Here is a 123003-nt window from a genome sequence, read left to right on the forward strand (position 1 = left end):
CAAAAATGAACGCCACAACTGCCCCAAAATGCTCCTAGGGAACTCACTACTCAGTCAACAAAACAAAACACCCAACAAGAGAAAAATTCAACCTCCTAACAACACTTCTGTTTGCCTATGACATAGATGACAACCAAGGTTGTCAAGCGCGCGCTCTAAATCATGAGATTGTATGATTTCATGCGTTGTACCCCATCCACCATGCCGGATCGGTTCGAAAATTGTGAGAATCGCCAGATCGGTTCAAAGCTTCAAAAGAAGCTGTTTGAGCATCCTTGATATTTCATGCTCCTTCAGAATTTACGTTATACCCCTTCAACTATAAAATAAATGCAAGTATATTCATACCGAATAGAAAACCACGCCCACGGTCAAGGGAGTTTGGCTTTGCTCCATTTTCTATCCTCCATTTGTTGTCCATTTATGAGAGAGATAGACACAAATAAAAGACTTATGGACCCATTAATGGGATCCACTTATTAATATCATTGACCAATCTTGTGTCTATCTCTCATAAATGGACAAACAATGGAGGATAGTAAATGGAGCAAAGTCACACTCCAGTCAAGGGTAGCCATGCAAAAAGGGCTTATAGTTATACCTAAAAAACCTTTACAAAAAATGGGTTCTTGACAAAAACACAATCGTGTTGTTTTACTGTGTTCTGGAGAAAAAATGTACCATGAAATATGAAGGAGAAAACACGAGTGGATAAGGTATCCTCTCAAAAGAAACCAAAACCCGATTGGGAGGGGGGACACCACATAAAACCCCAAAGTATATGCATCAGAAGGAAAAACAGAAAACGAAACACCAACACTGCACCAAAATGCTCCTAACGAACTGAGTCCACAAAAAACAAAAACCCACAACAGAAGTGAAAAACTAGAAGCAACACCTTCAAAGCTTCAAAAGAAGCTGTCTGAGTCTCCATCATGCCCCTCCAGAATTTACATTACCCCCTACCAAAGGTGTTCTACCCCTTCAACTATAAAATAGGTGCAAGTATATTCATACTTAATAGAAAACCACACCCACTGTAAACAGTTAGAGAAGTATGTGTACAAATACTGTCAAAAACGTTGGAGAATGAAGGAGACTGAACACTAACTTTACATTCACCATCATCATCGTGGAAATAAAATGCATTTGAAATCAGTTTAATTAGAGGTTGTATGTAAGCTTATTTAAAAGAAATACTCAGCATATCCCCAAAACACAACGATATGAGCAACTAATGGAGTAATGAAGGGTAGAGTACCTTTGGTGGCTTGAATGGATAGTCAGGAGGAAAATGAATTGAAACTAGGAAAACACCACCTGCGTATGGGCTATCAGTCGGTCCCATGATTGTGGCTTGCCAGTGGAACATGTCCTCAGCCACAGGACCTGATATAAACAACAGCAGTATCTTTTAAAGTTATTAACTACTTATGTTTAGAAGAAACAGAATATCCAAAGCTAATTGCAAAGAAAGTTACAACTTAAAACATCACGAAATAACATAAGCAGAAGATAAATATATCCGTAACAGAACTGATTAGAAGAGAGGAGCCTTTTAGAAGGGAAAGTATTGAGTTAAAATCAAGATTATAAAATTAATTGAATAAATTATCATAAACTTATAGATGTACATATATTTTATCATAATCTTAGCTATGGTTATGCTTTACAATTTTCCCCCTAAAATGAGTCACTGGAATGAACAATCTCACCCTCACTTTCCCATCTTAATAAGTTATTAATATGGAAAAGCGAGAGTGAGATTGCTATTAATAATAACAATGCAGACACAGTGACACAAATGAAACAGAAAATTGCATTTACACAAAGTTATTTGGATAAACAAAATTGCATTTACACAAAGTTACTAACAGAAAGAACCTAGCTAAACTAAGCCCCTATTTGGATAAACAACTTATTTGCAGCTTATAGCACAAGCGTTTATCATGATAAGCTATTCCTATAGCATCAAATAAAAGTAAATTAAATTGTTTTTGTATATGCTATAAGCTGTTTACATAAGCTATCTTAGAAAGCTTATAATAATAAGCCTAAAAATGCTTACTACGGGCCTGTTTGAATTGGTTTATTTAAGATTATCTACTAGCATAAATTTTGTGAGACTATTTGGAAGAGCTTATGAAATCAACTTATGACAATTTTCATAATTTTTTTTATCTTATTTTCATAAGTTCTCCAATATAGCTTATAAAAACAGCTCGCATCATATATAAAAAATTATTTTTATTTTATCTTTCAATATTAAAATAGCCCATGTAAGTTTATACATAAGCGCTTGTCGTGGTAAGAGCTTATGCTATAAGCTGCAAATAAGCTGTTTATCCAAACAAACCCTAAAAATGTCATAAGTTCTCCCAAACAGTCTCACAAAACTTATGCCAATAGATAAGTTCAAATAAGCCATCCAAACATGCCTAAAAAACATAGTTAAAACATCAACAATAACAGATAAACAATTCAAGAATTTACATAAAGCCATGCATAAAAAAAAATACAGAAACAAGCAAAAAATTGAAGCACCTAGATATTTTTATATTCTATGTTGAATAATCAAAACCAATATAAAAATAGGGTTATTATCCTTCAAAATTTAAGGATAAAAATTAAACCTTTAAAACAAAATTTCATAAAATTGGGAAAAGAAAAAAAGGGAAATGGATCAAGAAAGATAACCTGCACTGCATGATGTTGGAGGGTCTTTCTGCAAATCCTTGAGCTCCTTCAAGATGCGTTTCGATGCCATAATAATCGAAACTTCAAGAAAATAAAATTATATATATAAGTTACAGATCGTGAGAGGTAGAAAAGAATAAAGAAAATTGAAATGAAAAAGGAAGAAAAACAAACCTGAGTCCGAAGCGCAGAAGAAGAAGAAGAAGAAGAAGAAGAAGAAGAAGGAATGATTCAGAGAGAGAGAGAGAAAGGGTTGAAGAAGAAAGGAAATGAGAGAATGTAGAAAAATTGAGAAAGATAAGAAATGGTATTGAATTGAATGATAGCGTAAGAAGAACGTTGTGACGTTTCTTTATGATTATTAATTTATTGGCTTTAATGCAGTTTTGATCCTCTATTTTGAAAAATCTGAATTTTTAATCCCCTATTTTAAAACTCAGCACTTTTGATCCCCCTATTTTAGTTTTTTGTTAGTTTTAGTCCCCACCTCAATTTGGTCAAACTTTTGCTAATGTATCATGCTCACTGATGACGTGACATTGTACATGTGGACAACTTGCTATGATGATGTCAGAAAAATTGGTGACACACAATATTTGACCTATAGAGATGTATGTTTTGCAATGAGATTCCTTAAAGATGATCGTGTTTACATCACTGCAATCAAAGAAGCAAAAGATTGGGGCTCGGGACACTATCTAAGGAAATTGTTTGTCCACATGTACAATGCCACGTCATCAGTGAGCATGACACATAAGCAAAAGTTTGACCAAATTGAGGTGGGGGACTAAAACTAACAAAAAACTAAAATAGGGGGATCAAAAGTGCTGAGTTTTAAAATAGGGGATCAAAAGTTCAGGTTTTTCAAAATAGGGGATCAAAACTGCATTAAAGCATAATTTATTATATTATTATTTTTGGACAAAATTTAATTGCATTATATATATGCATGAGAACTAATTCGAATTTGGATTATTCCATTTATTTATTTAATTAATACATTTGTCCCTAATTATAAGATCTTGTTTGACCACTGCACGTATGATAATGCATAATTTTGATCACTAGTATTTTTAGTTGTCTACTAGTAAAAATTATAAAAACTTAATATTTTGAAAATACTCATAAAAATAAATTAAACAAGATCTTATATGCTAATATTTACATTTATATATTATTAAAAAAATACGGTCAAAACAAGATAAATAAATAGTATATTTTTGTCAAACATTGTCTTATAATGAGAGACAGAAGTAGTATTATCTGGGTAAGGTTTGACCCCCACTTTGTATAGTTTCTCCTTTTTTTATATATTATATATGAGCAAATAGGCATAAAATTAGTGCTATTAGATATCTCTCTGATGTCTACTAGTCACTATGATGTCTTAAGATGCTCTTAATTTACCTAAAAAAAAGAAATGACAATTGGACTCATATTCACTTAGTACTCGCAAAAATATCCATAATGAATAGGTAAAAATTCGCATATTGAGTATGTATATGAGTAATTATACGCAAATAAGAGCATATAAAATTTATATCATATAGATAATTTATGTAGAATTTTATAGAAATTTAAAATCATTTGATATGTTATTGAAACTCACCAATATTAAGGGTTTATACATTTTTATTAAACACTGTTAATTTTTAAGAGTAAAAAGTGTTTTTTGTCTCTGTAAAGTTAGCGAATTTCGATTTTAGTCCCTGTAAAAAAGATCCTCTCATTTTGCCCTTATAATTTTAAATTACTTTGGTTTTAGTCCTTAATATGCACATGTGACACAAAATGCTGACATGGCCAGAATCTGCCGACTAAACCATTGCCACGTGTTTAGAGGGTGCTGACTTGGCAAATTTCAAGGACGAAAACCAAAATTCGCACAAATTACAGGAACGAAAACCAAAATTCGCTCAAATTACAAGGACAAAAACCAAAATTAAGATTTTTTTTGACACTTGAGTCCACTTCGATATCACAACTATTTGAGTCAGGTGTTCCTTTTTGATTCTAGCCTTGCTTGGGAGAGAACCAAAGAGTATCTCGGATAGCCTTTTTTTTTTTGCTTGCGTTTGGGCATGCCCATATTCAGCGACCTACTGAATGCTCAATTAATAAAGGAATAAACAACACGAGTTGTCGCGCTATCGGAATACAATGGATTCAACAAGCATGTATGGATAGGTTGGGCATAACTATTTCAATCTCTCTCGCACTCGCTCTCTTGATCGACCAAACTGAATGGATACAATGAAGATAACAGATGGGAGAGTGACCCTAAGTACAATGATTGCCCTATGAGGTACCGTACTGTGCCCATGTTTTTCTTTTTTTGGTTCTTTTAGGAGGCGTCGAGGGGTATACCCCTAACATGATCGACCCAGTAGCTGAGCAACCCTCCGACGGCGCATTGACCTTGGACTGGAGAAGTTTCGAAGAAGAAGTCTTGTTATTGGCTATGCCATCTTCGAGCGAATCCAGCAAAGCGAGCGTGAATCAGCAGCTAGTGATTCCCGAACTAAAGCCTCCGCTTCTCGATGACAACTGCCGGTAAGAAGAGCTCGTTGATCAGTTGAGATTAAATTGGTGGGGGATGAGTCATAAAGATCAAATCCTCGACTCCTTCGTTCGTAGTTAGCTTTCGATCAAGAGATATGTCGAGGCCGCACTCGTGGCGGACATGTATTCTCGAGAAGTTGTTTTAGAAAATGACATATTATTAGAGGTTTCTTATTCTATCCGGATGGGCATGTGTTGAGTGAAAATGCTTACTCGCGTCATATAAGTCAAATTCTTAATTATGGAACCCGCCAAAGCATTCCCTATCGGTGGATTATAATATCCCTTCGAAACGCCGATCTGTTTTTAGATAAACGAATAGGGAGAGCAGATGCAAGCTTTTTCTTTCAATAGCCGGCCAAATGACTACATGATCATCGGTCCACTCTACCTCAATTCACCATTTCGAACTTTATACATAAGGTTTTTCCGTACAAGCTCCTTCTACCTATACATTAGTTGAAGCACCTAAAGGAGAATTTGGTGTCTTTCTGGTTAGTAATGGAAGCAATCGTCCCTACCGTCGTAAAATAAGAGCACCTAGCTCTGCCCATTTATAATAACTCGATTCTATGTCCAAACATCATATGCCAGCAGATGTGGTCACCATCACAGTACTAAAGATATAGTGTCTGGAGAGGTGGATAGATAGGACTGCTAGTTGCTCGATCAAGACCCTAGCTTTATTGCGAGTCGAAAACCTATTTCTACGGCATTACTCCGATAAAATTAAAATTTATGAAGATAAGAAAAATCATGGAATTCTCTGTAAAAGTTGTGAAACTAACAACTCTATTAGAAAGTCGAATTACCAACTTTTACACTATTTTTGAAGTGGATGAGATCGGTCGAGTGGTCTCAGACATTTTTATGGATTGAACGAGATTCAAACTAGGGAATTGGTTGAATTTGCCAGCGGTGTGAAATGAATGTTGGAACAAAATTGAGATTTATATGTTCCCTGTGTGATTATTAAAGTTTTGATGATACCAAAGTATTAAATGTACAATTGGAGATACTAAAATTTATTTGTAAGTATGCAGAATTATTTTATAGGTAAGTTTTGAAATTATGCCACAAGATGACCATTCAGAAGTTCTTAAAGCTCAGAGGATATCAATGTCAGAAGATGTAAGTCTTAGAGGTTGGAAGCCTCAGCAGTTGATAGATCAGAAGATGATAAACCTCTGGATTGATCTTGATCTTTGTGAAGACTGTGTTATGAAGTTTGAATCATTGCATCAACACTTTTATCAATGAAGAAAGCGACCTCACAAGTGGTTCAGAATAGCTTTCTTACATAATCTCTAGTCTTAAGGAAGGAACGTGGTTTGTCTGTCTTCTTAGCTAAGAATGAAAAGTCTTCTCTGCATCAAGCCAAAGTAGCTGAAACTCTTGTTCAATTTTGGATTCTATTCAAATTCATGTCAAGACAAGTTCAAGCTGACAATCTTATCTTCATCAACGGTCATCTGCAACGTCTATAATTTCATTGGCATATAAATACAAGATGAATTGCATTGCTGCATACAACAATCCTACGCGCGAAATGGAATTGAAAGAATCTCCGCACAAAAGACTTAAAGCTCTGAAGCTCTTGTTCTGTCATACTCTGATAGTTCATTAAACACTTGTAACTTATCATACTTGTGTTTATTTAAGTCTTAGGTATATTTCTATACTTTCATTTGTAAACCTTTGTGGTTTTCGAAGTCTCTTGTTTATGTAACTTGAGCATTTGAGTAGGAAGTTTCTTGTTAGTTTAACTTGAGCAAGTGGTTGTAATCTTGGTGATTATTTTAGTGAAACTCTCTTGGAAGTGCAAGAGGACTGGACTACTCTCGATTTGTGAGAGGAACCAGTATAAATTCCTGTGTGTTCTTCTCTATCCTCTTACCTTTTATATTGTGCTTTAGTTTTATCCGCTGCTAACTCGAAAAAGTTTTAAAAACACAATTCAACCCCCCCCCCTTATTGTGTTTTTCCACCTTCAATGAATAGCATTGAATATTGAGAATGATAATTTCAGAATTGTTGTCTTTGGTAGTGATACCTCTATTAAAGAAGGAGACCTTGTCAAACGTACTGGATCTATTATGGATGTTCATGCGGGAAAAGCTATGCTAGGGCTTGTGGTCGACGGGTTGGGAGTACTTATTGATGGAAGAGGGGCTCTAAGCGATCCCGAGTGAAGACGCGTCGAAGTGAAAGCCCATGGGATTAATATATAACGTAAATTAGTGCACAAGCCTATGCGAACTGGGTTAAAAACGGTAGATAGCCTGATTCTTATAGGTTGTGGTCAACGAGAACTTATAATCGGGGACCGACAAATTGGAAAAACAGCTATTGCTATCGATACCATGTGAGACATTGTATTGTGTCTATGTAGCGATTGGACAGAAACGCTCAATTGTGGCACAATTAGTTCAAATTCTTTCATAAGCGAATGCTTTAGAATATTCCATTATAATATCAACCACCGTTTACACCCTGCAATTTCTGGCCCCATATTCTGGGTGTGCCATGAGAGTATATTTTTGCGATAATGGAATACACGAATTAATAATCTATGATGATCTTAGTAAACAAGCCATGGCATATCGACAAATGTCATTATTCACACAAAATTCGTGTACATGGACTATATTAAGATTTTTTTTACAAAGACTAAAACCCATTTTACCTTAATTTTAATGCATCTAATAACATATTAAATTGTTTTAGACATTATTGAACAATGCAACATTATTTTGGATGAATTTAGATGTTTTAAACGATTCAATATTGTTTGAATGTAAATGGTCATATAATTTCCATATTGAATTTATATTTTTAGTCTAGCTCTGCCACTGCACCCGCACCCAGCCTTGCATCGACGTGCATCCCCTCACGTGCCTACGGTCTTTGTCCGAGTCTCGTTTTCCTCTCATATACTAGTTTGATTCTTGTACTTTCCTTTCTCCTCTCAAATCTACAACTATAAATTTGATTTCTTTGTTCTTTGTTATTTTGTTTTTGTTCTTTCTAGAAACAAAGTTACTTTTTCGGTTAATATGCGAGCGTGAAAATATTTTTTTTTTTTTAAGTTTGTGAACATTATTTTTTTCAGCCACACCAATATATCTGGTCTCAGCACAATAAAAACTAATTTAAAATATTAAAAATGTTTTTTTTTTGCTGATAAAAAATATTATTAAAATAATTAAAAACCTAGTATCTCATAGCGGGTTATAAAGAGAGAGACAGGGAATAAGGGAATAATTTGATAATTTACTCCGTAAGTTTTTCAATTAATACAGTAAAACATATAGAAACTGATTTCCAAGTCTTTATCCTAATCCAACTAATTTCATCGTGCTGGAGTGTCAACGGAATCTTTCTATTAAGGGTGTGTCGTATTTTTCCCACTTGAGAGCATCCTTTCTCCCATTATGATGTCTCTCACGACTGCCACTCTAGTGGTGTCGCCATCATCACAGGTTACATGTTCGGCGGCGCGTCGTCCACAGACAGCTAAGGTGCAAACTGACAACAAAAAGCAAAGACAAAACAAAGTTGGTTTGGGCGGCGAGAAGAAGGAATTGTCGTGGCAATGTGTGGAAGGCTGTGGAGCTTGCTGTAAGCTTCAAAAGGGTCCTTCTTATCCATCTCCTGAAGAAATTTTCACTGACCCTTCAGATGTTCAGGTCCATTTTCCTACTTGGTTGTTTTTCATTTGAAACTGTCTCCCCAAAAACAAAAACTTCCAAGTTTTTTAAGTTTGTTTTGTATATTCAGCTATAGAGTATGAGCATTTTTTTTTTGTTGTCGAAACGTGAGTATGGACATTACATTACATGTAGACTCTATTTGGTAAAAAATAGCAAATGAGCTTATAGCGAATAGTTTATAAGCTCTATTTGGTAAAAAATAGCGGATGGCTGATAAGCTAGCTTATAGCGGATGAACTTATAGTGGATAGCTTATAAGCTAGCTTTTAGCTTATAGCGAATAAGCTAGCTGATTGAATTTATAGTGTTTGGTAAAATTAGCGGTTGAACTAGCATATAAATATGAAATGACATAAAAAATATATGTTTCATTAATATTTAATTTTTTCCAAATAAGATGATAGGGGTAAAATTGGAAGAAAAAATGATAAACTATAAGCTCATAAGCTACTTGAAATAGCATTTGAAAAATAAGCTATAAGATCTTTTTTAAAAATTGTTACCAAATAGAGCTTTTTGCTTATAAACTATAAGCTATAAGCTAGCTTATTTGTCTTCTCAAATAGAGCCGTTAGTGTGTATTATAATGATGATATTTTTGTTGTTTTTTTTTATGTTTGGATATGTTTTGGTGATGAATTTCAGCTCTACAATAGCTTAATAGGACCAGATGGATGGTGTATTCATTATGAAAAGAGTACCAGGAAATGTTCCATTTACTCTGGTTAGTGGCCACACCGTCATTTTCAGTTTTGAATTTCCTTGTTGGAATGTTGGCTAGCTTTGGAATTTAACTTGTTCATTTTTTGTTCTTCAGAGCGTCCATATTTTTGTCGTGCCGAGCCTGAGGTGTTTGAATCTTTGTTTGGAGTTAAAGAGAAGAATTTCAACAAGGAGGCATGCAGGTTCACCTTTCTCACTCACTTTTCAATTTAATTATTCTGGTTTATTTTTCTTTTTGGAGAATCAAGTTATGGAGATATTTTATTTTTTTAATGAAAGAGAATTACTTTGTTTTGTGGCATGTAATACTGATATGCTAGTTGCCACACTTGGGATAGTAGTTCAGTGGTAAGAGTTTAGCCTTGTAACCTCACTCAAGTTACCGAGTTCAAATTCCCTCGGGGACAATTGTATAATGGCCATTAGCGCCTCTTTGATTAGTAAATAAAATGCTAGTGGCCAATGTTAGTAATAGTACAGTATCTCTTTGTTAGGCTGATAAGTCTGTGATATATGGTAGGTTCGGTTCAGTGTTTGAACCTTTGAGGTATCAACCGTGACTCCTTACCTCACAACAAGTGAGAATAATTGCTCATCCAACTATTGCCAAGTTTCAAGGCGCATACTCACGTTTTGAATTTCGCTAAACCAGAAGTCATGTTTTGCATTTTGTTACCATCCTCCAAATTTTCATATTGTCTTTTATTCGGTTTATCCATTCAAAGACTGTGTTTCTTATCCAAACCTCTATTTTTTTTTCTTGTAGTTTCTGCAGGGACTCAATTAAGCAAATTTATGGCTATAATTCGAAGGAGCTTTATAATTTTAACAAGTCAATCAGGAGCTCTTCTAGTTAGAGTTTTGGATTCAATTTCTCAAGGTGGTTTTCTAGTCTATCCCTTTGTTAATCATTATGCTGGTTAGAGTTTTCTTGTTTATAAGTTTAAAAAATGTATGATTTCATGAGCTGATCTAACTGCTGCATGAATCTAGAAAGTAGAACCTAACACCACTTTAAAAATAGCAATATCATTTCATGTGTCTTCTTTCGGGATTTATTGATCTTTGAAAATATAACTAGTTTATTTTCCTTTCTTATCTTGAGCTACGCGAAGGATTCTTATTAGCAAAACGTCGAAAAAAACCATTTAATAATGATTGGAGTTCATCTAATAAGAAATCGTTGTCAATATATCAAGGCATGTAGATCACACGGGTTTGGTTCCTTGAAAGTACTTAGATAATTAAGTGAAGTAGTTGAACACTAATGAGAAATTATGTGAGTGGTTGAAACAAATTAATCTCGTTTTGTCCCTGTGATTAACCTTACTCTTCAAAGTGAACTCTCTCCAGTCTACACTTTAAAAAATCTTTGATACATGGAGATAACTTTCTACATAACTTGTTAACTTCTAATAGAAGTTATTCCTTGAAATTCTTTCAGATACCAATATCTTGACTGAATATGGGACGTGGTTTATGTTGTCCCATACTTAATCGAACGGATTATCAACACAATGCACGCGTTGAAGCCTTTCAAGCACCGTGCCGTATAATCTCTACTACTGTTATTGAAGCACAAATGTATTGTTGGTGGTATTCTTAGATCGATAAACAACAACTTCCATTCAAAATTTATATATTGCGGTTCTTCCTTTTAGTTATCCCAGTTGTGGTGTGGCATGTCGGAGTTTTTGCTTCTCCTCTGTCACCATCAGAAAAAAGAAGATGCAGGTTCACAATTCAAATCCTCATCCTACTACTGTCAAAGAAAAGATTATTAAGTTATATGTCATGCATTCTAATGAAGGACTAATGTTTAACCAGAAAAACCAGATTTATATAAACTTGGGATAGTTACATGTTTAACCAGAAGAAAATAATATTTCATCCTTTTGCATATACAAGACCTAATTTGTTTACTATCATCATATTATCGAACCACCAAGGCCTAGTTCATCTTCAATTTCGTCGCTATCTTCAAATAATTTCCAAAGCTGAGCTTGGTCTTCTTCCTTTTTTTTCTTCAGCCAGTACTTATATGCACCAAATACTCCAAGAATCAGTACGATTGGGGCCAAAGCACCAAGAAAAACCAGAATAGCTATGTGCTTTCCGCGTTTACCAGAAGTGCTAGATACTGCAAAGCAGGAATACAATTAGTTTTGTTAATATAATAAAATATAAAGATTATCAAGCAAACATTAGTCCTCCTTGCCTATGACATGAAAATAACTTAAAAGTTGGGAGATGCCTCACCAAGAGATAAGCAATCTGGGCACAAAAAAGTAGCATTGAATTGTTTTTCCTTGAACTTAATATATTCACCATGGGGTGAAGTAAAATCAGAAGGACATAACTCCCACTCGTCAAAAGCATCGTCTGAAGGAGTAATACTGTTTTCTTCGTAGAGTCCACACGGCTTGCATTTTTTGCTTGAAAAGTTACTTAAAACCTGGAAGCACGTCAGTAAATTGCTTCAAACAGTAAAACATGCAATATCCAATCCAAACAATAAGTGCTTATATCTATAAGCTATTTCTATAACAAAATATAAATAATACGGTCAAACTGTTTTTTAGATAAATTATAAGATATTTTCATAAGTTATCATGAAAAACTTTTAAATAAGCACTTATAGACATGTCATAATAAGTTGTTTCCATAAAACTCTCCAACTAAGAGTCTATGTTAATAGATAAACTCAAATAAGTCAATTTATAGAGCCCTTATTACGTGAATATACACATTATTACCCAAGTCTTATTTTGTCTCGGTTAACAAATTTTAGAGTGAAAACATAAAACACGTGTATTACTTGATTGATTAAGTTATAATGAAACTACCTTGGACATAAAATCAATTTTGGCTTAAATATTAAAATGTTCCATGCAAATATAGAGTTTTTATTTTATTCCTTGTAAGAATATTTCTTTCATTTTAGTCTTTGCAAATATATACCATTTTGCTTTCGCTCTTTATGGTTTTATTTTAGTCCTAATTACAAAATTGATTAATATTAGAATTGGTCTTTGTGATATTACAAAGACTAATTTAAACATGAACATAATTTGCAAGAGCTAAAGCAAAACATAAATGACCAAAAACAAAATGTTATATATATTTTTTTGTAAGAATAGCAATCAAAACTCTTCATATTTGCATGAACAGTTTTCATATTTAGAAAACATTTTACATTAGTGAGGACATAAATAATAATGAAATAAAAACAGATCAATCATTAGTTGGTTTAGTGGTGATTGACATTGGACTTGGTAGAGAGGACCACAGTTCAATCTCTTGCCACTGCGATCGAGAGGGGAATGAAACCACTTAATGGCAGAACTGATCCTAGAACCAAATTAGCCGGTCCAATGGACCGGATACTGACGGTGAAAAAAAAACAAAACAGAATTTTGAACCAACCTGCCAAGATTGTTGACCATTGAAAGCATAAACGAAATGAGTTCTCTTGACATCTTCAAACAAACTTTTGTTCTCCCCTTCGCAAAGAAAATACACAGTTGAAGTTGTTTTTAGCCATTCATGCTTATTGAAGATCTCAATTGAACTCAGCGACACAACTGCACATAACATAAACCCTGTATTTTCCAAATACAATCATCATTCACACTATTACAGTTTTGATTATAACTTATAATTAAGCTTAAATACTTTTTTTTGTTTTGTTAAATCGACAAATTATAAATAAATAAATTATAGAATCAGTTAGTTAATTACCCGGGAAATAGCCTAAGAATAGGAAAAGTGCTAGCGAGATTCTAGAATTGGACGCAGACATTGTAGAGAGAGAGAGAGAGAGAGAGAGAGAGATTGAAAATGAGGAGATGAAGGATAAGAAGTTAAATAAAGGAAATGGCAGTTGATGAATTCGTTTTTGTGTAATTTCTTGGGAGACTTGACCTGATTGCGGTGGCTGACTAGCTGTGCGATTGGTTAGTGCGGACGTCATTTTGTGCTGAGTCTAAATTCAATAATCTGCCACCAACATATTGCGGTACACAAGTGGTAGATATTTGAACCCTTAATTGTTTGGTCTTGAGTTTGATTCCTGACCAATACGTATGAAGAAATATTTGTTGGGAGAGATTAATCACTAAATGAATATCAGGGATTAGTCTCTGCAGTTGCAAGTATATTTGGTTAACCTTTTTTTTTTAATAATCCCCCACATCATTTTGGCGCCGAGCACTTCCATTGACTTCATTATCATAAACTATCTTAACGACTTAGTCCTCCATAGTGCATACGGTTGTTCATTCAATCATTGGCTTTGTGGTCAATTTTTATGATTTCTTTATGCTATTGTGTCCCTATTGTAGTCAATTTTTATGATTTCTTTATGCTATTTTTTTAATGGCAAATTGTTAGTTGTGTATATTATAATATTAGGTTAGTTTTTCTTTTTGTCAGGACTTGAACTCTGAACCTCCAACTACCCTTAGTTCAACTAACTTCTTTATGCTATTAGTTGAGTTTGTTTGTTTGTTTGTTTGTTTGTTTTTGTTGCAGTAAAAGAAATCGAATTCAAATACTTAATTAATTTTGCTAAAAGATGGATTATTTGGAAAACTTGAGTTTGATTCTTTGCATAAAGAATTTTATGATAGAAGGTTTAAAAAAGAATTACTTAGACAACATATAGTTTTTTTTAGTTGTTTAAGTTTTTTGTCCCACTAGTTTAACGGTTTTTCTTGTTTTTTCATTGGTTTTTAGTGGAGTGTTATTGTTATTTTTTTTTGTCAGGTAGCATAGTGGCTAGAAATACTTTTTGTCTTTCTTTCTATTAGTTCCAAATATGCATCTTCTTTTTTATAAGGTATAATGCAATATTAGACTCGTAGTTGCGATACCAGCTATGAATTGATCTAAATAGTTATAAAAATTGATTTTTTATGTCCAAAGTTAGTTTTAGATATTTTAAACTGATTGTAAAAATATAAATCGGGTTATAAAATTGGTTATGGATATAATAAATTTTTGACTTAAATGCACTTTTGATTTCCCTATTTTAAAAAAAATGAAGTTTTAGTCCACCTATTTTAAAAACCAACTTTTTAGTCCCCCAATTTTAATTTTTTTTGAGTTTTGATCCTCATCCCATTTTAAGGCTAATTTTATTGATGTGGCATTGCCACTAATGCATATTAGCGTCCACGTGAACAAATTTAATATCCATGTCATTATTTATTTTTTATTCAATAAAACTTATTTTATAAAATATTTTAATTATTAAAATTATAGTATTTTTTAAAAAGAAATCAATCAAAAAATAATTCAAAAACATCAAAAATCACACCAAACAATCAATAACCCTCATTATTATCATCCACTTATCCAGTTATCCTTATTCTTTTTAGCAACCCAGAAAACAAAATAATCATGTTTCATCATCATATCATCATCGTAAACTCATTAAAATAAAAAATCCCAAAATTCACAACCTCTAATTTATTAAACCTAAGAAAAAACAAACAATCACAACATATGGACATGGTCCTCTTTGATTCAAATCAAACAATTGCATATTGAAAGCAAGTTTTGTGTTTCAAGAACCTCCAACTTTCATCATCATCCAACTTTATATAAAACCAATCTAGAATTCAACTTCAAACTTAAAACAATTTCTGGGTTTTCATTCAAACTCATCCAAAGTTATAGATAGTTTCTATTGAAACACAAAATCATCTCTAATTTCTTTTCGTTTTTAAAAATCCAGAAATTGTTGAGTTTGAACGGAAACCATAAGATAGGTGAAATCCATAACGAAGGATTCTCTTTGACGGTGAATAAAATTCTAGTAGTTAAAAGTTTGATAATTAGGGTTTCAAATTTCATATTTTATAAGATTTAACAATTATTATTTCAGTTGAATATATAATTCTAATAATTAAAATATTTTATAAATAAAGTTTTATTGAATTTTAAAATATATAATAATGACATGGTTATTAAATTTGTCCACATGAATGTTGTCACATCATTAGTTACAAGGTCACATCAACAAAATTAATCCCAAAATGGGACGGGGGATCAAAACTAAAAAAAAAAAATGAAAATAGGAGACTAAAAAACTAGTTTTTTAAATAGGGACCAAAACTTCAATTTTTTGAAAATAGGGGGATCAAAAGTTTATTTAAACCTAAATTTTTTATATTTATTCAAATTTAATTGAAAATATATAGACAATTACATATGAATGAAAGGTTTAACAACACATTTCGTTGTCCGTCTACTTTTGTTCATGTGCAACTAACCCTAAATCATGAAAGGGTTAATTAAAAAAAACTCAATTAAATTATAAATACTTTAAGTACTTAAAATTGTTAAAAACTTCAGAATAGAAAAAATAAATCCAAAAAATATAAAATAAGTTGTGAGAATTCAACTCCTTCATAAAGCTTTATGACGCTGTTTCCGGCACCGGCACCCCTTCATAGTGACAACATTTGTGTCTTCCCAAAGCCTGTCTCGCAGGAAACGATTTGTGAAAGATCGAACACTCGTGGATCTTGATGTTACTACCGCCGTTAGATGCAGAGCTGGTAGTCACGGCAGCTGAGATGGTAGTGGTATGATCTTCTGCAGGGGACATAATGACATGTTTCCTGTGGCTGGCTTTATGTCCGCCAAACCAAGTGTTTGGTAAAATGAAAAGGCTTTATTGCAAACAGAGCATTTGTGGTTGAATTTAGCGGTGGTTTAATGGCGGAGAAATCTTTATTGTTGTTCAGACTAGCACATTAATAGAAAACTTCAATTACTCTAACGAATTTTAAATTATGTTTCCCTAAGACTATCACATTTTCTGAATTTTCATAAATGTTCTACTATAGAGTTCTAGAATGATATCAGCGGGACATAAAACTAAAGTTTGAAACAAGAAAGAACAAAGGAAGAGTGTTTGAACTTGCTACTATATTTGATTACTAACTTGATATGTTACAACAAGGATGGTACATGGCTATTTAGATACTTAATAATTAAGCAAACAAATACTTATGGATTAAGCTAATCAAAACAAACGGTGGAGGCAGGGTGGGCGGTTTCTCATGAGGTCCAATGAAAAACATTTCCTAAATGGCCAGTATAGTTCTATTTGCTTCTCAAGGTTTCTACTGGTCTCTTGATTTATTTAGCGAACATTGCCTCCCTTGAATCAAGCTTTCAAACTTGTCATTCCAAGCATCTTCTTCAACTTGTAAACTAACTCAATCTTCAAAGGCTTTGTAAAAATATCTGCAACATGTTCTTCGGTGGGACAATATTGGATCACCACTTCTTTTTCCTCAACTAATTCTCGTATCTTATGAAACCGAATATCAATATGCTTCGACCTTCCATGAAAGACTGGATTTTTACTCAGTGCTATCGCTGACTTGTTGTCACACAATATCTCTGTAGGACTATCCTGCTTATGGTGCATCACTTCTAAAATTCTTCTCAGCCATACTGTTTGAGTAGCACAACTGGTTGCTGCAATATATTCTGTCTCTGCCGTAGAAAGCGCGACAACTGGTTGTTTTTTTGAAGACCATGAAATTGCTCCAGTACCCAAATGAAATGCATACCATAACGTGCTTTTTCTTGTTTCTAAATCTCCAGCCCAATCACTATCTGTATATCCACCAATTTGTAATTGTTACCACCAATTTGTAATTGTAATTGTTCTTAGAACCGGACCGGCCGGTCGGACCGTGAACCGGTCATGTATGCGGTTCGGTTTGACCTGAAAAACAGACACCAAACGAACCAGTAGAAAACCGGTCGAACCGGCGATAAACGGGGTCAAACCGGGGAACCGGCCGGAAGGTTTAGCGGTTCTCTTTTTTTTATTTTATAAAAAAGGAAACAACAACCGTTTTATTTTTTTAAAATCTGAAAACACCAAAGACTGTTTCTTCAATCTGAAATCAGGACAAAACTTTTTTTTTTTTTAATTGAAAAAATCAATGAACGCCTCACGTTGTCTGTGTTTTGATGTGTTTCTTCAATTGATCAAGTTTTTTTTAACAGATAAAAAACAACATCAATTTTGATTACAGATTCACATACCTTCAAAGTTATTTAAAAAACAAAAACAGAAGAAAAAATAGAAGAAAGAAAGATGCAAATATGAAGAAAAGTAAATATCACAATAAGATTTGACATGAAATTGGATTATAATAAGAAAATGGAGGAAGGAAAGAAAAAAAGTTGAATTGATAGTGGGCTTGGGCCAATTAAAGTCACTTATCCATATTACTAACCCAAATAGGAATTTTTTTTTCTACCCCAACAATTGTTCATCTACCCCAACATTAATTTTAAATGGACGAATTTGCCCTAATATATAAACTAAAACCCTGATGAAAAATTTTTGGTTACCGGAACATTTTGGAAAAAAGTGTTCTGGTATGTAAATTTTTTTTGGTTAGCGGAATATTTTGGAAAAAGTGTTCAGGTGCATGAAATTTTTTTTGATTACCGGAACACTTTGGAAAAAGTGTCCAGGTATATACAATTTTTCTATTTTTTTTTTACCTAAACACTTTGGAAAAAAGTGTGCAGGTATGTAGAATTTTTCTAAACCAAAACACTTTGGAGAAAAAAGTGTGTAGGTATGTAAAATTTTTCTAAACCAAAACACTTTGGAAAAAAGTGTTCAGGTATGTAAAATTTAAACAAGTACACGACACAAAAATTACCTTCAACAATTTGCATACACAAAAAAGATCAACAAGATATAACTATAAGGGCTCTTTTTGCGAATGGCTTGTTTGAAAGACACCAAGAAAATTACGGCACAACTATGAGTAATATCTGAGAATCTCATGGAATAAGGTGCAAGGGTTTCTAAACCTGGACAACAATGGATTAATGCTTCCTGATATGGTAGAGAAGTCAATGAAGGAGAAGCTAGAATCTTTCAACATAATGTTTGAAGAAATATGCAGCGTTCCTTAGATCTTCTTGGTTCTTGTGTTCTCAAAGGTATAATTTTATTTAAACCTTAATCTTTACTCTTCATTTTTGTTCTTTATGCACCTCTTTGGTATTTTGATTGACAATAAGAACTTCATTGATTTATTTTATTGCATGTAACAGAATTCAGGAAAGTTTTCTCTGAATATATCTAAACATGTTGGATTATAAATAAGGTTGGTTATTTATATTTATATGTGTTTCACCAATTTTTCTGCAAACTTTGTTCCTATAGACAATTACCTTATAGATTGTGGATCACATACAAATACTTCGATACGTACATCAATTTTCACATTAGATAATTTCTTTCACAATTTCCTTTCAACACAAGAAGAGATTCTTGCAAACACTTCTTTAATCTTAGTGCTACAAATTTTGCTGTTACCACTCAAAACAATGTTCTTCTTAGTAACTTTAGTGTGCCGAAAAAAGACCCTGTTATGAAGGAGTACTTGGTAAATGTCACCTTAGATGCCCTTGTTATTACCTTAGAATCTTTTTAGATACTTGAACACTTTTTTTTCAAAGTTTTAGGTAACAAAAAAAAAATTGGAAAAATTTTACATACTTGCACACTTTTTTTCAAAGTGTTCAGGTAACAAAAAAAATTAGAAAAATTTTACATACCTGCACACTTTTTTTCAAAGTGTTAAGGTAAAAAAAAAATAAAAAAATTGTATATACCTGAACACTTTTTCCAAAGTGTTCCGGTAATAAAAAAAAATTTAGAAAAATTTCATATACCTGAACACTTTTTCCAAAGTGTTCCGGTAACAAAAAAAAATTTACATACCAGAACACTTTTTTCCAAAGTGTTCCGGTAACCAAATTTTTGTCAACTGGGTTTTAGTTTATATATGAGGGCAAATTCGTTCATTTAAAATTAATGTTGGGGTAGATGGATAATTGTTGGGGTAGAAAAAAAAAATTTCCTTGTTTGAATGCAAAAATAAGATCCAACAAAACTAAAAGAAGAGGAAAATTCAAAATTTAAATTTTTCTTCCAACTCAAGCATCCAAGTTGGCACCCTAAGCTAAATATGGAATGGAAATAATATTTGTTAATGATGATTTGGCAATAATGTGGTTAAAGGTGGACAAATAAGCAAAATTTCCCTAACATAGGTTTGAGTTTGTATATTATTAAGATTAAGATATTTAAATTTGTTCCTCAAGATTGAAAATGTAATAGGATTTTTATCTAGTCTCATCAAGGAGTGTTTGAACCAAATGCAGCATATCCAAAACATGCACTCGTGATGTAGAAAATTGTCGTAGTGGATATGTTAGTCCTCTTCATCATTTTATTTTTTTGGAGGTGATGACTTAAAACTATCATGTATATCTATGGGGAAATAGAGGAAGATATTTCAACAACGACGAGGTCAAGAGGCATTACTTGGCATTTGAGTCACATGTTAATGTTCAAACACTAAACATTTTAATTGATCGGAACTATAAGGTTGAACAAGCACATTGAGACATGAGAATAGTCTAAAGGTGCTTGAGGTGATATAAGATAAATGTGCTTAGTGGGTTCTACTAAAATGGCTGCTTATACAAACTTGACAAAAAGAAAGTGGATGGCTAGACAAGTTTAGGTTTAAGTTGCGATTCATCAGAATGGATCAAGCTTTATATATTAACCTTGGTTTATGTAAATATGTATCTAAATTCTAAATATTTGATATCATTTATCGTCATTTGTATCATTGTATGTATGAATTTTGTGATTTGAGAAATTTTATTCAAATGAAAACATTTATAGTTCATTATCTTTTTAGATACTGACATGATATGTTTGTTAACAAGTTTTTCAAAGAGGCTTTTGAAAGTTCAAGTCGTAAAAGCGCATTTTAACTTATGTAAAAAACTACTATTATTTAGAAAAATCGTAGTTATTATAAGATCATAGTAAGATTTTATTTTAAAGTCATTAGGTTTGGTCTAGTGGTAAAGGGTTTGAGTAGTACTATAGGTTTTGGGTTCGATTCTCAACTCATTGTAAACAAAAAAAAATAATCTTTTAAGAGGACTTCTTGTTGAAATCGAATTAAAATTACTTAAATGAGCAATAGATTGCACAATTTATTTATTCTTTCTCCTATGTTTCTTTTACTTTTTCTCGTGTGATAAAAACTGAATTTCAAATAAAGGATTCATAAGAACTCGAAAAAGTATCCAATCACTTTGTTAAAAAATTTATGCCTAGAAAAATTATACTTGATTTTTTTTTTTCTAGAGATTATTTTTTTTTATTTTAATATATAACTATACTTTTTAAGGTAAACATGGGTAAATTGAAATTTTGTGTTTTGAGCGGTAAATATTTTAGTGAGAAAAATTACTCAGCGCTCACTATTTTGTTACAGATCTGAAAATCCCGCCATTTTCACTTTCCCTTTTAAAACCCAACAGTCTCATCATATCATAACGACAGAGTGAGAAGAAGAAGAAAAAGAATGGGAAATCAAAGAAATTGTCCTAGAATGAGAAGCAAAGAAGAAGATACTGAAGATGGCGACGGCGCTGTCGTCGTGGTTTCAGCTTCATCACAGCTGAAAGACGTTCTTCCAGGTATTACTATTCTTGCTTCCTCAATTGAATAACACTATTGATTATGGGACCAATTCGGACGAGAAGGGCTCTGAGAAGTTAAAGGCATAAAGGTGATCAAATGAATGCAAAGGATATCAATGAATAGAAACATAGCTTAATGACTTTTACATCTACATGAAAATGATGATACTTTGTTTTGGATATTTAGACAAGTTCTTAGTTTTCTTATTTTTGTTAGATATGCATACAAGCTCAGGCCATTTAACGTAAACAATTTGCAGCCATGCCCTGAGTTTTGAGAACATTCTTGTGTCATAGCTCTCAACTCTTGAGCAGTTTTACTGAGCATTATGGGTTGTGTAAAGAAAAAAAAAATATTATTGTATTAGATTTCTTGATCTTATTTCTTATTTTCATTAAGAAATGTGATTTATGTTGGATTTATTTCAAGGGCTGCTTATATAAAGCAACTTGTTTGATACAAACAGAGTGAAAAAGCGGAGAGAATCAGACAACAAGAAAGACCAAGCCCTGTTCGAAATTAAATTGAGAGGATTTTGAAGGACTCTTTAAGGTATAAAAAATTCTCCAAATCATTTCCCAAATTGAATTCTTTATATCTTGTATTTCTATTATCTTTGGTGAAGTTTTATCATAGATATCCTGCGAAACAAGACGCCAACCTGTGCAATGTATGGATCTTTTAGAATGTCATATATAACATTTAATAGGAAGAATAAATCTTATTCATTAGGTGGAAGAGGGGTTCTTATTAATTATGTATTGGCTAGTTTTCCCCTTTATTTTTTCTTGTTTTATAAGGCCCCTAGAAAGGTCATTAAAGCTTTGACAAGCGTCCAAAGGAATTTCCTGTGGAGTGGGATAGATGCAAGTCAGACGGTCTGGATCAAATGGGATCTGGTCTGTAAATCCAAGAAGGAAGGTGGTATAGGAGGGAAGAATTTGGAGTTGTTCAATTTAGCACTTTGCGCGAAGTGGACGTAGAGGTGCTTATCTGATCAATCTGGTCTATGGTTACCTTTGCTGCAGTTCCGATATGGCGGCGAAAATGGTTACTTGGATTTAGAATCATTAGCGGTGTGTGGTAGACATGACTCAATATGGTGGGGAGATATTGTAAAGGTTGATAGAGGAAACCCCTTATGTTTTCAGTGGTTTGAAGACGCCGTGCATAGAAGGATTTGTAATGGTGAAAGTACGTTGTTTTGGTCGCATAGATGGCTTGGTAGTTGTACTTTGAAAGAGAGATAACAAGTTGTTTTCTGTTACGTACTGTTAATAAAAATGCTTTAGTGTCAGATTTTTTATGTCGTGAGGGTGAATGATGGAATCATTGTTAGCAGAGAAGATTATATGCCTGGGAGGAGGCTCAACTGATGGAGTTAGAAGAGATGCTAGCTGGCGTGTCTGCGAGCCACAGATCAGTTGATAAATGGGTCTAGAAGTACGATACAGCTGCTGGTTTTTCTGTTAAATCAGCATATTATTTGCTGCAAGAGTTGCTAGTTCAGGACCAAGGTGATGAAAGACACTGTAATGCTTATAAGAAGCTTCAGAAGTGTTCAGCCCCATCGAATTTGTTATTCATGGATGGAGAGTTCTTCTCAATAGAACCGCGACGAAGGAACATTTGTATGCAAAAAGACTTATTAACGGATATAGCATTTTATGCGTGTTTTGTGTGTCTAATATTGAGAGTTGCAATTATGTACTATTCTCCTGTCCGTTGGGCGTTCGCGTTGGTGGCTGGGCTTTGAAGGCGCATTCGCTGCAATGGCGGTTGATCATTTTATGCACCTTGTGTGATTATCTGTAATTTGGTCCTTATGGATAGATAGTAACAAATGTGTGTTTGAAGGGAAGATTGCTTATCAGAATGCAATTTATTTTAAATGCCAAACTCTGTTTTGGATTGGGTGAGGGAGCCTATGATGTGTATGGTAGGTAGCTAAGTGGTGCTCAAACCAAGAGCTTCACTCTGGTGTTTCATTTTTGAGTGTGTACGGTAGGTTCTTTAGCATATGTATCTACTTTATGCAGATTTTTGTGTTATTTGCGATATATCCAACTTTCGAGCACATGATTGGACGAGTCCTCTGCAACCTTTCATAGAAGATGGGTGATTGCTTCACTGTGGTGTTTTTATTTTTGAGTGCTAATATTTCATGAGATTAAAAATCATCATAAATTATTTTCACAATACTTACAATAACCTTCCAATAAAATTGGAGATTAAAATTTGATTTTCGAAAATGTTCACATTTCATCAATCACATTATTAAATTATAAGGAATGTATTTAGTAGTTTAACTTTAAAGTATTCAAACTTCTTTCAAAACATTACATTCTTAAGTTCTTCCGAATAAAACAGTCCTTCAAAATTTAAATATAATTACTCTCTGAAAAGAAAAAAAAGAAGTTACCAAACCGACACCCACAATATATACCGTAAATTTCTGTACTCTAAAAATAAAAATAAAAGAAGAGAAAACTATATAAAAAAGAGTTAAATGAGTTTTTAGTCCTTATAAATATCTCAAATTTCGGTTTTTGTCCGTATAAATTATTTTAGCAAGTTTTGGTCTCTCAAATATTTTGTCACAATTTTTGGTCCTACTTTTCGATCAACTCTTGAGTACTTTCAAATTTTTTAATGACTTTTTGTATTCATGTTTTTAATATTATAAGAACATCTTCCATAAAAATTTAGAACTTTTTAAAATAATTAAGATGAAATATTTATGAATTTTTTAGCCAAAAAAACTGAAAAATTCACATCTAATTAATCCATTGTTAAAAATAAATAATTTTTTGCAAGAGACATTATGATAATGGATATACGATACCACGAAAAAAAATTATAAGGACTAAGAATAAAATTTAAAATATTTATAGTGACTAATAAAATAATAAAAGAATATAAGATTTGGATACCCATCTTTTTCCCTCAATTTCTATAATAATAATAATAATAATAATAATAATAATAATAATAATAATAATAATGGGCAAAAAAAATGGAAAGCCCACAAAAGATAATACTAATAATAAGGATAGATATTACCGTTAGTAAGATAAAATAAAAAGAATAAATGCAGAAAAATAATAAAATGAGCTGGCAAGACGTGTTGACAAAGTATTACCGTTATTACTAAAACCCTATATATATTACACAGTACTCTACTCATTGTTTCTGTTCTCACTAAATTCTTCACTCTCACTCATTCTTTCTAAATTCTTCATCGCTCTCGCTAAATTCTTCATCGCTCTTACGATACAATTCTTGATTTCTTGCAAGTTCTGTTCTCCACTAATTCCCCTCAGAATTTATCTCATATCAAGGTTGCAAGAAGGGTTACTCTGTTTGACGAACGAAGGGATACTCTCTCTGTTGGTTCTCTCGCCTTAAATCAAGGTTGCCTTGAATTTTTCTGTTCTAATTCCCCTCAAAATTATCTCTTGTTTCTGTGTTCTCTTCTTGCCCCTCCCTCAGAATTTATCTCCTATTCTTCATCGCCAAGGTTGCCGTCGTTCCGCCGTCATCCTTCGCAAACGACTCTGTTTGGGATAATTCACTTACGGTACAATAATTCCTCCCTCCCTTATTCATTCTTGATTTCTTGCGAGTTCTCCACTAATTCCCCACAGAAAGAAGAGATACTCTGTTTGTTTCTGTGTTCTCTTCTTGCCCCTCGGAATTGAAAGGTTTCTTGGTGCGATGGATCTTTCCACTGAGTTTGATGACCTAATTCCCTACCACTTACTAGAGAGTTTAAGAGTCTTTGTGATTGATCATGACACCACTCAACTTCATGTCATTGCAAATATGTGTATTGAATGCAACTATCAAGTTATCACATCCACTTTGGCTTCTTTTGCCCTAAATCTTTTGAGACAAACAAAGGGTCCTTTTTTTGATTTGATATTAATTGATGATCAAATGCCGGATATGGATTCGTACGACTTTTTGCAACATGTTACACAAGAAATTAAAATTCCGGTCATTATGATGGGTGTTGATGACACAACAAGTGAAAGGATGAATGGGGCTTGTGATTATTGGCTAAAACCTTTGAATCCGAATTATATCAAAAACATGTCGCAACATGTTGCAACAATTCAACATGATCAAATTGAAAGAGTGTCGGAGGTGGTCAAAACAGGACAAAAACGAAAGAAAAGAGATGAAGAAAGTGAAACAAAGAAGAATCGGGTATCATGGGTGTCATCACCGGAGCTTCAAGACAAATTTTTAAGAGCTGTGAATCAACTTGGCATTGAAAAGGCAACGCCAAAACAAATTACTGAATTGATGGATGTTCGGGGTTTGGAAACCTCGCATGTTGCTAGTCATTTGCAGAAATTCAGAATTCGTCATTTCAATTGTTCAAGTAAAAAGACAAAGCCAAAAAGTGGAAGGGCCAATTCAAATGTTCCTCATGAAAGCATTCAAGTTGTTGAGTCAATGCCAGAACAAGATAAAAAATTTGATAGCAATTTTCTTCATGCACAGCAACAACATCCGATTCCGATGGTGTTTGATGATTTTGAAGTTTCCAATATTTTGAGTAACAAAACCAACATGATGCTAGATGATTCATCATCATTATATTTTGACTAGGATTCTAGTTTACTGTCAACTGTAAGTACATTTGGTACATTTGGTCACTTTAGTGATATTTTTCATTTATCCTTGTTGACTACTATTAGTCAACTCTTAACTCTTAGTTGATGTAATCTCTCTTTCAATGTTTTTAATAAAATCATTTCTTTTTATTATCTCTGGGTTTTATTTTTGTGTCTCCTTTTTATTTTCTTCTATTAGTATATATGTATATAAGGCATTTAAAACAAATGTTAATGCAAATTCCATGTCTTACATAAAAGAAATTACTCAATCTTGAACCAATTAAAGTGTATGGTTCCTTATGCTTTGCCACCGCATCAAATTTTCTTATTGAAGCCAAATTGATTTGCAAATGTCATCACATTACATTGTGAAAGAAAGAAACTACTATTACACTTCTTGAGTAACAGACCATACTGACGAGTCCAGCAACTTCCATTGCTCTATTTTCTTCCTTTATGAAAAATATAGCGCCGAATAATAAGAAGAAATGAATCTGTACTTGGCTAAATATATTCATTAGAAAGTTAAAAGCTTGATTCATTTTCTCGCATGGTCTGTTGACTGTTGTGTTGTCCATCGGATGTATCCACCAAATATTTGAAGAATCTGAACTATTATCCTAATTTTCATATACTGTTCTTGCATGTCTTTAAAACTGTAACCCCAAAAATTAGTGATTTGAGAACTTGTAGAAAGCAGGAATGGAGTTTTAGATGGTATTACACAGGATATATTTGGACCTACGAATATATTTGGCCGTAAGATACTGGTTGCAATGAGAAGCTCGTGTGGCGGCACACACCTTGGCTTGGTGCACATGCTGCTAAAGGGCTTGTGAGGCCTCTTCGGCGCGCACTTCAGGTTGATTTGAACTCTTCCATAAAGGCATGCCTGTTCGGATACTTTAGTCAGAAAACAAGACTTCTTGTTCACCGAAGATCCCCATTTGACTCGCATTCAGAAGGCGATGTAGTTTATTGGGTGACCACCATAAATTCATTTCTCGACGACTATAAACCTGTTGAAGGGATTATGATTGCTCACTCGGGTCAATCTGTAGTGACACTTTTCAGGTTTTGGGGAAACAGCAATGAGCCACACTAAGACCAGGATGGAAGAAACATGGACAATTGAGGAGCTGTCATTCAACGTTCCCGGCCTTTCCATAGACTGATTCATTCCTCCATCGGAGCTTTGGTTTGCTTCTAGTAGTGAAGCCTCCGAGCTTCCAGCCTTCCACAAGGTCAGAGGGTGAAGAGTAAGACCGCTGTGGCTACAGTGCATACCACGCCAAAGTTGCACACTTACGAAAATCACAAGAATGCAATACAAATAACATTAACTGGACAGTGGATGTTTAGCAAAGACGAAGTTTCAGAATTAGCCTAATTGTTGTAACGTTAATACTTTCGGTTCATCCTGTGACAACTTACTGAGGTAAAATGGTAAAGATTATTGTGGCAGGGTTCATCGAATTTGTAAATAGAACTGATCAGTCACAAATTCTGAAAAGTGATTTCCATTACTCTAGGTTTTTTTTATGTACATCAAGGTTTGTTTTTTCCACTTCATTAACTTTAGTGTGAATTTGGGAATCTGCTGATTGTTTTATAAGCTATAATTCATGTAGGTGTTTCTTAATTTCATATGTGAAAGCATTCTACCATGATGCTTGAATGTATTTAATTCTAGTTTTTATTATGAATTGTAAACCAAGTAGCGCAAATTAAGCAGAAGCTAAACTGTTACGGGAACTAGGATTTTATGCTTTTTATAAGGACACATAATTGAACAATTTGTCCCAAGCTTCTAACAATATTTAATTTAGTAATTGTAACTATTGTCCCAAGAAAGGAACTCGCCCTTTGACACCACACCAAGGGATAAGAGCTGATTACTGGCAATGACTTGGTGAAAGGAATCTATGAGACAAGGTTCTCAAACCGGGTTCCGACGACTTTCGGTGGACGCAGAGCCAATGAGTCTTTAAGTAAGTGGGCGTTAAGTGTAACGAGTCTAAGGGCGGGATAAAGCTTGAAAGGAATTGACGGGCGTAGGTAGGCTTAATTATAGATACGAGATCAATTGACGGGCGTAAGCATGCAGTCTTATTTACTACTTGATCAGAAGAAAGGACCGTAAACGTATTCTATTTAACTTAACATAGGTAATTTTAGATGTAGATCTTTTTTAGTATAGAGATGACCGACTTTGATGTAGAACATCATGGTATGTTGATTTTTTCTCAATAACTTGTAACCTGGAATTTAACTGTCATTCTCTCGTATTTATCAGTTTTATGCGTGTGTTTTGATTGAAGGACTCATATTTGTTTCCTTTCTGTCGTTAATGCATAAATTTGGCACATAAACTCTACCATGTATTACATTTTCTGACCATAGAGAAGTTTGAATATAATCATTTGTTTTCTTGTAGGCGTATAACTATTAGTCAGCTGATACTAGTTACAACAAATGCAAATTACCCTAAGGGTGCTTTTACACAAGGTAGCATTGTTTCAGTTTGATATTTGGAGAAAATGCAATGCCGATCTGTTATTGTATTTCCTTAGGGTGTTAACTCATATAAAACTTAACAAGTATAGCCTTTTATTAGCAACTGTCACTGCCAATTTAAATAACAGACATTGTGTACAACTGTATTATAGATATGGAGAAAATGTGAGAGAAGCCGATTACAATCCCAAGTGGACTTGCCCTTGTTGCCGAAAAATTTGCAGCTGCAATAGTTGCCGTAGGAAAAATGGTTGGATGCCTACTGGTAATATATACAATAAAGTTAGTTACACGGTTTGACATTTGCATAAATGAGTACATTTTTTGCTTCACATTCTTTAACCTGAGAACACACCTGATCAAATTAAGGATGTGATTATGCAGTATATAACTCCAGAAGAAAGCATTATCTTCTCTTGAATGTTCTTTCTGCTGCAGTTGATTTTCCTACTTGTGACTTTATTAGGATGTCACTTTCTGTTTGAAACACAACATTTAGTTCAATGCAATATCTATTGGCTTGAAGATGTTCTACCAATCTCCTTATGCTTCCTAAAGGTTATCAAATACTTCCAAAAAAACAACATTAATAATTGAAGTTTTAGTCTTTCCATCTTCATCCAAAATGCACATCTTCAAACCTACTACATATTTCATGTATATATTTGTCATTCTAAAAACCTAGCTAATTGATAATAATAGGTATTGTTCAAAAGATTAAATTACTTGACAACATTAATTAATGTTAGATTTCTAAAGTGTATATGTAGTACACTGTTCCTAATGTTTGAAGCCATAAGTTAAATTGTGGAAAACTAATCTCATTATATGAAGGGACGTGACGTCATTGAAGAAAAATTAATCTTATAATAATGAAAAAAACATAGGGGAGAAACAGGTAGTTTTACTTTTTTTTTTTTTTTTTTTTTTTATAACAGAGGGCCTAAACCCAGTTTTACTATTTATTAAATGAGCAACACTTGTTTGGGCACAAAATACACACATAAATCAAAAAATTTAAAGAAAATAAAATTGTCACATCAAATTATATTACTTTAATTTTTTTTTTATATTTATGTTTTTTGGGTGTGTGCCAACAAATCATATTTATAATTGTGCCTATTAAAGAATTTCTCTTATTAAGTAGTCTAATATTGTCAAATAAAAGTTTGACAAATGCATATGTTTGTTTTTTTTTTTTTTTTGCGTCCACTTCTTTGGGATAAAGTGCCTTGGTTTTAATAACCCTTTATGGCTTTATAGAAGCATATTATTCTTTAGCCTTTGTAGCTTGTACCTTATCTTGCCCTCCCTCTAATAAATTTTATTCATCAATATCATATAGTCATATAATTGTTAATATTTTAAAATCTAGATGATCCACTGACAGAATTTGAATTGTTGTTATGATTCTTCTTCACTATGAGCATTGCAATATGACAATATGAAGCATTGCTTATGCAGCACCTGGAAAAAGAAATACAAAGATCCAATATGTAAATTGAAATTTTAGTTAGACGCTTGTAAATGTAAGGCCAAATGTTAGCTTTAAAGGTATCATCTTCCTAACTTCAACAATAGTGTATTGTGCTTCCATTACAAAAGTACTCATTGTAAAGACATATTAATGCTCTCTGAATACTCGGTTACAAAAATTTTCCAAAACCATGAACTCTATTCTACACTATCCATATGTTAAACTGTTTGAAGGTATTGCAATGTGTGTAGTTGAATATGTTCATCACTTTTCTACTTGAAGAATCAATGTTAATTCAAAATTTGAAGAACCATAAAGATGTCATGGTAAATGTAAAGTAAAGATTCAATCATATCATCATATCATATTGATACCTTAGAATTACTCAAATATTTGAATTTACTCAAAAATAATATAACCATAGTGGAGAAACCATACCCGGTACCTCCATAATCTTTGAATTTCCTTTCAACACAAGAAGAGATTCTTGCAAACACTTCTTTAATCTTAGTGCTGCAAATTTTGCTGTTACCACTCAAAATAATGTTCTTCTTAGTAACTTTAGTGTGCCGAAAAAAGACCCTGATATGAAGGAGTACTTGGTAAATGTCACCTTAGATGCCCTTGTTGTTACCTTAGAATCTTTTTAGATACCTGAACACTTTTTTTTTCAAAGTGTTTAGGTAACCAAAAATAAATTTGGAAAAATTTTACATACCTGCACGCTTTTTTTTAAAGTGTTCAGGTAACAAAAAAAGTTAGAAAAATTACACATACCTGCATACTTTTTTTCCAAAGTGTTAAGATAAAAAAAAAATTGTATATACCTGAACACTTTTGAAAAAATTAGAAAAATTTCATATACCAGAACACTTTTACCAAAGTGTTCCGGTAACAAAATAAATTTACATACCATAACACTTTTTTCCAAAGTGTTCCGGTAACCAAATTTTTGTCATAAGGGTTTTAGTTTATATATGAGGGAAAATCGTCCATTTAAAATTAATATTGGGGTAGATGGACAATTGTTGGGGTATAAAAAAAATTCCCAAAATAGATATATAAGAAACTAAAGTAAATATTTTTGTATTAGTAATTTAAATGCAGTTATAAATAATCTTGTATAAAAATGTAATCATTAATAAAAATAATTATTCTCATTTTAATTTTTAAAAAGTATGAAAAATTGTTGAGTGAATTTAATTTTTAATAGTATGAAATATGAATGTTATATTATATATTGTGTATTATTTCTTAATATAATTATAATAATATATATTTAATTAAAAATGGTCCGACCTGGTTGGACCCCGATCGGACCAGTTGAACCTTGAACCGGTAAGCTTACCGGTTCGATGACCGGTTCGGTTCTGATTACCTTGTTGTAAAATATGAAATTGACTTAAATAATGATAAATTTATTAAATTATTGTATTACTAAATGCTATAGGACTATTTTATTACAATTTAATCATGGTGTGTGTATTCTAAATATAAAATGTCTTATTTGTAAAAAAATCAGGATCATGAACTTAAAATATAAGTCAAGGGTTTCCCCTTTTTTAATATATTAATTTGCTATTTTTAAGAAAAAATATCATAAATAAAATCAATCAGTCAAAATAATCATAAATAAAGTTAATTCTTTTTGACTGGTAAATAACTTAAAGGAAAAAAAAAAATCATAAATAAATCAATCAGTCAAAAAAATCATAAATAAAGTTCATTCTTTTTGCCTGGTATATAACTTAAATAATAAATTTATTAATCCAAAATAATATTAATTATCTTATATAAATTTGGTTAACACCACTAAGTTTATCACATCAATAACACTATCATTGAAAGATATGGCAGCACATGTGATTCGAAATGTCGAACCGATTCATGAAGTTTGGATCAAACCGATATCTAATTTTATAAAATGTAATGTCGATGCATCTTTTTCCATCAATCATGACTTGGTGGGAATTGGTATTATAATTCGCGATCACTGTGGTCATTTTGTCAAGGCAAAAACTATCCAATTTACACCTTTTTTAGAGGTCCCAGAAGGTAAGGCTCAAGGCCTCTTACATGCTATAAATTGGGTTATTGAGTTGGGTTTGGTTAACATTGTTTTTGAGCTGGATGCTAAGATTGTAGTTGATGCTTTTAATAATTTCAAAGTTGATATGTCTAACTTTGGTTTAATTATTGACCAATGTCGTAATTTAGTTGCTCAAAGTTTACCAAACTCAAAAATTGTGTTTATTGAGAAGAAAGCAAACAAAGCAGCTAGGGTATTAGCAAGTGTGGCTTTAGATATGGTTTGTCCTCAAGTTTATCATCATGTTCCATTATGTATTTCCTCTATTATTTTTAATGAAATGATATGAGTTTCAATTTGGAAAAAAGAAATAAATAAATCATGTATTTGAGATTACTGCTGCTGTTGGTAGTATTTATTAAATATATTATATTTACTTTTTAGTGGTTTTTTGTGGTTTGCTAAATAGTTCTATTATTTTAGTTTCAATGGTTGTATCTCTTCATGACTAAGATATGTTATTTCATGATGGTGAATGAATAAAATAAATATATCAAATTATAATATGGACCACTTATTTAAGTGGTCTATCGTGCACTAATACTTAAAAAATATTTAAAATATTAATGATGACATACGTTGTTGTTTAAAAATATATGTTAATGGTCATCTTTACTTTTATGATTAAAATAATGATTTAATTGATATCGATTTGATTAAAACAATAGATAATAAAGATATAATGCGTATATAATTGACCTTAATAATGTCATTTTTTTAGTCGTAAAAACAAAGAGAGTCACGATTGTTTTACTTTTAAAGAATATTGTCGATAGTCGTTAGCAGGGATGAAGCTAGTAGGGGGACCGACAGAGGCCACGACCCCCTAACTTTTTTTAAATATTAGTATGTCATTATATTATTAGTTTAATTTCATTTTTTATCCTTCAATTTTATTAAACTCATGAAAATGTTCTCCTATTCTATAATTCAATTTTTAAGCTTTATTTATACTTTGTAAATTTTATCTCAATAAATATTTTCCTCCTAAAAATGGTTTTTTTTTTTGTACTAAAAAGGTGATTTATATTGCTCCAATATTGAATTTAATGGCGAAATATCTTTTTAAAGACTAAAATTCACTTTATTTTATACAAAAACTTGCAATTTTTATGATAAAACGCATGAATTAAAATCAAAATTACAATAAATATGAAAATAATGGCAAAACAATCCGACTTAATAAAAGTGTCCCATAAAATACAGAATCACAATATTAACTTTAGATTTATATTACAATTGATTCTATATGTTATGTTTTGAAAACTTAGTTTTTCTTTACTAAATTATATTTTTAAATCCGGCTCCCCTAAGTTTAATTCCGGGCTCCATCCCTGGTCGTTAGGATTTTTAATAATTTTAAACATCGGTCTATGTTGAACCACTTGTGAAACTGATCCACCGTAGCATTAGTCAAATAAACATAACTCTTGAACTGGTCCACCATAGGATCTGCCATATATCACTCTATTTGGTAAAACAGTGTAACATCTATTGGTGGCACAAACAGTGTAACAGCAATTCAAGAAGATCAAATTGTTCTCGAATGAAAATCATCAATTGAATCACAACTTTAATACAGCACAATTCCAAGAAAAATAAACCTTCCTACTGAACAAAATAACTCAAATTAATAATTCTATCTGAGGGTGTCTCAAGCTCTTTCATATTCCTTTAAATGTTACTTCCTAGACAAACAAGTTCAATAAATCAATTTGTTTGGAACACAAGAAAAAAGGGCAGCAGCAGAGTTAATCAGGGAGTTTGAACAGTTAAATCCTTGGATTTATTATCGTCAGAAGATGGTCGGTTATCCGAGTCAGATTGCCGAATTTCTTCAATCATTCTCACTACTTCCTCCATGTTAGGCCTCATATCTGGAACCTTTGCGACACAAGCCATGCCAATTTGCAACATTTGCACCATTTCTTCTTCAATATTTTGGTACCTCATTAGCTCCACGTCGAAAACCTCAGCGGTCCACTCCTCCCGAACAACGGACTGAACCCATCTAGGGAGATCAACCATGTCATCGCGTACCGGAGACTGTTGTGGCGCTTTACCTGTAAGCATTTCCAAAAGGAGGACGCCAAAACTGTATACATCTGATTTATGAGTGTGCTTCCGAGTTTCAATTACTTCAGGAGCACGGTAGCCTGCGGCTCTAGAAGGGGTTGCCGGGACGTTCATGAGCGGAGTCAGGCCGAAATCGGAAATGCAGCCATCGTTATCTTGGTTTAGGAGGACATTGGAGGATTTCACATTTCCATGTGCAAATTTTGGACCACCTACTGAATGTAAATGAGCAATTCCTCGGGCAATTCCGAGAGTGATTTTTACTCGCGTGTTCCAATCTAAAGTTGTTCTTCCACCTGTCCTAGTACCTGTCATCAAATTCAGATGATAACAAATTTCATCTCTAAAATTTAATATTCAAATGGAGGGTTACAATGCAATGAATAAAAGGTGAAATTAATTTAACTTAATCTAAATTGAACTTAATCTAAGTATATATAAGCTTAAACATAGAGTAGAAGAGAAAGAGTTCAATTTCATAAGCCTAAAAAACTGAAACAAGGAGAAAGAGAAAATGCATACCATGCAAGAGTATAGATAGATTTCCATTTGGGTAATAGTCACAAACCAAAAGCTTCTCATCCTTCGAATAATAATAAGCGCGAAGCGGAACGACATTCGGGTGACTTCCAATGCTTCCTATAATCTCCATCTGCTGTTCAAATTCCCTCTTGCCAACCACAACTTCTTTCAACCTTTTCACTACAACTGTCGTTAACTCTTCTAAAATAGCCTTATAAGCAGTACCATAACTACCCTTTCCGAGAACCTCAGCTGAAGCCCTCAACAAATCCTCGAGATCAAAATTATAAGAGCAGCCCTCAAAGAAAACCAATTTGTTTTTCTCAGATTCTTGAACTCCACTTCCAAACTCTTCTTTCGGCTTTTCATTCCTTCCACCACCACCAATAGGACCCTTCGCTTTAACTTCTCTCGAGGTTCCATTATCTTTTTTCTTTAAACAACAAAGAACAATGACAAGTGCTACGAAAAACAACAGAACAGCTCCACCAACAGCAATTGCAATGATAGCTCCTTTACTCAGTTTATTTTTTGAGCCGTGTTTTACAGGAGCCAATGCAGGAGGAGCCGGTGAAGGAGGGACTCTGGAACACGGCTTTAGAGGCAATCCACATAAAAGGGAGTTTCCTTCAAAGGATGAACTTGAGAAGTTATGAAGAGATGAAGGGATAGAGCCATTCAAATGGTTGTAGCTTAAATTCAAATATTTGAGGTTGACATGGAAATCCGGTATCGGTCCAGATAATGAGTTGTTCTCGAGGCTCAATCGAGTTAATTGTGTTAAATTTAGCAATGTCTTTGGAATTCTACCTTTGAATGAATTGTATGACAAAACAAGTGCATTGAGTTGCGACGATAATGAGGTTGGCAATTCACCAGAAAGATTATTATGTTGAAGGAAGAGATATTGTAGAGACGGAAGAGAAGTAATATCAGGAGGTAGACTTCCACTAAGTAGGTTCGAGCGAAGGCTTATAGTTTTGAGTGAGTCAATTTTGCCAAGTGTATTGGCTGGAATGGTGCCTACTAATCCGACTCCAGGGAGCCGGACAGAAACAACACGAGTTTGGTTTGGATTACAAGTTATGCCTATCCAAGATGTACATATTGAGGTAGCTAGGTCCCATTTAAGGTTGCGACGATGAGGGACGGAAGAAACAAAATCAAGAAGGGCTTGCTTATCGGAATTCAGGTCAGAAGTAACTAGAGGAAAAAGAATAACAATGATAAAAAAGAAAGATTGCAACGGAGGTCTGTAGAACTTCATGGTGACTTTTTTAACTGTAAGGTATAAGAATAAGTTATTGACAATTGAATTCAATGTAACTTCGGTCATCTTTCATATTTCCTGCATTAGCACCATAAACACAAATCAATGTGAGGATTTAGTATCATGAAGAAATGAACAATATATCACAAAGTTAGAATGTGGAATTACAACGACAATGTTTCAGAAAATATTTAGAATAATTCAGTTATTCTAAAGGAGCATCCACATCAGTCAAGAGACATATAGGCAGTTGTAACAAATGTGGATAAACAACTTAATTAAGCGTTTGATATAGTAAGTGCTTATGAATAAGTTCTTTCTACAACAAAAGATAAAATGAAGTTAAATTATTTTCGTATAAGTTGTAAATTGTTTCGGTAAGCTCTTCCAAAACAATCTCATAAGAGCTTATTTATACCAGTAGATAATTTCAAATAAGACAATCCAAACGGGCCAAAAGTACTTGATAAAATTTTGCATAACACAAATTAAGTATATGCTAATGAAGCTTTTCTATAAAAGGTAAAAAAATTCCAAGATTTGGCTTAGTAGTAAAGAAAAAGAACTCAAGGAAATAAATATCAATGCAAAATTAAGTCATAGGAATAGGCAATTTTAGCTTGTGTATAAGCTATAACATTCATAGTAGTTGACTAGGTTTAATGACTTGAATTAACATTTCTGCAATTAATTCTCAATCACATATAGTTTTCAAACCAACCACTAATCAATTCAAGCTTTTAGCTTTTATAGCTTTCTTCCTAACCCTTCATTAAGATTTAAGGCAAAAGAGGAACTACTAGAATTTCAACATCAAAAATAGAATGAATGAAGTAACACAAATTTTCTTCAAACACAATCACAATTAATAGACTAAGAAGGACACTTAAATAATAAATACTAATAACATTATAATCATTCAACAATTAATTATTATTTTTTTTATCAAAAAGAACAACTAAAAACAAAACAAAAATTCTCCACACCTCCAGATCCTTAAAAAACCAGAAACCAAAAAAATCATTTTGAAGCACAATTTTGAAAATTAAAAACCAAAAAACACACAATGTGGGACCCATTTTAGAGATAGAACCAAAGAATTTAGCATTCATGAAAATCACTGATAACATAAACAAAAACAAAAACCAGATCTACAAGATAATTTTTTTAGCAAAAGTTGAAGTTGGAATGCAAGAACAAAGGAAAGACAAGATTTTTAAGTGAGTTTATCAATTACCTGAAAGGAAGCAAAAAGGAGGAACAAAGATTCATAAGGGAGCTTAAAAACAGCATATCCAAAAGTGCTTATTCACTTAAGAAGGTATGAAAGTTGCTCCTTTGTTTAAGTGCTTTTTATTCCAAAGCACTTAATTCTATGATAGTATGAATATTCTGAATCTGTGTTGGTTTTTGCATGAACTGAAATTAATGAGCATTTGAAGTTTGAGATTCCAATAACAAATAACAACTACAAGAAGTAAAGATAGTGAGTTCAAATTATTTTTTAAAATAATATAAAAATAATAATAAAAGGCTCAAGATTCAGGAAAGTGAGGTATTTTTTTCCTCTTTTTAGTTTAAAAATTACTATTATTAAAGAGAAAACAAAAAGTTTAGTTAGCAAAAGAGAATAAAGAATACTAGAGTGGCCAGCAAAGCAATGATCAGTAAGTATAGAGAGAGACTCAAAGAGAGAGGGAGAGAGAGAGAGGTCAAAAAGTCAGAGGACAATGCACACGTAATAAGACAATGATACTCTTTGATAATAACCCTGTTTAAAGCCAAGATAAAAAGTGATTCCACCTAATAGTGTTTGGCATTTTGTAAATTTGATTCTTCTTAAAAATAAGTCAAATACAGGTCTAAATTAGTATCTCTTTCCCGAAATAAATAATTTAATTGATTACATTTATGTTTGTCAATGAACAACTTTAATCATTAATATCTTAAATTAACGGCAAAGTCCATGCACAAGTCATCAAAAAAATTATAACAAATAAAAATTTTATAAAATCTACCGTTGAATAGAAAGTTTATATCGTATAGATCATCCATAATTTTTTTAAAAAAATTGAAAATCATTCAATATGTTATTGAGACCCGTCAAAATTAACGGTTTATGGATTTTTATTCAATACCGTTAATTTTGATGGATCTCAATAACATATCAAATGATTTTCAAAAAAAATTTAAAAATTTATGGATGATCTAAACGATATAAAGTTTCCATCCAACGGTGAATTTTGTAAAATTCGTATTCATTATAAAAATATCTAAGACTTGTGCACCACTTAATCAAGTGGTGCATGTTAGACAAAGCCTAAATTAACTATTATTAAAAATTATAAAAATGATATATTTTGAAAATATTCATCGAGACAAATCAAACAACATCTCATATGCTAATATTATTAGGAGTACGTATTAGTAGAAAAATACAGTTAAAGAAGATCATATGAATACTATACAACGTAAAAGTAGGTCATTTATTTTAGTACAGAGGGAGTATTTGATTTTAAGAAGATAAATTTGTTGAGAATAATTTCTATTTTTTTTTAAGATTTTGTATTTAAATATAGACATATCATTAGGATTTATGATTTATATTTATGTTTAGAATATTTAAGAATATTTAACAATGAGTATGAAAAAAAAAGAATATAGAGAATGCCACATATTATATATAATATAATACTATATCTCAAGAGAGTTTATCCGTATAAAAATATATATCCCACCAAATATCAGTGGCATCAATGCAGCCTTCATAGTTCAGAAGGACATGTTAATAACAATATTCATGGCTGAGAATTTACTATTACAAAAACCATACTCATTCATGAAGGACGTGGATAAACAACAACAATAACAACAAAAATTAACTCGAATCTCAGATTAGATGCAGAAAAAAGATATCTAGTCAATGAAGACTGTTGAAAATAATACTTAAATATCTTTTGAAGATTTTAAATTTAATTATATTTTAAATTCATATTTAAAATAGATATTATTAAGATTGATGATTTATATTTATGTTTAGAATATTTAGATTTGTTTTTATTTGAAATATATATATATATATATATATATATATATATATATATATATATATATATATATATATATATGATTTATGAATATTTTATATTACTTTATAACTCTATATATAGAGTCATATAAATATGAATGAGGAAAGACGATGAGAATATGAAAAAAGAATAAGAATATAGAGAATTCTCTCTATAACACATAATTTCTTCGTACAAAAACATATCCCATCAACTTTCGGAATACAAAAATACAACACCCCATCTATTTGATCAAATTTATTTCCTAAAACTTTCCTAAGTACTTTGTGAAAATTGTTCATTTCAAAAATCATTTATAAATTTTGTTAATTTTAGTTGACTTTGATTTATTTCTTCTAAATGAAATAAATTAACATAAGAACTAAAGAATAAAATTAAGGATGATGGATCCCATTAATCAATTGGAGTTTAATGTTATGAAGTCTCACATCAGTTGCGAGATGACGTAAATATATGTTTATAAAGTAGACTAAATATTAATGGTAAAAAAAAATAGGGTTAAGTGGTTAACGAGCTCATACATTGAACTCAAATTAATATGTAAAATGTTTTTTCCTTATACAAAATAAATAAAATTTCATTTTCATATACTAATTTTATCTTTTCAGCACGTGTTCTAATTCTAACCGTCTCTTTCTCAATTCCTCAATCTAGCCAAATTAAGAGGTCACTTTAATTTTTTTCCTGCAACGAGAAAGACTTTTTTTTTTTTTTTGGTACAAGAAAGACATTTAATTTGGCCCCTTTGGATTTGAGTTGCGTACCCAAAAATTTAGATTTGAAATTCTCTCACCAATCACTTTATTTTTTGTGGGTATATGGGAAAAGGCCAAATTTAAAATTAAAAGAAGTGATCAACTTTGCTTTTTATTTTATTGTCAAAAAAAGAAAAAATTGCTTCTTATGTCTTCTTCAACATTTTCCTTTCAATATTAGATTTCTTCATTTTAACTCTCCATTTTTTTTCTCTCCATAAGAAAAAAATGAGAGGATCATAGCTCTCAATCTTGTGCTTTAATTTAAGGGTCAGGCTAATCAGTGTTCCGGACACCGGTTAAGGAAATCAAAAAAAAAATTTGAATAGAAAATAATATTTTTTAAACGTTTGACCAGTTGACTGCACAATTTCCAATATAAAATTATTATTTTTGCTTCATTAATAGTGTCCCGTGTGCACTATTATGTTCCTTAATTTAATTATGGGTCATGCTAACCGGTGCCCCCGGGGCACTGGTTAAGGAAACTAAAAAAGGAAATTTTAAAATTGAAAATAACACTTTTTAGACTTTTGAGACGTTGATTGCACAAACTTCAATATGATATTACTGTATTTGGTTCCTTAAACAGTGCCCCGGGGCACTGTTTAGCATTTTCCTTTAATTATATCTACTTTTGGATGATATGTTGAAGCCATGTGGATGCCTTTATCAGAGTCCTACAAATTTGTTGGTACCTAACCGCATGGATGGATTGGTCACCACATTAATCAATCTTCTCTTTACTATGTTGCATTATTGACTTAAACCAAATTAAAGCTTTGAATCCAATAAGCTTGGGATTCTAAGAACCAAAATAAACCCGGTTTAATTTAATTTTAACATAATCATCAGTTAGCAAAAAAAAAAAAAATCAGGCCATTCAACTAACATGATAGATATTTGAACCCTTCAACTATGTCTATTCAATTCAATCTAGAGTTCATCAAGAGTGTGTATGAAATCAGCATACTCTATTGAAAGAACTCTATATGATGTACGGTACGTATCCGTACTAGTATCGAGTAGATATCATATCTTAATTTATGCTCATACACATACATTAATTTTATAAAAAATGTTGTACCCCGTACCGATACATGTATCGGGTACCAATACCTTACCTAGGAAACATGTTTTAAATAGAATTCGGTTATCTTAAATAATTAGTATTCACAATTGTTCTCAAAGATATTTTAGTTTAAAAAATAAAAACTAGGTTATTTAAGAAGATATGTCAACGAGACAAAGATTGAGTGGGGAATACTTTCCTACTCTCTTCTCCATTGTCCGAAACGATCTCCATTCCAATTTTCATTCTCCGTTTTGAATAGTATTCTTTTTTCATCTCCATCGATCACCGTATATCCTCATAGTTTTTGCGGTGACCCATCAACATTATATATAGATATAAATTTATATTATTTTCAATCAAATTCGTTGTAAAAAAAGTTTAATCATAAAACACATAAAAAATTAAGACATTATTGTGAATTTTGTGATAACAATAATCTCACATATATATATATAAACAAAATTTATATTCATATTGTGTAAAAATTTAAAAGTATATAATATTTAAGTATTGGAGCTAAATGTACATGAATATACCATATAAATATTAATTTAATAAAATATTAATTTGAAAACAAATCAACCATATATTAATCCAAGTGGTAAAAGCTTTTGAATTCCTTTATATGCAGGTGATCAGGAAATAATTCATATGGGACTTGGTAGGGGAGAAACTAGTTAGTTGGCGATCGAACATCCATTTATTCGGAAAAAAATTATCCACCTTCAAAAGAGTCCCCAGTTATAGATAAAATTAACATCCATATTCAAGTAAAAAATCTCTAATTAAATATACAAATTCACATTCCTACATATTCAAATAATTGTGTATATATAATAATATGCAGAAATTATTACATAACTCTATCATTAACAAGAGACCGTATTATTTATTGTTCTTTCTTTCAAAAAATAAAATAAAAGAGAGAGACCTGCTTCAAAAAAATAAATAAATAAAAGAGAGAGACCGTATTTTATTGTAAAAGAAAGAAAAGAAGAGAGAACAAAAGAAGACATTGCATTGTTTATTGCCCTCTATGAGAATGGTGCTACTAGGTAAGACAATCTAACGACTCTAATTTTATTTTATTTCCCAATTATTTCTACCCGTTTAATTGCGGATCTAGATCTTCATATAGTATTATTTTGTTTGATCACATGAATACAAACTTTTCAAACTAATAATAACTAAAGAAATATATAAAATATTACGCAAATGCATGGAGACTAAAAAAACATGAAATTGTACAAGACAAACCAATAAAAAACTTCGAATTGGGAGGCGATCCTCACTACAAGAAAACTGCTCTGGAGCGTCGGCCAAAAAGAGACGCTAAATGGCAAAAAATGGACGCTACAAGGTACTTAGCGTCAGCTTAGCGTCTACCTTGTGACAGACACTTAAATGCCCGAAGCTAGACAGTTGCGTCCAGCAGACGCTATCTGGCGTCCGTCCCGTTAGATGCTAAGCGGAAGCTAGTGACATGTATATTAGGCAGACGCTAGTAGCTTCGGTTTTTGGGTGACGCTACACATATATATTGGTTATAAAACGTCACCCTTAGAGTCCGCTTGACAGACGCTAAATGTAGCGTCTACTCTAAATAGATGCTATATTTTAGTTTCTAAATTATATAGCGTCCGCTAAAGCAGACGCTTTTGTTTTTTATTTTTTAATTTCAAAAACTCATCCTAGAAAGGAACCTATCCTGTATTTCTAAAAATACATCAAAAAATTATTATCTTTCATAGTTTGCGACCATAATTTCTCACAACCATAAAATCTCTACCAATACATTCATTAAAGTCATCAAAACCAAAGATAAAGAGTCAAAGGCATAAAAGAAAGCCAAGAACACAATTGTATTTATACAATTAATAACTTAGAAATGCGACAAAAATAATGTCATTAGTAACTCATATTGCATCCTTGGACCAATATGCCTATGAATCTAGGAAAACTTTAAATACACCAGTTTAATAGAAATTCACCTACCTACGACATATGTAAATGATTGCATATCAATTGTAAAAAAACCATATATAGATGCTAAAAGATTCAATTATACCAATCTAGCATAAGCAAGATATTTTGGTACAAGTGCTGAAATAGTGGCAATGATGTGCAACTTAATTTCATCATCTTCTTCAACTGTCTTCATTTTGTGTCAATTGACTCAAATGTTCTAGATGTTGTTCCTATAAATCGATATGACACTAATATCATTACAAACCCCCAAAAGCACTGTCAATTGACTCAAATGTTCCAGATGTCTGTCCTGCATATTTACATTTCAATATTCAATCAAAATTTCCACTACATAAAATGTACCAGCATATTTTATGAAAATGGAAATTGAAAAATCAATAAATCCAGCAGCTAGAAATTATAAATTCAGTTTCAAAGTGAGTATAGAAGACTAGTGAGTGTGGCAAGGTAAGCTTAGTGGCTTATGACTTTCCCAAAAATGCTATAATTTCAATTTACATAACAAAGAGTAAATACCAAGTTATTATCAAAGATAATCAAACTCAACTTCTTTACTAATACGTTATTAGCCTCTTGGTAAGATTAGTAATATTTGTTGAAAATGCCAAAATTTAAGCCTTCAATAATATCAACACTATGTCACTAGCAAAACTAACATGCAATATCATGTGCAAGTAAGCAATTAAACAATATGTGCCCATGATTTATAAGTATGAATAAAATTTACGAGTTTTTTCTCTATACTGACCAATTGTGAAATTTTCTATTCAAGAGATCGGTCCATTTGATTTGAGGAACAGATCAAATTCAAAGTGTTTATGAATACATTTACTAAAAATTAAGAGTGTTACATGCAATACTTATAAAAGGTTTCTTACACTCTTGGAGAACATATTAATATATTCCCTATGGTAAACTAATTTTATAATAAAAAGTCATATATTGGTAAGTAAATCTGAAGCTGGTAAGTCAGATCTTCATCAACACTTTAAAGAGATAATGCATAGAGGTAGATAATAAAAAGTCATATATTGGTAAGTAAATCTTTTAAGAATTTTTGTCATAGAGGTAGATATTTATATGCAAGTACATTAAATCCAATAGCACACATCCCTCAAAATCTTAAGGTCGTAAACTTTTTGAGTCGGAAGAGTCACATTGAAATGTAATGAAATTGAGAGAAAGGCTCACATAGAGTGGAGAAGCAAAAGACTACAACAAGTATGCATTTTGGAACAAGTTAAAATCATCCATACATAACAAAATGCCAATTATAAGAGGCCAAATACAAGATGTAGTACAGAGGGCTATAATTAAGAACAAGGCTAGAATTGAAGTACCTGTATTTTGAAGAACAAAACAAAAGACTTAAAGATTTGTAGCATGATAGTGAAGAACCTTATAGTTCTAAATCATCTGATACTCATTCTTAACATCGAATTTATGCACCGGCATGATACTAGGACAAGCAATATCAGCTTCCTGCATAAAAAGTAAGCAATAATAAATTGAAAGTCACTTTGTCTAAACTCATTACAAAAGAGATAATGTAACACCCTAACCCATACTACCCTTAAAAACGTAATTTTAAAAACTTTTCAACAAGTGTAAAGGCAGAGTGTCACGCGGTAATTAAAACACAAGCATACACACAGAGCATCATGAAATTTAACATGAAAAGCAACAGCGGATTCCAATCAAACCAAGCATGCATATATATATACATATATATATACATAAGCCAAATTCATCCCTAAGGATGCCACTTATACAAGCACTAGCATAACAAAAAGGTAACACCGATATACGATGAAATCCAAGCGTAAACCCCGACTCGATGTTACATTACCAGAGCATTCACTATTTACAAACTCTAGTCAAAAGCTAGTACTAAGAGGAGTAATCTATACTAAGTCTCCTCACCAAAAAGTACTTCAACACCACGCTAGAACAGCAGTCTAAACGTCGGCACGATCCTCAGCCTGAATATCTGAACCCCCAAAGGTCCAGCAAATAACACAAAGCAGAGAGTTAGAAAACATAATCGCATATCATACGAGCATAAGAAAGGTCTTGCACTTTCGAACTACCTCATACATATTCTAACTCACGTCAACACCTCGCACCAAACAGTTATTAATTAATAAAGTTTAGCACAGTTCAACCAGATAATGTCACATACCATTTATCAAATATATGCGCATTTACCCTAATGTATCTAATGCCAATCATTCTATGTCATGCCATCCCTAGACCCGACTAATGCATGTGGTACCAATTGCCTTTTACCCCTCATGGATAAGTTAAACAGTTTTACATCTTGCCGGATTGTTCGGAACTTACCAAACCTTCATATCCCTCATGGATAAGTTAAACAGTTTTATATCCTGCTGGATAGCAGCTCTAGATCTTATGGATTCATCAAATCCGATCCTCGGCTTCCTTATGGACTCAAAAATCCATTTAGATCTATTGGAACCCAAGTTTCCAATTTCAACATATATATACATGAATGCATGTATGTTTGCACATATCATCAATATGATATTTCTAGCTCGAAGCTACTCATTATGAATGCGGAAACACAATTCAAACACATTCACTTAACATTACAAATTAATGCCAAATCTTCACATTGCTCACTTTAAGCTACAACTTATTGCATACACGTTTATCAATCATATAACGATTAACAATAAGCATTAACAGTATCAACATGTATCAACAATCATGTAAGGATACCCTTAAACCATGTTACAAGTGCCAAATCACACTTACAAACATTAACAAAAGTTGCAGGTTCAGCACTGTTCGCTAAGCGAACCCATAGCGAACAGGTAGCGAACTCATTCGCTAAGCGAATCTCAATTCGCTGTAGCGAACCACATCAGAGGATTACAGGTACATGGCGAACAGGTAGCGAACTTGTAGCGAGCTTATTCGCTGTAGCGAACTCCTGTTCGCTAAGCGAACTACACCAGAAAGAAAATCTGTTCTTGAGTTGTCTAAGGCGGTTTAACACTAAATCAACTCAAAAATTCATCCAAACATGTTATAAATTCATATAAACAGCCATTCCAAACATATATGGTATCAAGGAACATTAATCATCCCTTCCAAACATCCAAATACCTCTAACAATCAAAATCATGGCAATTACTTGAGTTTTAAGTAACTTTCTCAAACTTTCTAAAAAATGATCCAAACATATACATATTGTCATGGAATCAAACTAGTGATTAACACATACAAAGTGATGATGAAAAACATCATACTCACATACAAAAGCTTAATCAAAGTCTAAAAGAAAATTGAGTGGGAGAGTTCGGGAACGGAGACATAGACAATCTCCCCCCTCCTGGTCACTCAAGAATCATGAATTCTAATCTCTTACCTTAAGCAAAGATGATGATCCAAGCCTTCTCTTGCTCAAGCTTTCACTCTTGATCCAAACCCTAGCTTAGCTCTATGTTGCTTCTACTCACTCAAACTCAAGAAATGAATTTATGAAACTATTCATAAGTTGGACTTGCTACTTATACTCTTTCCCATGGTCATGAACCAAGCCCATTTGGCTTAGGCCCATTGCCTCTCACGCCCACTCAAGCCCAAAACAATGGTTCTCGCGTCTAATAACTTACGATCGGCTAAATAATTATTCTTCGCTCACTAAAATAATAAAAGCCAATTAATAAATAAAATAACATTTAATAAAATATACGAATACGAAAAACGGGTCGTTACAATCCTACCCCCCTTAAAAGAATTTCGCCCTCGAAATTACCTAGAAACAGATCGGGATAAGAATCTCTCATCTTGCTTTCCAACTCCCACGTTGCATTCTCACCAGCCGGTCCTCCCCACACGACTTTCACGGATGCAATCTCTTTGTTTCTCAACCTCTTCACTTCTCTCCCTTCTATCCTCAAGGGTACAGTCTCAATGGTCAAGTCATCCCTCACTTGAACATCGTCCGATTCAATCACGTGTGTCGGATCAGACACATACTTGCGCAACTGTGATACATGAAAAACATCGTGCAAATTCGCCAATGATGGCGGTAATGCAATCCTATACGCAACTTTCCCAACTCGCTTCAAAATCTCAAACGGTCCAATAAACCTCGATGTCAACTTCCTTGACTTCAACGCACGTCCTACTCCAGTAGTCGATTTAACTCGTAGGAATACATGATCCCCTTCTTGGAATTCAATGTCCTTCCTCCTCTTATCATGATAACTCTTCTGTCGACTCTGAGACGCTTTCATCTTCTCACGAATCATCCGAATCTTCTCTGTTGTTTCTTGTACAATCTCTGGTCCAAGAATTGCACCTTCTCCATTTTCATACCAACACAGAGGTGTCCTACACCTTCTCCCATACAAAGCCTCAAACGGTGCCATTCCGATACTAGAATGGTAACTGTTGTTGTATGTAAACTCTACCAACGGTAAACAAGAATCCCAATTCACGTTTTGCTCCAAAACACAAGCTCTCAACAAATCCTCTAAGGATTGTATCGTCCTCTCCGACTGACCATCTGTCTGAGGATGATACGCTGAACTCAACCTCAACTTCGTTCCTAAAGCTTCTTGCAAGCTTTCCCAAAATCTGGAAGTAAATCTCGGATCTCTATCCGAAATAATACTTGTTGGAATACCATGTAGCTTCACAATCTGCTCCACATAAATCTCGGCCAACTTAGGCACCAAAGTACCTTTCCTAATAGCAATGAAGTGAGCACACTTCGTCAGACGATCTACCACTACCCAAATCACCTCGTTACTTTTCTTGGTCTTCGGTAAACCTCCCACAAAATCCATCGCAATGCTATCCCATTTCCATTCGGGTATAAACATTGGTTGCAACAAACCAAACGGCTTCTGATGTTCGATCTTCGATTTCTGACAAGTTAAACATGAATAAACAAATTCAGAAATTTGCCTCTTCATTCCCGGCCACCAAAACAACTTCCTTAAATCCTGGTACATCTTGGTTACTCCAGGATGTATACTCAAACCACTTCTGTGACCTTCTTCCATGATCATTCTCTTTAATTCGGGTACATCCGGTACACAAACTCTTCCGTGAAATCTCATGACTCCACTTTCGTCAATCTTGATATTGGTCTCCTTACCTTCATCGATGAGTACCATCTTCTCCATCAATCTCTTATCCGATTTCTGACGTTCTTTAATATCTTCAAGAAAAGGATTTGTCAACTTTAACATTCCAAGCTTCACACTTGTAGAAGTAACCTCACACACAAGACTCAAGTCTCGGAATTCTTCAATCAACTCCAACTCTTTCACCATCAATGATGACATATGCAAAGTTTTCCTACTTAATGCATCGGCCACCACATTGGCTTTTCCGGGGTGATAACTCAATTCAAAATCGTAGTCCTTTAAGAATTCGAGCCATCTTCGTTGCCTCATATTCAACTCCTTCTGGTCGAATAAGTACTTCAGACTCTTGTGATCACTAAACACTTCAAACCTCGATCCATACAAGTAGTGTCTCCATACTTTCAAAGTAAACACCACTGCGGCTAACTCCAAATCATGCGTCGGATAGTTCCTCTCGTGAACCTTCAGTTGTCTTGAAGCATATGCTACCACATTACCCCCTTGCATAAGCACTCCACCAAGTCCTAACTTCGAAGCATCGCAATACACGACGAACGATTCTTTGGCATCGGGTAAAATCAACACAGGTGCAGTAGTCAATCTTCTCTTGAGCTCTTGGAAGCTCTCCTCACAATTACCATCCCAAACAAACGCTTGATCTTTCCTCGTCAACTTGGTTAACGGTAAAGCCAACTTCGAAAAACCTTCGATGAATCTTCTATAATAACCGGCCAAACCAAGGAAACTTCTAATCTCTGAAACAGATTCCGGCGTCCCCCACTGTGACACAGCGTCAACCTTCGCAGGATCTACCGCGATTCCTCCACTTGAAATTATATGCCCTAGGAAACTCACCTCTTTCATCCAAAATTCACACTTAGACAACTTGGCATACAACTTCTTCTCCTTCAAGACTTGCAAAACAATCCTCAAGTGCTCCTCGTGCTCTTCCTCGGATTTTGAGTAAATCAAAATGTCGTCGATGAACACCACCACGAATCTATCCAAAAATGAATGGAAAATTCGGTTCATATACTCCATGAAAACTCCGGGTGCATTGGTCACACCAAACGGCATAACTGAATACTCGTAGTGCCCATACCTCGTCCTAAATGCAGTCTTAGGTATGTCTTCCGTCTTTACTCTAATCTGATGGTATCCAGATCTCAAATCTATCTTACTAAACACACAAGCTCCGACTAGTTGATCCATCAAATCGTCTATCCTCGGAAGTGGATATTTATTCTTGATCGTCACTTTGTTCAACTGACGATAGTCTATACATAATCTCATGCTCCCATCTTTCTTCTTCACAAGCAACACTGGCGCTCCCCATGGCGAAACACTCGGTCGAACAAACCTTTTCTCAAGCAGCTCTTCAAGTTGCTTCTTCAACTCATTCAACTCTGACGCTGACATTCGATACGGCGCCATCGATATCGGGCTAGTTCCAGGTACTAGGTCGATAGAAAACTCTACCTCTCGCTTCGGAGGCACGTCAGATATATCATCCGGAAACACATCTGGGAATTCACAAACGATCGGTAACTCTTCTATCTTAACTCCTCCTTCGAGTTTCAATGATGCAAACATCATGAACATCTCGGCATGTTCTTTCAACGCTTCCGATACTTCCTTCCCGTTCATCAAATGCAAGTTCTCCTCCGGCTTCGGAAAAACAACGGCCTTCTCACGACAGTTGATATGAATCCGATTAAAGATTAACCAATTCATACCAAAAATCACATCCATACCACTAAGTGGAATACACACTAAATCCATACCAAAATGCTTACCAAAAATGGTTACGGGGCAATTACGACATACTTGTCGGGTAATTACTGAACCATTAGCAGGAGTTTCTATTTCCATTCTACCCATCATATCCGTTAAAGGAATACTAAGACGCTTCGCACAATCCAAAGAAATAAAAGAATGCGTCGCTCCCGTATCTATAATCGCAATTAAAGGAGTGTTATAGATGAAACACGTACCTCTAATGAGATTGTCCTCAAGGCTAGCATCCTCTCCACTTAAAGCAAACACCTTGCCCATCACCTTCTTGGGCTTCTTGCAGATTATACTCTTGTGGCCCTCCTCACCACAGTTGAAACAAAACACTCTTGTTCTACACGCTTCAGTTTTGTGGCCTAACTTCCCACAATTCAAACACTTGTCTAATTTCTTCTGGCAATCATACGACATATGACCCCTCTCTCCACATTTGTAACAACTTCCATTCACCGGCTTCTTACTACCACTTGTATTACCCCTACCGCGGTTATCATAAGGTTTTCCGCGCTCTTGTCCTTTCCCTTTTCGGTCGTTCACAGCTTTATAGTAGTTCACCTTAGCCCTACCATCTTCATCACAAATCCTACTCTTGTTCACAAGGGTCGCAAAATCCCTTATCTGCGAAAATCCAATCATATGCTTGATGTCTGGACGTAGACCACTTTCAAACTTCACACACTTGTCGTTCTCCGCTTCCATAGTGTTGTAATGCGGGCTAAACGCACACAAGGTCTCAAACTTGACGGCATAGTCAGCTACCGTCATATTTCCCTGTTTCAGTTCCATGAATTCCACCACTTTCTTGTTCTTCACATCCACAGGAAAATACTTAACCAAAAATTCCCTTTTAAACATTGCCCATGGTATAGCCATACCACCGGGTCCTAGCCTCAACTTGGCATTCTTCCACCACACATTCGCTTCCTCACGCAACACATATGTTCCAAGGGTTGTCTTCCCTTCCTCGGAACAATCCATTGCCTCAAAGATTATCTCAAGTTCCTCTAGCCACTTGTGAGCTCCATCCGGGTTGTAACCTCCGGTAAACGTTGGCGGTTTCTGCTTCATGAACCTTTCCAACCTCATCTCCACCTCTCTTCCAGGTTGATGATCTCTAACCACAATGTTGGTGAGTGCGGCCAAAGCTTCCGCAATCTGAGCATTCGTTCTCGCAGCAGCCATGATTCCTGAACGAATCACAACTAGACGTTAGAAAGTACTAACAGTGTTCCCTACACATGCTCATACGGGGAAAAGAAAAGTCCTATTTGGTTCACATGAACCGACCAGCTCTGATACCACTATTGTAACACCCTAACCCATACTACCCTTAAAAACGTAATTTTAAAAACTTTTCAACAAGTGTAAAGGCAGAGTGTCACGCGGTAATTAAAACACAAGCATACACACAGAGCATCATGAAATTTAACATGAAAAGCAACAGCGGATTCCAATCAAACCAAGCATGCATATATATATACATATATATATACATAAGCCAAATTCATCCCTAAGGATGCCACTTATACAAGCACTAGCATAACAAAAAGGTAACACCGATATACGATGAAATCCAAGCGTAAACCCCGACTCGATGTTACATTACCAGAGCATTCACTATTTACAAACTCTAGTCAAAAGCTAGTACTAAGAGGAGTAATCTATACTAAGTCTCCTCACCAAAAAGTACTTCAACACCACGCTAGAACAGCAGTCTAAACGTCGGCACGATCCTCAGCCTGAATATCTGAACCCCCAAAGGTCCAGCAAATAACACAAAGCAGAGAGTTAGAAAACATAATCGCATATCATACGAGCATAAGAAAGGTCTTGCACTTTCGAACTACCTCATACATATTCTAACTCACGTCAACACCTCGCACCAAACAGTTATTAATTAATAAAGTTTAGCACAGTTCAACCAGATAATGTCACATACCATTTATCAAATATATGCGCATTTACCCTAATGTATCTAATGCCAATCATTCTATGTCATGCCATCCCTAGACCCGACTAATGCATGTGGTACCAATTGCCTTTTACCCCTCATGGATAAGTTAAACAGTTTTACATCTTGCCGGATTGTTCGGAACTTACCAAACCTTCATATCCCTCATGGATAAGTTAAACAGTTTTATATCCTGCTGGATAGCAGCTCTAGATCTTATGGATTCATCAAATCCGATCCTCGGCTTCCTTATGGACTCAAAAATCCATTTAGATCTATTGGAACCCAAGTTTCCAATTTCAACATATATATACATGAATGCATGTATGTTTGCACATATCATCAATATGATATTTCTAGCTCGAAGCTACTCATTATGAATGCGGAAACACAATTCAAACACATTCACTTAACATTACAAATTAATGCCAAATCTTCACATTGCTCACTTTAAGCTACAACTTATTGCATACACGTTTATCAATCATATAACGATTAACAATAAGCATTAACAGTATCAACATGTATCAACAATCATGTAAGGATACCCTTAAACCATGTTACAAGTGCCAAATCACACTTACAAACATTAACAAAAGTTGCAGGTTCAGCACTGTTCGCTAAGCGAACCCATAGCGAACAGGTAGCGAACTCATTCGCTAAGCGAATCTCAATTCGCTGTAGCGAACCACATCAGAGGATTACAGGTACATGGCGAACAGGTAGCGAACTTGTAGCGAGCTTATTCGCTGTAGCGAACTCCTGTTCGCTAAGCGAACTACACCAGAAAGAAAATCTGTTCTTGAGTTGTCTAAGGCGGTTTAACACTAAATCAACTCAAAAATTCATCCAAACATGTTATAAATTCATATAAACAGCCATTCCAAACATATATGGTATCAAGGAACATTAATCATCCCTTCCAAACATCCAAATACCTCTAACAATCAAAATCATGGCAATTACTTGAGTTTTAAGTAACTTTCTCAAACTTTCTAAAAAATGATCCAAACATATACATATTGTCATGGAATCAAACTAGTGATTAACACATACAAAGTGATGATGAAAAACATCATACTCACATACAAAAGCTTAATCAAAGTCTAAAAGAAAATTGAGTGGGAGAGTTCGGGAACGGAGACATAGACAATCTCCCCCCTCCTGGTCACTCAAGAATCATGAATTCTAATCTCTTACCTTAAGCAAAGATGATGATCCAAGCCTTCTCTTGCTCAAGCTTTCACTCTTGATCCAAACCCTAGCTTAGCTCTATGTTGCTTCTACTCACTCAAACTCAAGAAATGAATTTATGAAACTATTCATAAGTTGGACTTGCTACTTATACTCTTTCCCATGGTCATGAACCAAGCCCATTTGGCTTAGGCCCATTGCCTCTCACGCCCACTCAAGCCCAAAACAATGGTTCTCGCGTCTAATAACTTACGATCGGCTAAATAATTATTCGTCGCTCACTAAAATAATAAAAGCCAATTAATAAATAAAATAACATTTAATAAAATATACGAATACGAAAAACGGGTCGTTACAGATAAGATCAAAGAACTAACAAAAAGTGCAGAAGAAATATTTACAAAACAAAACAGATTTAAACTAAAATTGCAAACTCAAAAAAGAAAGGAATCCTCGAGTCTTTTAAAATATCAATTCATTATCATGTGTATAACTATAGCAGGCTTGTGATCTTTCTTTTTACATGGAACCGAAACAAAAGTTTCCTTGTGAACACATATAATATTATAATTCATGTGTAATAAATATTTCTACAACCTTGTACATATCAAATATTACTTCTCCAAAGAGAGTGAATAAAAAAATTTCAAAGTCAATCTCTTTATAAAGTCTATGATATTTTGATTAAGCCATGCCTTTCAATTGTGTGGTGCATATCAAATGGATTTGTCCATTATTCCCTCGTTATCAAATACCAAGCTCTTTATCTCAAAAGAGATAAAATGATACATGTTTTGTGCAATAAGAGGCAAACGGTTCAGTACTTTGTTAGGTTATATTCTAGTCTTTTGGTTTAAAAATTGGAATTGGGATTTGAACTGTCTACATAGAAAAAGAAACCTTGAAACAATTTCTCAAACATTCAAAATTAAGCATTCAAAGTTTTTACCTATTATGAATTAAAGAACACACATTCAACTATATAAAATTATCATTCAATCTATTTAATAACATGGAAGGACTACCCTTTTAATTTTAAATTAAAATAGAGACAACCAAAAAAACTCACAGACACACACACAATAACCTGTTTGGTGAGTCAATGCATCATCATCTTCACCAGTAAAGGGGGTACCAATAAATATTATACGCTATAATAGATCACAATTCTCCACCAGAACTCTCTAAGCTTTATCAATAAAAAATCATGCACAACTCAAGATCCAAACACAAATCCTAGCTCTTGTTTCCATTTCACACACACAAACACACACATATCTATATTATTACCAAAGAAAACACCATGTAGCTATGGACAACCAATAAAGACACGACCACCTAACGTAATTAAAATCCAATTCTACATGTAGAACCCACTAAAATGCATTGAAGTAGAATAACAATAAAAAATCACCTGCATGGAAGCAAGAAGGTCTTGGCAATGACCCTTCAAGATTGAAATATCTTGTATCTTTTTGTTCCTGGACACAAGATTCATATGGTTTACCTGCATATATAAAACCAATTTCAGTTTTAAGCACAAAGTAGGTACAAACTTTGAAGGCTTAAGTCAGTGTCTATCATTAGTTTTTCATAAGAATTGAAAAAAATTGGTTAAAATGGGTGTGGTTAAATTAGAAACACTTCAATTCATCAGAATTTGAATACAATATTCTATAATAAAATAAAAGTTAGCTTGTAAATGCTAACCAATCAAAACAATCAATAGTGGGAGGGAGAATTTGTTCAACCCACCATCATCCAAATACACGGTTAGCTAAGGAGGAAAAAATAGACGTAAACAAAGAAAATACAGTTAGTGAACTCAGAAGATTAGAGATCGAGATGAGGGAGCAAGATTGAGATATACCAATTGAAGGAGGAGTTATCGGCGGTGAAATGATGACTGAACAGGGGAGAGAATTAGCGAGTTGAGAGAAGTTTCCGTGACTATCAATTTCTAATTCCTTTGATTTTAGGGTTCTTCGTTTCATATGTGGTGACAATTTCTAAATCCACCAATCTTCTCTTTCGCCAAACCTGATAAAAAAAAGCGCACGGAAATTGAAGCTAATCAAGAGAAACACGGATCCAACAATATTAGTGAACGCAGGTTGAGCATCACACGGTGTTCTTCATTATGAAAAGCGAACGACAGATTCTGAGGTAGAGAAAGATTGGTGAATGGGTTCGTGAACAAAATCGGGTTCGATTGAGAAAAAAGAGTTGGCTTAGATTGTGGATTTGTGTGAAAATTGGGAAGTTGGGAACTGAAGAGAGTTTAATGAGATTGAGGGTTTGTGAGATTGAGGGTTAGTTCATCAGAGAGGGAAGATAATTGTTGGCGAAAACTAATATTTTTATTTTTATTAATTTAAGTGTTTTATAATAATATACTGTAATTTTATTAATTTGGTCTATTTAGCGTCTGCCACTATAGACACTAACATATTTTTGTATTTTTAATTTCTTTAGCTTCTAAGTAACGTCTGCTTTGGCAGACGCTATATTTAATGCCTCATTAAAAATTTAAATTAAATTGAAAAACGATGTAGAGTCCGCCCAACAGACACAATGGAGACGCTAGTAGCGTCCGTGTCGCGGCTGACGTTAGAATTTTTGAAGCTAAAACACACTTTTGTTACAAGCAACACAGGTGAATAAGTATAGTATACCGAAATCGAATAAAGACCTAGAAGAAGCTGCGAGTAAAACGAGTTACAAGCAAGAATCATTGTGGAGAAGTCGAGACTTAACAAAATAAATAAACTTGAAGTGTCGCACTAGTTGGATTTACCAATCAAGAAAGACACGAGATTTTTGGGAACACGAGGACGTGGTAATTTTCTTCACCTGTAAATTTGAAATTGACACCAAGCGGAAATAAAATTACAAGAAGAGAGTAAAAGAATAACACAAATTATTTTGAGCTATATTATATGAATACACATAAAAAAGGAATTCATAAATCATGGAATGTCCATCCTCCATTTTCATGGAAATATTATCACATATTAAGAAGGGATTCATAAATCAACAATGTCTATGTTAGAAGTCCCACATTGGCTAGAGATATGGTAAAGATAGCCTTTATAAATGTAGTGCAAACCTCAACTTTTAAGTTAGCTTTTGTGGTTGAGTATAGACCTCTCAAATTCTAATATGGTATCAAAGCTTATCCTAGATCCATTTGTTGTTTGTTGTGGAGACCTCCCATATTTGGGCCACCCGTTGTTGTTGATTTCACGTTCCAGCTTGTTCAATTCTGGACGTGAGGGGGTGTGTTAGAAGTCCCACATTGGCTAGAGATATGGTAAAGATAGCCTTTATAAGTGTAGTGCAAATCTCAACTTTCAAGCTAACTTTTGTGGTTGAGTATAAGCCTCTCAAATTCTAATAGTCTATATGTCCCTTGGAGCTCTATTTTTCCCGGTTAACATCGGATGTCAATTTCTTTTTTTACTTATGTTTTAAATTTTCTTTTCTACAGCACAATTTTAACCATTTCAAATTTCGAACCATATCAGTATATCATATTGGTAATTATGTATTTGATAAAAAATAAAAAAGCATCTTGGTAAAAAAAATAGAAAAAAAGACTCTTACTCTCTTTTATTTATTTGGGTCTTCGGAACACATTTTCTAGCCCATTTATTGTGAAAAATCATTGAAGGTTTCTCTTCCCCCTCCCCTTCCCTAAAATTACATTTTTTTTTCTCATTCGAATAAAATTCGGAATGTATTTAAATTAGATTTTTTTTGGAAAATACATTATGAACTTTATTAGTATGGACAAAAATATAATTTTAGAGAATAAAAGAGTGTTAGGTGAAGAAAAAAAATTCAAAATCATTTAAGTCAAGAATCTAATTTAAAATTTTGGAGCCATTTTCATCTAAGAGCGGAAGAAGTTCTTTTGTTATCTTGGATTCACTTTTATTCTAGTCTTTATCGTTTGGACCACAATTTTGGTTTTCACAACCAATATGTGACCCATTGAACCATCTAATTTGGTTCGGGGCCACTTCTGACATTAAGTGGTTTCAGCCTCCTCCCGATCGTAATTGCGAGGGTTTTAGACCACATTTCTTTTAAAAATATTGGGCTTTTGTTTTTAGTAAGAAAAAAATGATCAGAAGTAAAGAAGAAAAAAAAATAAAAACTTTAAATGATCGTCGTTCAAAATTAAGAATAGGTTATTGAGAAAAAAATAGCTTCAAGCCCCCCATGAAGAAATCCCAAAATTTAGAAGGCCATAAGCCATGTAACATAGTAGTAAACAAGGGAAAGTGGAAAGGAATTAGAGTTGGGCGTTCAGGCCCGAATATCTACCATCTTATGTTTCCTGATGACTTGCTATTATTTGGAGAATATGAATTGTGTTATGAGCTTTTTGATTGAGTTTTGTCATCTTTCTTGACAAAAAGTAAGCTTTGATAACACTATATGTGACTAGAGAGACTAAAGAAGTTCTTCATCATGAAGATGGATGTTATGAACAGAGTCTGCATCATGAAGTTAGGCTAGGAGTTACAACAAGGCAGAGAGAGGGACTTTGGTGATATCATTGAGACCGAGTTGTATGTTTTACGTGATTGCCCAAAGTGTATGAATGTTTAGAGTAAGGGAGAAGTTATTTACTTCAAACTTGCAGTAGTAGATACAATTGATTGTTAATGGTGACATTGAAGGGATTGGATGGATAATTGGCAAAGTTATTGGGCCTTTGCATGATCTTTGGACCTGGCTTAATAAGAAACACCATGACCATGAGGAGAGCTTTTTTCGACCGACTAAACTGAAGCTATTTGACAATAGAGTGAAGGATTTTATGTTTGCTTGCAAGGTAAGTTGTTTAGCGACTACTGTTGACAGAATTATGGAGCAAGTTGGTTGTAAAGGAATTATTCACGATTGTCGGGGTTAGTGGATCAGTGGATTTGTACAAGGAAGATATATGGATGTAATTTAGGCCACCGTTTAGTAGAATTACGCCTAGATGCACAAGGTGTGATCCAAATTCTTATTAAAAGAGATATAGCAATGCATTCAGGAGGATGAAGCCTTTGCAATTTTTTTTTTGGAGATTACTAGTGTTAGATTGGGAAGTTCGAATTTGACATACATATCGTGAATGAAATTTGTGCGCGAATTTGCTCGCACACGAAGGATGCAAGCTGGGTACTAATGTAATTATTTATGAGTCATGTCCGACTCAAATTCCTGATTGCACTATATAGTATAGTACAATATTTGTTAATGGGTTACATATCTATCTTATGAATTCACAAGACCCAAATACATGATACCAAACACTTATACAAACTAGATTAAATTATTCTTAACAATTAAAACATTATATAATTCTGATTCATATTTGGCAGGACTCATGATTCCTCCAAACGTGTATACACCCTTTTTTCTTGGCACATAAGTAGCATGAAATAGAGAAACCTTGCCAATACTATGTAGATTGTAGAGTCCAAACTTAGATGTTACTAACCCAAACCCCAAAGGCCCAAACAAATTGCATTTTATAGAATATACTTCACACACAAATACAATCAAATTAAACAACACTAGTACTAAACTTTGTCTAGTAAACACTAATTAAGTAATTAATTAATCACTTAAATTTTACACAAAAAACAAAACAAATCTATGAAATAGAGAACCTTCTTCTTCTGGGCTTTGTCAAATCAGGCCCATCTTCAATATGAGACGTATCTTTCGACCCATTCTTAAACGGGTTCAACTTACCCAATTTCTTAGACACAGAAGAAAAAAACGTTGACTTTTTGACTTCTTTTCCATTTCCAGCAGAAGACGACGTCGTTGCACCATTCTTTTGCAAATCCGAAACGTACATTTTCATTCTAATCAATTCCGTTCGTAACTCCTCGTTCTCTCTAACCAACGTTACGTCGGTTTGTAACTGATTCCGTTCCGCCACCGCGGCGTCACGATCTGCCGCACCACCACTTCTTATTTTTAACTGATCGTAGTAAAGCGCGTGAAGAACAATCTGCACCGGTAACCGTTTATTCTGAGAAGCATGCACACGCGCTTCGTAAGACAGTTTCAGCGCGTCCATTACACTGCATACTTTCTCCTTCTCTAGTTCATCAAGGTTTGGATGCACCTGCAAAATCACACGCGCTACTCGTTAGTTTTAAATCTTACCGTTATAATAATCATATTCGTTCAGTTTCGTACAGTGTCGTTTTGTGACGGTTATTTTCGTACCTTTAGGTAGATATCCACGGCGCGGTAAAGATCATCGTCGAGTTTCCGCGCGCCTTTCGGAATGAGAATGGCAATTCCGTTGAATTTTGAAATTGCTAGTTCGCTGTAAGAAGCGATTTCGGCGAGATATCCGTCGACGGTTTTGGCAACGCGCTGCATCGCGGCGGAGCAGTTTTCTCCGAAGGTGCTACCGGAGTTGAAAACTGTAGTGCTTTTTTCTTTTTCGACGAAGGTGGAGATGATTCTTCGAATGCTGTCGAGATCGAGGAGTCTCTCGCCGTCGTAGGTGAATGAGATGACTAACAGATCGTTCACTGTTACGTGTTCGAGAATGTCGGAGATTCGTTTCTCGAGTTCGCGTTTGCAGGAGCTTGATGCGCGGAGGTAGATCGCGCAACGGAGAAGGCAGCAGAGGAAGTTGATTGGAAAAGCAGCTTTCTCTGAAGGGAAGAGTGGGACGATGGATTGTAGAGTCTCGCGTTGTTCTGTTTTTGTTTCTGAATCGGAATCTGTTGGATATGATGAACGGATTCTTCCTCCGGCTCCGCCGGTTTGATCACGTACGAGTTCACGGAGAGTGCGTTCTGTATATGTGATTAATGCTCCGGCAAGAGTTAGGCATTTGGCACCACGTTGTTTCATGGCGGCGATCACTTTCCCGAATGAATCAACATCGAGAACAGGGAGCTCTTCCGTCCACCAATTCGGTGGTGAACGGCTGGGGAAGTTAGCTTCATTACACACCTTTAAACTGACGGTGTCAATACAGCGTTTGACGATGTTTAATTCATCGGCAACGGGGAGAAGCTGATGGCAGGACTTTAAAACAACTACGGCGCCGGGAAGAGTTGTGAGGGCGACCTGAGAGAGAAAACCTTCCGTTCTTCCGGCCAGGTTTCCATCACAATACTCATCAGTCATCTGGAGGAACACGGCGGCACAGTGTAACGACGCCACGTTGTTGACCGTTATCTCGAAGTTGACACCATAACAGAACTTGGCTGCTTTCTCAAAAGCTTCTTGGCCGCCGGGTATGTCAGAAAGGTCTAATCTGGTGAGTTCACTTTCATTTGATTCTAGTATAAGCTTTCTGATATAGTTGCTTTTTGCCACCAGCATGAACTGTTAAATTATGAAAATTTCATTAGATAAGAATTGAACTGTTTTCAATTTCACAAGCAAAAAACCAGAGGTACTACTACTACACTCCGGTTTTGAATATAAGCAGAAAACAATTTCCCAAGTTCATCGAGAAAAACATGTATCTGGATCATTTTATGGTCTAGATATATGGTATGTTCAATGAACCAAGAAAGTTGTTTTCTGCTTATATTCAAAATCGGTGGGAGTAACAATTAACATCAACAATTGACATGAAAGATGTATTTTTTGGTACCTTGTGGAGAGAATAACTTGCTTCTCCAACTGTAACTATAACATCACTTGGGATTTCTTGAGAGAAAATCCTGAAATAATGCAAGCAATAAATTGAGAATATAGAATTGTACACTGAATTAAAAGCAATTGAGGGTTTGAAATTGAAGAGAATAAGATGAGAGTATTGTTGTTTACCATTGCCCTGTTCTCTCCATGGCAAGGGAGAGTCTGCTAGGACTAGGATTCTCCATGAGCCTATGTAGTTGGTTGGTTTTCTTTTGGTCAGAATTTGTTTTGGGGTTTGAGGAAATGAGTACTACTAGTTTACATGTGATGGTGGGTTGTTATAATAGGAGATTTAGAACCCCAGTAGATTAACTTCATTGTTATGTATTTATGACTTTTGTCTTCATGACATGTAAGTTTGTCACTGTGGTTCAAGACACAAAGTTGATATATTTCCTTTTCTGTTAATAATTGATGTTATCTTGCTTGTATAAAGTGATTACTTTTTAGAGTTTAAGCTAATAATAATACACTTTATATCATTACTTTTTAGAGTTTAAGCTAATAATAATACACTTTATATCATTAATTCCCCTGCTCTAATCTACTAGGTCTAACTTCTTCCACACGTTTAGGGAAGAAGTTTCAATTCAACATTGTGACAAATTGGCTCCTTTGGGGTCTACTAAGGTTTATCTTGCCCTTTATGTTTACATCAATCTTCATTTTATGTTTTTAACTTTACAGAATTGGTTTAAATGTTTTAAGTGAAAAAAGTAATCAAAGTTGTCAAGATTTTATTCACCAACATGTCAAAATTATTATTTTTTATCTAACAATGATTTCTATAGTTTAGAAAAGGCCCACTTTGTTCAAATATGTATATGCCTAGTTGAATTTCACAAATAAAAGTACCATTGATTGTTGAATTTTAATTCGTTTAATCCTGTTGGAGTCGTAGATATATTTCTATGATGGTTTGACTAACTTGTATTGAGTAACAGTTTATACTTCAGTCAAAAAAGTTTAAAAACTTTGAACATATACGATATTTTCAGAAGTGATTCTCACATCATTATCCATTTTCGTTTTTATTATTTGCCATATCCATTGTTAGTTGGTACGTAGTCTGTTAGAGCATCCACAATGGAGCATTCTATTTTTTAGTACTTAAATGGTCCCACATAGACACATCATCAATTTATTATTTTTTTAATAATAGTACCTAATAGGTACTCAACCTCTCCAATGGAGCATTTCTTAAAAAGTTCTAAAATAGGTCCCATCAATAACTCCACATCATTAAAATTTGAAATTTAATTTAAAATAATATTGCCAAATTAAATTTTTTTGAATATATTAAATAAAGTGGGTCCCATAGAAAGAAGAGAAAGAGAGTTCTTATATTAGAAGTAGTACCTATTAGGTACTAAAATGTGTTGTGCTCCAATAGTAGTACCTAATAAGTACCATGAGTACCTAATAGGTAGTACACCATTTGAGATGGTCTTATGCTTAACGATTATTAATTATCTGGATAAGAAAAACGATTATTAATTATCATTTTGTTTCATGTACTATAATATAGTAGTAACTAATAATATGGTTTTGGCTTTATTGTTTTACCCAACCCAATAATTAGGAAAAAGAGAAACATCGAGGGAGACCAATAACAACCAAATACATAAGCTCACTTTAACCTTTGTGCTGTCATGTTCACGGGCTCATGCTCATGCACGTCTCTGTAGAAATATCCACCACATGAATTTAACAATTCTTTAGACAAAAAATTTGAATTTAGAATAATAGTGTGACAAATAATTGAATTTAAATCTTGCTCTCTCTTTAGCTTGCCTACCTGATCGTTCTTTTCCCCTTTTTGTTGTGGAATGTTGTGAGGGTTTGTTTTCATAGAATCATAGCTATAATGGCCCTTTATGGTATCCTTGTCACCCAAAAAGTTTTATCCCCCCCAGCAAATATGATGATCTATATCAAAATTGATAAAAAAGAAAATGATGCACATCAATTTTAGTTTTTAGATTGTAGTATTTTTTTAAAAAAAATTGGTGTTCAAATAACATTTTTCTTTTAGATTTGAGGTTGAATCTTTCGATTATAGATGTACACCAACCAATGCAAAAAACTAATCCGTAGGGGGATGTGATTGGAAATATGTACCATAAACAATCACGTTTCATATCACTCTTTGATCATATACTAATTTGAGTATCGAAGTGTTAACATATTTTTCAAATATCGTTTTCCACCGCAAACCACCATACCAGAAGCATAGCATTCACTGGAACCATTTTGAACCTCACTATCAAAGTCATCTAATTCTTCCATTCTGACTTGTAACTATTTGAATATAATTTATTTTCATTTTTACAAATGATTTACAAATTCATTTTCAATTGTCTTTATATTTTTTTTTGTAAGTAATTAAATTAATGATAGTCTATAATTAGTTAACATGATTTTTGTGGCTGAGAAATGTGGCAGCTGTAATAGAAGTATAGACAATGAAAGTCGATGAAGTTGTCGTTGACCTAGAGTACATGCATTGTATGGAGGATGGGGATGAGATGTGATTTAAAGTGCATGAGAGTGGTAAAATTGGAAAAGCAAGATGCATGGTCAGTTGTTCATGGAAGTGGGGCTCTTCCTCTTTCTGTGTTGTGTCTCAGCCACTCAAAGAAACGAGTGGTTCCAACAGCGACGGCTATGCATACTAGGATATTAATCTGCCACGTCATTTAACTGGATACAAACAATTTCATGCCAACATGGATTGATAATGCCATGTTTCTTTCTTGGCTACCAAATAAGGCAATTACGCTAACAAAGGTACACGCTTTATACTCACTTTATATTAATTATTATCTGGGAGTGGATTCATAAGCCGGAAATTTCTCATGTGATAAATCCCATTTTTATATATAAGAAAAAAAAACTTGACTAAGCAAATATAATATTTTTTTTTTGACAAAACTAAGAAAATATAATTTTAAATCGCACAACATATACAATTTTCTTTTAAGAAATAGATAATTTCTACCAAATAGAGGTACTTTGCTTGCAACTCATCATTATATATTTATAGAAACAATACATAATCTTGAAGAGAAAGTTTTCTGTAAGCACAAACGTAAATAATATTTGTTAGGCACACTCATATGAAAAAATAAATAAATAAAGAGAAAATGGTTTAAGCAGTATAAATTGATGCGATAATTTTATTTTATTTTTAATTTTGTGATTTGTGTGTGCGCGTCTAAAGTTTGTGTCCAAATAATTGTGCCTAAGCAAGTGTATCTCAACGTTGACAATCATATTCAAAATTTAAGAAACAGTACGTAGAACCGTCAACTACTTCTTTATCCAATAAGAACAAGTTGAAATTGATGAACTTCATGCAATGCGCATATGAATAAAGGCATTCCTGACAAATCAAATTTTATAAACCATTTATCTTTTCAACAACTAACAATTTATTTTTTGTTTTTTATTTTCAATCTCCTCTAATTTCATTTTGTACCAAATGACTCGTAGACAAAGAGCCTTAAATTACAACAATGAAATTGCAAAAATATATTACAGAAGGTAAATCAAAACTTGTCCAAATAATCGGAGACAAAAATACTGTTAACCCTTAAACTCAAGAAAGTGTTTGACAAAAATCAGGATATATTAAAATCAACGATCACATTTCTCCCGTGAGTTTTTAGTCAAATCACCGTTTGTAACATTAAGCATTACTCATATAATATTCATATTACTAGTTTATTACAATTTAAAAATTAAAAAATGAAACGTTGATTACAGTTTTAAAAAAACAGATGCAGCAAAAGAAAGGAAATACATTACACTCTGACTTTGCAGTTTCAAACATTTACTATTTCTCTTAACATGGACAGTATTTTCATGTACTAAAATTTCAACGTCCATTAGTGTTACAATTTTATTTTCTTTCAAAATTATCCATTAGATAATTATTTCTTCAATGGATCACATCATGATGACAACAACTTACAAAAATCTTCGAGGATATTTTAAGTTCAAAGAAAAATCTGGCTTAAAATATCAACTTGCATGCTTTCATAGCCAACATTTAAATGATATTTGCATAACTTGATTGACCCATCTCATTTCGACTAGTCTATGTTGAAGCAACAATATTTTTTTTTGTGTGTGGTGATAATAGGGGCAACGATGTTTTAGCAAAACTGCTGGGTTGGATCAAAATTATTTGGTGCTACTTTTGACCCCTCCTAGAAAGATCTTTATCTTAATTTCCTTTCATAATGAAAATATTCAATTGACTGAAGTATACTTCTCAACGTTATACAAAAAGAATATTGTGTGCATGTATAGTTTGGATGTATTCATTTGAACAGTTAGCCATGATTATCCGTAGCTAATTCTGAGAATCTACTAAGGTCCTTTTAGAGGATCTACTCTTGTATTTGGGAGTGTATCCAAATTACTTTATACTCATCCTTTCAACAATAAAATTAAATGGATGTCAAACAACTCTTCCTAAAAACTAGAGATTGAACTCAGAACCTTGGTTAAGTTAAAAGAAAACTCGTGTAATCTCATTTAAACGTTCTTCTGTATCATCTTTACTTTAATGGCACATGTAGCTTCCAATAATTTTTCGTAAACATTGTATGACTTTAAGGTTGCTGATTGCCCAAACTAGAGATTGTGCTGATTGCCCAAACTAGAGATTGAATTAAGAATCTTAGTTAAGTTAAAAAAGACTCAAGTCGTTTCATTTAAACGTTCTTCAGTATCATCTTTAGTTTAATGACACATATAACTTCCAATAACTTTTGTAAACGTATTGTATGACTTTGAAGTTATGTTTTATTTTTTTTACACAATTTTTTTAATTTGTTAAACATATTTAAATAGCAATTTTAGATATCCTGATCTCAACCCTATCCATTGAGCGCTTGTTGGAAAATGACAAGACGAGATATTCCATACTCAAGAAATACTAATCATCATAATCATAATTTTATAAATTTCGTAAAATAACAAGAATGGGTGATTTTTATAATTTTTCTATGACAAGTTGGATAGAGATTGATAAATACATGTGAAGAAGGATATCCAACTTGGAGAAAATTGGACTTATCGATAAAACATTCTAATTCCATATCTTTTTATGGAGCAGAGCAGTCTACCTCCATCACTTTAATATAATCACTATAAATTTTTTTTCTACCTATCCATAAATAGGGGAAGAGGTCGATTAAAGCCATTACATAATTTTTTTTGGGTGTTGAAAAAACCTTATAATTTTTTTTTAAGTATTCTAGTGGCTAGAAAATTCACCTTAAAAGATGAATAAGTGGAGTGTTCCGGGTTCGAACTCGGACTCCTACACATATAGTGCGATGTCTCTACCAACTGAACTAAGTTAACAGGGACAAAAAAAAAACCTTATAATTTATTACCAATAAAAGTGAAGTATCTATTACTAATATATTAAAATCGATTACCATCAAAGTTCCTAATTTATCCTAATTACTTTTAACCACGTTGCAAGTTTTATATCCTTCATTGTAATTTCACTAAAATAAATCTATTACTAATATATTAAAATCGATTACCATTAAAGTTTCTAATTTATCCTTATTACTTTTAACCACGTTGCAAGTTTTGTACCCTTCATTGTAATTTCACTAAAATAAATATTAAAAAATCATAGAAAGATGATATTCTTAAAAATAGGAACAAAATAGGGAAAAAAACAATAATTAATAATAGGATTAAATACACTTTTGGTCCCCCTATTTTCAAAAAAATGAAGTTTTGGTCCCTTATTTTAAAAACCAACTTTTTAGTCCCCCAATTTTCATTTTTTTTGAGTTTTGATCCCCCATCCTATTTTGGGGTTAATTTTGTTGATGTGGCCTTGTAACTAATGATGTGGCAACATTCATGTGGACAAATTTAATATCCATGTCATTATTATATATTTTTAAATTCAATAAAACTTTATTTATAAAATATTTTAATTGTTAGAATTATATATTCAACTGAAATAATAATTGTTAAATCTTATATAAAATATGAAACCCTAATTATCAAACATTCAACTACTAGAATTTTATTCACCGTCGGAGAGAATCCTTCATTATGGATTTCACTAATCCTATGGTTTCCGTTCAAACTCAACAATTTTTGGATTTTTAAAAACGAAGAGAAATTATAGATGGTTTTGTGTTTCAATAGAAATTACTCATACTCTTTAAACTATCTATGACTTTGGATGAGTTTGAATGAAAACCCAAAAATTGTTTTAAGTTTGAAGTTTAATTCTAGATTGGTTTTATATAAAGTTGGATGATGATGAAAGTTGAAGGTTCTTGAAACACAAAACTTGCTTTCAATATGCAATTGTTTGATATGAATCAAAGAGGATCATGTCCATGTTGTGATTGTTTGTTTTTTCTTAGGTATAATAAATTAGAGGTTGTGAATTTTTGGATTTTTTATTCACTACTAGAAAACAGCTTTGGAGCGTCGGCTAACATGAGACGCTAAATGGTCAAAAACGGACGCTACAAGGTATTTAGCGTCAGCTTAGCGTCCATCACACAATAGACGCTTAAATGCCCGAAGCAAGACAGTTGCGTCCAGTAGACGCTATTTGGCATCCGTCTGAGGAGACGCTAAGCTGAAGCTACAATCATAGTATACGGCAGACGCTAGTAGCATCCATTTTTGTGTGACGCTATACATATGGTTTGGTTTTATTCAATGTTGCCTATAGAGTCTGTTTGGCGGACGCTATTTTATTATTAAAAAAAAAAAAAAATTTAGTAAAATTCTCTCCCACCACAAAGATCCATAAAACAATAGTCATAGTCATATATATACAAAGTGACAAACACAATATCTCAACCCACAAACAAATTAAACGTAGTGTGAAACTGAATTTTGAGAATCTTAAAAGTGACAACCATTATGTCATACAACAACACTAAGAAAAAAAAAACCAAGTATATGTCTAACAAATCGAAAGTAAAGTCTACACCATAAAACTATCAAAACCAAACATAATTTGTAAGACAAAATTGTGGCAAACATAAATTCTCTCGTGACGACGGTGTTTGCATAGTGTTGATTACTACATGTCTGGATAACTTACGAAGCATCCCTTTTACAAGTTGCACTTTCATATCATCAGTAACAACCTGGAAATTATACACAAAAGTGGCTAAATTAATAATGAGGCAATTCAAAGAGTAAAAACAAATTTCAAACTCAACGGAAATACAGCCAAACTGATTCTCAATGAAATACAACAGTTCATGATATAGGCCGGACAGAACAAAGGTAGATATAAACTATATATAAAGAGAAGATCAAAGAATCGTCTTCACCATCAAATTTTGACAAAGTTACATGATACTATCTATAATTCTGCCTAGTAATGTAGGCTTCAATATATTGATTATTATAGGGTGTGATGTAATGGTCCATTAACAGAAACTACAGAGCCACATTGGGTAAGTAAAGCAGGAAATTTCAAATTTTACATTGGCTTTAAGAGTACAAATAGATCAATCATGTTGTAGTTATATTGCATTATAAGAAAAATTTGATGCTTACCATTTGGAAAATATACAACCAAGACTCAACAAGAAGCTCCATACCATGGACAATCATTATATATTATGGGACTTTTCATCCCGATGCATAACAAGGTTACTTGTTTACCATATCAAAATTTCAGAGTCATTTTGAATGCCTTTTATAAACAAGAGTTGATATGAACAATCACACAGATTTTGTTTTTTAAATTGTATCTTTACAGAGCATAACATAAATATCATGTATTAAACTTACTTGTAAAGTGTTTCTGAAGCATTTCCTTCCATAGAGATCACAAATGAGCTGAACACTGAATACAACATGCTGAAATACCATGGCACATTAATGAAAATCTGAAAGCAATCAACATAAGCAACACTAGATAAACTAGAGATAAACGATTCCTAAATTATTACTATTACAATAATCAGCAACAGCAACAAGGGCATGCAAATAAACACATTTACAAGGCATAACTAAAACAATGGATTTCAGAAACACAACAAATACACATAAATAAATTAAAGTAAAAAAATACATAGACAAATTACAATGGTTCAGATTCTATTTATGCTTAAGAGAGAGGAAGAGAGGCTTACTGTGTTCATTAGAAAAGACGGAAAGCGAGAGAGATGAGGTCACACAAGATATTTGATGCAAATCAAACCATGATGGCGTCAGCTGTTGATGCTGCTCTAGCAGTGGCATATTCTTCTGCACAAAAATGGCATGCATTGTCATAATTTACAAGTTTTTATCTTGTACTAAAAGTAAACTTCAATGTCATACATAAAGAATAAAGTGCTTCTCTATTAACAAAATGTTCATAATAACAACGTAGCAAAACATTGGATGCGGTGGCAATATCTTAATGTAACATATACCAATGAGTTTGATCGTACTATACCTTCAGGGTAAGCCAACTTCTGCAAGGTTGTAGGAGTAATCATAATAGGCATTGTTGTTTTGAAATAATGACTTTAAAAACACCAGGATTCCGTCTGCACCTAAAACCAGCATTCTGGAAAGGCGTTGTTGTTTTGCTTTGAATTATAGATAAACATTTGAACAAATAGGACCAACCCTGATTAACTCCCTCAAATTATGACAAGGAAGCTAGGACTAAAAAGGATTTCAAATATCAATCAGAAAAGGATAAAGAAAAGGAGATGATATATAGGAAAGGCATAAATTGTTAAGCTAGAAGTACAATGAGAAGATATCCAATGGATTTTATAGCATTTATTTAATTCTTTCTTTGAAGACAATCTAAATCAAATGAGAACATATGCATCAAATTAAACCTCAACATGGTGAAAACTTGAAACACGATCAAACAATATCATAATCATAATATAAACATTAGATTCAAAGTTCACATCAACTAACAAAATAGTTCACATCAGCTAGCATCCAATTAACAAAAAATAAATACTAGCCTCTCATGTTTTATTTGCTCTTTAAATAAATACTAGAATGCAAATTGAATCAATTGATTAGGCAAAAAAAAAAATCTAGAAATAGCTGAGTCTAAACCCAGATATTTAGAATCATGCAAAACATTAATTTCTCAACTTCCCAATTTCAAATTCAATAATTTTTAAGATCCCTACTAACAAGTAAATATAAAAACTGTCACTTTGGAACCCTATTCCTTAAAATCAGATTCAGAAACATATAACTACCAAACCTAATTTCTAATTTTGAAACAAGAGCCTACCACGAATCTGACCTGTGAAAAATATCCGAAAAGAGTTGAAACGGAGAAAGAGGGGAACAGAGTCCCAGAACCAAAGACCTATGAACCTAGTGCTACCACATTAAATTCGGTCTCCGTCACATCACTTCACGACATCTCTTTATGGCGGGTGGTGCTCGACGGTGGGTGGCGGTAGGTGGTTTCCTGAAAGAGGATGAGGAATTTAATAGTTACTAAAATAGAATAAAGATTGTGACTGGTGAATAGACGAAAGTGGCAAATAGACTCCCGACAGAGAAGAAGAAGAAGATTGAGTCGCTGGGAGAAGGAAGAGAGGCATCGTGAAGGTCTGGGAGTGAGAAGGAAGAGAGGCACAATTTTAGGGTTTCTGTTTAGTTTTTTTCAACGGCAACGGAGAGGAGAGATGCGCGACAAGAGATTGAAGGAGAGTTGTTCTTCGACGGCAACGAGAGTTTGAAGGAGAGTTGCGCCAAATGCTTCTTCGACGGCGGAGGGATTAGGAATAGATCTCAATTTCCATTTTTGTGTCTTGGATTTTTTTTTTGTCACTTCATATATTTGGGCAATTGGTAAAGAAAATATAATTAATTCATATTATTGCAGTGTGGGAATTAAATAAAAGTGGGAAACTGAAGTGAAAAATTTTGGCTCTTAACAAATAGTTTTTTATTTTATTTAATTTATCATTAGAGTCCGCCTCAGCAGACTCAATGAAATAATAAAAAAATTATAAAATGAATTATTTATTTTTTTTTCATAGCGTCTCTATGATGTCTCCAAAAGCAGACGCTAACTTTAAAAATTAAATTAAAATAATAAAATTACAGTAGCGTCTGTCAATCAGACTCAAAAGAGACGCTAGTAGCGTCCGTGTCGTGGCTGACGCTAAAAAATTTGAAGCTAAAACCCATTTTTCTTGTAGTGATTTTAATGAACTTTCTTAGGTTTAATTAAATTATTTTATAAAATAAGTTTTATTGAATTAAAAACAAATAATGACATGAATATTAAATTTGTCCACGTGGACGCTGATATGCATTAGTGACAATGTCACATCAACAAAATTAGCCTTAAAATGGAATGGGGGATCAAAACTCAAAAAAAAATTAAAATTGGGGGACTAAAAAGTTGGTTTTTAAAATAGGGGGACCAAAACTTCATTTTTTTTGAAAATAGGGGGATCAAAATTGCATTTAAGCCTTAATAATAATGTAATAAAGTTAATTAGTATCAAACTTACTAAATTATCCTAAATATTTGTAATAAATTTTTTAATTTTTAATTAAAAATATACACGGGACCATTATTTATCACTAAAAGATAAAAATTGAATAAATAAGTTTACGAGAAATGATTAACACAACAATTCACTTGTATTTTACCAATATTATATAACAAATTTTTAAATATTTTATTTAAAATAAATTTTCTACATTAATATAGTGACAAACTCAAATATCGAATAAAAATCAGTTGACCCATGCATTTGCACGAGTCTTTAAACTAGTTTATATTATATTATATTATATATAACTTCTTATACAAACTTGAAATGATAGACCGTAAAATCTAACTCATCTGCTAATACCGATATTATTGGGTTGAACAAGTACATTCAACTTTTAATCTATGTCCTTTCAATTATGTGAGCGAGTTTTAAGTGACGTTTACCACTTCGTATACAAAACTAAAGAGAGAAAAAGAAAGCAATAAGAGTCATTGATGTACATAAAAAAAGTGGGACTACAAAATCAATTATTACAATACTTTTATTATTTTATATCTTTTTGACACAATACTATTATTATTTGGACACACAATTTTCTAACACCGTATATTATTGAGTGTTGACATCAATTCAGAGGAGAGATAAAACAAGCAATTGATGAGAGAAAAAAATATAATTCAAAATCTCGAAAACTGTATAAATAGTATATGGTATCTGTGTTCATATTTGTGTAAAAAAAAACATTTCACTTTTCGCATTTATTTGTTTGATTATTTATTTATTTATTGAGTTACAACTTACAAGCCATTTTTCTTTGTCAATTTTTCTTACAATAGGGAAGTATTAAAAGATTTGCACTATTCAATTTACAAGCCAATGTGATTCTCATATCATCAAAACCATATTTACACAAACAATATTCTTTTCAACATCTATCTTGGTCTAATGGTAGGTACATCTCCACTAACAAGGTCACTACCCAAGATATCTTCTGAAATAAAAGGATTCTTTATAGTAGATGATGAAGGTTGTGAACTAAATGTTGTTCCAGAATCACTTGTATCGTATTCACTTCCCTTTTTGGCATGGTACTCAGGCATCATAGCTAATATGTTCTCAAGTTCTCTAGCTACTTCTGTCATTTTAGGCCTTTCATCTGGTTCATCTTTGCAACACTTTAAACCCAATGTTAAAAACTTTTCCACAATCTCAGAAGTGTAAAATCCCATTCGGTTATCAACAATCGAAAACACTCCACCTGATCCAAATGCCAGTTTAACCTGTAAAAAAATTGTTAAGCACTATATTATATATCTTAATATCTAAGCGACGGTAATGGGAATATAACATCAATAAGATGCGCACAAATGCATAATGGAGACAAAATAAGGTTTGAATCTATGGTTTCGTGTAAACTATCCAAATCTCGCACCATTAAAATTGAGCTAGTTCTTTTTTTTTCAATAAAAAAGAACTAGTCCGACTTTAGTGGATTACATTAATAGGATGAGTGATATCGGTATGGTCATCATTGACGTTAGAATAATAACTATCATGATTTATGTTAGAGTATATACTTAACTATATGTTAGGTTAATTAACTGGTGATTAGGCTACATGTCATCTATTGATTAAGTTGTAATAAGAGTAGCTTCTAATTCTAATAAATATACAAAAGAAAGCACAAAAAAAAAAGCTTTCAACTAGAGTGAAATTTTTACTATACTCCATCTTGATCCAATCACAATTATCATGAAAAGAAACCAAGACATACCTGTCTAATAATATTTTCACCATGGAAGATTGGTGGCTTTCCAGTCACAATTTCCAGAAATACAACACCAAGACTATAAACATCACTCTTATCGGTCAACTTGCGAGTTAAAAAGTACTCCGGATCAAGGTAACCCTGCACGTTTAAAACAGTGAACAAAGAAAATAAGTCATCGATAAGACTGATCCATCATAAACTCACACACAAGTGAGAGAGCCGGGGTTCGAACCCTAGTCATGACGTCTGACCTAACAATTTCGGCATTGTTTTTGCCAGTTGAGCTAGGACTTATCGTTAAAGACCTCATGCTCAATTTTATCAAAAGCAAATATGTTGATAGAAACCTTACCGGGGTCCCCTTTACAACTGTAGATATATGATTAGGCAAATTGCCTTCAATATCTGGAACTGGAGCTAGTCTTGAAAGTCCAAAATCAGCAACTTTTGCTATGAATTTCGAGTCTAATAATATGTTGCTAGCTTTGACATCTCTGTGGAATATTGGAGGATCAGCCTCTGTGTGTAGGTATACAAGACCTTTGGCTGATCCTAGAGCAATCTTCAATCTCATGGGAAAACTAAGAGGTTCTTTAGAATGAGCTGTCATAAAACATTATCTACAAAGTTAGATATAACATAGAAATTCAAGATTTCCTATAGTAAATTTCTAAGAAGCCTCTGAATGTCTGTTAAGAGACGTTCGCGCGCAATAAATGATAAGAGCAATAAATGTACCAGAAAGGTGATCCCTTAGTGTTCCATTTGGCATATATTCATAAACCAGCATCTGCAACCATAACGCAATAAACCAGATGGAAAAATTATAGAAGAATAGATTTCATTGTGAATTAGAACATAAAATGTTTTGAAGGGATAAGAACAAAATGAATTTATAGTTGCATACCCTAAGTTCTAGTATATCTTATTATGGAATTATAAATTATTTCTTTGTATAAAGTATAGAGTCATTCAGGCCATAGTTCTAAATTGTAGTTGTGGTTACACTGCAAATTTTGAAATTGTGGCAAAATGCAGACAAATGAGGCCGCAATTGCAATGTCGTTTCGGAAATCTCTAAAACCTTAATATTGCGACCGCAATTGCATTTGCAGACTGCAATTTAGTGTAGGACCCACAACAAGTGGGCAGTCCAGCCAAAGTTGCAATAGTGAAGCAACTTGAGTCTTCTTTCTTTTGAATGCAATTAATGCATGCACACACATGTTCTTCCAATAGTAGAGCTATGCTACAGCTTACATGCAGAGACATAGCATGCGGTGCTGGTATTGTGGAAAAACAATGTGACAGGATTCACATATTGTTGCAGCTATTTTTTGACAAGGAAGCACCATATTCACATTGCCTTATTTCATGTATAAATAGAGGCCTTGGCATATGGAGCAAATCATCCGAAGCTCAAAGAAAACAAAGCTTCAGTATTGTGAGAGAGAAGTGAAACTTTAAGTGAGAAGAAAAATAGAGTGTTGAGTAAATCCTTAGAGTGTGAGAAAAATACACTTGGGTGGGTATCATCTTTATTACTCCTTGGTACTGTAAAATATAGCAGTATTAGAATAGGAGTGAATCTCACGGGAAACACTATATTTGTATCTCTTGTTTGTGATAGAGAGCGGATGGAGTATTGTAATATTCTTTGATATAGTGGAATATTTTCGGAGTTTGTCCCGTGGTTTTTTCCCTCAACATTTGAGGGTTTCCACGTTAAATATTGGTGTTCATTTTATTGCTACCGCTGCGCTACAAGATCCAATTTCTTTTGGATTTTGGAACTTTAATTTACACTCGCATTAAGCTCGTCAAGCCCAACAATTGGTATCAGAGCTCCAGTTGGAGCCTGAGATTATAGTGTAAATTAAATGGAGGATAACACCGGTACTATGGTTAAACTCACTTCAACAAACTACTCCATTTGGAAGCCAAAAATGGAGGATATACTTTTCTACAAGGATATGTATGATCCTGTAGAAAAAGGTGACACAAGGCCATACAAAGTGACGGTTGAAGATTGGAATAAGCTTCACCGGAAGGCTGTCAGTCTAATCAGGCAGTGGGTGGATCTTAGTGTATTCCACCATGTGGCCACAGAGACAAATGCCCAAACTCTGTGGAAGAATATCGAAAAGATGTATCAAAGAAAGACTGCACAAAACAAAACTTTCGCTATTAGAAAGTTGGTGAATCTAAAGTACAGGGAGGGAAGATCAGTTGTCGAACACTTGAGTGACTTCCAAGACTTGGTAAACCAATTGGTTTCCATGAAGTTAATGGTGGATGATGAATTGCAAGCACTATTACTTTTGAGTTCTTTGCCGGAAAGTTGGGAAACTTTGGTTGTGTCATTAAGCAACTCTGCTCCAGATGGAGCGCTGACTTTGTCTCAAGTAAAAGATAGTATGTTCAATGAAGAAACGAGAAGGAAAGACATGGGGTCAAGCAACTCCCAAGCCCTTGTCACGGAGAACAGAGGGAGGAGTAAGAGCAGAGGGAGATCTAATAAATCCAAAGACAAATCACAGTCTCAACCTCGAAGAAAGTTTAAGTGTTACTACTGCGGCGAAGAAGGTCACATCAAAAGAAATTGCAAAGCTTGGAAAAATAAAGAAAAGAAAGACCAAAGGAACCAAAGACCAGATGAAGATGAAAATACCGCAACCCCAGTAGTTGATGGGGAAGTGGTGTTGCTTTCTGTTGAAGAAGAAGAGTGCCATGTTGCAGATTCATGTGTTGAATGGGTCGTTGACTCAGCTGCATCTTACCATGCCACTTACAACAAGGACTTCTTTACGGTGTACAAAGAAGGAGACTTTGGCAAAGTAAAGATGGGCAATAGTAGCATTGCAAATATTGTTGGAATCGGTGATGTGTGTATTCAAACCAATGCTGGTTGCACACTAACATTGAAGGACGTGCGACATGTGCCGGATCTGCGTCTAAATCTAATCTCTGTTAATGCTCTTGATTTAGATGGATTCAACAACAACTTTGGTGATGGAAAATGGAAGCTTACCAAAGGATCGTTGATGGTTGCTAGAGGCTCTGTGTATTCCACGCTATACAAAACTCAAGTCAAACTGATCAAAGATGGCTTGAATGCAGTCGAGAATGATGTTTTGCCAGAATTGTGGCACAAAAGGCTGGCTCATTTAAGTGAAAAAGGATTGCAAATTTTGTCAAGGAAATCCCTCATTCCGTTTGACAAAAGTATTAAGTTGAATCCTTGTGATTATTGTTTATTTGGCAAGCATCATAGAGTATCTTTCAGTAGAACTTCAAAGCTGAAAGATGATATATTGGATATGGTGTATTCTGATGTGTGTGGACCCATGGAAGTGGAGACTCTTGGTGGTAGCAGATATTTTGTAACATTTATTGATGATGCTTCCCGAAAAGTGTGGGTGTACTTCCTAAAAAGTAAGGACCAGGTTTTTCAATACTTCAAAAGGTTTCATGTGATGGTGGAGAGAGCAACTGGTAAACCTTTGAAGTGTCTTCGTTCAGATAATGGGGGTGAATATACTTCCCATGAATTTAAAAATTATTGTTCTGAGCATGGCATCAGACATGAGAAGACGGTACCTGGCACCCCACAACATAATGGTGTTGCTGAAAGAATCAACAGAACCATTATGGAGAAAGTTAGATGTATGCTAAAAATGGCTAAACTGCCTAAGCCATTTTGGGGTGAAGCTGTTCAAACCACGTGCTACTTGATTAACAGATCTCCATCTGTTCCTTTGGGCTTTGACATTCCTGAGAGAGTATGGTCCGGACATGATATCAGTTACTCTCATTTGAAGGTGTTTGGATGCAAAGCTTTTGCTCATGTAAGTAAGGAACAGAGACAAAAACTTGATGATAAAGCCATTCCTTGTATATTTGTGGGCTATGGAGATGAGGAATTTGGCTACAGGTTATGGGATCCAGAGAAGAGAAAAATTATTAGAAGCAGAGACGTAGTGTTTCATGAGCAAGAAACTATGTCAGATTCTGCTATGCCGGAAACACCTAAGCACGGTGGTAAGGTTGATCTTACACCAGTCACTCCTCCTATAAGAATTACCACAGAAGGGGGAGATCTTGATGAAGACCCTAGGGTTGATAACGAGTCAACGATAGAAGATGGTGATAATGATGATGATGTTGAGGATGATGAACAATCCCCTACATCTCAGCTCAGAAGATCAAATAGAGAGCATCGTCCATCTACCAGGTACCCTAGTTCGGAGTTTATCCTCATCACTGATGAGGGGGAGCCAGAAAGTTTTGAAGAAGTTCAAACTCATAAGGATAAAATTCAATGGATGAAAGCAATGCAAGAAGAGATGGATTCCTTGCAGAAAAATGAAACTTATGAACTTGTGAAACTTCCTGAAGGCAGAAAAGCCTTGAAGAATAAATGGGTGTTCAAGCTCAAGAAAGATGGTGACAAGCTAGTGAAATACAAAGCTCGCTTAGTCGTAAAAGGTTTTGGACAAAAGCGAGGAATAGATTTTGATGAAATCTTCTCTCCAGTCGTTAAAATGAGTTCAATTCGAGTGATACTCGGATTGGTTGCTAGCTTGAATTTGGAACTTGAACAAATGGATGTAAAGACTGCATTTCTTCATGGAGATTTAGATGAAGAAATTTACATGGTTCAACCAGAAGGATTTGAGAAGACTCGAAAGGAGCACTTGGTTTGCAAATTAAAGAAGAGCTTGTATGGATTAAAACAAGCTCCACGACAGTGGTATAAGAAGTTTGACTCATTCATGATGAGTCATGAATATACCAAGACTGATGCAGATCACTGTGTATATGTCAAAACATTTCGAGGTGACAAGTTCATCATCCTTCTGTTATATGTAGATGATATGTTGATAGTGGGACAAGACAAGACGATGATTGGTGATTTAAAGAACGAGTTGTCAAAATTCTTTGACATGAAAAATCTAGGCCCTGCAAAGCAAATTTTGGGCATGCAGATCTTGCGAGACCGGAAGGCTAAAAAGTTATGGTTGTCACAACAACGATATGTGGATCGAGTGCTAGAAAGATTCAACATGAAGAATGCTAAGCCGGTTAGCACACCATTGGCCAATCACTTTAAACTCAGCAAAATGACTTGTCCTACTAGTCAAGATGAAAAAGAAACTATGAATGCTATACCATACTCCTCAGCAGTTGGGAGTTTGATGTATGCAATGGTTTGCACTCGGCCAGATATTGCTCATGCAGTCGGTGTTGTTAGCAGGTTTCTTTCTAATCATGGTAAAGAACATTGGGAAGCTGTGAAGTGGATTTTGAGGTATCTGAAAGGAAGCTCTAATAAGTGTTTATGCTTTGGAGGATCAGAACCAATTCTAGAAGGTTACTCAGATGCAGATATGGCGGGTGATTCGGACGGCAGAAAATCTACTTCAGGAATTCTGTTCACTTTTGCAGGAGGAGCTGTATCTTGGCAATCCAAGTTGCAGAAATGTGTTGCCTTATCAACTACTGAAGCGGAATATATTGCTATGGCTGAAGCGGGTAAAGAAATGCTCTGGTTAAAAAGATTTCTTCAGCAATTGGGAATGAAGCAGGAAAGGTACGTTATCCATTGTGATAGTCAAAGCGCTTTGGATTTAAGTAAGAATGCGATGTACCACTCTCGTACAAAGCATATTGATGTCAGATATCATTGGTTGCGTCAAGCAGCAGAAGAACAACAATTTAAGTTGGAAAAGATTCACACCGATAAAAATCCTGCGGATATGATGACAAAAGTTGTAACGCGTGAAAAGCTTCAACTTTGTGCCGAGTTGATCGGCATGGATTGCAGGTGAATGATCGATGAGGACATCTCTCCTTTGGCTGGAGGGGGAGAATTGTAGGACCCACAACAAGTGGGCAGTCCAGCCAAAGTTGCAATAGTGAAGCAACTTGAGTCTTCTTTCTTTTGAATGCAATTAATGCATGCACACACATGTTCTTCCAATAGTAGAGCTATGCTACAGCTTACATGCAGAGACATAGCATGCGGTGCTGGTATTGTGGAAAAACAATGTGACAGGATTCACATATTGTTGCAGCTATTTTTTGACAAGGAAGCACCATATTCACATTGCCTTATTTCATGTATAAATAGAGGCCTTGGCATATGGAGCAAATCATCCGAAGCTCAAAGAAAACAAAGCTTCAGTATTGTGAGAGAGAAGTGAAACTTTAAGTGAGAAGAAAAATAGAGTGTTGAGTAAATCCTTAGAGTGTGAGAAAAATACACTTGGGTGGGTATCATCTTTATTACTCCTTGGTACTGTAAAATATAGCAGTATTAGAATAGGAGTGAATCTCACGGGAAACACTATATTTGTATCTCTTGTTTGTGATAGAGAGCGGATGGAGTATTGTAATATTCTTTGATATAGTGGAATATTTTCGGAGTTTGTCCCGTGGTTTTTTCCCTCAACATTTGAGGGTTTCCACGTTAAATATTGGTGTTCATTTTATTGCTACCGCTGCGCTACAAGATCCAATTTCTTTTGGATTTTGGAACTTTAATTTACACTCGCATTAAGCTCGTCAAGCCCAACATTTAGAACTATAATTCAGGCCAACTTGTTCTATGCATTCACATCCTCTTTTCAATGACAACATGAAACAAGTGGAAATCCAAAGGTCCAACAAAAATCAAGAATGAAAAATAACTTATTTTACTAAAAACAAAAACTTAATGAGTTTTTAAAACGAGAGATACCTGTTCACCATCTTCATCACAATAACCAATCAGAGACACAAGGTTGCGATGATGTAACCTCGATAACAGTTGTATTTCTGTAAGAAACTCCTTCTCACCTTGTAGTGATCCTTCTTGCGCACGTTTAATGGCAACAACAGTTCCATCAGGTAGATTTCCTTTATAAACCTTCCCATACCCGCCTTGTCCAACCTGAGCAGATTGGCTAAAATTGTTCGTAGCCAAAGCCATTTCTTCATAATTGAATGTTCTTACACCATCAATTTTTATTGAGCTCTTAGAAGCTGTGAAAAATACCAAGTTTTTTTTAAGATACATTTCAATCAGCAATTCATAATTCATATTTCATACCATAAGGTTAGCATAAAAAAATTCATAGTCATTGAAATTTACTCACTTTTACTTTTACGCCGTGTGGAAAGTGTACGGTAATCTTTCAAACGTATTCTAAATATAAGAATAGCAACAATTACAGATAATGTAACTGAACATGCAATTGCACCTAAGACAATTCCAACCAATGCACCTTTGCTTATTCCTGAACTTGAAGAGGAGACAGTTACTGCAGAAATAATAAGTAGTATGAGAAACAACGGCTTAGTAGTACTCGACAAAACAATATTGTTTAACCGAAAGAAAATTGAATTTGATGTTAGTAATGTTCAAATTCTTCCTAAAACATTATAAGTTTCTTTATCTTTTTTAACGATATTATAGGAAGTTTCTGCGACTTACTGTCTTTATAAGGATCGAGGAGAACAAAGTCAAGAAGTTCATAAGGTCCAAACAAGTCACTCTCATGAATATCCCATTCTCTGAACATGTCTCTTAACCGAATAACCTCGCTTTGATTGAAAGTATGACGGGTTGTATTATCAACGGAAACTGGAAAAAGCTTCAAGTACATTCTCAATCGACCGTCTTCCCACACAAAACTATTAATGAATAGCTGATTACTATCTATGTTAAGACCACTTGTTAAGAAGCTTTCAAAGTCTTCTACATATGCATTGAAATCTGAAAATCCGGGACTTTTTAACCGATAATTAACGAGCAACGGCACTACACAGACACACTCCAAAGAGTATTCATATGGAGGAGGGCATGGTTGAGTTGGACAGATAATAATGGAGTTACCATTCATATCATTTTCAGTTTCAGTTCCACAGAATTGAACTACGGTATTGTTGTTATTTGAGCATATAGGATTCCCCTCAAGCCTGAAAAAATGGTAATTTTTCAAAGCATAATGCGACATGTTATCGATAAAAAAATGGAATTATTATGATATTAATTTTAGGTAACACATACAGGATTGTGATATTTGAAGGAAGATTTGATATGCTGCCTGATATGCTCGTAAGTCGGTTATTTTTCATGTCCCTGCAGGATCACAATTGCATGATGAGTAAATCAATACAATAAAATTAAGTAGCATCAATATAGAAAAAACTACAAAAGAGAAACAAAACAGATTAACAGAATAAGAATACAAGATTCCCAAGACTAAGAGAATGTACAAGTACATGCAGCATCTTTATGTTGAAACTACTATCGGCTAATGTACCCTTAAACACGTGTTAGTGTTTGACAAGATACTCACACATGTGGTTATATTCAATCACTTTCACTTTCTTAAATTATTACTGGTATTCTACGTGTTAGTGTCAAACAATGCTTCATAGGTACAAATTTATAAGTGAAAAATTGTGCAATTATCATTCAACATCTTACAAGAAAAGCTTTTTTGTTCCATTTAAAGTCTTGTTCTGCCAAATGGAAGAGGGAACATCGCCGCTCAGTTCATTGTTTGAAATTGACCTGTCATACGGCAAGATATATGTCTTAAAAAGTCATTTAGTTTATAGTATGATTAGTAAAACTTTAAATTAAGTGACTAAGAAATTCAACAGAAAATGGTTTATAAGTAAGATAAGATGATCTCTAGTTAATGTTATTTGGTCTATAGTAAGGAAAACATTTCGTGCAGAAGAACAAAAGGATGAGACAAAAGATAACTTACAATTTCTGAAGACGAGGAAGATCAGAAAAGCTAGAAGGAATAGTTCCATTAAGCTTATTATTTGATAAATCACTGTATACATTTCAAAGGTTAGAAAATAAGATCATAAAAGTTCATGTTATCATATTCTGAAAAGATTAACATACTATTAAAGTAATAGAAGTTCTTACATGGTTGTGATATTTTCAGATAGCTTATTACTAGGAATAGATTCACTCAATTGATTGAAACTGAGATCACTGCAATGAGAACAAACAATTGTCAAACAGAAACATTTACAATCAGTCTTAGATTGTTTCTCCAACATATAAATCTAAATATTCAGAATCCTATAAATCGCTACATAAACTGAGTTTTTCCTTGTTGCTACGATGCAATGAGATTCATCTCTTGTCACTTCGATTCGTCCAAAAAGTAAAGTTACAAACATAACTAGATAAATTGAGTTGAATTGAGATGAGATAACCGGACTTACAGATAACCAAGGTGCGGTATCCTGCTTAAATCAGGAATCGGTCCTGTCAAGTTGCAGTTCCTAAGGCTCCTGATTAACCAAGTAACCGACAACAACATATCAATGTTAAACCTTACATCTCTTCGAATATATTCTTTTGATGAAAGAAATATGATAAGACCTTGTTACACTAATTGAGTCAAATAACTATGTGGCAAAAAAATTCAGTTTATTGTGTTCTAATGAGTGATCAACTGTCAAATATAATCTTGAGGACACAATATTTAATATTGTTTTTGTTTTACACAAAAAAATTATCATAATGTTTATGCTCCCTACGTTAATTATGATCGTAGAATGTACTTACAATTTCAACAACTTTGACATGTTGCTATAAGAATCTGGAATGCTATTTCCACCAAAGTTATTGTTATCAAGTTGACTGATAGAACAAGAAAATACAAGAAATACTTCAAAAATCTATTTGCAAGCAAAATATATTTATGAAATCAGTTAATAATGTAAAAAACAACAAACAGTTCTATCTAGTATTATGTGGTTCAATGTGAGACCTCTTATTCTCATACTCCTACACACTCTCTCAAGTCCAATTGTACTAGAGTCTCTTAGTTTGATACTCAACAGCCACATGTCGTTTTGTCTATCTCTTCGGACTAATGTTTTAAAAGTTGGAACGGCGACCAAAACAGTGAGGTCTTCGGGGCATGATGTATTGGTTCAATCAGTTCAACCACAATCGAAGTGAATGACAAATAAATAAATGCAAAACATATGAACCTGTTGAACGAACCATGGTTAAACCGCGGTACAAACAACTTTAAAACTGGTTCAAATCAAATTGCATGATAATTGGAATCAAACCAAATGGTGAACCGACTAGTTTCTGGTTCAACTGTTTTAAAACATTGCTTCAGACATATGAAAATTCACATGATATCTTAAATCATACATACTATGCAAAGAGAATGAACTGCCAATTTACATACTCCCTCCGGTCCTTTTTATAAGTGACATTTCACCTTTCCAGATTCATTGAATAAATGGTGTATATTATAGACCAAATACATATATAATTTATTCAATGAATCTTGAAAGGTGAACTGTCTCAGGACCGGAGGGAGTGTTAAAACCTAGAAGTGAAATGTCAATGATTTCATAAAGAATATAATGTTATACTAATCTATAACAAAATAAAAACCAAATGAGATTACAAGCACACATAAACACATGCATAACATTAATAAACATACAGTATATTTAGGCTTGGCATCTCAGCAAGTTCATCTGGGAGGTGTCCTGATAAATTGTTGTTGTCAAGAAGACTGCAGGTCCAAAGATACATCTTGTCAACAAGATATTGACATGACAATCAAGTATTCGAAAAAAAAGTTAAATATATATATTTTTTAGTCCTTATAATTATCTCGAGTTATGTTTTTAGTCCCTATATCCACTTTTCCATCCTACAAATTGCAAAACTACATTCTTCTCTTTTATAGGGACTAGAAACAAAATATGAAAATTTCATAAGGACTAAAAATGCAATACGAAAATTTTATAGAGACTGAAAACATATTTAACCCTAAGAAAACAAAAAGGGTACATTTTAATGGCTTGACATTGATATCACTTACAGGTGAAGAAGGTTTCTTAAGCCAGAAAGCTGTGATGGAATTTGTCCACTAAGTGAATTGTTGTTCATGTGACTGCTCTCCATTAAGAGAAAAAATTAAAGCATTATTTTCATCATTCTTTAAAGAAAAATGAAAAAGCTATAAAGAAAAAAAATAATAAATAAAGTAACAAGAGTAGAAATTGTTAAAACAGTATGAATCAATGTAAAGAACATTACAAGTGTTTTGCATTTGTCAGGTTTGCAAAGGATAAAGGTATTGGTCCTGTAATATTGTTTTGATCAATTTGTATTCTGTTCAAGACTGGGAGATATCCAAGCTCTTCTGGCAAATGACCTGTTAATTGATTTCCATTCAAGAGCCTACAAAAAGTTCATTTAATAAGAAAAATAGTAGAAAAAATGGCGCGACTCGTCCTTTGAAAAATGCTAGTAAATTGTTTAAGCAACCAGTTGAACTACAGAAACTACGAAATATTGTATGATTTGTTACGGTGACGAATTTATTATGTACTAAATATCAGTAAATCTACTAAAAATTAGAGATGGAAAAAATGAAATTCATTTCCTATTTGAGCGATTCTAATGTTTAGCGACAAAATTTTACGTCTGTAATTTCCATCGACAATTCGATATTTTTTATGACTGAAAATCACAAAGGAGGATCTCAACTTACAAGAGTCTCAAAGTTTTGATATTGCCAATTTCTTTTGGAATAGGTCCACTTATGTTGTTCCACATAAAGTCCCTTTGAGAAATACAAATAAAAACACATATTAGAGGAAGAAATGTAATTGAAATCTGCTACATAATTCAAATATTCAAATCTATGAATGCAGTCATAGCTTACAATATTTCCAGATGAGATAAGTTTCCAATCTCAGGTACCAATCTTCCAGCCAAGCTCATATTCATTAGATGCCTAAATATATATAGCAAAAACAAATGGAGTATTATGTTATGTTATGCATAATTATTGATTCTAAAAGTAGAATATAATTCATAAATAAGATTAATGATTTGTCAAAACAAAAGATTGAAATCATTAAAATGAACTTAAAATATTCATCACACAAAATTATTATGACTGTTATTAGTCCAATGAACTCAATTCTCTAATAACTTTTGATTAAGAAATTTTGGACTCACAAAAACTATTGTGATGTAGTAAAACATAAAAAATTATGGACAAAGAAACTGGAATCATGTTACTATCAGAGTACAAGAGATACTTCAATCCAGTTACAACGAAAAATTTGAAATGTGATAAGAGAGAAACGAACGAAAAGCATAAAAAACTACATCTAATTAGGCAATTAGGACTATTTCAATAGAAGAAAAAGAAGTGTATTGTACAATCGTTGAACATGTAGATAGCCATCAACTGTAGAGCACATAACCCCTGTCCACTTCGAACTACAAGGGTCTCCGCGATTCCAGTTGCTCAAATTTCCATTAATATCTACCAAATGGTTCCATATGATTCTCAATGTGTCAACTGCAAGTCAGTGAAAATGAAATCATCATATCAACAATAGAATACAGCGTCGAAGAAAACAATGGAATATATGATACATCATACATTCAATCCTATAAGAAGTGGCGGAGCTTCTAGGTGACTGGGGGGAGTCATCGGACTCATGGCTGGTGACTCCCCCAAAATTGATTAATAGCCTAATGGCTGGTTGTGTTTTGTATATTGCAGGTCTCAAAATCGACTCTATTAAGTGATTTTCGCATGTTCATTGAATTTTGTGTGTGAAAAAGTAATGCAAAAAGCTATTCTAAGCAGATTCGGACCTATCACGCAGTACAGACGTATGCACAAAATAGTTGATGATAACTTATATAGCAGTACCTTTTTTCATGAAATGAATATTTTCAATGAATCAATAAAATTATTTTACATATGTTATATTGATTAATCTTTTGTTAGCACTTCTCATTGATATCCTCTCCTCAAAGGAAACAATTAAAATCCATTTATTTAGAAATATATATATGTGATGAGAGATCTAGCAGACACAATTTCACCATAAAACTTGTCAATAATCATAAAGAAAGTTCAAAACATAATATATAAATGAAATTAAAATGAGAAAAAAGAAGAAAAAAATACCTTCAGTAGGATCAGTTCTCTGACTAGAAGCCAATAGAAAACAGCAGCAGAACAGAAAGCAAAGAAAACCCTTTGAAAAATACTTCATCCCACAGAAAAGCAGAAATCACCACACCTGTTAAATATCTAAACTTCAATAGCAAGGTACTTTAATTTCTTCTCCTAATAACAACAAAAATAGTTAGAAAACATTCATATATATAGCTATATGCTTTCAAAAACAGTTGTTTGGTACATGCTTCTTAAAATAGACACATGACCGCGATTTCGGCTGCGAAATCATAGTTATATATATTTTATGTCGGCCACTGAAATGCGGCTGCAATAAAAGTTCATCATCTGTATTTGACCATGATTTCCCATATAATACAAACATGTTTGTATTGACGGTAAATTTGATAGACAAACGGTAAATTTGATAATTCTACCAAATTTACCGTCAATACAAACATGCGGAAATCATGATCAAATTCAGATGATGAAGCAAAAACTACACTAAAGCTTCACAAAATCAAATTCGCGGTGTCACTATCTGTGATTTCATGAAATTCACTGTGATTTCAGACATACATGATATCAAAGATCACGACAGTTACTTCAACCGCAATTTAAAACCTTACTGTATTAAAAAAAAAAAAAAAAACTCTTTTGTAAAAATCAGAATATGTTATGTATGTATGCATACCTTAGTGTATAAACTCTTGAAGGGTAAAAAAACATAACACTCTTTTGAAAAGAACCTCACCTGGTTGAAGACTACAACAAAAGGAAAAATATAAAAGATGACACTAATATTTAATGATAGTAGAAAAGATTACTAGATTAGCATTGAAAAGTTCTTAGCTAATGACAAATTATGAGTTCTGACTTGGTCTCCAATGTAGCGGGAGAATGGTTCTATCACTTACGTTTGGTTCATGAAATGTGCTATATAGTTCTTAATTAATCAACGTGCATGTGTCACTCAGTATGATATTGAAAAATGTGGCATAGTCACATAGCAAATTAAACATTGACAGAAGAAGCATATATTATTTAATAATGTTTTTTGTCATTTTGACTTTCTGGAATCAGGTAATTAACAAGACAAGTGCATCATTTAATTAGTCAATGTGTGAATTAGTATCAATTTAATCTCTATAATTGAAATCTGAAATTAAATAAAAAGAAAGTTAATTAGACTGGTCCATTTGAAGAAAAAAATAAAATAATACAGTATATAAACTATTCAAGTGTCTAATATGAATATGAATATATGATTAATGATTTTGAATTTTATAAATTACTTTTATTTTATTGATGAAATTGTCTCACCCTATCAAGACATATCAATTAATTAATCTTTTTCAAAAAAAATTAATTAATCAATTAATAGTTAAGTTTGAAAGATGGTCTATTTACGTTTTTTCCTTAAAAATAATTGGTCAATTCAAAGGAACAAAAATCAAGTTTCAAAGTAGGTGAGTATTTTTGATCAAAAAAAAAAGTAGGTGAGTATTTGTTAAACTTGTATGTCTTTTTCTACTCGAGGTGTATCCGGAGATTTTTTCTTTTTTATGTGAAAAATGGGATAAGTAAAATAAAAAGGAAATAAAATTAACTAATCAAACGAGACAAAGAAAAGCTCCTTGCACCATCATGCTAAATCAATTGAGGTCCTCTCAAAAGATGAAGTATGACTCTTGTTCGCCAGAAAATCGGTGCATGATTGACTTCTCTATATACACGAACGATATAAGTATCCCATGCACGCTGTTATAGGTTTAATGTTGTGTTTTTCAAAAAAAGGTTTAATGTTGTGGTACTATAAACTTGTTTAGTGTATGATTAATATGGCTGTATTAGTTATTTAGGCGCAAAGTTGCGCTCATTATATATGCTAGCAAGTTAGTTATGCTTGATTGTTACAAGTTAGTTAATCATTGTATAAGCCTATATAAAGGTATTGTGTACTTAGAGATTGAACAATAAGAAAACGCAATTTTTCTCATTACTTTTCTAACTTTCTCAATATTCATGGTTAAATAACTTTCTCAATATTCATAAGCAGCAATTGCTAGTGTTGGACATCATGACTGAGATTCGATCCTCGGTCCCTCCACTTTGTGTGCGTGTCAGTTTTCAATAGCTTGCCATTTTGTCTATCTACCAAAAAATAAAAATTATGGTTTTTACTAAGCATTTGAAAAATAAAATAATAATTCTACTTTTAAAAATCTAATTTATTTAATGTTGTTTTCCTTTTTTGTGAATAGTAAGAGGGAGAGCCTAGGAATATATATTATTATTAACCCTCATATATAAGAGAAGAACAATGCATTACATAGCCCCCAATCCAGCTTGTATCACCCTTTGATGTCTTCCACAAGATACTGGAATTGCATTACAAGATTATTAGATTACAGTCAGTGATTAGAAACTCCAAACATGCATATTCCGTTTGCAATCTCTAAAAGCATGAAACATAGTCTCGGGTTCCAAATTGCAGACAGGGCATAAGTGATTAGTCATTATCAGTTGTTGCTCGACATTTCTGTTAACATTCATCATTAGAATTCCACGCCCAATCTTACACAACAGTAACTTGATCCTTTCGGGTTCCTCCAACGCTAAGTCAGAATGATAACTTAATTAGATGTCAAACATGTCACTGGTAATGGAGACCTATAGGCTTAAGCAGTAGAAAATTTTCCATCATTTTCACCTTTCCAAGCGTCAAGCGATTAAATCTTTGCTCATCTGGACTGCGAGAAGGAGAAATTGAAAGGATAGTATCAAATATCAATCACTGGTTGAGACAGCTGCTGTCTTAGATTAACCACATCCCAATCACCACAACTTGTGACGAAGTCCTTACAACGTGACGTTTCAGTCTGATCTTGAATCTTGATCACAGCCAGGAAGCCGTGAATGCATGCAGTTAGTGACTGCACATAATCCAAATCCTTAACATACACAACAAAAGAGGGATACAATTATGTCTCTTCAATAGAAAAAGTTTTCGTTTTCTTGTCTAGTATATCGATAATTTTGTTTCTTAAATGATGCCAACTTGTTAAATTTCAGTAACATAATTTAAGGATCATGTGTGAGTTTGAGATATAGATATGTATTTGATCTTATGTGAATTTCACGTATAGATATAAATAGACTGACATTTCAGTATATGAGTACAACTTTAATACTTCAAACTGATCTTTTTTTATGGAAAAAAATCATAAATGAAGGTTAAGGTATAGAAATTCACACTCGTCATACATAGACTTCAAACTCGAATCAAATAATGCACTTAAGGCTGACTGTCTGGTAGTTTACTAAGAACTGAGTGTTCTGGTTTGTGCTCGCATTCGAAATCTAGATGAACAAATGCTCGCTCAACTTCTGGAAGTTTCTCGAGCTTTATCTGCAAACTCTCGCCAATGATATGTGCTTCTTTTAAGGGCAAATCCTCTGGCAGTTCAATGTCAATCTGTTTGTCAATCGAACCAAAATTATGCGGTAAAACATGTTATCTTTGCCATGGCATGCCATAGAAATACGGAATTGAATTCAATTAGGATAGGATGTCATGTTGTAACTCAAACTCGAATTGTGAAGCTCTACCACTGCTTCCTAAGTGCAGCGTGTCTATTAATTTCACCATAGCACGGATTTCATTAGTCAATCGCCAAGATTGAATTAATTGATTAAAAGGAAATGTTTATTTAGTGCATTTGGTTACTAAACATTATATAATATCTATGCCTTAACATTAGTCCTATAAGTTCAAAAAGAAAATAAAAATAAAAACCATCTGAGGCATGGCATGAAAATGAGCAAGACTGTTATGTGATTGAGCGAAGTTATAATATACATAAATTAAGGTTATAAACTTACAATTTTATAATTAGAAATACTAGAATTTAAATTAATTTTGGATACATACCTCTACAAAGTATAGAACTCCAAACGAGTAAGCGCGAACAGTATCAATTCGCTTAATTTGAGAATGCATTATGACAAGATATGTCAGCTTCTGCAGAACTTCAGGAGGTGCAGATTGTCCCACAAGTGAAACTTCAAGAGAAAGTATGTAGCATCAATATTTATACACTACATTGTTTACATATAACAAAGTTATAATTTTCTTTCATATCTTTGATCAATACAACAAAGTTTTTTTTGTTTTTCAAAGACACCCTTCTTTCATAATTTCACTATTAGGAATTTTGATAAGATTTATTTGGTCTTAACTCTCTGATTTCTAGGAGAAAGGGGCTCTAATAATCTAGAGTTCGATTGAAAGATAAGTAAGGTCTGGCCAAAGATTGTTCCATTCAGGGTTTGATAACCTTCATTGAAGCTCATAACTACTCGAGTACAACCATTTGGTTTGGATTTTGTTAAGGATAGTAGTAAATTAATTTTACCTGCATTTTCCATAACAGTACCAGACCAATTTGAAATAGTGTAAATTGCAAGTAAAATAGCACCAATAGGGTCAATCCACCAGTAAAATTTATCACCAAGAACAGCTGCAACTAATCCAACCACATTTGTTACAACATCAAAGTGATGATCCTGCAAGTTAGTATTTGTGAGATATGTCAGCACAACTTATTTTAGTCTTGTTTTAAATAAACAACTTAATTAAGCACTTAAAGTATAAATACTAATCATATAAGTGCTTATGTATAAGCTATTTCTATAACAAAGAATAAAATAAAGTCAAATTCTTTTTATATAAGCTATGACCTATTTTCACTAGCTATCCTACAGAACTTATGGAAATAAGCTGAAAACAGCTTACACTATATGTTTTCATGCGCTCTCCCTAACGGTCTCAAAATAACGGTAGATAACCTCAAATAAGCCAATCAAACAATACTCAATTTATAAAGTAATTCATGAAAAGAGAAAGCTACCATACATCTGCATAGGCAAGCACAATCTTGTTTCCTGAGCTTCTACAGTAAAACCAAAGCGCAAGCTTCACCACGGTTGCAAATATCATAATGCAGTACAACCATACTAGTTGTTCATAAGACATTTTTTCAGAAGGATTGTTTTCTATCAGTTGTTCTACAGCAGTCATTAATACCTGAAAGCCTATAGCAAATGGTTTAGATATAACGACAATGTAAAAAAGTAAGTGTTACACTGTCAACAAATCACAACCAATCATATCTGTGACTTTAGAAGTAAGTTAAGATTGAAGTGACACGTTTTTAATGATATGACGGTTATGATTAATTGACAGTGTACAGGTAAAAAATATTTAACCTGATTAATTGACGGTTATGATTAAACGAATAGTTTGATTGCGAGTAATAATATAGATAAAGTAGTTTGGACACACCAAGTGTTGCCATGACAGCTGCAAAGATGATTATTCCCACCGGCTGCATTCTCAACTTTCCAATAGGGTATTTGTACTTATTTATGTTCTTCATTGAAAGGTGAGTGAACCAAAGTATGCCACCAGCCATGAAGTCAAGCAAAGAATCCAATGTTGAAGCAGCAATAGCCATAGATCCAGTCCTAATTGTCACATATATCTAGACATGTATATGCATAATGTTATTTTTCTCTTGCAAGATAAGCAATTATGTTGCATATCTCAATAAAAATTATGGAACCTTATGCTGAACTTTCAGGACAATATTAATTTAATCCTCCATATTATTGATATTCTAAAATGACTCATAGAATTGAAAAATGTTAATCAGGTTTGTCCCTCTATCTGGACCTGTTATCAAATGCATTCCTGATATTTTATTATTTTTAACTTAATTTCGAATTTAACATAAACATCTAATGGAATATCACCTTCAATGCCAATAAAACTGCATTTGCGTAGTTAGAAATCTTCATCGCCCGTTCATGTTGAGCCTGTTTTTCTATGTCTTCTACATCAATGGAGTCCGATGTTACTATGGAGTCAACTTCCTCAAATGATTTTAGAGTAGCAAATTGTCTGTCATAGTATTCTTTCTCTCCTATAAAATAGGAAAAACCGATAGTATAAAATTTTTAAGTTATAGAGACTTGGGAGTCATATTATATGATTTCTTTTGCAACTAAGATGAGGGGCTTAATTGAATAAAATTTGCAACTGCGATATAGGCCACAACATATATATATCAAGGTTTTGAATGTCTCTGGTACTGCAACTCCAGCCGCAATATAGGGATTGCGACTACGAATTTAAACTTAATAGATCAAATTTATATTCAAGGAAACTTTATGAACAAGAGATAAAAATCTAAGTATGTCTAGAGAGTAATACAACATTGAATCTAATAAAAGGTGTGTTTAGTACATGATTAAAAGAAAGAAAGAAAGAAAGAATGAAACCTTGGCTTAAGTTAGTGGATTTTGAGACATGAGGATCAAAGTCAAAGGAAGAGTCAGTGTGGAGGATCAAAGAATGGACTTTATCAGGCAACTTGGACAAGAAAGCTGTTGTAAGTGAGTTAAAAGAGTTCATATCATGGTTCTGATTCCCCAATAATGGCTTGGAACTTGAATTTCCCTCCATTGATCACTGTTATAGTATAGTATAGTATACTCTGATGCTACTGGTCACCACATATATGTATATCTGTGGTTGCAACCCAATAATAATAAGGGTCTTGTTAACATGTGCCCTAAGGGCACATGTTAAGATATACCAAAATAGAAATTCATCATTTAATGATACAAGAAATTTAATGTTTCAAAAGTCAAAATGCACAAATTAGCATTTAATAATTTCTATTTTTGTTTCCTTAACATGTGCCTTAAGGGCACAAGTTAACATTCTCCTAATAATAAATAACTATACATTAAACATTTTTATATTTCTCAAAGTCATTTCTGCCTATAATTTATTCTGAAGGAGGAAGTTTGGTCAAACAGTATGTCATTACTCAGTAGGCAATACGCACAGAATCATGCCGCAACCGGAGACAAGAATGAAATATAATATGATCATAGATTATCCAACTGAAGTAGACAAGTCCCTTTGAATTACCTTTTAATTTAGAAATGGTTTTTTAATTAAAAAAAACTAAGTATTTGGTTTTTTAATTAAAAAATAGAAGTGTTTGGTTATTTATTTACACAAAAAAAAAATTATTTACACAAAAATCGCAAGTTTATAGAAGATATGAGCTTTTCAGAATATTTTTAGATGAAAAATATTTGAAATTATGTACGGATAGAGGAAGTTAAACGTTAATCAAGAAAATTAGATTTTTTAATAGGCACAGGATAAACACAATCAAATATTTATACTTTCTTCCATATAAATTACTGTAATCATTAACCTATTTTATAATATAGAATTTGATAATTAACGTGACACACAGAAATTTTAAGATATTGATTCTAAAAAAGGAACAAGCATGCTAATTGCCGCATTGCAGCACTGAAAATCAGTATTAAAAAAAGCCGTGGTAGCAAGCTATCAAATTTTTTAAAGACATGCAATCTTATTTTACTATTAACAATCGAACAATCATTTGAAAACTAGATTGTTCGGACTGATTGAACCTATAATCTAACTGATATCGAACTCTTTTTATGACCATGTTTAGAGAACTAATCTTTTTGAATTATGGTTTGAACTAGCATAATAATTTATACGTTGTTGAACAAGTGATCATTAAAAACTCAACTTTAGTCTGTGTATAGCTTTGAACATATTAAGCCTCTGCTTTATAATGCAACATATGAAGTTGCGGTGGAGCTTCAGAAAATTTGCACGCCAGAAAAAACTGTCGAACAACAAACAAATAAATCGTAGCACTAAAAGCTATATAAAAGAAACCATTCTTGTAAAAGGCTGGGTGATCTGGTCCTCACAGGCATAGACAAGGGGAATGTGACCATGATGAGATGATGGTGAAGCATTAACATGCAACTCAAATTTCTTTACTTTTCCGATATACAGACTTGCAACAGGTCGATGGCATTTCCAATTGGGGAAGTGTTTATTTTGTATTTGCTTGTAAAATTAAGTTTTGTAATTTGAAAGTGATTGTTGCATTAAATAAAATCACAGATCACTCCAGAGTTTAACATAACAATTCATTTTCATTTTAACACTCATATCACAACATTATTGACAGGACAAATATTATCTTTTATAACATATAAAATGAAGAAAACTACCAATTCAAACCATCATAGTAGAAACAGATAAGACTCATATCTCAACCAAAGAGCAAGAGCTAGTTTGACCAATGTCACATTATTGACTAGCTGAACAAAATTAAGGACAGGAAACTTGTAGATTATCCAATTGATCCTCGTATGAGCTCAGTACCTGTGGTGCAGCTTCTCCTGTTCCACATAGTGCATAGCATACCTGCATTCATAGTGAGATACATTAAACATACAAAGACATACTAGTTAACCACCAACTTCGAGAGATTGATATATTCAGCTACGAGGCCTAGATACATAATACAGTGCTAATAGGGAAACATGAATTTTGTTAATAATAAGTCACTGAAGATGCATGTCGCACACATAATGTTCACAAAATAAATACACATAAGCAGAATAAAAAAGCATAAATACATAGATTTCCCGTGTACATAGATTAACATTTCATTCAATCAACTTCAAGATGCCACAAAGGGAAACATTTAGTCTGATACAAAATAAGCGTTGACTCCATACAATTGTTATCGTCTTCAATCATGTTTTGTGAAAGAAAAAAAAATGACACAACCAAAAAAGGGAGTAAAAAAACAAAAACCAAGTATCTGCAAACCATAGGGACATTCAGAAAACAGTCGTACCGTATTCTTAGAGACACAATACACAAACACAGAGAGACATGGATGACATGCTCAAATAGTTATTATGAAGTCTATTATTAAGAATATTATCGGAAGTCTACTTCCTACTTCACAGCTTCAAGATGAAGGATATTTTAATCATATCAGTTTTTGATACTAAAACAGATGGAAATTAAAAGTGCAGCTAAAACCTAAAGAGGGTACCGCTCCATTGAAAAACAAACAAAACTAAGTGTTCATGTCTGGATGCACGGTGGAAAATGTGAAGTGATCCAAGTTTTACCATAATTGATTACTATGTACCAGGCAATCGTGATTTCTGTAGGTTTGATTACTATGTACCATAATTGACTTTGCTTCCTAATCCAAGTTTTACCACAAACTTGCTTTAAAAAAAAAGTTATGAACAACTTAATTTAAACCCCATGAATCACCAACACAGACCTAGGACACAACCCTAACACGTAGACACACAGTTGAAGAAAACGGAAGTGACCGAATCTAACCACATGTGTCAGTGTCAAATAGATGTCATACATACGCCTGCATGTGCCAGACACCAAACACACGACTTCAATCTAAAGTGTTGGTGCTACATAGATTCAAACTCAATTTTAACCAAATCAATCTTACAAAATAAATTTCATTTGAAATCAACAAACGTTCATCACAACATACACCAAATAGAATAACAAAAAGCAAATCAGGTCACTATCTATTCATATTCAGTATTCATGCAAATTTATTTTTCCCTTTCTCCTAACAATTCAATCCTAAGATCCAAAAATAAATTCAAGCCACAAGCATATTCAATCCACAAAAACTAACAATAATAAAAATCAAAAATAAAAATAAATCAGGATCTGGCTAAATCCCTAGGAGATAATTAAGATCCAAATTATCCTAACCGCAAAATCAAATCTAATTTGCAACAACAAAAACAACAAATAATAACAATAATTTGATTGATGCAATAAATCAAAGAGAGAGAGAGAGAGAGAGAGAGAGATGAAGAAAATTACGAGTAGGTTCCGACGACGGGAGTAATCAAAAGAAGAGCGCTGATCCAATTTTCAGAAACCTTGTGATGGATTTTGGTAGGTAAATCCTTCCATAAACCGGACATGATTTTCTGCTGGAAAGGAGAAAGAGCATACACAACAGATTTCACTGGAACAATGTTTTTCCCCATTTTCTTCTTCTTCGATTGGATTGGATTCAACAAACGACGCTAACGAATGAACGAAAGACAATGAGAATGAGAATGCGAAATGGAATGAAAGCAATACCCTAACTATTTTGTTTGTTAATTTATTTTCGATTTTTTATTGGACCGGGTTTGGTTTTTTTTTCCTTCTACGCTATTCTGAGTGAGTCCAGTCCAATACGACGGCGCATGGGCTAGGAGTTAGTTCTTCATGTTTCATTTCAATTTCTTTATTTTTTTTATTTTAGTTTGTTTTCTAAATTTCAAACAATTTATTTATCAAAAAACTTTTAAAAGATTTATATTTTTGGTGTATTATCTTTTCAATTATAGCGATACGGAATTTTTTTATATTTTCAATGTAACTTATTAATTTGAATAAATAAATATTTTGATTTTAGTAAAGAAATATTATAAATTAAAGTGTATTATTTTGTATTTTGTATTTCAAAATAATTTTATTTTTATAAAAGTGCATTGATGTAGTCTATTGTTTTTCTGAAATTATTATTTTGTTTCGCAAAAAATTATATAGTAAGTTTGTCACATAAAACCGACTTATATCCATTTTACAAATTTAATATGAGGACATTTATTACTCTAGAGCGCAGATTATACCCACAGTACTTCTTTACATTTAGTGCGTGCATTTCTCCTCCTTCTATATATTCATCACCTTCAATTCATTTCTGCACAATAATTTTCTCTCAAAATTTTCTCAAACTCTCTAAATCTCTTAAAACTTTTCTCATACTTCTCTCAAAAAAATTTCATTTCTCCATTTTGATTTCATGTATCATATCTATAAACTTGTAAGTGTTTGCATTTTAATTAATTTTTTTTGAAATGAATAACTTATATTTAAATTCATTTTTTAAAAATTCTGTTTTAATTATATTTAAATAATAAATAATTTATTAATTGATTTTTAAATGATTAAATCAAAAATAAAATCTAATTTTTAAATAATAAATAATTGAATGATTTGTTGACTGAGCCGCCAAGAAGTTCTCAAACCCGTCGCATTTGTTGGTGGTTTCATCCGCCAGGAACTTTCACGTGCATTTGTTGGCGGCTTTTTACACCAAGTTCAAAATTGTGTGAGCAAGTTGTTAGCAGCTTTAGCCTCTAAGATGTTGAAGTCAATTCTAGTTCTCATTTGTTGGCGGCTTTGGCCGCCAAGAAACTTAGAGACAAGTTATTTCTTGACGGATTTTGGCCGTCAACTGGTTGCCAACAAGTTATCACTTTCTTGAGGGCTTTTGGTTGTTTTTTAGGGCTTTTGTGCCCCTCAAGAAATTTGTGTTTTTTTTAGTAAATTAGAATAATGATCCGTTTGGATTGACTTATTTTTAAATTATGTATATTGTCAACTAAGTTCACATGATACAGAGAAAGGAACAAGTAGATGAAATTCTTGATATTCAAATTGTTGGCCTTTAGAGTATTGATTGCGTCAAAGAAAGCAAAGTGTTGTAGGTAAGCTTTATTCATTTCAGCCCGAAGCATAGATTCCTATAGTGAAGGATGCTCTATCTCTCGAAGTAACTAAATATATGCAGGGTCCGTCCTGAGTGGCTCTAGCCCTCAAAAATAGAGGGTCCGCTCGAGAATGTTTTAGTATTAATTAATTGTGAAAATGACAGAGAAACCAAATAACTTTTAAGTAAAATTTTACTTCATTATCTGATATTTTAATTATTCAAGCTATTGTTTTTAGTCACTTCACTATTGAGTACACAAATAAATATAAATATTTTTAACTTAAATAAAAAGATATATTAATGTTACTAACTTTTTTAGTTTCAAATACATCACTTTTTAATTTGTCCCGAGTCTCAAAAATATCTTGGATTATTCCTATTTATATGTATTAGCCAGCAATTAAACCTTAAACCAAATAATTAAGCTTATCAGTAGGTTGGGAATAGGTCAGGTCAGGTCAGGCTTTGACAGGTCTGAGCCTGACCTACGATTTTTCTTCAGGCCTAAGCATGGCCTACGGCCTATCAAATGCAATTTTTTTTACCTGGCCTGGCCTTGTATCATGTTTAAAAGCCCGTGTTACATAAATATCTCTATATAGTTTTTTTAATCACTCTATATAGTTTTTTTAAATAGGTTAAACAGGCCTTAAAGCCTATTTCACATTTAAATTTTTATAATTTCTACGACATTAAGAAAAAACTATAAAATGATTAGCACAAGAATTAAAAGCTAATAAAATAATAAATACGATTACGACAAAGTTAAGTATGCCATAATAAAATTATTATATAAATAGGCTTTTTTCAAAGCCTGACCTATTTATGTAAATAGGCTTTTTTCAAAGCCTGAGCTTAACATTTTTAATAAACAGGCCAGATCAGACTTAAATAGGCCAAGTCGAAGGCGCCTGTAAACCGTCTGACTTATTCCCAACCCTACCGATCAGCATGTAGATAAAATATAAGTATTACTTTTGCTGATATGAGTAACACTAAGAAGTATGATGAAAAAGACTTTAATCTCATCTTTATGGTGTAATTAGTAAATGGGGTTAGGCAGAAGAATGGAGAAACTGGGGACATAATGACCCTACAATGAAGAAAAGAGATCTACAATAGCATCACTTTACAAAGACAATCATTAATAAGTCAAAGCCAAAAAGATAATTAGTTTGGATCGGTAATAGTCACGGACAACAACTTCCACGTATACACATTAATCTCAAAGACCCTACCATTAGACACTACCCTTATTATATGGTCAAATAATAAACCATGGTGTGATTTTGCTCAGTAAAGTACACATCTCATATCAAACATTTCTTTTCTAAACTATTCATTTCATCAATCATGAAAAATAAACAGTCTTTTTATATGCAACATTATTGAAGTGTACCATAATCTTAATTTAAAGTTTGAGGATCACAACTTTGCAGAGAAAATATTATATTAGTTATGCAGTTGATTTAAAAGATTGAAATGTGTGAAGATATTCTAGAGACTCACAAGGACGTGAAAGACTAACTACAATGATTTTCTACTAAAGAAAATAAAATTGACGTTTTTTATTCGTCTTTTATTTTATTTTATTTTATTTCCTTTTAAGATGATCATTTAAGTATTAAATCGTCTTAATACTTAATGACCAATAAAAAAAATAAAAAGATAAAGAACGAATCTTATATTTTAAATTAAGGTAAAACATTATCTTTTGCAAGTCCAATATCAAAGTAAAGTCGGAGTGTCAGTGGTTTACATAGGTTGAATGATACAAGCACGAAGCAAACAACACGAAAAACCAGAGCAGATGTAGATGCTCGTGATGGAACGGCAGCTGAAGCAACATGAGTTGGCCAACAAGTATGAAGACTTGGAAATTCTTTTGAAAAAGGTGTCTAACACTAATATGAGTGTTTGCAGCATGTTGTATAGACGGTGACGTGCTCGACACTTGCCACACTTTTCTGATCGATAAGATCAGTATTTATATTTATACACATTAAGAAATATACAGCATCAACATGTCAAGATATAATAAAAGTAATAATTGTGTTAATTTTACAAGTCTACTAATAATGAAGTTGAATGCAACAAATGTAACAATAGATATATGTATATTAATATCAATCAATTATCAACCCCTTCTCTTTTCTTCTCATCATTTTGTTCTCCAAATTTGCATGATCATTTCATCAAGGTTTTCTCATTGCAGCTACACAACATTTACATACATGAAGTAACTTCAAATGCAACAATTTCACAATGTAGAAAAGACTATTGGTCAGTTTTTGCTCTTTTTATCATTTCATTAGAAGTGAATGGAGAGAGACTACCACTCAGTTGAGGACTCTCTTCTCTAAAACTTGAATTCAGCATTGCAAGTTCTCTAAGTTGTTGTCTCTTGTAGATGTCCTGTGACTCATCCTGCACACGGTAAGAAATGTCGAAGATTAAGTGTCGAAAATGTATCTAAGCGGTATCTGCAGTGAAAGTAATTTCATAAACAATTTTATTTATCATTAGATACTTTTTGAGTTATGCATTCAGAAATATCAGACACGTATTGGTATTGGATATTAGACCATAACACATTGACTTGGCCGATGCCAGGTCAATGTGGTATGGTCTAATATTGGATACGTGTACCCTTCTAATTTTGAAGTAATTGGACTTCATACCCTTCCATTTTTAAAAATTGGATTTTCAAATGGTCACATGATCATGTAGTTGCAGATCTCGACTATCAGATAAAGATAAAATTATTGCTAATCCGATCTTCATCCAATAAGCGAGATCATTTGACTGTGTGAGTACACACTATCCCTTAATGCAAAATTTAGCAAGAGAGTTGAATGAAAAAGATACCACAGGTTTGAGTAGCTCTTCTATGATTTCCTGTGCTTGCCTCAACCTTAATTCAACAACATTGACAGGTAGTTCAGCTTCAATCAATATGTGCAATGGTTCATTCAAGTGCTCAAATCCTGGCCTTCCCCTCAACAACTCTTCCTTTATATTAACAAAAGTAAAGTCACAGTTACAAATAATATATTGTTTGTAGAAGAAGAAAAAAGATAAGATACGAAAATTGAAAACAGCTTATAAAGAGTGGCACTTTCACCTTACAAATTCGTTTTGTAAGAATGAGTTATGTCAAATAAAAAAAGTTAATATGATATCAGAGCCTATCAATTCAGGTCATTCATCATATTATCTATGCACCGAGATCAATATTGTTGAGCAACTCAATATAAAAGCCTAATAGTGTGATCACAAATTAGGTTTTGTGGAGATGCAAAACAATCTTTTAAGGAAGAGAAGTTACCTTATCAAAGTCTTTTATTGAACCTTTCCCTCTGATAAATACGCGGCAACCTGTAGTAGCCTCCACTCGCTTAAGCGAATTACCCCTTGGGCCAAGAAGCCTCCCAACAAAGTTGAACTGAAATTTAAGCTAGCATTAATAGCTCATCATAAAAATGTCACATGAGAATTCCCAAATGATTATAAATTAAGTGTGAGAGTTGAAGAACGAAACCAAGAATTTTCATGGAAACTATTTGCAGTTCTTAGCATTCTTCTTCTACTCTCACACTTAAGACAAATGAATATGATCTCACAATTTCTAACACAGTAAAATTGATACGATCATTCTTAGAATTGGGAATTGGCTAGTTGGGCCTAACTCAACCCTACAGAATTGTAAGGTGAGGATTGCCCTCACCAGACCATCTCGCAACCGATGTGGGACTCTTAACAATCATATTGAAAGTGCATTAAAATAATGTTTTACATATTTTACATTTGGATGGCTATCATGAGGAATATCCAAACGCAGCATCTTCTTCACAATGTGAGAATTTGAGACTGCTGGTGCTCTTTGCCAATCCACATTTAGTCCTTGTACTCCAGATAACCCCTGATGTAAGATTGGACTTAACCTCTTAGAATATAAAAGAAATGGAATGGAAATATTAGTACATCATAGAAAGAAGACATGTTATAGCTTCTCCGTTTCAAGAAAAAAAGAGTAGAACTTTTTATTGAAGATATGTCTAGTGTCTGACATGTAAAGAGAAAAAAAGTGTTCAATAATAAGTGTTCTATCTAGACACTTTTTTTATTTAGCAGAACACTTTTAGCATATTTTCTCAAAATTATTATCAATGTGGTATATGTATATGTATGAATCTAATTGTCAGTGTTAAGTCCGGTGATTGTGTCAGATTGAAGAGCAATGAAGAACAATGGTCATCATTGCATAGAAGTGTAGAACAGAATTAAAAAACTTACTTCATGTGACAAACTGTTCCAGCCAGTGAAATTTTGTGTTGTATCCAAAGAAGGCATGAAACTAGTCTTGACACTTCCAAATTGAACTCTGTCATAGTCACTAAGCCCTTGGTTCTGCATCAATCCATTCTTTCCAGAAGCCCTTAAAATCTCTGATAAAAAAAGGTAATATTGAATATAAGAATATAAATAAAGTAAGATTTTTCAACTAAAAGTTGTTAAATATGAATTGAATGGTACTAGGTAGTAAGTACTAACAAGCACATGAATTTATCAATAGGCATAAGAAAAATATATAAGAGACTAATAATTTTCATAGTGACAACTACAATTTACTGCATTTTAAAGGAGATAATAATCCTCAAGACAAAAGAGAAATGAGATACTAATCCAAGTAATTAACCAGAAAGTTGAGCTTATGAGCAATTAAGTCTGATTCAAGTGAAATGAGTTAAAACAAACATAACCTACGAAGCACGGACACAAACACGGACACCGGACACGACACAGACACTAACACGTCGTCACTAATAATAATTTGAGAAAATGACATGACTCAATGTAATTATAAGTGTCGGTGTCGTGTCAGTGTCGGACACTGGGACAAGACACAAACACTAACACGTCGACAATGATAATAATTTGAGAAAATGACATAATTTAATGTAATCATAAGTGTCGGTGTCGTGTCGGTATCAGACACATCTAATCCGAAGGATGTCCGTGCTTCATAGTTTACATAACAACAAAATTAGAAATTCTCCAAAATAAAAAACTTCAATATATAGATTTAGGATAACCAACCTTGGTTTAAGAGTCTAGTACATAAGGGTAAGACTTGCATGAAAGGTCCAAGCTTCTGGTATTCTGCTACCAACTCAGTTAAGTATTGGCTATACAAAACATACATAAAAATAATAAGCACTCAAAAGTTAATTAAACTCCTCGCATCATATACATATAAGTATTTTTTGTATTAACCTTTTAGTTCTCAGGAAAACGGCCCTAGTATGCTAGAATTTGTTCAGAGATAAATAAAGTCTGACAAAAAATTGTCTCAGTCAAGAATTAAACTCGGATGCTCCTGACCGATTCAACCTTAACCGAAACTCATTAACCATATAAACTCAACCAATATGTAACATACATATATATAAGTAACAAAATTTCAATAATAAATATCATAATTAAGAAGAATTATAATGAGTTCCTACATGTACATAATATACCTATCAACATCAAAATTGCTTCTCATGTTTATATTTGGTGAATTGGCCCCTGATATTCCTGGTGAGGAAATCTGATTATACAAACCAGACATCAATTCAACACAACTGAAAGAGTATATAAGAAATTCAAAGGTAGTAAGAAAGAAGAAAAGAGGGTATGTGTGGCCTGAAAATCCTGTTAAGAAAGAAAGAACAACATCATCAAACAAACACAACTGTGTTTGAGTTTGATAGAGAAAATAAAAAGAGAAGGTAGTGGATGAAAAGAAAGGTCACAAAACTAGAAATATAGATAGAGGGCCACCTTATGTAGTAGATTGATTAGTAGTAAAAGAAAGCCTTAAAGTATCTCTCTCTCTCTCTCTCTCTCTCTCTCTCTCTCTCTCTATTTGTTTATCTATCTCTCTCAAGATTTGTTTTAATTGTTGTTTTGTTGACTTCTGTTGCATGTGTGTGTGTGTGCAGTGTTGTATATATCACTCATTGTATGTATGTTTTCTGTTTTACAGCTTAGCAAATTGATGCCTCTATGAGTAGTTTCTTTCTTCAAGAAATTATTTACTTAACTAGTACTTAATTAAGCACTTACTCCTATGTATGTTTATGAAAATTAACTTTTGAGTGCTAAAATTGTATGTTAATATTTTTACTAAATGTGATTTTTAACCATTTCGATCGAAAATAACGTAAGGCTTTGTTGCCGTCAAAAAAAAAAAAACCGGAAGGCTCTGTCTATTACGGTAGCATTTTGTTAGTGTTGTAATGACATTTTGTTGCGGCAGTATCGGTATTTTGGTGGGATTTTTTTTCACTCTATAAAAATGGTAAAAAACGATAAAAGAGACTTCCTATACAGGTTTTGTCGTGGCCGTTTTTGCGGTAACAGACCTTTTTTAAAAACTACACATTTATATATAAGGTGTATTTTTATAATTAAAATAACTTTATGTTGTTTTCATATAAGCTATTATAAAGATTTTATTGAAATAAACTAGCTTATGAAAATATGATAAATTGTTTTTATAAACTCTTCCAAACAATGTCATAAATACTTATATCATTAGATAAACTCAAAGAAATTAATCTATCTATAGTCTAAACAAATCAAAGATAGAAAATAAAGCTCTTCAAATCTCCTTCAAAATTCAATTAAAGAGTAGAGAGTAAAAGGCAAAGAAGCCTCAATTGAAATGATGGTAATTGAAATGATAAAGCAATTGATCATGCACGTTCCAATAAGGGTGTGTGTAGATGGATTTGGATTTATGATGTAACTTACAAAGAACAAGCATAGAGGCCACCCCTAAGGATCAATGTGGGTCACTTACTCACTGTCTCCACTCTCCATATCATGATCACATACATTATTTGGGATCTGAGTTGCCTGCAATAGCACCAATACACAATTTGTCACAGTAACAGATTTCATCTAAAATCGAACGGTTTAAATTGTATGCAATAAAATTAAGTAAAATATTTTCAGCCGTCAATTTAAAATTGGACGGTTTCGATCTATTACAACGTCCTGTAACAACGGAAAATTCAAATCCTATCATTTGAAACCAAACATACTCATGATTCACATAGTCTTAAATGGTCACGTATACTTGGTATTTATAACATGAATTTTTTGAAACCTAACTTACATTGTTGAGTACCAATACATTTAGGTAAATTTGACCTAAATATAAATTAATATTAATATAGAAATATGACACGACATTGAATTTTCTATAAAATATACTAATACCTAAAAATATAAATTGGGTATTAGAACATTCACCTATACAAGTTCAGTGGAGTGGTTCATACTTTGGTGCAGCATATTCGAAATCTTTTGGCTTTAGATTGGCACGTTCAATTTTATCATACTTGGAGGGAGGGTAATCGTTGTGTTGATTGAGTTTCTAACTTTAGTCTCTCTTTAGATTCTTTAGTTTGTGCAAGAATGTAAATTCCTCCAAGTGAGCTCGATAAACTCATTTTTGACGATATTTTTGAGATTTGTATGACTAGAAAATATCAGCTTAATTTCTTAATTAGTTTTTTGTTGGGCCTCGTCTCTCTTTTTTAACAAAGAAAACAAATATTAAACTTAAGTGTTTAACAAAGCAAAAATATAATAGAGTAAAGCTTGAATTCTTTTTTTCTTTCTTTCATATCTATAAACTTATAGAGGTATCAGATTATTTAATAAAGTTTGAATTATGATGATCGAAAGAAGAAATATCTTCTTATAAAAAAAAAAGAAAAGAAATATCTGAATTTATATTTAATATTCGATACGTTTTAAGTATGAGTTTAATTTCTACGAATCGTTGGTGTAAAATTATTTTACACATACATTAAATAATATGTTGATATATCATTTAATAAATATGATACATCATATTATAAACATAATATAGAATGTGTCAATGTATTATTGGATGCATCTGTAAAGAAAAAATTGAGTTAATGAAAATGAAGTTATTACTTATTAGTAATTAATCAACTTTTTTGTATGTAACAAATTTCTAGCGTTTATCTTGACAGCTTAGTGGGCGCTATTATTGATTACTGAAACCAACTTGCTAAAATTAGTTTGAAATGTCATGGCTGTTAATTAATGGCATCCCATTTGTTTACAAAACAACCTGTCACTCCCCCATTCTTGTCTTACTCGAACAACCCTACCACTGACCCACCAAAACAATTTATCTAACCAGTATCACCATAATTTTTTTTTTCTGACAGAGTATCACCATAAATTATTATAATTATAATTTGTTTTTAACCAAGTAATTATAATAATTATGATTATTTTTTGATACATCAGAAAATAATAATTATTATGATTATGATTATCAGTATCATACTATCATATATAAAAACACACACATAACTTGGGAGATAGTTGTGTAAAAAAAGAAAATCCTTGGGAGAGAGATCATATTTGTTTTTATTTTTTATTTTTTTTGTCAAATAATTTATCTACTAAAATTCCACCATTAAAGTAAATAAATGGGATATCCAGGGTTTGAACCCCGACTGATGCATATATAATGCAATGTCTCTATCAACTAAACTAAGGTCACATAACATTTTGTTTTTATTTTTATTTCGTCACATCCATTTTGTTGCAGAGTGTAGATAGAGATTGTGGCCTCATAGAATACTTTAGGATTTGAGATTTACTTTTGTTACCATACCCATTTTATGGCGCGTTCTACGAATTTATCAAAATATCTCCGCCAGCTACCGCTACTTAGGTAGTGGACAGTCCTAAAAACACCATATTTTTATAATGTCTGCTACTTAAGTAGCGGACGACATTTTTCAAAAATTCTCATTTTTATAAAGTCCGCTACTTAAATTGCAGAATGGTAAAATGGAAAAGGCGTAAGGTGCACGAGTAAATGGTCAGGCGACAAAAGTAATTCTCCTAGGATTTAAATAGGCTAAATGCAATTTTGGCCCATTGATTTTTACAATTGTTTGATTTTGGTGTTGAGTGCCAAGAGAATTGTGTGGTTTGTCAAACCTATATACTGCAATGAGAGTATTTCTTGTTGGAAGGAACAAAATATGTGGCAGCATATAGAGCAACAAATGCTAGAGGCTGATATAGCTTCAAAGTACTTTTCACTAATATATTGCAATGTTTTAATGAGCAACAAATTGATCACTTTTGCAATGACATCATGTTTTTATACAAAAATATGATTGCACATCAATAATTATACATCGATTATATTGTATTTCAGTAGACTAATAAATAAAGTAATTTATACGCATAGAAATCAAAATACTTAGTCAATTATACTATTGACATTGTCTAATGTATTTTCACCAACTTATGTAAACATGAAAGTACAAATAATCCTACAAATTTCGGAAAATTTATTTATAAACTACATTTGAAGTGGTATTTATAAGGTTATCATTATCATCAACGACTAAAATCTTCAAACCATTTTTTGATGTGACTCTTGACACAATAACGTATAACTGACCATGTGAAAATAGTGATTACGGAAGCAAATAGCTCACAATTAACCCTTAAGTCATATGTGACCAAAAAAATATTTAGTTTTTTTTTTTACCAAAAAAAATAAAATAAAGTGATATGTATGTAGTTTTTTTTTATATATATAAATATAAAAGAATATAGGTTTTATTTTTTTGGTGAAGGGTAATTTCCCCTTAGACACACGTTAGAGTTAGTTTATGGAAAATCATTTTGTGTTTTCCTGGATGGCTTCAACTTTTAGAAGCATTGTTGAATGTTGGTGATAAATAAATATAAAGAGAGATTCTCTGTTTTTTTTTTACACATAAATGTAAAGAGAGATAGAAACAACACTTAAATTGTTTGTTAATAAAAAATATGGGTATATTTTAAACGAAGCCATCTGTGTGGATGTGTCTGTGTGAGCAACTCATGTTAAATCCTAAGCATTATTCCTAAATTTGTTGTCATCCGTAATGACTTAAAATTAATACCAAAAAAGCAATTTGTAGAGAAACTCTTTTCTTTTTACTAGCACGATCAACTTATATAACGATATTATTAGGTTGAACTCTTTCATCAATTTCGAATTCCTATATTGTTAGGTTGAACACTGTTAGGATTTAAGTATATGAGGAGAGTTCAACCCAAAAAGCTGTTGAATAGGTGGGAGAGCTTCATGATTTAAATACCACATTGAGTACTTTAAAATACTCGATGTGTGACTCCTAACATTATCATGCCCTTTAAGAGCTGACGTCCATAACGACTTTCACTCTATCGGCACTGACCCGATGGTAGCCCTTTCCTTTTCGGCGGCTTCACACACCTATCAGTATTCAGTGGTGCACCTTAATCCAGCCTATAGATAGCTCTTTCTGTGGCCCAACTCTCAATGAGAGCACCAATTGTTAGGATTTAAGCACATGAAGAGAGCCCAACCCAAAAAATTAGTCCAATAGGTGGGAGAGTCTCATGACTTAAATACCACATTGAACACTTCAAAATACTCGATGTGAGACTCCTAACAAAACCTTTCACCAATTTTGAATTCCTATATTGTTAGGATTGTTAGGCCGAACACTTTCGGTTGATTTAAACTTGAAATTTCATGGTTGTTTACATGTGAGTTTCCGGTAATAGAATGGTGCTGCAACAATCTCAACCACTCCTTTTATTCTACTACATGTAGAGCTGTCAATGGGCTGGCCCGGCCCAGCCCGGTCCGACCCCGGTGGGCCAGACAAAATAAATGGGCTAGACTGACCCCACCCGATTATTATTGATATTATTTTTACAAAAATGACATAAATGTGTTTTTATCAATTAAATGATGAGATAATGGGCCACCCCAAAGTCCGATGTGCTAGCCCAGCCCATACCGATGTCCATATGGGCTAAGTGGGCTTGGCCCGAGAAAGTGTAATTACATTTCGGTCTATGTTTTTGATGTACGTATCATCTAAGACCATGGGCTAATGGGTCGGCCCATCAGCCCGCTGCTTTTTGACAGCTATAACTATATGCATAAAATTATATTAATTGATGAATGAACAGTTGAAATCAGCATAGGCTAAAAAAAACATATGAAATGGCTGAAGATGATCCAGATCCCGACAAAATAAGGAGAAATGTTAGCAATTTACGAACATGCATATGTCATGTTTAAATATCAATTAGAAGACAGAAGGAGGCATAGGATTCCTAGCACTAAGGCTAAATATATGAAGTGTCCTACCTGCAGAAAAATTAATGACAATATGTGCACGTTGGGCCAACATCTGAAGCAAATAAAGCCATAGGATAGGTCACAATTATGAGAATCATCAAATATTCTACACAATTCTGATATTTTAAATACTTTGTAGCTTATAGTCCAAAAAATATTAGCTAGCATATATAGCTATAGTTTTATAAATTTTTTGAACAAATTACTTTAATTAAAAATTTCATGGTGAATGCTTTTGTGATGAAGTCTTGAAAAGAGATGACTCAAAATCATGAACATTTTGTGAATATTAAAAAATTTGTGCACCACAACGAATATTAGATGAAATAGAAAAAGTTAAAATCTCACGCAATAGTTAATTGTGTGTGAGTTTCAATCATCTAACTATAGTTACTTGTTAACTAAGTAACTAACTCAACCAACTAATCCTACTCATCTCTAACTAACTTTTGTTACTTGTTACACAAGTAACAACTTTTGCAACAACTAACTAACTACTTTCTTAACTAACTTTGAATTATTCTCAATACACCCCTTTAATTCAAAGTCTCAAGGCTTTGAACATTCATCATTCTTCTTAAATCCTTGAATCTATCAATCTTCAATGGCTTAGTGAGCACATCTGCCATTTGTTTCTCTGTGTTGCAGTAGGTCATTTTGATCTTCCCCTTTGTAACTTGATCTCTCAAAAAATGAAACTTTGTTTCTATATGTTTGCTTCTTCCATGAGCTATAGGGTTTTTGGCCAGATTAATGGCTGATTTGTTGTCAACCATTAGCTCTACTTCCTATTCAATATCAATCTTCATTTCCTGCAGTAATGCTAGCAACCAAATTCCTTGGCAAGCAGCATTGCAAGCAGAGATGTATTCTGCTTCACATGTGGACAAGGCAACTACACTTTGCTTTTTTGAACTCCATGAGATTGGACAATTGAACAATGTGAAGATGTATCCCATTGAGCTTCTTCTTTCAACTTTATCACCTGACCAGTCAGAGTCACAATAACCAACAAGCTTCTTTTGGTTCTCATCTGTTTTGGTGTACAAGACACCATAGTCAATTGTGCCCTGTAGGTATCTTATGATTCTCTTCACTGCTTGCATATGTGACAGTTTAGGTGATTGCATAAATCTGCTAACAATCCCTACACTATGACATATATCTGGCCTTGAATTGCAAGCATATCTAAGGCTTCCTACCATCTGTTTATAGTGAGTACTATTCACAGATTTGCCTTCATCATCAGCATTCAAATTTGATGCAGTTTCCATTGGAGTGTTGGCTGAATTACAATCCATCATGTTGAATCTCTTTAGTATATCTGAAGCATACTTCCTCTGATGTATCAGCATACCACTACTTGTCTTAGTGAATTCCAGCCCAAGAAAATATTTCAAACCTCCTAAATTGGTCATGTCAAATTCTGAGCTTAGCAGACTTGTCAGCTTCTTAACTTCATCTTTACTACTGCCAGTTATCAGTAAGTCATCAACATATAGACACACTATGCAAAGTCTATTCTGTGATGTACCTTTAACATAGATTCCATGTTCAACAGTGCATTTTGAGTATCCATTTTTGCTAAGAAACTCATCTATTCTCATGTTTCAAGCTCTTAGTGCTTGTTTTAGGCCATACAATGCTTTGTTCAGCTTCAACACATAATCTTCCTTTCCTTTAACTATGAAACCCTGAGGTTGTTCAATATATACTTCCTCCTCAAGTTTGCCATTGAGAAATGCAGACTTGACATCCAATTGAACAAATTCTCAGTCAAAGTGATTTGCAATAGCAACAACTAGTCTCACAGTTTCAATCCTTGCCACAGGTGCAAAGATTTCAGTAAAGTCAATACCTTGTTTCTGTAGGAATCCTTTGGCAACCAATCGTGCTTTGTACTTTGCTATAGTGCCATCAGGTAGGTATTTCAATTTGTATATCCATTTGACTGCTATAGGCCTCTTGTTTGCAGGCAGATGAACCAAGTTCCATGTGTTGTTCTTTTCAATTGAGGCTATTTCTTCCTCCATTGCTCCCCTTCATTCTTCATATTTTGCTGCTTGTTGATATGTCAAGGGCTCAGTGTCTACATATAATGCAAAATGCACTATATCACCATCTGGTGTGATCATGTCATCTGGGATTGTTTCATACCCTTGCAAATTTCTGTTTGGAATACCTCCTCTTTCTGATCTTCTTAGTGCCACTGGCTCATTTGCAGTTGTTGGAGGTGTTAGCATAGTGTTTTCTTCAGTTGCTTCTTCATCAAGTAACTGAAATGGAACATACTTTTTATCTGGTGTTGTATTTCCATTCCAATCCCAGCTCTTATCTTCTTCAAAAGTGACATCTCTACTGCTGGTTACCTTTTTTGTGATTGGATTGTAGAGTTTATAGGCACCTTAAGTGTGATATCCTATCATGATCATCATTTCACTTTTATCATCAAATTTCTTCCTCTTTTGATCTGGTATGTGTCTGTGACAAAGACATCCAAATACCCTAAGATGCTTCACTGATGGTGTGTGACCTGACCAAATTACTTCTGGTACCTTATCCATTTGCTTTGTAGGACATCTGTTCAGAACATAGCAGGCTGTAACTACAGCTTCACCCCAAAAGCTGTGAGGTAGATTCTTCTCTCTTAACATACATCTGGTCATGTTCATGATAGTTCTATTCCTCCTTTCAGCCATTCCATTGTGTTGAGGAGTGTATGAAGCTATTATTTCATGCTGAATTCCATTTTCTGAACAAAATGTCTTGAATTCATTTGAGGTGTATTCACCACCACCATCACTTCTTAGAATTTTAATCTTCTTTTCTGATTGCTTTTCAACTAACAGTTTGAATGACTTAAAATTCTGAAGCACTTCATCTTTGCTCTTCATTAAGTGAATCCACATCATTCTGCTGAATTCATCAATGAATGATACAAAGTACTTGTTTCATCCTAAAGATAGTGTGTCAAATGGACCACATACATCTGTATATACTACATTAAGAACCTGCTTAGCTCTCATTGCAATATCCTTGACAAAGGACTTTCTTGCTTGCTTGCCTATCAGGCAATGCTGACATATATCTCTCGGGATCTTAATTGCAGGTAATCCATTGACCAGTTCATTGTTTTGCAGATAACTCAAGCTTTTAAAGTTGAGATGACCATACCTCAGATGCCATAACCAAGCTTGGTCATTGATCTTTATTGTAGCCAGACATTGGGATTGATTTGCGGTCAAGGTGACTTGGAATGTTCTATTCTGAGATAGAGGGGCTCTCAGAATAGTGTTGTTCTGAGAATCATACACTTCCATGATGTTATTCTCCATATGCATAATGAATCCCTTCTCTAGTAACTGTCCCATACTTAGTAAATTTGTTTTCATGTCTGGTACATATAGGACACCAGTGATGATGGCTTGATTTCCTTTCTTGCCTTTGATCAACACATCACCTACTCCTTCAGCTGGAATTGTTCTATTGTCTGCAAACCTTATTTTAGTTTTTGATGAACTGTTGAAGTTGATTAGCCAATCTCTATGACTTGTCATGTGATTGCTGCAACCTGTGTCAAGATACCAATGTTCTTGATCATCTTCAATATCTGTAATGGTAGCCATGTATAGTGTTGGATCAACCTCTGAGTCACTATCTTCCTGAGCAATATGTGCTTCAACCTTATTCTTTCCTCCATACCTTGGAACCTTCTTGCCTCTGCAATCTTTTGCAAAATGACCAAACTTCTGGCAATTATAGCACTGTATGTTCTTCAAATTGAACTTCCCTTTCTTATCTTGATTTGATGCAGTGCCTTGAGATGAAGATTCAGCTTGATCATTGTTTTTCTTTGAGTTATCTTGTGAATTATTATTCTTCTTGGACTTATCTTTCCCCTTCCATTTGTCATTGCCTTTCTTTTCTGCATGAGCTTGCAATGCTAGATCAGTGGCCCTATCTTTTGTTCTTTCCATGATTCTTTATTCATGAGATTCCAGTGTACATTGTAATTCATCCAATGTCAATGTTGACAAATCTTTGGTTTCCATTATTGCAACAGTGATATAATCAAACTTAGGAGATAAAGTTCTCATAACCTTACCAACAATGGTTTGATTGTCACAAGTATCACCACAACTCCTCATCTGATTTGTGATGTTTGTGATCTTGTTAAAGTAATCTGCAATGCTTTCATTGTTTTCCATCTGCAGCAGTTTAAATTTCCTTTTCCAAGTTTGTAATCTAACATGCTTCAGCTTCTCATTCCCTGAGTGTGCTTTCTCAAGAATGTCCCAACATTCCTTAGCTGATGTTGCATTCTCAATCTTCTGGAAATTCACCAAATCAACACATTGATGAATGAAGAACATTGCTTTGAAATCTTTTTTCTTCAATGCCCGATGTGCATTCCTCTGATTGTCTGTTGCATCTGCTGCTAATTCAGTGATAGCAGTTTCAACCACATCTTGTACTTCTTGAAACCCAAATATCACTTTCATTTGCTTATTCCATCGATCCCAATTGCTTGCATCAAGAATTGGCAATTTCCCACCAAAACTGTTGCTGAGTGTTTCTAGTTGGCTTGTCATCTTCTTCCTGAGTTAATTGATCAAATTGCAGTGAATCTTGATCAATTCTTTAATGCCACGAACCTTGAGGCTCTATATATCAGTTTGTTAGAACTATGAACAATGAATGGATGAATGTAATTGAACAAATTGTGAGAAAGAATGAGAGAAAGGGGGTAACTTTATTAATGATCAATTGGAATAGTTTTTACAATGTGTAGGCATGGTTTTATATACAACCATTTAGTTAGAATCATCTAACTATAGTTACTTGTTAACTAAGTAACTAACTCAACCAACTAATCCTACTCATCTCTAACTAACTTTTGTTACTTGTTACACAAGTAACAACTTTTGCAACAACTAACTAACTTTGAATTATTCTCAATATATTGTGGGTATATCATCAGAATCTTCATTTCATTAGGCCACATAGAATTTTTTTTTCTACCCAACAATTATCACTCTACTCAACAATTGAAATGACAAATATGCTCTCATATATATATATATATATATATATATATATATATATATATATATATATATATATATATATATATATATATATATATATATATATACTCCCTCCGTCCCAAAATATAAGAGAAAATTGGTCAAAGAAAGTTGATGTATTTGGTTAAAAAATTGGACTAAATACATCAACTTTTGTTGACCAATTTTCCCTTATATTTTGGGACGGATGGAGTATATATATAATGTAAAACTGTAAAAAAGAGCATACTTACGTCATTAAGGAAGATCACTTCGAGTTGCCAACATACTAAAATAATTGTATTACAAAAAATAACACTTCGATCGATGAAAACAAAAACTTGTTATTTTAAAAGTGAAACATTTACTTTTTTCTTCTTATAATGAACATAAATTTATTTTAATAATATTATAAATAGTTGGAGAATATATATTTTTGTTGTTTTTATAATAGCATTGTACTCAATCCGTAAGCTTGTACAATTGTCTTTTATTTTTACGAATGTATATAAAAAAATGAAAGGAACGAAAAGAGAAAAATACAAAAGAATATGTGAAAAAATGTAAAAGATTAAAGAAATGATTATGCAAGTAGTAATACATGAAAAATTAAGGAGAATGAATTCTAATATATTGATGGTGTTATGCATGTAATAATTGATTTTATGTGTTTTTGCTGATTGATATGTATGACTCCAAAAGTATATTTAATACATGAGAATGATAGAATTGAGTATGAATTATTAATATTAAAATTTTAATTTTTAAATTTAAAGTTCATATATAATTGATCGGTGGTGTCATGCATATAATTGATTGATTATATTTTGGTGATTGATATGTATGACTTTAATTAAGAGTCATATTTAAAACATGAAAAAAATAAAAAAATTGTGTATTATTTATAAAATATTAAAAAAAAAACTCGCCAATTGTGGTTGAGGGTATTCATGGTATTCAATAATCAAAAACCCTTGAAAGATAGAGTATGAAGTTCAATTGCCGAGTCGTATACCATCGATTGCTATGTCAAAAACACGAGTCTTTATCATTTAACCATGTGCTCAACACGTGGACAACTTAGTATTGCTATCTTGAATTCTTGTGGTTGTGAATTCGAATAAAATTACGTTAATAAAACTTGATGTGGGGAGCAAATAAAGCAAGAAACCAAATATCAACGGGGACGACAAAAACAATCACAAGCAAAAAATTAACAGCGAGAAAATAAACATACACTACAAAAAACGCGCTAGTTTGCGAAGTTTTTTTAGTTATTTAGCGGGGGTTTTAATCTCCGCAAACTGTTTACCATGAGTTTGAATAACTGCCAGTCTGCCACCTAATGGGTTCCCATAAAATAACTGCGGGAGCTTCGGCGAACCGCTGGTATAGCATTCCAATAGAGGGGGTTTAGAACCCCCGCAAATTGGTAAAAATGAGAAAAAAAATCATCGCTTATTTTTTTATGCAAACTATTACGATGCTTAAACTTTCACAAAAAATACAATCATGGTAGCATAAAATGTACAACAAATAATAAAAAAAAGTAATAATATAACTCAAATTTCATAATAGCCTAAATAAAATCTTATACTAACTCAAATATGTTACAAAATTTTTAAGAGAAGACAAAACATGTTATTAACTCAAATATATTGGTGCTCTAACTCAAATGATTATAACTCTAAGAATTGCATCGTGTTATTAAAATAATAAAGTTCCATTAATTTAAGCAAGCCTGCATTTGATTTCCAACATGATTGTTTAACAAATAAAATGTGAAAATTGCTAATGTCATAAGATGATTCAATTGTTTTTAGTCACTCAAATTTTGAGTCAGGGCCTCATAACCTAATCATATTGAATTTTTGTTTCAATTTATTTATAGGTTATTTCTAGAGGGGCTCGAGAAATATGGCAGGGGAATTTGGAAAGCGATATCAAAACATGTTGGCTCAAAAGCATTTCATTAGATCGAGTTGATCAACAAAGTGTTGATTCATCAAAAAAGAGCAAAAGAAGAAATAAATTTGACTCTACCTTATGGAATGGTGATTTCAGATTTCCACCCTCTTTTCTATAGGGACTACATTCCTCCTTCTCCTCCAAAAATATTGAAACACAACCAATTGTAGAGCCGTTACTACAACAAATTTAACAAGCCCAAGAAGCTAGCATTATAATGTAGAACAAAGTCATATAACAAATCAAACAATGGCCATATTTAACATTTCTTACGCAGATTCTTGTTTTGATCATTTGTTATAGTTGTAACTATGTTACTCGCTGATTATTTCAATCAACATGAAAATTGAAGTATTTTTCATATTTTGCATTTATGCTCAATTTTTAGCTTTTAGTGATAATTTCTTTCCCACGACTTTTCCGTCGAGATATACCATTTTATTAATCTTCATCTTGTAAGTTATGGATACTCAAATTATATATGCTACCATCAAAATTTAATCCATGCATGTACGGAAAGTAATTTAATCCATGCATGTACTAAAAGTCAGATGTTCTTGTAAGTTTAGCTCAATTGGTAGAAAAATCACATTTTATATGCAGTAGTCGGAATTCGAACTCCAAACATCCCACTTTATCGTCTAAACTTTAGCGCTGGTTTCAAAACCGCTGCAAATTCCTCAGTTTGAAATTTTTTTTTCCCGCCTATGTTTTGCGTCAGCTTGAAACCGCCCCAAATTCCTCGGTTTTTACCACTTATTAGTGTTTTTTCCCCCTATTTTTATATGTATTATTCTTCCTCTTCTTTGAAGTTCTTTCTATTTTTATATGTATTAATTTTTTTTCTTCTTTTCGTATTAATCGTTGATTGTTAACAAACTTTTCTTTGATTTATTTATTTTTTTAAAATTTTTAACAAAAGCTATTATATATATTATCTTTCATATCTTTAAAGGTAAAATTATATTTAATTTGAAATATTATTAAAATTGATGACATATTAGGTACTTTAGTAGTAATATTATTAAAATTGATAAGGAAAATTTGGTACTTTAGTAGTAAAAAGTTGTTATAAGTTAGATTTGTTCCTACGTTGATGTGTATTTTTATCTTCATTTATGTTCCTTTTTTTTTGTTCCACCTAATAATTTTTTATTTTTTCGTATTAATCTTTGATCGTTGGCATAATCTTCTTTGATGTATTTATTTTTTTTAAAAAAATAGTTGTCATATGTTATTTTATTAATACTCCCTTCATTTTTTTAAGTGTTACTTTTCATCGAATTTAGCGTTTCAATTTAACTGTCGTTTTGATATTGTTAAGGATACGATATTTTAATTATATCATTTGTCAAATACTGTCGATATGTATAAAGTCAAATGTGTAGTATATAGTATACTATTATTTTGTTGACTAAATGTGTGGGGCAGTTAAGATAATTTCTTTATCCCATTTTTATCAGAGATTTTAATTTTAAAGTAAAATGGTTAGTGTTGGATATGAGTTGATCTTTTATTAGTATATATAACAAGATAAATTTTTTTTTTGACAGCAAAGATAATATATATATATATATTTACAATAGCAAATAAAGATAATATATATCTAAACACTATAGATAGTAATTCAAAAATAACAACATAATGCAAATATCAGATGGGCCGGGGGTGGTCTATAAATAAATATAAATAAAATACATTAAAAAACGAAAACACAAATAATAACGGGAAATCAATAGACTTATCTCGCCGTCTCGCCTGTTGAGTCTTTATGAATTATTTTTTTTTGGGCTTTGCTAATTTGGACTTATTGAACCTAATTATTTTCCCTTTAGTCCATTGCCCAATCCATATATATTTTAACATAAAAGTATAATTTAACTATTTAAGTATATTTAACGTCAAGGAAGTGGAGTGTAAAATTCAAATATGTTGTTGACTAAATATGCATAGCGCAGTTAAGATAATTTCTTTATCCCATTTTGATCGGGGATTTTAATTTAAAGTAAAATAGATAGTTATGATATGAGTTGATCTTTATTTGTATATAACAAGATACTCCCTCCGGTCCTTATTATAAGAAACACTTTGACAAAATCACACAGACCAAGGAAGGTAAATTTTCTCATTAATGATTCTATCATTTTATGTTATATTCCAAAACTAACCTTTGACTAGTATGGGAAATAGACTTCTCTAATTAATGCACTAGCATTATAATGAATTATTTGATTGTATTTAATAAGGGTACAAATGGAATTGTGTCAAAGTGTTTCTTATAAAAAGGACCAAATAAAAATTCCAAAGTGTTTCTTATAAAAAGGACCGGAGGGAGTAAAAGATAACACTATCTATTTTTTGTTTTTGACACAAGATAATATATATATATCTAAACACTATAGATAAGACTATAATTAAAAAATAATAACAGAATACCTATTATAATGGATGGGCCGGTGTGGTTTATAAATACAATAAAATACATGAAAAAACAAAAATAGCATATCAAGGAAAACACAAATATTAACTGCAAATCAATGGAGTGGTTTACATGGGATAATGATAAAAGCTTCGAGGAAAACCTTTTAGAATCTCCAGAAGAGATACTTGAGGGACAATCTCTTGTTCCCAGACAATTAGCGGCCAAAGTAAAGGAGCACACTCAAATGATCGAGGAAGGTAATTTCGAGTTGCCAACACACAAATATGATTGTATTCCAAAATACAATACTTCGACCGATGTGAACAAAGTTCCTCCACTTATGAAAAAAATCAAGAAAGTGCAACATTGGAAAGAAGAAGAACACAGGTTTATATACTTACTGAGAAATTAATATAACTTTTATTACGGTTTGTTTTATTTTTTAACTCGTTTTTTTCCTTCATATATATGAATGAATGAGTCTCTATAGTCTATACATAATACAAGTTGAGAATTTCGTAAAAATAGGGATTAATAAATATTTCATTTGAATGACATTATTGAATTTTTTGTTTCTATTTATTAATAGGTTATTTCTCGAGGGGCTCGAGAAGTATGGCAAGGGAAATTGGAAAGCTATTTCGAAGTATGTTGGCACAAAATCTTATACTCAAGTTGCTAGCCATGCTCAAAAGTATTTCATTCGAGTTGATCAACAAAATGTTGATTCATCAAAAAAGAGTAAAAGAAGAAGTAAATTTGACACTACCTTATGGAACGGAAATTTCCACCCTCTTCTCTATAGGGACTACATTCCTCCTCCTCCTCCAAATGTTGAGACACAACCAATTGTAGAGCAGTTACTGCAACAATTTCAACAAGCCCAAAAAGCATTGTAGAACAAGGTCATATATCACATCAAACAATGCCCATGTTTAACATTTGTTACAATTTCTTGTTTTGATCATTTGTTACATATGTTATGTTACTCGCTGGTTATTTCATTCAACATGGAAATTGAAGTATTTTCATATTTTGCATTTAGGTTCAATTTTAGGTTTTTATTGAAAAACTCTCTTTCCTAAAACTTCTCCCTCGAGATACTATTTTATTAATCTTCAATTGGAAGGATCAAATTTGTCTCTTAAGTTATACACACTCAAATTATATGCAACCACAAAAATTTGATCCATGCATAAAAAGTTACACGAGCTTAGTTTAATTGTTAGAGATAATACATTTTATATGCAGTAGTCAGGATTCGAATTCCGAACACTCCACTTATTCACTTTAAAGAAAAAAATTCTAACGACTAAACTACTTGAAAAAAAAAAACTCTAATTCCGCTTCTAACACTCACTAGATATAATTCGTGGTATAAGTAAATTTAGTATTATGTAGCAATTTTATGAACATATATAATATGAATCTCTCAAAAAGTTTCAAATATGAATTCTTTGTTGAATTTTATAATAATATTAATATTAAAAAAACTAACCTTTTATTAAAATTTACTAAAAAATGCAAGGCCATCTTCGGACATTTATCTTCAAAAAACCTTCTATGATCATTTTTTCTTTATCTTCCACAACGATATAGCAAATTGCATAAATTGTTTTTTTTTTTAAAAAAATTACATAACCGTAATTTAGTCGAAAGAAAATCACATAGCCGTATCCCTATTTTTTATTTGCTTTTTGTGTTAACCCTTAAATTTCAAGGGAAAGAGACCCTCAATAATCTAAAATTCGGCCACGAGATAAGTAAAACCTGACCAAAGATTTATTCTGTCAAAAATCAAATTGAGTTCTATGACTCGTCCTAGGATGAGTTCATTAACCATCTAAACTCAATGTTATGGTTATCGTATCACTATTTTCATCCACACATAAGTTTAGATGAATGTTCAATAGCATAATTGATTTTTTTTTTTAATTACATATCACGTAAATGTATCAACATTAACTTTTCATTCACATTGAACTTTAAAATTGAACACGTAGAAGGCGCACACGCACACATATTTTTTTTTAAATCAGAAAGATGCTAGCTAAGTGTTAGGCATCCCAAAATATATATAAAATAACAAGATGCAGATACAAATGGAGGGCATAGGCCAAGACTCAATTTAAGGAACACAAAACCTGAAAACAGATACACCAAGTTTGTTTTTTTACATAGCTATCCCTAATAACATAGGTGCTTCATGTCGGTAAGTAATAGATTGTAAAGTAAGATCATGATTAGCAAGCTATGAAGCCCAGATACGTGACACAATACCGATACGGGAAAATTTTCAAAATTTCCCATAAGATACGGCCGCGATACGTTATTTACAAATTAAATTTCAAATTAAATATACAAATACACAATATATAAATATAACTAAAATCGACAATGATAATAAATTAACATTCAAATTACTCAAACTGAGCAAACAAGTGACATATACATATCTTTTTTTTTAACCAAACAAACTTACTGCATTTCATTAATTATCAAAAGTTCAATACATGAAGGAATAATTTCAAATCTATGGAAACTAGTCCAGGAATTGGCCGCCCTAGCTAAAGTGTGAGCAACCGAATTCACTTGTCTCCTAATAAACTTAACTTCAAAGTTCACACATGATAACATAACAAGAATAATTTCATTAACGATTGAAAGAAACTCTGAATTGCCTCGCCGTTTGGTGCGAATAGCATCAACCAACACTTAAGAGTCACTTTCAAACTGGACGCTTTCAAATCCTCTACTCTTAGCTTCATTCATAGCTTGCAATAGTGCCCATGCTTCACCCTCCTCTGTTGATAAAGTCAGTTGCTGCCACTGCGTAATCCCAGCCATAAACTCACCAGAATTATCACGAAAACAAGCACCCATCGCGGTCCTACCTGCACCGACAAAAAATGTTGCATCTACATTGCACTTTAACCATCCTATACGAGACTTTTCCCACCGAATGGTGCTGACAACCGGAACATCATGATCATCGTTACTTCGCAATTTATGGACGGCAATCCACTCATTCCACTGATCAAACGCAGCCCGACCAATTTGGTTTGGGCTTCTAACATTATCGTTCCAAATTTTATCATTCCGGTTATGCCATATACTCCATAACAGCATAGCCACTCTACCTATAGTAGCGTAATCCTCATTCCGACACAAGGCAAACACTCTATCTGCCGCACTACCTTGCTGACAAGCTGTGGAGCCCAAGACAGATGACAGTCCAGCTGCTTGCCAACTGGATTGAGCAGAAGCGCAGGTGAAAAAAGTGTGTACATCATCTTCTACCTCATCTTCACATAATGGACAATGAACATCACAATCAACATGACGTTCTAATAACCGACGCCTCGTTGGAATACATCCCCTACATAATCGCCAAAGAAGATGACACGCTTTATGTGGAGCATGCGCTTTCCATATTTCTTTCCAATTACCTTTCACATGGTATTTATCATTACGGAAAATAAACTTCATAGCAAGCTTGTACCCGGATTTGACAGAGTAACACCCATTTTGTTCCTCCTCCCAAACCATTTTATCCACATAAACCGACCCAATGAGAGGTGTCGCAATAATCCTCTCTGCCACCTAGACTGGGAATAACATGCGAATTTTAGTCACATTCCAAGCTTTATAATTATCTACCATCAGGTCCCTCACAAATAAGTTAAACATTCCTTCAGGTTGAGGTGAAGGAATCCAGCGTTCTCCATTCCCACGTAACCAAGGATCCGACATGACGTGTATCTTGAGACTTGCAATGCACCAATTCAATGACTCCATCTTTAACAAGGTCTCTAAGAAAGTGGAATCTAACATCGATATGTTTACACCTTCCATGTAAAATGGGATTTTTTGACAACTTGATGGAGGAGCTATTATCACAGTGAATCACAATAGACTTGTTTTGCTTAACCTTCAGATGCTTTAGCACATTGTTGATCCAGATACATTGACAAGAGCACGAGGCTGCAGCAATAAATTCAGCCTCTGTTGTTGAAAGTGTCACAATGGGCTGCTTTTTGGAAGACCATGAAATAGCACCATTCCCTAACATAAAAACATATCCAGATGTACTTTTTCTGTCATCAAGATCCCCTGCATAATCAGAATCTGTCCATCCATTGAGTTGCAATTCCATACCAGTTTTCTTGTATAGCAAGCCATAACCCACTGTGCCTTTAATATATCTCATAATCCTTTTGACTGATGCTATGTGTATTTCAGTTGGCCTTTCCATGAATCTAGCTACAAGACACACTGAGTAAGCTATGTCAGGCCTAGTAGCAAGCAAATACATCAAACTTCCAACCATTTGCTTGTACTGAGTTTCATCACTAGCTTTGCCTGCCTCATTTTTCACTAGCTTACAGCCAGTTATAATGGGACTGCTGACTGCATTGCAATCTTCCATTCCAAATTTTGCTAAGATTTCTGAGGCATACTTCTTCTGGTGAATGAAGATTCCTTCATTAGTTTGACATACTTCAACTCCAAGAAAGAATTTCATTTTTCCCAAATCTGACATAGCAAATTTCCTTGTCATTGACTGCTTGAAATAATCAATAAGGCTTTGATTACTTCCAGTGACTATTAAGTCATCTACATACACACTGACTATAAGAATGTCACCATTGTCACTGTGCTTGACAAATAGTGTATGTTCAGAAGGGCATTTTTCAAATCCTTCAACTATGAAATGAGCTTCAATCTTGCTATACCAAGCCCTGGGAGCTTGTTTCAACCCATACAATGCTTTCTTCAATTTATACACCTTCTTCTGATCACCATTCTGGTATCCTAATGGTTGTTCCACATAGATATCCTCAGATAGATCTCCATGTAGAAATGCACTTTTGACATCCAGCTGATACACACACCACCCTTTACTTGCAGCTAAAGCTAACACAGTTCTGATAGTTTCCCATCTTGCAACTGGTGCAAAAACTTCATTATAATCAATTCCATACTTTTGTGTGTACCCTTTAGCTACTAATCTGGCTTTGTATTTGTCAATCTTTCCAGTTTCATTGTATTTAGTCTTAAAGA

General features: G+C 33.1%; 13 protein-coding genes, 1 long non-coding RNA gene and 1 pseudogene across 24 annotated transcripts in view; 5 read left to right on the top strand and 10 right to left on the bottom strand.

The window, feature by feature from the left end:
* Nucleotides 1–3043, bottom strand: part of LOC123921728 (ubiquitin-conjugating enzyme E2-17 kDa) — a 6683-nt gene extending 3640 nt beyond the window's left edge. The window contains exons 1-3 of the mRNA XM_045974382.1: nt 2872–3043; nt 2698–2778; nt 1262–1389 (exon numbers count right to left, since the gene is read on the bottom strand). Coding sequence (XP_045830338.1) covers nt 1262–1389; nt 2698–2767 — 198 coding nt within the window. The 5' untranslated portion in view covers nt 2768–2778; nt 2872–3043. The remainder of the gene's footprint in view (nt 1–1261; nt 1390–2697; nt 2779–2871) is intronic.
* A 2028-nt stretch (nt 3044–5071) lies between these two features.
* LOC123922553 lies at nt 5072–7950 on the top strand (annotated as a pseudogene).
* Nucleotides 7951–8576: 626 nt separating this feature from the next.
* LOC123921664 lies at nt 8577–11504 on the top strand. Of its 2 annotated transcripts, XM_045974300.1 has the most exons (5): nt 8579–8948; nt 9618–9696; nt 9790–9877; nt 10462–10575; nt 11140–11504. In XM_045974300.1, exons 1-4 carry the CDS (start codon nt 8694–8696, stop codon nt 10550–10552), a joined length of 513 nt encoding a protein of 170 aa, XP_045830256.1. In that variant the 5' UTR covers nt 8579–8693; the 3' UTR covers nt 10553–10575; nt 11140–11504. The 2 variants fall into 2 exon arrangements, with proteins under 2 accessions (XP_045830257.1, XP_045830256.1); XM_045974301.1 differs by lacking the exon at nt 10462–10575 and having other exon boundaries at nt 8577–8948.
* A 30-nt stretch (nt 11505–11534) lies between these two features.
* Nucleotides 11535–13600, bottom strand: LOC123921663. Its single transcript, XM_045974299.1, has 4 exons — nt 13437–13600; nt 13122–13297; nt 11955–12150; nt 11535–11835 (listed from the first exon to the last, which is right to left on the bottom strand). Exons 1-4 carry the CDS (start codon nt 13495–13497, stop codon nt 11624–11626), a joined length of 645 nt encoding a protein of 214 aa, XP_045830255.1. The 5' UTR covers nt 13498–13600; the 3' UTR covers nt 11535–11623.
* Nucleotides 13601–24981: 11381 nt separating this feature from the next.
* Nucleotides 24982–25884, top strand: LOC123922554 (two-component response regulator ORR26-like). The gene has a single exon (XM_045975260.1). It carries the CDS (start codon nt 24982–24984, stop codon nt 25882–25884), a length of 903 nt encoding a protein of 300 aa, XP_045831216.1.
* Nucleotides 25885–31736: 5852 nt separating this feature from the next.
* On the top strand, nt 31737–32264 carry LOC123922555. The gene has a single exon (XM_045975262.1). The coding sequence runs from the start codon at nt 31737–31739 to the stop codon at nt 32262–32264; it is 528 nt and encodes a 175-aa protein (XP_045831218.1).
* A 1223-nt stretch (nt 32265–33487) lies between these two features.
* On the bottom strand, nt 33488–37579 carry LOC123924018 (probable inactive receptor kinase At5g58300). Its single transcript, XM_045976782.1, has 3 exons — nt 37081–37579; nt 34574–35921; nt 33488–34359 (listed from the first exon to the last, which is right to left on the bottom strand). Exons 2-3 carry the CDS (start codon nt 35907–35909, stop codon nt 33731–33733), a joined length of 1965 nt encoding a protein of 654 aa, XP_045832738.1. The 5' UTR covers nt 35910–35921; nt 37081–37579; the 3' UTR covers nt 33488–33730.
* Nucleotides 37580–58154: 20575 nt separating this feature from the next.
* Nucleotides 58155–61120, bottom strand: LOC123920904 (root phototropism protein 2-like). The gene is made up of 4 exons (XM_045973249.1): nt 60638–61120; nt 60462–60531; nt 59066–60187; nt 58155–58961 (listed from the first exon to the last, which is right to left on the bottom strand). Exons 1-4 carry the CDS (start codon nt 60691–60693, stop codon nt 58479–58481), a joined length of 1731 nt encoding a protein of 576 aa, XP_045829205.1. The 5' UTR covers nt 60694–61120; the 3' UTR covers nt 58155–58478.
* A 6264-nt stretch (nt 61121–67384) lies between these two features.
* LOC123923681 lies at nt 67385–70371 on the bottom strand. Of its 6 annotated transcripts, XR_006814469.1 has the most exons (6): nt 70058–70342; nt 69798–69968; nt 68973–69187; nt 68665–68779; nt 68321–68389; nt 67385–67665 (listed from the first exon to the last, which is right to left on the bottom strand). It is a non-coding gene; the product is annotated as an uncharacterized LOC123923681 (long non-coding RNA). The 6 variants fall into 6 exon arrangements; XR_006814472.1 differs by having other exon boundaries at nt 69798–70371; XR_006814468.1 differs by having other exon boundaries at nt 68973–69968.
* Nucleotides 70372–71688: 1317 nt separating this feature from the next.
* Nucleotides 71689–86678, bottom strand: LOC123923548 (probable LRR receptor-like serine/threonine-protein kinase At1g06840). Of its 2 annotated transcripts, none has more exons than XM_045976238.1 (21): nt 86462–86569; nt 85777–85938; nt 85014–85155; nt 84508–84579; nt 84334–84405; nt 83877–84020; nt 83659–83730; nt 83275–83346; nt 82371–82445; nt 82025–82093; nt 81720–81788; nt 81550–81621; nt 81261–81347; nt 80838–80909; nt 80262–80746; nt 79924–80088; nt 79527–79810; nt 73523–73574; nt 73137–73387; nt 72788–72922; nt 71689–72293 (listed from the first exon to the last, which is right to left on the bottom strand). In XM_045976238.1, the coding sequence occupies exons 2-21, from the start codon at nt 85862–85864 to the stop codon at nt 71946–71948; spliced, it is 2826 nt and encodes a 941-aa protein (XP_045832194.1). In that variant the 5' UTR covers nt 85865–85938; nt 86462–86569; the 3' UTR covers nt 71689–71945. The 2 variants fall into 2 exon arrangements, with proteins under 2 accessions (XP_045832194.1, XP_045832195.1); XM_045976239.1 differs by having other exon boundaries at nt 71714–72293; nt 86522–86678.
* A 1371-nt stretch (nt 86679–88049) lies between these two features.
* Nucleotides 88050–92331, bottom strand: LOC123923227 (metal tolerance protein 4-like). The gene is made up of 7 exons (XM_045975913.1): nt 92113–92331; nt 91585–91754; nt 91115–91313; nt 90686–90864; nt 90186–90336; nt 89702–89832; nt 88050–89245 (listed from the first exon to the last, which is right to left on the bottom strand). The coding sequence occupies exons 1-7, from the start codon at nt 92294–92296 to the stop codon at nt 89066–89068; spliced, it is 1194 nt and encodes a 397-aa protein (XP_045831869.1). The 5' UTR covers nt 92297–92331; the 3' UTR covers nt 88050–89065.
* Nucleotides 92332–93814: 1483 nt separating this feature from the next.
* Nucleotides 93815–95842, bottom strand: LOC123882466 (cytochrome b-c1 complex subunit 8-2, mitochondrial-like). The gene is made up of 2 exons (XM_045931325.1): nt 95570–95842; nt 93815–94108 (listed from the first exon to the last, which is right to left on the bottom strand). Exons 1-2 carry the CDS (start codon nt 95737–95739, stop codon nt 94060–94062), a joined length of 219 nt encoding a protein of 72 aa, XP_045787281.1. The 5' UTR covers nt 95740–95842; the 3' UTR covers nt 93815–94059.
* Nucleotides 95843–99250: 3408 nt separating this feature from the next.
* On the bottom strand, nt 99251–103224 carry LOC123924374 (KH domain-containing protein At3g08620-like). Of its 4 annotated transcripts, none has more exons than XM_045977242.1 (8): nt 103068–103224; nt 102764–102834; nt 102339–102427; nt 101535–101686; nt 101044–101160; nt 100567–100683; nt 100107–100250; nt 99251–99665 (listed from the first exon to the last, which is right to left on the bottom strand). In XM_045977242.1, exons 2-8 carry the CDS (start codon nt 102787–102789, stop codon nt 99516–99518), a joined length of 795 nt encoding a protein of 264 aa, XP_045833198.1. In that variant the 5' UTR covers nt 102790–102834; nt 103068–103224; the 3' UTR covers nt 99251–99515. The 4 variants fall into 4 exon arrangements, with proteins under 4 accessions (XP_045833198.1, XP_045833197.1, XP_045833196.1 ...); XM_045977241.1 differs by having other exon boundaries at nt 101044–101184; nt 103068–103186; XM_045977240.1 differs by having other exon boundaries at nt 102764–103210.
* A 6047-nt stretch (nt 103225–109271) lies between these two features.
* On the bottom strand, nt 109272–110090 carry LOC123922556 (uncharacterized mitochondrial protein AtMg00810-like). The gene has a single exon (XM_045975263.1). It carries the CDS (start codon nt 110088–110090, stop codon nt 109272–109274), a length of 819 nt encoding a protein of 272 aa, XP_045831219.1.
* Nucleotides 110091–117975: 7885 nt separating this feature from the next.
* LOC123881516 (probable transcription factor At5g61620) lies at nt 117976–118838 on the top strand. Its single transcript, XM_045930225.1, has 2 exons — nt 117976–118326; nt 118529–118838. Exons 1-2 carry the CDS (start codon nt 118055–118057, stop codon nt 118836–118838), a joined length of 582 nt encoding a protein of 193 aa, XP_045786181.1. The 5' UTR covers nt 117976–118054.
* The last annotated feature ends 4165 nt before the right edge of the window (nt 118839–123003 follow it).

The sequence above is a fragment of the Trifolium pratense genome, linkage group LG4, assembly GCF_020283565.1.
Source record: "Trifolium pratense cultivar HEN17-A07 linkage group LG4, ARS_RC_1.1, whole genome shotgun sequence".
NCBI lineage: Eukaryota > Viridiplantae > Streptophyta > Magnoliopsida > Fabales > Fabaceae > Trifolium > Trifolium pratense.

Bases quoted from the DNA above. Each gene is read 5' to 3' on its own strand.
- LOC123921664 (XM_045974300.1), top strand. From the start codon at position 8,694: ATGATGTCTCTCACGACTGCCACTCTAGTGGTGTCGCCATCATCACAG. The intron at 8,949-9,617 runs GTCCATTTTCCT...GATGAATTTCAG, and splicing joins CTGACCCTTCAGATGTTCAG to CTCTACAATAGCTTAATAGG. The intron at 9,878-10,461 runs GTTCACCTTTCT...TTTTTCTTGTAG, and splicing joins TTCAACAAGGAGGCATGCAG to TTTCTGCAGGGACTCAATTA.
- LOC123921663 (XM_045974299.1), bottom strand. From the start codon at position 13,497: ATGTCTGCGTCCAATTCTAGAATCTCGCTAGCACTTTTCCTATTCTTA. The intron at 12,151-13,121 runs GTTGGTTCAAAA...ACGTGCTTCCAG, and splicing joins ATGGTCAACAATCTTGGCAG to GTTTTAAGTAACTTTTCAAG. The intron at 11,836-11,954 runs GTGAGGCATCTC...CCTGCTTTGCAG, and splicing joins CCCAGATTGCTTATCTCTTG to TATCTAGCACTTCTGGTAAA.
- LOC123922554 (XM_045975260.1), top strand. From the start codon at position 24,982: ATGGATCTTTCCACTGAGTTTGATGACCTAATTCCCTACCACTTACTA.
- LOC123922555 (XM_045975262.1), top strand. From the start codon at position 31,737: ATGGCAGCACATGTGATTCGAAATGTCGAACCGATTCATGAAGTTTGG.
- LOC123924018 (XM_045976782.1), bottom strand. From the start codon at position 35,909: ATGACCGAAGTTACATTGAATTCAATTGTCAATAACTTATTCTTATAC. The intron at 34,360-34,573 runs GTATGCATTTTC...ATTTGATGACAG, and splicing joins TCTATCTATACTCTTGCATG to GTACTAGGACAGGTGGAAGA.
- LOC123920904 (XM_045973249.1), bottom strand. From the start codon at position 60,693: ATGGAGAATCCTAGTCCTAGCAGACTCTCCCTTGCCATGGAGAGAACA. The intron at 60,188-60,461 runs GTACCAAAAAAT...ATAATTTAACAG, and splicing joins CAAGTTATTCTCTCCACAAG to TTCATGCTGGTGGCAAAAAG. The intron at 58,962-59,065 runs GTACGAAAATAA...GTGATTTTGCAG, and splicing joins CCGTGGATATCTACCTAAAG to GTGCATCCAAACCTTGATGA.
- LOC123923548 (XM_045976238.1), bottom strand. From the start codon at position 85,864: ATGAAGTATTTTTCAAAGGGTTTTCTTTGCTTTCTGTTCTGCTGCTGT. The intron at 84,580-85,013 runs GTACAATACACT...ATATATATTTAG, and splicing joins TATCTACATGTTCAACGATT to GCATCTAATGAATATGAGCT. The intron at 80,910-81,260 runs GTAAGATGTTGA...GTGATCCTGCAG, and splicing joins GGAACAAAAAAGCTTTTCTT to GGACATGAAAAATAACCGAC.
- LOC123923227 (XM_045975913.1), bottom strand. From the start codon at position 92,296: ATGGAGGGAAATTCAAGTTCCAAGCCATTATTGGGGAATCAGAACCAT. The intron at 90,865-91,114 runs GTGTGTCCAAAC...CATTTGCTATAG, and splicing joins AGCTGTCATGGCAACACTTG to GCTTTCAGGTATTAATGACT. The intron at 89,246-89,701 runs GTATGTATCCAA...ATTGACAAACAG, and splicing joins GAGTTCTATACTTTGTAGAG to ATTGACATTGAACTGCCAGA.
- LOC123882466 (XM_045931325.1), bottom strand. From the start codon at position 95,739: ATGGGGAAAAACATTGTTCCAGTGAAATCTGTTGTGTATGCTCTTTCT. The intron at 94,109-95,569 runs GTAATTTTCTTC...CTATGAATGCAG, and splicing joins CCCGTCGTCGGAACCTACTC to GTATGCTATGCACTATGTGG.
- LOC123924374 (XM_045977239.1), bottom strand. From the start codon at position 102,855: ATGTCTGGTTTGTATAATCAGATTTCCTCACCAGGAATATCAGGGGCC. The intron at 100,684-101,043 runs GTAAAATATGTA...CTTAAATTTCAG, and splicing joins CTCATGATAGCCATCCAAAT to TTCAACTTTGTTGGGAGGCT. The intron at 100,251-100,566 runs GTAACTTCTCTT...GTTAATATAAAG, and splicing joins CAATAAAAGACTTTGATAAG to GAAGAGTTGTTGAGGGGAAG.
- LOC123922556 (XM_045975263.1), bottom strand. From the start codon at position 110,090: ATGAGAATAGATGAGTTTCTTAGCAAAAATGGATACTCAAAATGCACT.
- LOC123881516 (XM_045930225.1), top strand. From the start codon at position 118,055: ATGGAGTGGTTTACATGGGATAATGATAAAAGCTTCGAGGAAAACCTT. The intron at 118,327-118,528 runs GTTTATATACTT...ATTTATTAATAG, and splicing joins TGGAAAGAAGAAGAACACAG to GTTATTTCTCGAGGGGCTCG.